This window comes from Gnatocerus cornutus, chromosome 8, assembly GCF_029298725.1.
Source record: "Gnatocerus cornutus isolate USDA-ARS CGAHR chromosome 8, icGnaCorn1.1, whole genome shotgun sequence".
In the NCBI taxonomy this organism is placed as follows: Eukaryota; Metazoa; Arthropoda; class Insecta; order Coleoptera; family Tenebrionidae; genus Gnatocerus; species Gnatocerus cornutus.
Window position 1 is genome coordinate 14,217,359 of NC_142240.1, and position 127,792 is coordinate 14,345,150.

At 35.2% G+C, this 127,792-nt stretch overlaps 22 protein-coding genes, 1 long non-coding RNA gene, 1 other non-coding gene and 1 pseudogene across 32 annotated transcripts; 16 read left to right on the plus strand and 9 right to left on the minus strand.

The window, feature by feature from the left end:
• The first annotated feature begins 25,524 nt into the window (after window positions 1-25,524).
• On the plus strand, window positions 25,525-27,503 carry LOC148170113 (uncharacterized). 2 transcript variants are annotated; one of them, XM_088043560.1, is made up of 5 exons: window positions 25,525-25,755; window positions 25,801-25,984; window positions 26,456-26,987; window positions 27,033-27,204; window positions 27,253-27,503. In XM_088043560.1, the coding sequence occupies exons 1-5, from the start codon at window positions 25,651-25,653 to the stop codon at window positions 27,367-27,369; spliced, it is 1,110 nt and encodes a 369-aa protein (XP_087899686.1). In that variant the 5' UTR covers window positions 25,525-25,650; the 3' UTR covers window positions 27,370-27,503. The 2 variants fall into 2 exon arrangements, with proteins under 2 accessions (XP_087899686.1, XP_087899687.1); XM_088043561.1 differs by having other exon boundaries at window positions 25,528-25,755; window positions 26,456-26,918.
• Window positions 27,504-28,147: 644 nt separating this feature from the next.
• LOC148170114 (uncharacterized) lies at window positions 28,148-30,977 on the plus strand. 2 transcript variants are annotated; one of them, XM_088043577.1, is made up of 4 exons: window positions 28,148-28,258; window positions 28,761-28,849; window positions 28,986-29,183; window positions 30,719-30,977. In XM_088043577.1, the coding sequence occupies exons 1-4, from the start codon at window positions 28,156-28,158 to the stop codon at window positions 30,812-30,814; spliced, it is 486 nt and encodes a 161-aa protein (XP_087899703.1). In that variant the 5' UTR covers window positions 28,148-28,155; the 3' UTR covers window positions 30,815-30,977. The 2 variants fall into 2 exon arrangements, with proteins under 2 accessions (XP_087899703.1, XP_087899704.1); XM_088043578.1 differs by lacking the exon at window positions 28,148-28,258 and adding an exon at window positions 28,410-28,499.
• Window positions 30,978-31,177: 200 nt separating this feature from the next.
• On the plus strand, window positions 31,178-33,383 carry LOC148170115 (opsin-3-like). Its single transcript, XM_088044258.1, has 7 exons — window positions 31,178-31,339; window positions 31,390-31,549; window positions 31,595-31,790; window positions 32,682-32,814; window positions 32,864-33,094; window positions 33,138-33,277; window positions 33,326-33,383. Exons 1-7 carry the CDS (start codon window positions 31,178-31,180, stop codon window positions 33,381-33,383), a joined length of 1,080 nt encoding a protein of 359 aa, XP_087900384.1.
• Window positions 33,384-37,227: 3,844 nt separating this feature from the next.
• On the plus strand, window positions 37,228-43,625 carry LOC148170116 (UDP-glycosyltransferase UGT5-like). Of its 2 annotated transcripts, none has more exons than XM_088043557.1 (5): window positions 37,228-37,492; window positions 40,706-41,036; window positions 41,084-41,584; window positions 42,750-42,978; window positions 43,104-43,625. In XM_088043557.1, the coding sequence occupies exons 2-5, from the start codon at window positions 40,707-40,709 to the stop codon at window positions 43,619-43,621; spliced, it is 1,578 nt and encodes a 525-aa protein (XP_087899683.1). In that variant the 5' UTR covers window positions 37,228-37,492; window position 40,706; the 3' UTR covers window positions 43,622-43,625. The 2 variants fall into 2 exon arrangements, with proteins under 2 accessions (XP_087899683.1, XP_087899684.1); XM_088043558.1 differs by lacking the exon at window positions 37,228-37,492 and adding an exon at window positions 39,018-39,072.
• TRNAQ-UUG (transfer RNA glutamine (anticodon UUG)) lies at window positions 40,130-40,201 on the plus strand. The gene has a single exon. It is a non-coding gene; the product is annotated as a tRNA-Gln (tRNA).
• A 20-nt stretch (window positions 43,626-43,645) lies between the features above and the next one.
• Window positions 43,646-52,586, minus strand: LOC148170118 (uncharacterized). Its single transcript, XM_088044259.1, has 20 exons — window positions 52,391-52,586; window positions 52,187-52,344; window positions 51,871-52,018; window positions 51,570-51,821; window positions 51,317-51,522; window positions 50,991-51,273; window positions 50,822-50,947; window positions 50,519-50,775; window positions 50,409-50,473; window positions 50,142-50,326; window positions 49,966-50,100; window positions 49,792-49,864; window positions 47,259-47,316; window positions 47,001-47,166; window positions 45,365-45,522; window positions 45,151-45,298; window positions 44,311-45,102; window positions 43,847-44,262; window positions 43,737-43,799; window positions 43,646-43,649 (listed from the first exon to the last, which is right to left on the minus strand). The coding sequence occupies exons 1-20, from the start codon at window positions 52,520-52,522 to the stop codon at window positions 43,646-43,648; spliced, it is 3,825 nt and encodes a 1,274-aa protein (XP_087900385.1). The 5' UTR covers window positions 52,523-52,586.
• Window positions 47,328-49,810, minus strand: LOC148170119 (sensory neuron membrane protein 1-like). The gene is made up of 8 exons (XM_088043559.1): window positions 49,662-49,810; window positions 49,455-49,612; window positions 49,051-49,198; window positions 48,348-48,599; window positions 48,092-48,303; window positions 47,783-48,047; window positions 47,605-47,730; window positions 47,328-47,554 (listed from the first exon to the last, which is right to left on the minus strand). The coding sequence occupies exons 1-8, from the start codon at window positions 49,767-49,769 to the stop codon at window positions 47,366-47,368; spliced, it is 1,458 nt and encodes a 485-aa protein (XP_087899685.1). The 5' UTR covers window positions 49,770-49,810; the 3' UTR covers window positions 47,328-47,365.
• Window positions 52,587-54,088: 1,502 nt separating the features above from the next.
• Window positions 54,089-57,371, minus strand: LOC148170120 (sensory neuron membrane protein 1-like). Its single transcript, XM_088043556.1, has 7 exons — window positions 57,082-57,371; window positions 55,884-56,041; window positions 55,691-55,835; window positions 55,393-55,644; window positions 55,131-55,342; window positions 54,671-55,082; window positions 54,089-54,618 (listed from the first exon to the last, which is right to left on the minus strand). Exons 1-7 carry the CDS (start codon window positions 57,316-57,318, stop codon window positions 54,343-54,345), a joined length of 1,692 nt encoding a protein of 563 aa, XP_087899682.1. The 5' UTR covers window positions 57,319-57,371; the 3' UTR covers window positions 54,089-54,342.
• Window positions 57,372-59,568: 2,197 nt separating this feature from the next.
• On the plus strand, window positions 59,569-60,746 carry LOC148170121 (uncharacterized). The gene is made up of 5 exons (XM_088043582.1): window positions 59,569-59,692; window positions 59,739-59,893; window positions 59,949-60,034; window positions 60,084-60,228; window positions 60,276-60,746. Exons 1-5 carry the CDS (start codon window positions 59,673-59,675, stop codon window positions 60,347-60,349), a joined length of 480 nt encoding a protein of 159 aa, XP_087899708.1. The 5' UTR covers window positions 59,569-59,672; the 3' UTR covers window positions 60,350-60,746.
• A 252-nt stretch (window positions 60,747-60,998) lies between these two features.
• On the minus strand, window positions 60,999-62,046 carry LOC148170122 (uncharacterized). 2 transcript variants are annotated; one of them, XR_015770583.1, is made up of 3 exons: window positions 61,966-62,046; window positions 61,300-61,502; window positions 60,999-61,253 (listed from the first exon to the last, which is right to left on the minus strand). It is a non-coding gene; the product is annotated as an uncharacterized LOC148170122 (long non-coding RNA). The 2 variants fall into 2 exon arrangements; XR_015770584.1 differs by lacking the exon at window positions 61,300-61,502 and having other exon boundaries at window positions 61,966-62,026.
• Window positions 61,638-63,946, plus strand: LOC148170123 (uncharacterized). 2 transcript variants are annotated; one of them, XM_088043581.1, is made up of 5 exons: window positions 61,638-61,726; window positions 62,035-62,216; window positions 62,266-62,351; window positions 63,567-63,720; window positions 63,770-63,946. In XM_088043581.1, the coding sequence occupies exons 2-5, from the start codon at window positions 62,042-62,044 to the stop codon at window positions 63,835-63,837; spliced, it is 483 nt and encodes a 160-aa protein (XP_087899707.1). In that variant the 5' UTR covers window positions 61,638-61,726; window positions 62,035-62,041; the 3' UTR covers window positions 63,838-63,946. The 2 variants fall into 2 exon arrangements, with proteins under 2 accessions (XP_087899707.1, XP_087899705.1); XM_088043579.1 differs by lacking the exon at window positions 61,638-61,726 and adding an exon at window positions 61,748-61,913.
• On the minus strand, window positions 63,886-64,962 carry LOC148170124 (uncharacterized). Its single transcript, XM_088043569.1, has 5 exons — window positions 64,556-64,962; window positions 64,428-64,512; window positions 64,296-64,381; window positions 64,096-64,249; window positions 63,886-64,050 (listed from the first exon to the last, which is right to left on the minus strand). The coding sequence occupies exons 1-5, from the start codon at window positions 64,622-64,624 to the stop codon at window positions 63,944-63,946; spliced, it is 501 nt and encodes a 166-aa protein (XP_087899695.1). The 5' UTR covers window positions 64,625-64,962; the 3' UTR covers window positions 63,886-63,943.
• A 3,895-nt stretch (window positions 64,963-68,857) lies between these two features.
• On the minus strand, window positions 68,858-69,672 carry LOC148170125 (uncharacterized). Its single transcript, XM_088043570.1, has 5 exons — window positions 69,569-69,672; window positions 69,434-69,515; window positions 69,299-69,384; window positions 69,098-69,251; window positions 68,858-69,044 (listed from the first exon to the last, which is right to left on the minus strand). Exons 1-5 carry the CDS (start codon window positions 69,638-69,640, stop codon window positions 68,944-68,946), a joined length of 495 nt encoding a protein of 164 aa, XP_087899696.1. The 5' UTR covers window positions 69,641-69,672; the 3' UTR covers window positions 68,858-68,943.
• Window positions 69,673-70,051: 379 nt separating this feature from the next.
• LOC148170126 (uncharacterized) lies at window positions 70,052-70,713 on the minus strand. Its single transcript, XM_088043584.1, has 4 exons — window positions 70,584-70,713; window positions 70,452-70,534; window positions 70,278-70,401; window positions 70,052-70,220 (listed from the first exon to the last, which is right to left on the minus strand). The coding sequence occupies exons 1-4, from the start codon at window positions 70,663-70,665 to the stop codon at window positions 70,123-70,125; spliced, it is 387 nt and encodes a 128-aa protein (XP_087899710.1). The 5' UTR covers window positions 70,666-70,713; the 3' UTR covers window positions 70,052-70,122.
• A 101-nt stretch (window positions 70,714-70,814) lies between these two features.
• On the minus strand, window positions 70,815-72,005 carry LOC148170127 (uncharacterized). Its single transcript, XM_088043583.1, has 2 exons — window positions 71,900-72,005; window positions 70,815-71,840 (listed from the first exon to the last, which is right to left on the minus strand). Exons 1-2 carry the CDS (start codon window positions 71,912-71,914, stop codon window positions 70,899-70,901), a joined length of 957 nt encoding a protein of 318 aa, XP_087899709.1. The 5' UTR covers window positions 71,915-72,005; the 3' UTR covers window positions 70,815-70,898.
• A 5,467-nt stretch (window positions 72,006-77,472) lies between these two features.
• On the plus strand, window positions 77,473-78,913 carry LOC148170128 (uncharacterized). The gene is made up of 2 exons (XM_088043244.1): window positions 77,473-77,583; window positions 78,206-78,913. The coding sequence occupies exons 1-2, from the start codon at window positions 77,572-77,574 to the stop codon at window positions 78,830-78,832; spliced, it is 639 nt and encodes a 212-aa protein (XP_087899370.1). The 5' UTR covers window positions 77,473-77,571; the 3' UTR covers window positions 78,833-78,913.
• Window positions 78,914-80,785: 1,872 nt separating this feature from the next.
• Window positions 80,786-87,674, plus strand: LOC148170129 (lipase 3-like). Its single transcript, XM_088043236.1, has 7 exons — window positions 80,786-81,194; window positions 81,266-81,446; window positions 81,495-81,609; window positions 84,166-84,415; window positions 86,944-87,096; window positions 87,152-87,373; window positions 87,422-87,674. Exons 1-7 carry the CDS (start codon window positions 81,045-81,047, stop codon window positions 87,596-87,598), a joined length of 1,248 nt encoding a protein of 415 aa, XP_087899362.1. The 5' UTR covers window positions 80,786-81,044; the 3' UTR covers window positions 87,599-87,674.
• LOC148170130 (uncharacterized) lies at window positions 84,353-85,094 on the minus strand (annotated as a pseudogene). Its single transcript, XR_015770574.1, has 4 exons — window positions 85,032-85,094; window positions 84,825-84,986; window positions 84,628-84,776; window positions 84,353-84,583 (listed from the first exon to the last, which is right to left on the minus strand). The product of XR_015770574.1 is annotated as an uncharacterized LOC148170130 (transcript).
• A 502-nt stretch (window positions 87,675-88,176) lies between the features above and the next one.
• On the plus strand, window positions 88,177-91,477 carry LOC148170131 (lipase member K-like). The gene is made up of 7 exons (XM_088043755.1): window positions 88,177-88,633; window positions 88,679-88,865; window positions 88,914-89,028; window positions 89,078-89,327; window positions 89,473-89,628; window positions 89,675-89,896; window positions 91,210-91,477. Exons 1-7 carry the CDS (start codon window positions 88,493-88,495, stop codon window positions 91,438-91,440), a joined length of 1,302 nt encoding a protein of 433 aa, XP_087899881.1. The 5' UTR covers window positions 88,177-88,492; the 3' UTR covers window positions 91,441-91,477.
• Window positions 91,478-91,482: 5 nt separating this feature from the next.
• Window positions 91,483-94,931, plus strand: C901 (notch receptor 4 protein C901). Of its 2 annotated transcripts, XM_088043756.1 has the most exons (7): window positions 91,483-91,714; window positions 91,758-92,055; window positions 93,800-93,991; window positions 94,074-94,134; window positions 94,193-94,323; window positions 94,371-94,593; window positions 94,640-94,931. In XM_088043756.1, the coding sequence occupies exons 1-7, from the start codon at window positions 91,628-91,630 to the stop codon at window positions 94,644-94,646; spliced, it is 999 nt and encodes a 332-aa protein (XP_087899882.1). In that variant the 5' UTR covers window positions 91,483-91,627; the 3' UTR covers window positions 94,647-94,931. The 2 variants fall into 2 exon arrangements, with proteins under 2 accessions (XP_087899882.1, XP_087899883.1); XM_088043757.1 differs by having other exon boundaries at window positions 94,371-94,931.
• An 8,963-nt stretch (window positions 94,932-103,894) lies between these two features.
• LOC148170133 (uncharacterized) lies at window positions 103,895-109,381 on the plus strand. Of its 2 annotated transcripts, XM_088043347.1 has the most exons (3): window positions 103,895-104,005; window positions 108,268-108,424; window positions 108,469-109,381. In XM_088043347.1, exons 1-3 carry the CDS (start codon window positions 103,997-103,999, stop codon window positions 109,197-109,199), a joined length of 897 nt encoding a protein of 298 aa, XP_087899473.1. In that variant the 5' UTR covers window positions 103,895-103,996; the 3' UTR covers window positions 109,200-109,381. The 2 variants fall into 2 exon arrangements, with proteins under 2 accessions (XP_087899473.1, XP_087899474.1); XM_088043348.1 differs by lacking the exon at window positions 103,895-104,005 and having other exon boundaries at window positions 108,259-108,424.
• Window positions 109,382-111,629: 2,248 nt separating this feature from the next.
• LOC148170134 (uncharacterized) lies at window positions 111,630-112,794 on the plus strand. The gene is made up of 2 exons (XM_088043736.1): window positions 111,630-111,718; window positions 111,770-112,794. Exons 1-2 carry the CDS (start codon window positions 111,704-111,706, stop codon window positions 112,667-112,669), a joined length of 915 nt encoding a protein of 304 aa, XP_087899862.1. The 5' UTR covers window positions 111,630-111,703; the 3' UTR covers window positions 112,670-112,794.
• A 4,896-nt stretch (window positions 112,795-117,690) lies between these two features.
• On the plus strand, window positions 117,691-119,117 carry LOC148170135 (uncharacterized). Its single transcript, XM_088043737.1, has 2 exons — window positions 117,691-117,840; window positions 117,893-119,117. The coding sequence occupies exons 1-2, from the start codon at window positions 117,691-117,693 to the stop codon at window positions 118,649-118,651; spliced, it is 909 nt and encodes a 302-aa protein (XP_087899863.1). The 3' UTR covers window positions 118,652-119,117.
• Window positions 119,118-120,583: 1,466 nt separating this feature from the next.
• On the plus strand, window positions 120,584-121,592 carry LOC148170136 (uncharacterized). The gene is made up of 2 exons (XM_088043741.1): window positions 120,584-120,653; window positions 120,704-121,592. Exons 1-2 carry the CDS (start codon window positions 120,642-120,644, stop codon window positions 121,367-121,369), a joined length of 678 nt encoding a protein of 225 aa, XP_087899867.1. The 5' UTR covers window positions 120,584-120,641; the 3' UTR covers window positions 121,370-121,592.
• A 1,175-nt stretch (window positions 121,593-122,767) lies between these two features.
• On the plus strand, window positions 122,768-123,497 carry LOC148170137 (uncharacterized). Its single transcript, XM_088043743.1, has 2 exons — window positions 122,768-122,810; window positions 122,865-123,497. The coding sequence occupies exons 1-2, from the start codon at window positions 122,799-122,801 to the stop codon at window positions 123,495-123,497; spliced, it is 645 nt and encodes a 214-aa protein (XP_087899869.1). The 5' UTR covers window positions 122,768-122,798.
• The last annotated feature ends 4,295 nt before the right edge of the window (window positions 123,498-127,792 follow it).

The window sequence follows — 127,792 nt, forward strand, 5'->3', positions numbered from 1 at the left end:
CCCGTCCCCATTTCTGTTGGTTCGGAATGTTTTACTGTAGATCCCGTTTCCATTTCTGTTAGTTCGGAATGTTTTACTGTAGATCCCGTTTCTATTTCTGTTCGTTCGGAATGTTTTTCTGTTGATCCCGTCTCTATTTCTGTTGGTTCGGAATGTTTTACTGTAGATCCCGTTTCCATTTCTGTTGGTTCGGAATGTTTTTCAGTTGATCCCGTTTCCATTTCTGTTGGTTCGGAACGTTTTTCTGTTGATCCCGTCCCCATTTCTGTTGGTTCGGAATGTTTTACTGTAGATCCCGTTTCCATTTCTGTTGGTTCGGAATGTTTTTCTGTTGATCCCGTCTCCATTTCTGTTGGTTCGGAATGTTTTTCTGTTGATCCTGTCTCCATTTCTGTTGGTTCGGAATGTTTTTCTGTTGATCCCGTCTCTATTTCTGTTGGTTCGGAATGTTTTACTGTAGATCCCGTTTCCGTTTCTGTTGGTTCGGAATGTTTTTCTGTTGATCCCGTCTCCATTTCTGTTGGTTCGGAATGTTTTACTGTAGATCCCGTTTCCATTTCTGTTGGTTCGGAATGTTTTACTGTAGATCCCGTTTCCATTTCTGTTGGTTCGGAATGTTTTTCTGTTGATCCTGTCTCCATTTCTGTTGGTTCGGAATGTTTTTCTGTTGATCCCGTCTCTATTTCTGTTGGTTCGGAATGTTTTACTGTAGATCCCGTTTCCATTTCTGTTGGTTCGGAATGTTTTTCTGTTGATCCCGTCTCCATTTCTGTTGGTTCGGAATGTTTTTCAGTTGATCCCGTTTCCATTTCTGTTGGTTCGGAGCGTTTTTCTGTTGATCCCGTCCCCATTTCTGTTGGTTCGGAATGTTTTACTGTAGATCCCGTTTCCATTTCTGTTGGTTCGGAATGTTTTTCTGTTGATCCCGTCTCCATTTCTGTTGGTTCGGAATGTTTTTCAGTTGATCCCGTTTCCATTTCTGTTGGTTCGGAACGTTTTTCTGTTGATCCCGTCCCCATTTCTGTTGGTTCGGAATGTTTTACTGTAGATCCCGTTTCCGTTTCTGTTGGTTCGGAATGTTTTTCTGTTGATCCCGTCTCCATTTCTGTTGGTTCGGAATGTTTTTCAGTTGATCCCGTTTCCATTTCTGTTGGTTCGGAATGTTTTACTGTAGATCCCGTTTCCATTTCTGTTGGTTCGGAATGTTTTACTGTAGATCCCGTTTCTATTTCTGTTCGTTCGGAATGTTTTTCTGTTGATCCTGTCTCCATTTCTGTTGGTTCGGAATGTTTTTCTGTTGATCCCGTCTCTATTTCTGTTGGTTCGGAATGTTTTACTGTAGATCCCGTTTCCATTTCTGTTGGTTCGGAATGTTTTTCTGTTGATCCCGTCTCCATTTCTGTTGGTTCGGAATGTTTTTCAGTTGATCCCGTTTCCATTTCTGTTGGTTCGGAACGTTTTTCTGTTGATCCCGTCCCCATTTCTGTTGGTTCGGAATGTTTTTCAGTTGATCCCGTTTCCATTTCTGTTGGTTCGGAATGTTTTACTGTAGATCCCGTTTCCATTTCTGTTGGTTCGGAATGTTTTACTGTAGATCCCGTTTCTATTTCTGTTCGTTCGGAATGTTTTTCTGTTGATCCTGTCTCCATTTCTGTTGGTTCGGAATGTTTTTCTGTAGATCCCGTTTCCATTTCTGTTCGTTCGGAATGTTTTACTGTAGATCCCGTTTCCATTTCTGTTGGTTCGGAATGTTTTTCTGTTGATCCCGTCTCCATTTCTGTTGGTTCGGAATGTTTTACTGTAGATCCCGTTTCTATTTCTGTTGGTTCGGAATGTTTTTCTGTTGATCCCGTCTCCATTTCTGTTGGTTCGGAATGTTTTTCAGTTGATCCCGTTTCAATTTCTGTTGGTTCGGAACGTTTTTCTGTTGATCCCGTCCCCATTTCTGTTGGTTCGGAATGTTTTACTGTAGATCCCGTTTCCATTTCTGTTGGTTCGGAATGTTTTTCAGTTGATCCCGTTTCCATTTCTGTTGGTTCGGAACGTTTTTCTGTTGATCCCGTCCCCATTTCTGTTGGTTCGGAATGTTTTACTGTAGATCCCGTTTCCATTTCTGTTGGTTCGGAATGTTTTTCAGTTGATCCCGTTTCCAATTCTGTTGGTTCGGAACGTTTTTCTGTTGATCCCGTCCCCATTTCTGTTGGTTCGGAATGTTTTACTGTAGATCCCGTTTCCATTTCTGTTGGTTCGGATTGTTTTTGTGTTGATCCCGTCTCCATTTCTGTTGGTTCGGAATGATTTACTGTAGATCCCGTTTCCATTTCTGTTGGTTCGGAATGTTTTACTGTAGATTCCGTTTCCATTTCTGTTGGTTCGGAATGTTTTTCAGTTGATCCCGTTTCCATTTCTGTTGGTTCGGAACGTTTTTCTGTTGATCCCGTCCCCATTTCTGTTGGTTCGGAATGTTTTACTGTAGATTCCGTTTCCATTTCTGTTGGTTCGGAATGTTTTACTGTAGATCCCGTTTCCATTTCTGTTGGTTCGGAATGTTTTACTGTAGATCCCGTTTCCATTTCTGTTGGTTCGGAATGTTTTACTGTAGATCCCGTTTCCATTTCTGTTGGTTCGGAATGTTTTACTGTAGATCCCGTTTCCATTTCTGTTTGTTCGGAATGTTTTACTGTAGATCCCGTTTCCATTTCTGTTGGTTCGGAATGTTTTACTGTAGATCCCGTTTCCATTTCTGTTGGTTCGGAATGTTTTACTGTAGATCCCGTTTCCATTTCTGTTCGTTCGGAATGTTTTACTGTAGATCCCGTTTCCATTTCTGTTGGTTCGGAATGTTTTTCTGTTGATCCCGTCTCCATTTCTGTTGGTTCGGAATGTTTTACTGTAGATCCCGTTTCCACATCTGTTGGTTCGGAATGTTTTACTGTAGATCCCGTTTCCATTTCTGTTTGTTCGGAATGTTTTTCTGTTGATCCTGTCTCCATTTCTGTTGGTTCGGAATGTTTTTCTGTTGATCCCGTCTCTATTTCTGTTGGTTCGGAATGTTTTACTGTAGATCCCGTCTCCATTTCTGTTGGTTCGGAATGTTTTACTGTAGATCCCGTTTCCATTTCTGTTTGTTCGGAATGTTTTACTGTAGATCCCGTTTCCATTTCTGTTGGTTCGGAATGTTTTTCTGTTGATCCCGTCTCCATTTCTGTTGGTTCGGAATGTTTTACTGTAGATCCCGTTTCCATTTCTGTTGGTTCGGAATGTTTTACTGTAGATCCCGTTTCTATTTCTGTTCGTTCGGAATGTTTTTCTGTTGATCCTGTCTCCATTTCTGTTGGTTCGGAATGTTTTTCTGTTGATCCCGTCTCTATTTCTGTTGGTTCGGAATGTTTTACTGTAGATCCCGTTTCCATTTCTGTTGGTTCGGAATGTTTTTCTGTTGATCCCGTCTCCATTTCTGTTGGTTCGGAATGTTTTTCAGTTGATCCCGTTTCCATTTCTGTTGGTTCGGAACGTTTTTCTGTTGATCCCGTCCCCATTTCTGTTGGTTCGGAATGTTTTACTGTAGATCCCGTTTCCATTTCTGTTCGTTCGGAATGTTTTACTGTAGATCCCGTTTCTATTTCTGTTGGTTCGGAATGTTTTTCTGTTGATCCCGTCTCCATTTCTGTTGGTTCGGAATGTTTTTCAGTTGATCCCGTTTCAATTTCTGTTGGTTCGGAACGTTTTTCTGTTGATCCCGTCCCCATTTCTGTTGGTTCGGAATGTTTTACTGTAGATCCCGTTTCCATTTCTGTTGGTTCGGAATGTTTTTCAGTTGATCCCGTTTCCATTTCTGTTGGTTCGGAACGTTTTTCTGTTGATCCCGTCCCCATTTCTGTTGGTTCGGAATGTTTTACTGTAGATCCCGTTTCCATATCTGTTGGTTCGGAATGTTTTTCAGTTGATCCCGTTTCCAATTCTGTTGGTTCGGAACGTTTTTCTGTTGATCCCGTCCCCATTTCTGTTGGTTCGGAATGTTTTACTGTAGATCCCGTTTCCATTTCTGTTGGTTCGGATTGTTTTTGTGTTGATCCCGTCTCCATTTCTGTTGGTTCGGAATGTTTTACTGTAGATCCCGTTTCCATTTCTGTTGGTTCGGAATGTTTTACTGTAGATTCCGTTTCCATTTCTGTTGGTTCGGAATGTTTTTCAGTTGATCCCGTTTCCATTTCTGTTGGTTCGGAACGTTTTTCTGTTGATCCCGTCCCCATTTCTGTTGGTTCGGAATGTTTTACTGTAGATCCCGTTTCCATATCTGTTGGTTCGGAATGTTTTTCAGTTGATCCCGTTTCCAATTCTGTTGGTTCGGAACGTTTTTCTGTTGATCCCGTCCCCATTTCTGTTGGTTCGGAATGTTTTACTGTAGATCCCGTTTCCATTTCTGTTGGTTCGGATTGTTTTTGTGTTGATCCCGTTTCCATTTCTGTTGGTTCGGAATGTTTTACTGTAGATTCCGTTTCCATTTCTGTTGGTTCGGAATGTTTTACTGTAGATCCCGTTTCCATTTCTGTTGGTTCGGAATGTTTTACTGTAGATCCCGTTTCCATTTCTGTTGGTTCGGAACGTTTTTCTGTTGATCCCGTTTCCATTTCTGTTGGTTCGGAACGTTTTTCTGTTGATCCCGTCCCCATTTCTGTTGGTTCGGAATATTTTACTGTAGATCCCGTTTCCATTTCTGTAGGTTCGGAATGTTTTTCTGTTGATCCCGTTTCCATTTCTGTAGGTTCGGAATGTTTTTCTGTTGATCCCGTTTCCATTTCTGTTGGTTCGGAATGTTTTTCAGTTGATCCCGTTTCCATTTCTGTTGGTTCGGAATGTTTTACTGTAGATTCCGTTTCCATTTCTGTTGGTTCGGAATGTTTTACTGTAGATCCCGTTTCCATTTCTGTTGGTTCGGAATGTTTTTCAGTTGATCCCGTTTCCATTTCTGTTGGTTCGGAACGTTTTTCTGTTGATCCCGTCCCCATTTCTGTTGGTTCGGAATGTTTTACTGTAGATCCCGTTTCCATTTCTGTTGGTTCGGAATGTTTTACTGTAGATCCCGTTTCCATTTCTGTTGGTTCGGAATGTTTTACTGTAGATCCCGTTTCCATTTCTGTTGGTTCGGAATGTTTTACTGTAGATCCCGTTTCCATTTCTGTTGGTTCGGAATGTTTTTCTGTTGATCCCGTTTCCATTTCTGTAGGTTCGGAATGTTTTTCTGTTGATCCCGTTTCCATTTCTGTTGGTTCGGAATGTTTTTCTGTTGATCCCGTCTCCATTTCTGTTGGTTCGGAATGTTTTACTGTAGATCCCGTTTCCATTTCTGTTGGTTCGGAATGTTTTACTGTAGATCCCGTTTCCATTTCTGTTGGTTCGGAACGTTTATCTGTTGATCCCGTCCCCATTTCTGTTGGTTCGGAATGTTTTACTGTAGATCCCGTTTCCATTTCTGTTGGTTCGGAACGTTTTTCTGTTGATCCCGTCCCCATTTCTGTTGGTTCGGAATGTTTTACTGTAGATCCCGTTTCCATTTCTGTTGGTTCGGAATGTTTTACTGTTGATCCTGTCTCCATTTCTGTTGGTTCGGAATGTTTTTCTGTTGATCCCGTCTCTATTTCTGTTGGTTCGGAATGTTTTACTGTTGATCCCGTCTCCATTTCTGTTGGTTCGGAATGTTTCTCAGTTGATCCCGTTTCCATTTCTGTTGGTTCGGAATGTTTTTCTGTTGATCCCGTCCCCATTTCTGTTGGTCCGGAATGTTTTACTGTAGATCCCGTTTCCATTTCTGTTGGTTCGGAATGTTTTACTGTAGATCCCGTTTCTATTTCTGTTCGTTCGGAATGTTTTTCTGTTGATCCTGTCTCCATTTCTGTTGGTTCGGAATGTTTTTCTGTTGATCCCGTCTCTATTTCTGTTGGTTCGGAATGTTTTACTGTAGATCCCGTTTCCATTTCTGTTGGTTCGGAATGTTTTTCTGTTGATCCCGTCTCCATTTCTGTTGGTTCGGAATGTTTTTCAGTTGATCCCGTTTCCATTTCTGTTGGTTCGGAATGTTTTACTGCAGATCCCGTTTCCATTTCTGTTGGTTCGGAATGTTTTTCTGTTGATCCCGTCCCCATTTCTGTTGGTTCGGAATGTTTTACTGTAGATCCCGTTTCCATTTCTGTTGGTTCGGAATGTTTTACTGTAGATCCCGTTTCCATTTCTGTTGGTTCGGAATGTTTTACTGTAGATCCCGTTTCCATTTCTGTTTGTTCGGAATGTTTTACTGTCGATCTCGTTTCCATTTCTGTTGGTTCGGAATGTTTTTCTGTTGATCCTGTCTCCATTTCTGTTGGTTCGGAATGTTTTTCTGTTGATCCCGTTTCCATTTCTGTTGGTTCGGAATGTTTTTCTGTTGATCCCGTCTCCATTTCTGTTAGTTCGGAATGTTTTACTGTAGATCCCGTTTCCATTTCTGTTTGTTCGGAATGTTTTACTGTAGATCCCGTTTCCATTTCTGTTGGTTCGGAATGTTTTTCTGTTGATCCCGTCCCCATTTCTGTTGGTTCGGAATGTTTTACTGTAGATCCCGTTTCCATTTCTGTTGGTTCGGAATGTTTTACTGTAGATCCCGTTTCCATTTCTGTTGGTTCGGAATGTTTTACTGTAGATCCCGTTTCTATTTCTGTTCGTTCGGAATGTTTTTCTGTTGATTCCGTCTCCATTTCTGTTAGTTCGGAATGTTTTACTGTAGATCCAGTTTCCATTTCTGTTTGTTCGGAATGTTTTACTGTAGATCCCGTTTCCATTTCTGTTGGTTCGGAATGTTTTTCTGTTGATCCCGTCCCCATTTCTGTTGGTTCGGAATGTTTTACTGTAGATCCCGTTTCCATTTCTGTTGGTTCGGAATGTTTTACTGTAGATCCCGTTTCTATTTCTGTTCGTTCGGAATGTTTTTCTGTTGATTCCGTCTCCATTTCTGTTAGTTCGGAATGTTTTACTGTAGATCCAGTTTCCATTTCTGTTTGTTCGGAATGTTTTACTGTAGATCCCGTTTCCATTTCTGTTGGTTCGGAATGTTTTTCTGTTGATCCCGTCCCCATTTCTGTTGGTTCGGAATGTTTTACTGTCGATCTCGTTTCCATTTCTGTTGGTTCGGAATGTTTTTCTGTTGATCCCGTCTCCATTTCTGTTGGTTCGGAATGTTTTTCAGTTGATCCCGTTTCCATTTCTGTTGGTTCGGAACGTTTTTCTGTTGATCCCGTCCCCATTTCTGTTGGTTCGGAATGTTTTACTGTAGATCCCGTTTCCATTTCTGTTGGTTCGGAATGTTTTTCTGTTGATCCCGTCCCCATTTCTGTTGGTTCGGAATGTTTTACTGTAGATCCCGTTTCCATTTCTGTTGGTTCGGAATGTTTTTCTGTTGATCCCGTCTCCATTTCTGTTAGTTCGGAATGTTTTACTGTAGATCCCGTTTCCATTTCTGTTTGTTCGGAATGTTTTACTGTAGATCCCGTTTCTATTTCTGTTCGTTCGGAATGTTTTTCTGTTGATCCTGTCTCCATTTCTGTTGGTTCGGAATGTTTTTCTGTTGATCCCGTCTCTATTTCTGTTGGTTCGGAATGTTTTACTGTAGATCCCGTTTCCATTTCAGTTGGTTCGGAATGTTTTTCTGTTGATCCCGTCTCCATTTCTGTTGGTTCGGAATGTTTTTCAGTTGATCCCGTTTCCATTTCTGTTGGTTCGGAACGTTTTTCTGTTGATCCCGTCTCCATTTCTGTTAGTTCGGAATGTTTTACTGTAGATCCCGTTTCTATTTCTGTTCGTTCGGAATGTTTTTCTGTTGATCCTGTCTCCATTTCTGTTGGTTCGGAATGTTTTTCTGTTGATCCCGTCTCTATTTCTGTTGGTTCGGAATGTTTTACTGTAGATCCCGTTTCCGTTTCTGTTGGTTCGGAATGTTTTTCTGTTGATCCCGTCTCCATTTCTGTTGGTTCGGAATGTTTTACTGTAGATCCCGTTTCCATTTCTGTTGGTTCGGAATGTTTTTCTGTTGATCGCGTCCCCATTTCTGTTGGTTCGGAATGTTTTACTGTAGATCCCGTTTCCATTTCTGTTGGTTCGGAATGTTTTTCAGTTGATCCCGTTTCCATTTCTGTTGGTTCGGAACGTTTTTCTGTTGATCCCGTCTCCATTTCTGTTAGTTCGGAATGTTTTTCTGTTGATCCCGTCTCCATTTCTGTTAGTTCGGAATGTTTTACTGTAGATCCCGTTTCCATTTCTGTTTGTTCGGAATGTTTTACTGTAGATCCCGTTTCCATTTCTGTTGGTTCGGAATGTTTTACTGTAGATCCCGTTTCCATTTCTGTTGGTTCGGAATGTTTTTCTGTTGATCCCGTCCCCATTTCTGTTGGTCCGGAATGTTTTATTGTAGATCCCGTTTCCATTTCTGTTGGTTCGGAATGTTTTACTGTAGATCCCGTTTCCATTTCTGTTGGTTCGGAATGTTTTTCTGTTGATCCCGTCCCCATTTCTGTTGGTTCGGAATGTTTTACTGTAGATCCCGTTTCCATTTCTGTTGGTTCGGAATGTTTTACTGTAGATCCCGTTTCCATTTCTGTTGGTTCGGAATGTTTTACTGTAGATCCCGTTTCTATTTCTGTTCGTTCGGAATGTTTTTCTGTTGATCCTGTCTCCATTTCTGTTGGTTCGGAATGTTTTTCTGTTGATCCCGTCTCTATTTCTGTTGGTTCGGAATGTTTTACTGTAGATCCCGTTTCCATTTCTGTTGGTTCGGAATGTTTTTCTGTTGATCCCGTCCCCATTTCTGTTGGTTCGGAATGTTTTACTGTAGATCCCGTCTCCATTTCTGTTGGTTCGGAATGTTTTTCAGTTGATCCCGTTTCTATTTCTGTTGGTTCGGAATGTTTTTCTGTTGATCCCGTCCCCATTTCTGTTGGTTCGGAATGTTTTACTGTAGATCCCGTTTCCATTTCTGTTGGTTCGGAATGTTTTACTGTAGATCCCGTTTCCATTTCTGTTGGTTCGGAATGTTTTACTGTAGATCCCGTTTCTATTTCTGTTCGTTCGGAATGTTTTTCTGTTGATCCTGTCTCCATTTCTGTTGGTTCGGAATGTTTTTCTGTTGATCCCGTCTCTATTTCTGTTGGTTCGGAATGTTTTACTGTAGATCCCGTTTCCATTTCTGTTGGTTCGGAATGTTTTTCTGTTGATCCCGTCTCCATTTCTGTTAGTTCGGAATGTTTTACTGTAGATCCCGTTTCCATTTCTGTTTGTTCGGAATGTTTTACTGTAGATCCCGTTTCCATTTCTGTTGGTTCGGAATGTTTTTCTGTTGATCCCGTCTCTATTTCTGTTGGTTCGGAATGTTTTACTGTAGATCCCGTTTCCGTTTCTGTTGGTTCGGAATGTTTTTCTGTTGATCCCGTCTCCATTTCTGTTGGTTCGGAATGTTTTACTGTAGATCCCGTTTCCATTTCTGTTGGTTCGGAATGTTTTACTGTAGATCCCGTTTCTATTTCTGTTCGTTCGGAATGTTTTTCTGTTGATCCCGTCTCCATTTCTGTTAGTTCGGAATGTTTTACTGTAGATCCAGTTTCCATTTCTGTTTGTTCGGAATGTTTTACTGTAGATCCCGTTTCCATTTCTGTTGGTTCGGAATGTTTTTCTGTTGATCCCGTCCCCATTTCTGTTGGTTCGGAATGTTTTACTGTAGATCCCGTTTCCATTTCTGTTGGTTCGGAATGTTTTACTGTAGATCCCGTTTCCATTTCTGTTGGTTCAAAATGTTTTACTGTAGATCCCGTTTCTATTTCTGTTCGTTCGGAATGTTTTTCTGTTGATCCTGTCTCCATTTCTGTTGGTTCGGAATGTTTTTCTGTTGATCCCGTCTCTATTTCTGTTGGTTCGGAATGTTTTACTGTAGATCCCGTTTCCATTTCTGTTGGTTCGGAATGTTTTTCTGTTGATCCCGTCTCCATTTCTGTTAGTTCGGAATGTTTTACTGTAGATCCCGTTTCCATTTCTGTTTGTTCGGAATGTTTTACTGTAGATCCCGTTTCCATTTCTGTTGGTTCGGAATGTTTTTCTGTTGATCCCGTCCCCATTTCTGTTGGTTCGGAATGTTTTACTGTAGATCCCGTTTCCATTTCTGTTTGTTCGGAATGTTTTACTGTCGATCTCGTTTCCATTTCTGTTGGTTCGGAATGTTTTTCTGTTGATCCCGTCTCCATTTCTGTTGGTTCGGAATGTTTTTCAGTTGATCCCGTTTCCAATTCTGTTGGTTCGGAACGTTTTTCTGTTGATCCCGTCCCCATTTCTGTTGGTTCGGAATGTTTTACTGTAGATCCCGTTTCCATTTCTGTTGGTTCGGAATGTTTTTCTGTTGATCCCGTCCCCATTTCTGTTGGTTCGGAATGTTTTACTGTAGATCCCGTTTCCATTTCTGTTGGTTCGGAATGTTTTACTGTAGATCCCGTTTCCATTTCTGTTGGTTCGGAATGTTTTACTGTAGATCCCGTTTCTATTTCTGTTCGTTCGGAATGTTTTTCTGTTGATCCTGTCTCCATTTCTGTTGGTTCGGAATGTTTTTCTGTTGATCCCGTCTCTATTTCTGTTGGTTCGGAATGTTTTACTGTAGATCCCGTTTCCGTTTCTGTTGGTTCGGAATGTTTTTCTGTTGATCCCGTTTCCATTTCTGTTGGTTCGGAATGTTTTACTGTAGATCCCGTTTCCATTTCTGTTGGTTCGGAATGTTTTTCTGTTGATCCCGTCCCCATTTCTGTTGGTTCGGAATGTTTTACTGTAGATCCCGTTTCCATTTCTGTTGGTTCGGAATGTTTTACTGTAGATCCCGTTTCCATTTCTGTTGGTTCGGAATGTTTTTCTGTTGATCCCGTCTCCATTTCTGTTGGTTCGGAATGTTTTACTGTAGATCCCGTTTCCATTTCTGTTGGTTCGGAATGTTTTACTGTAGATCCCGTTTCCATTTCTGTTGGTTCGGAATGTTTTTCTGTTGATCCCGTCTCCATTTCTGTTGGTTCGGAATGTTTTTCAGTTGATCCCGTTTCCATTTCTGTTGGTTCGGAACGTTTTTCTGTTGATCCCGTCCCCATTTCTGTTAGTTCGGAATGTTTTACTGTAGATCCCGTTTCCATTTCTGTTGGTTCGGAATGTTTTACTGTAGATCCCGTTTCCATTTCTGTTGGTTCGGAATGTTTTACTGTAGATCCCGTTTCCATTTCTGTTGGTTCGGAATGTTTTTCTGTTGATCCCGTCCCCATTTCTGTTGGTTCGGAATGTTTTACTGTAGATCCCGTTTCCATTTCTGTTGGTTCGGAATGTTTTACTGTAGATCCCGTTTCCATTTCTGTTGGTCCGGAATGTTTTTCTGTTGATCCCGTCTCCATTTCTGTTGGTTCGGAATGTTTTTCAGTTGATCCCGTTTCCATTTCTGTTGGTTCGGAACGTTTTTCTGTTGATCCCGTCTCCATTTCTGTTAGTTCGGAATGTTTTTCTGTTGATCCCGTCTCCATTTCTGTTAGTTCGGAATGTTTTACTGTAGATCCCGTTTCCATTTCTGTTTGTTCGGAATGTTTTACTGTAGATCCCGTTTCCATTTCTGTTGGTTCGGAATGTTTTACTGTAGATCCCGTTTCCATTTCTGTTGGTTCGGAATGTTTTTCTGTTGATCCCGTCCCCATTTCTGTTGGTCCGGAATGTTTTATTGTAGATCCCGTTTCCATTTCTGTTGGTTCGGAATGTTTTACTGTAGATCCCGTTTCCATTTCTGTTGGTTCGGAATGTTTTTCTGTTGATCCCGTCCCCATTTCTGTTGGTTCGGAATGTTTTACTGTAGATCCCGTTTCCATTTCTGTTGGTTCGGAATGTTTTTCTGTTGATCCCGTCCCCATTTCTGTTGGTTCGGAATGTTTTACTGTAGATCCCGTTTCCATTTCTGTTGGTTCGGAATGTTTTACTGTAGATCCCGTTTCCATTTCTGTTGGTCCGGAATGTTTTTCTGTTGATCCCGTCTCCATTTCTGTTGGTTCGGAATGTTTTTCAGTTGATCCCGTTTCCATTTCTGTTGGTTCGGAACGTTTTTCTGTTGATCCCGTCTCCATTTCTGTTAGTTCGGAATGTTTTACTGTAGATCCCGTTTCCATTTCTGTTGGTTCGGAATGTTTTACTGTAGATCCCGTTTCCATTTCTGTTGGTTCGGAATGTTTTACTGTAGATCCCGTTTCCATTTCTGTTGGTTCGGAATGTTTTTCTGTTGATCCCGTCCCCATTTCTGTTGGTTCGGAATGTTTTACTGTAGATCCCGTTTCCATTTCTGTTGGTTCGGAATGTTTTACTGTAGATCCCGTTTCCATTTCTGTTGGTCCGGAATGTTTTTCTGTTGATCCCGTCTCCATTTCTGTTGGTTCGGAATGTTTTTCAGTTGATCCCGTTTCCATTTCTGTTGGTTCGGAACGTTTTTCTGTTGATCCCGTCTCCATTTCTGTTAGTTCGGAATGTTTTACTGTAGATCCCGTTTCCATTTCTGTTTGTTCGGAATGTTTTACTGTAGATCCCGTTTCCATTTCTGTTGGTTCGGAATGTTTTACTGTAGATCCCGTTTCCATTTCTGTTGGTTCGGAATGTTTTTCTGTTGATCCCGTCCCCATTTCTGTTGGTCCGGAATGTTTTATTGTAGATCCCGTTTCCATTTCTGTTGGTTCGGAATGTTTTACTGTAGATCCCGTTTCCATTTCTGTTGGTTCGAAATGTTTTTCTGTTGATCCCGTCCCCATTTCTGTTGGTTCGGAATGTTTTACTGTAGATCCCGTTTCCATTTCTGTTGGTTCGGAATGTTTTACTGTAGATCCCGTTTCCATTTCTGTTGGTTCGGAATGTTTTACTGTAGATCCCGTTTCTATTTCTGTTCGTTCGGAATGTTTTTCTGTTGATCCTGTCTCCATTTCTGTTGGTTCGGAATGTTTTTCTGTTGATCCCGTCTCTATTTCTGTTGGTTCGGAATGTTTTACTGTAGATCCCGTTTCCATTTCTGTTGGTTCGGAATGTTTTTCTGTTGATCCCGTCTCCATTTCTGTTAGTTCGGAATGTTTTACTGTAGATCCCGTTTCCATTTCTGTTTGTTCGGAATGTTTTACTGTAGATCCCGTTTCCATTTCTGTTTGTTCGGAATGCTTTACTGTCGATCTCGTTTCCATTTCTGTTGGTTCGGAATGTTTTTCTGTTGATCCCGTCTCCATTTCTGTTGGTTCGGAATGTTTTACTGTAGATCCCGTTTCCATTTCTGTTGGTTCGGAATGTTTTACTGTAGATCCCGTTTCTATTTCTGTTCGTTCGGAATGTTTTTCTGTTGATCCTGTCTCCATTTCTGTTGGTTCGGAATGTTTTTCTGTTGATCCCGTCTCTATTTCTGTTGGTTCGGAATGTTTTACTGTAGATCCCGTTTCCATTTCTGTTGGTTCGGAATGTTTTTCTGTTGATCCCGTCTCTATTTCTGTTTGTTCGGAATGTTTTACTGTAGATCCCGTTTCCATTTCTGTTGGTTCGGAACGTTTTTCTGTTGATCCCGTCCCCATTTCTGTTGGTTCGGAATGTTTTACTGTAGATCCCGTTTCCATTTCTGTTGGTTCGGAATGTTTTACTGTAGATCCCGTTTCCATTTCTGTTGGTTCGGAACGTTTTTCTGTTGATTCCGTCCCCATTTCTGTTGGTTCGGAATGTTTTACTGTAGATCCCGTTTCCATTTCTGTTGGTTCGGAATGTTTTTCTGTTGATCCCGTCTCTATTTCTGTTTGTTCGGAATGTTTTACTGTAGATCCCGTTTCCATTTCTGTTGGTTCGGAACGTTTTTCTGTTGATCCCGTCCCCATTTCTGTTGGTTCGGAATGTTTTACTGTAGATCCCGTTTCCATTTCTGTTGGTTCGGAATGTTTTACTGTAGATCCCGTTTCCATTTCTGTTGGTTCGGAATGTTTTACTGTAGATCCCGTTTCCATTTCTGTTGGTTCGGAATGTTTTTCTGTTGATCCCGTCTCTATTTCTGTTGGTTCGGAATGTTTTACTGTAGATCCCGTTTCCATTTCTGTTGGTTCGGAATGTTTTTCTGTTGATCCCGTCTCCATTTCTGTTGGTTCGGAATGTTTTTCAGTTGATCCCGTTTCCATTTCTGTTCGTTCGGAACGTTTTTCTGTTGATCCCGTCCCCATTTCTGTTGGTTCGGAATGTTTTACTGTAGATCCCGTTTCCATTTCTGTTCGTTCGGAATGTTTTACTGTAGATCCCGTTTCCATTTCTGTTGGTTCGGAATGTTTTTCTGTTGATCCCGTCTCCATTTCTGTTGGTTCGGAATGTTTTACTGTAGATCCCGTTTCTATTTCTGTTGGTTCGGAATGTTTTTCTGTTGATCCCGTCTCCATTTCTGTTGGTTCGGAATATTTTTCAGTTGATCCCGTTTCAATTTCTGTTGGTTCGGAACGTTTTTCTGTTGATCCCGTCCCCATTTCTGTTGGTTCGGAATGTTTTACTGTAGATCCCGTTTCCATTTCTGTTGGTTCGGAATGTTTTTCAGTTGATCCCGTTTCCATTTCTGTTGGTTCGGAACGTTTTTCTGTTGATCCCGTCCCCATTTCTGTTGGTTCGGAATGTTTTACTGTAGATCCCGTTTCCATTTCTGTTGGTTCGGAATGTTTTACTGTAGATCCCGTTTCCATTTCTGTTGGTTCGGAATGTTTTACTGTAGATCCCGTTTCCATTTCTGTTGGTTCGGAATGTTTTTCTGTTGATCCCGTCCCCATTTCTGTTGGTTCGGAATGTTTTACTGTAGATCCCGTTTCCATTTCTGTTGGTTCGGAATGTTTTACTGTAGATCCCGTTTCCATTTCTGTTGGTTCGGAATGTTTTTCTGTTGATCCCGTCTCCATTTCTGTTAGTTCGGAATGTTTTACTGTAGATCCCGTTTCCATTTCTGTTTGTTCGGAATGTTTTACTGTAGATCCCGTTTCCATTTCTGTTGGTTCGGAATGTTTTTCTGTTGATCCCGTCTCCATTTCTGTTGGTTCGGAATGTTTTACTGTAGATCCCGTTTCCATTTCTGTTGGTTCGGAATGTTTTACTGTAGATCCCGTTTCTATTTCTGTTCGTTCGGAATGTTTTTCTGTTGATCCTGTCTCCATTTCTGTTGGTTCGGAATGTTTTTCTGTTGATCCCGTCTCTATTTCTGTTGGTTCGGAGTGTTTTACTGTAGATCCCGTTTCCATTTCTGTTGGTTCGGAATGTTTTTCTGTTGATCCCGTCTCCATTTCTGTTAGTTCGGAATGTTTTACTGTAGATCCCGTTTCCATTTCTGTTTGTTCGGAATGTTTTACTGTAGATCCCCTTTCCATTTCTGTTGGTTCGGAATGTTTTTCTGTTGATCCCGTCCCCATTTCTGTTGGTTCGGAATGTTTTACTGTAGATCCCGTTTCCATTTCTGTTTGTTCGGAATGTTTTACTGTCGATCTCGTTTCCATTTCTGTTGGTTCGGAACGTTTTTCTGTTGATCCCGTCCCCATTTCTGTTGGTTCGGAATGTTTTACTGTAGATCCCGTTTCCATTTCTGTTGGTTCGGAATGTTTTTCTGTTGATCCCGTCCCCATTTCTGTTGGTTCGGAATGTTTTACTGTAGATCCCGTTTCCATTTCTGTTTGTTCGGAATGTTTTACTGTCGATCTCGTTTCCATTTCTGTTGGTTCGGAATGTTTTTCTGTTGATCCCGTCTCCATTTCTGTTGGTTCGGAATGTTTTACTGTAGATCCCGTTTCCATTTCTGTTGGTTCGGAATGTTTTACTGTAGATCCCGTTTCCATTTCTGTTGGTTCGGAATGATTTACTGTAGATCCCGTTTCCATTTCTGTTGGTTCGGAATGTTTTTCTGTTGATCCCGTCTCTATTTCTGTTGGTTCGGAATGTTTTACTGTAGATCCCGTTTCCATTTCTGTTGGTTCGGAATGTTTTTCTGTTGATCCCGTCTCCATTTCTGTTGGTTCGGAATGTTTTTCAGTTGATCCCGTTTCCATTTCTGTTGGTTCGGAACGTTTTTCAGTTGATCCCGTCCCCATTTCTGTTGGTTCGGAATGTTTTACTGTAGATCCCGTTTCCATTTCTGTTTGTTCGGAATGTTTTACTGTAGATCCCGTTTCCATTTCTGTTGGTTCGGAATGTTTTTCTGTTGATCCCGTCTCTATTTCTGTTTGTTCGGAATGTTTTACTGTAGATCCCGTTTCCATTTCTGTTGGTTCGGAATGTTTTTCTGTTGATCCCGTCTCCATTTCTGTTGGTTCGGAATGTTTTACTGTAGATCCCGTTTCCATTTCTGTTGGTTCGGAATGTTTTACTGTAGATCCCGTTTCTATTTCTGTTCGTTCGGAATGTTTTTCTGTTGATCCTGTCTCCATTTCTGTTGGTTCGGAATGTTTTTCTGTTGATCCCGTCTCTATTTCTGTTGGTTCGGAATGTTTTACTGTAGATCCCGTTTCCATTTCTGTTGGTTCGGAATGTTTTTCTGTTGATCCCGTCTCCATTTCTGTTGGTTCGGAATGTTTTTCAGTTGATCCCGTTTCCATTTCTGTTGGTTCGGAACGTTTTTCTGTTGATCCCGTCCCCATTTCTGTTGGTTCGGAATGTTTTACTGTAGATCCCGTTTCCATTTCTGTTCGTTCGGAATGTTTTACTGTAGATCCCGTTTCCATTTCTGTTGGTTCGGATTGTTTTTCTGTTGATCCCGTCTCCATTTCTGTTAGTTCGGAATGTTTTACTGTAGATCCCGTTTCTATTTCTGTTGGTTCGGAATGATTTTCTGTTGATCCCGTCTCCATTTCTGTTGGTTCGGAATGTTTTTCAGTTGATCCCGTTTCAATTTCTGTTGGTTCGGAACGTTTTTCTGTTGATCCCGTCCCCATTTCTGTTGGTTCGGAATGTTTTACTGTAGATCCCGTTTCCATTTCTGTTGGTTCGGAATGTTTTACTGTAGATCCCGTTTCCATTTCTGTTGGTTCGGAATGTTTTACTGTAGATCCCGTTTCCATTTCTGTTGGTTCGGAATGTTTTTCTGTTGATCCCGTCCCCATTTCTGTTGGTTCGGAATGTTTTACTGTAGATCCCGTTTCCATTTCTGTTGGTTCGGAATGTTTTACTGTAAATCCCGTTTCCATTTCTGTTGGTTCGGAATGTTTTTCTGTTGATCCCGTCTCCATTTCTGTTGGTTCGGAATGTTTTTCAGTTGATCCCGTTTCCATTTCTGTTGGTTCGGAACGTTTTTCTGTTGATCCCGTCTCCATTTCTGTTAGTTCGGAATGTTTTACTGTAGATCCCGTTTCCATTTCTGTTTGTTCGGAATGTTTTACTGTAGATCCCGTTTCCATTTCTGTTGGTTCGGAATGTTTTACTGTAGATCCCGTTTCCATTTCTGTTGGTTCGGAATGTTTTACTGTAGATCCCGTTTCCATTTCTGTTGGTTCGGAATGTTTTTCTGTTGATCCCGTCCCCATTTCTGTTGGTTCGGAATGTTTTACTGTAGATCCCGTTTCCATTTCTGTTGGTTCGGAATGTTTTACTGTAGATCCCGTTTCCATTTCTGTTGGTTCGGAATGTTTTTCTGTTGATCCCGTCTCCATTTCTGTTAGTTCGGAATGTTTTACTGTAGATCCCGTTTCCATTTCTGTTTGTTCGGAATGTTTTACTGTAGATCCCGTTTCCATTTCTGTTGGTTCGGAATGTTTTTCTGTTGATCCCGTCTCCATTTCTGTTGGTTCGGAATGTTTTACTGTAGATCCCGTTTCCATTTCTGTTGGTTCGGAATGTTTTACTGTAGATCCCGTTTCTATTTCTGTTCGTTCGGAATGTTTTTCTGTTGATCCTGTCTCCATTTCTGTTGGTTCGGAATGCTTTTCTGTTGATCCCGTCTCTATTTCTGTTGGTTCGGAATGTTTTACTGTAGATCCCGTTTCCATTTCTGTTGGTTCGGAATGTTTTTCTGTTGATCCCGTCTCCATTTCTGTTAGTTCGGAATGTTTTACTGTAGATCCCGTTTCCATTTCTGTTTGTTCGGAATGTTTTACTGTAGATCCCGTTTCCATTTCTGTTGGTTCGGAATGTTTTTCTGTTGATCCCGTCCCCATTTCTGTTGGTTCGGAATGTTTTACTGTAGATCCCGTTTCCATTTCTGTTTGTTCTGAATGTTTTACTGTCGATCTCGTTTCCATTTCTGTTGGTTCGGAATGTTTTTCTGTTGATCCCGTCTCCATTTCTGTTGGTTCGGAATGTTTTTCAGTTGATCCCGTTTCCATTTCTGTTGGTTCGGAACGTTTTTCTGTTAATCCCGTCCCCATTTCTGTTGGTTCGGAATGTTTTACTGTAGATCCCGTTTCCATTTCTGTTGGTTCGGAATGTTTTTCTGTTGATCCCGTCCCCATTTCTGTTGGTTCGGAATGTTTTACTGTAGATCCCGTTTCCATTTCTGTTTGTTCGGAATGTTTTACTGTCGATCTCGTTTCCATTTCTGTTGGTTCGGAATGTTTTTCTGTTGATCCCGTCTCCATTTCTGTTGGTTCGGAATGTTTTACTGTAGATCCCGTTTCCATTTCTGTTGGTTCGGAATGTTTTACTGTAGATCCCGTTTCCATTTCTGTTGGTTCGGAATGTTTTTCTGTTGATCCCGTCTCCATTTCTGTTGGTTCGGAATGTTTTACTGTAGATCCCGTTTCCATTTCTGTTGGTTCGGAATGTTTTACTGTAGATCCCGTTTCCATTTCTGTTGGTTCGGAATGTTTTTCTGTTGATCCCGTCTCCATTTCTGTTAGTTCGGAATGTTTTACTGTAGATCCCGTTTCCATTTCTGTTTGTTCGGAATGTTTTACTGTAGATCCCGTTTCCATTTCTGTTGGTTCGGAATGTTTTTCTGTTGATCCCGTCTCCATTTCTGTTGGTTCGGAATGTTTTTCTGTAGATCCCGTTTCCATTTCTGTTGGTTCGGAATGTTTTACTGTAGATCCCGTTTCCATTTCTGTTGGTTCGGAATGTTTTTCTGTTGATCCCGTCTCCATTTCTGTTGGTTCGGAATGTTTTACTGTAGATCCCGTTTCCATTTCTGTTGGTTCGGAATGTTTTACTGTAGATCCCGTTTCCATTTCTGTTGGTTCGGAATGTTTTTCTGTTGATCCCGTCCCCATTTCTGTTGGTTCGGAATGTTTTACTGTAGATCCCGTTTCCATTTCTGTTTGTTCGGAATGTTTTACTGTCGATCTCGTTTCCATTTCTGTTGGTTCGGAATGTTTTTCTGTTGATCCCGTCTCCATTTCTGTTGGTTCGGAATGTTTTACTGTAGATCCCGTTTCCATTTCTGTTGGTTCGGAATGTTTTACTGTAGATCCCGTTTCCATTTCTGTTGGTTCGGAATGTTTTTCTGCTGATCCCGTCTCCATTTCTGTTGGTTCGGAATGTTTTACTGTAGATCCCGTTTCCATTTCTGTTGGTTCGGAATGTTTTACTGTAGATCCCGTTTCCATTTCTGTTGGTTCGGAATGTTTTTCTGTTGATCCCGTCTCCATTTCTGTTGGTTCGGAATGTTTTACTGTAGATCCCGTTTCCATTTCTGTTGGTTCGGAATGTTTTACTGTAGATCCCGTTTCCATTTCTGTTGGTTCGGAATGTTTTTCTGTTGATCCCGTCTCCATTTCTGTTAGTTCGGAATGTTTTACTGTAGATCCCGTTTCCATTTCTGTTTGTTCGGAATGTTTTACTGTAGATCCCGTTTCCATTTCTGTTGGTTCGGAATGTTTTTCTGTTGATCCCGTCCCCATTTCTGTTGGTTCGGAATGTTTTACTGTAGATCCCGTTTCCATTTCTGTTTGTTCGGAATGTTTTACTGTCGATCTCGTTTCCATTTCTGTTGGTTCGGAATGTTTTTCTGTTGATCCCGTCTCCATTTCTGTTGGTTCGGAATGTTTTACTGTAGATCCCGTTTCCATTTCTGTTGGTTCGGAATGTTTTACTGTAGATCCCGTTTCCATTTCTGTTGGTTCGGAATGTTTTTCTGCTGATCCCGTCTCCATTTCTGTTGGTTCGGAATGTTTTACTGTAGATCCCGTTTCCATTTCTGTTGGTTCGGAATGTTTTACTGTAGATCCCGTTTCCATTTCTGTTGGTTCGGAATGTTTTTCTGTTGATCCCGTCTCCATTTCTGTTAGTTCGGAATGTTTTACTGTAGATCCCGTTTCCATTTCTGTTTGTTCGGAATGTTTTACTGTAGATCCCGTTTCCATTTCTGTTGGTTCGGAATGTTTTTCTGTTGATCCCGTCTCCATTTCTGTTGGTTCGGAATGTTTTACTGTAGATCCCGTTTCCATTTCTGTTGGTTCGGAATGTTTTACTGTAGATCCCGTTTCCATTTCTGTTGGTTCGGAATGTTTTTCTGTTGATCCCGTCCCCATTTCTGTTGGTTCGGAATGTTTTACTGTAGATCCCGTTTCCATTTCTGTTTGTTCGGAATGTTTTACTGTCGATCTCGTTTCCATTTCTGTTGGTTCGGAATGTTTTTCTGTTGATCCCGTCTCCATTTCTGTTGGTTCGGAATGTTTTACTGTAGATCCCGTTTCCATTTCTGTTGGTTCGGAATGTTTTACTGTAGATCCCGTTTCCATTTCTGTTGGTTCGGAATGTTTTTCTGTTGATCCCGTCTCCATTTCTGTTGGTTCGGAATGTTTTACTGTAGATCCCGTTTCCATTTCTGTTGGTTCGGAATGTTTTACTGTAGATCCCGTTTCCATTTCTGTTGGTTCGGAATGTTTTACTGTAGATCCCGTTTCCATTTCTGTTGGTTCGGAATGTTTTTCTGTTGATCCCGTCTCCATTTCTGTTAGTTCGGAATGTTTTACTGTAGATCCCGTTTCCATTTCTGTTTGTTCGGAATGTTTTACTGTAGATCCCGTTTCCATTTCTGTTGGTTCGGAATGTTTTTCTGTTGATCCCGTCTCCATTTCTGTTGGTTCGGAATGTTTTACTGTAGATCCCGTTTCCATTTCTGTTGGTTCGGAATGTTTTACTGTAGATCCCGTTTCCATTTCTGTTGGTTCGGAATGTTTTTCTGTTGATCCCGTCCCCATTTCTGTTGGTTCGGAATGTTTTACTGTAGATCCCGTTTCCATTTCTGTTTGTTCGGAATGTTTTACTGTCGATCTCGTTTCCATTTCTGTTGGTTCGGAATGTTTTTCTGTTGATCCCGTCTCCATTTGTGTTGATTCGAGATGCTTTTCTGTTGATTCCAGCTTTATTTGCGTTGATTCAAGATGTTTTCCTGTTGATTCTGTCTGCTTATGTGTTGATTTTGGCTCCCTTTGTGTTGATTCCGGCTTCATTACTGTTGACTCTTGTATTGGATCCGGCTGTTTCTGTGTTGACACCGGCTGTTTTTGTGTTGACTTGGGGTGCTTTTGGGTTGACTTCAGGTGCTTTAATGTTGACTTCGTGAGCTTTTGAGTTGACTTCTGGTGTTTTCTTGTTGATTTTGGGTGCTTTTTGGTTGACTTTGAATATTTTCGTGTTGACTTCGAGTGCTTTTGTGTTGACTTCAGGTGCTTTTGTGTTGACTTCCGGTGTTTTTGTGTTGACACCGACTGCTTTTGTGTTGACACCGGCTGCTTTAGTGTTGACCTTGGTTGTTTTTGTGTTGACTCCTGCATCTCTGGTGTTGACGCTGGTTGCTTTTGTGTTGACTTTGGGTGCTTTTGTGTTGATCTCCGGTGCTTTTTTGTTGACCTCCTATGCTTTTCTGTAGATGTCCGGTGCTTTTGTGTTGACACCGACTGTTTTTGTGTTGACTCCGGCTGCTTTTCCGTTGACTTCGGCAGTTTTTGTGTTAGATCCGGCTGTGATGGTGTTGCCTCCGGCACTATTTGAGTTGGCTCTGACAGCAGCGCTTGTCCTGGTTCTACATCTGGGGCTTCGCTGAAAATTATGTCGAAATTGCTTCCATTAGGAAAGACTTTATGCAGACAGTGACATTGAGCAGCTGCTTCCTTAAAAGGCAATGTGTAATCACCAGGATAATACGAATTCACGTCTATTAGGTAACGTGGCAAAACCAAACGGAGACATAACGCCAAAATAATATCTGTTATCACGAAGAATGATGCAGATACTATTAAAATGATATCTAATGTGCTCGATTTCATTCGAATCAAATGTCAGAATTGAAAACTGTTGTGTTATAGCAACCATTTATGAAATAAAAGGTGAAAGCTGCTTGTACACTTTATTCTCAAAATTTATCTAAATAGATAACCCAAATAAAGTACTTCTATAGAGTTTCTAGACCAAAAACAATGCTGATGAGCAATTTGACCATAAAAAATGAAACCATCAATTGTAAACTAAAGACTGGACTAACAGAAGAAACATAAAAGTTAGTAAATGCAGGTATACTATATTTTCGGACTTAAGAAGTATAATATTTTATATAAATGGGTTTATTTAACATTTTTACAAAGAGATCAAAAAATTCATAAACTTAACACTCACATAACATTACACTTTACATTCAGTAAGCACATAAAAAGTCTTGTTCAACATATGCATTTTTAATTCGCCACAAACCACAAAGTCTGATCCAATAGTTATTAATTCGTTACAATTGCTCAAGGTACGTAACATAACATAAAAAGTTTATTGTTCCTGGCGTGAGTAAGACGGTTTTTTTCGTCATATCTGGTGGCGCGTTTTCAGTTGTATTTGTGCTTAACATCATGTAATGTTCCTAATAACGTTCCATACTAAGTAGTGTTAAAGCGAACTCTTATTTTGCTCACTGCATTTTCTAATAGGTTACAATATTCCTCTCTAAACACAGAAAAAGTAAAGTTTCCAAATTTGTTCGATGGAGCAAGGAGACATACCTGCCAGTTTCATTTAAAATCATACCAAGACATTTAAATTTCTATGTGAATGACTAGAACGCATGTACATTAAAAAAACAGACTTTTACAAAGAAATATTTATAGCTAATCTAATGGCAGTAACAACTGATAACGCAGAGTTTTTTATGCTTTTTTGTTCTTTAATTTTATAGCAATTCAATGGTAGGTGGGCGACTCGTCAAAATGTAGGGGGAAAAAATTAGTTTAAAAACATGCGATTAAAAAAAAATTATTAAGAAAAGTTGTTGCAAATGGTGAGTTCTTTTAACAGTTTAATTTTGTGTACTCATTTCCATAACACCCTGTATCTTTGGTCCTTTTTGGCAGTAATTTTTTTTTTATTTTTTTAGGCGTCCCCATATTAGGGACCATTACTGGTTTAAATATTTACATAACTTCGTGAATCACCCTGTATGTATCCTAACACTCATTAATTATACATCCAAATCTGGGATTTAAATTCAGATCCGACAACAAATAACTAAGTTATGGCCACAAACTTTACACAGAGTGATTTTTATGAACGCAGCCCAGATCTTCATCTCAATGCCGTAAAAACATGTAGCGTGATACACACATCACAAACTATAAGCACAAACGAATAGAAAATATTTTTCTGGATTTGAGGGCTGTGGTAGAAAACCTGTTATACTTCGGTGCACTAGACATTTAATTGCATACTTTAATACAAGTCTCATAATTCTGGAAAGTTCAAAATACTGGGCCAGAAAAATGGGTCAAACTTTTTTTGTTAGAAGGAAGGGTAGATAATCCAGTTTCCACAAGACAAAAATTACTCTTCTTTTTTTCTAGGAATTTAAAAGCAGTTTTAGGAAACATTACTAGCATTAAGACAGGAAGTTTTAATTATTTAATTTTCGGCGCTCAGCCTTGAAAATACCGTTTTAAAACAATTAAAAATTTCCTCTCGTTATGAAGCAACATACCAACTCAAACAATTTCATGGTAAAACTGATATAAATCTGTCATCTGAACTGATCAAGATCATTTTAGTGTTACTGCTCCCAGAGTCTAATTTACATCAACGTATCATTATTAACATTAGCAGTATTTTCCACTGGGTCAGTTTTGCCCCACACCTAATTCATTCAATTGGAAATTCCCATGTTTACCAATTAGTCATATTACTAAGACCGAAATTAATTTTCGTTCCTATGCCAAATTGCTTTTCTTTACATTTTATTTTTGAATTGAAATTCCCAATCTTTATCACTTCGTATTTCTAACCACAACAGAAAAATCATTAGAATTTTGGACGGAATTGCTCGAGCATCCACTTTTGACCTTCGCCAGACCATCAGCAAGGCCTCCGGCTCGGAGAGTTACTCTCAGGTTCAACGGGTATTCTCACGTATATATTCAAACATTTCAAATTTTGTGGACAGTTTGTGCTTTTCTTTAGAGTGGATAAGAGTGAAAAGTTTGACTGAGGATACGAATTTCGGGGTACGTGGTCTATTGTGCTATTAGTTTTTAGATCTTTTGCTGTTGTAATTTATAATTCAACGTTTAAAAATAGATGGATTCTAAACAAAAATTCTTGGAGGACTGAGAAAAAGAAAATATTTTAGACAATTTTCATACAGCATTTTATGACCCTTAACAATTTCAAAACTTTTGATCTATTATTATTTGAAAAAGTGATTTTCAATACGAAATGATTTCAAAAGTCTAAAAATTGTAATAAACCGCCTGAAAATTAAAAAATCTAGAGATTCTAAAATATGTACCTACAAACTAAAAATTGACGAAAAGATCCTAAAAAACGCAAAAAAAACAAAAATTTTTATCTTTTTATTTGAGATTTTGTGTTACTTTAGAAAACCTCAAAGTCGATAAAAGCCAGAACAAAAAAAATCTCTAAATTTACACTTAGCACCTGAAATTAATTTTTTATCGATGAACAAAAACTGTTAGACATCTTCCAATCAATGGGCATTTTAACGGTCATTATCATTACCAAAGCACCAATTTACTTGTCAGTATCGAAGCGTCAGTCGATTAATTAATTTTGCGATGCTAACAAGTTTGCGGTTACAAGGTAGCTCTAAAGAAAAATTTTGTTTGCCATCGTTGTTGACTCACTTTAAATAGAAATATCCACTTAATAGCTTTCAATGGAAATTGACGTTGATAAAATTAGCAAACTCGAAGCATTATTGCTCTTCTGAATTTATCCCCAGAAGGTTTCCGAAAGGATATTCCAAAAATGTTGACGCAAGGCTTTAATAATTGTGTTTATCAATAAATATAAAATGCAAACCTGCGTCACAAGCATATAACTGGTTTTCCTTGATACTCTTTGTCTCATTAAAATGTATAAGAAGTCTAACAAAAACTGCGAAATAATAATCCTGACGTGCGTGAAGATGAGCGCAGATTAATATAATTAGACCCCATAAATCACGAGTTGAAAAAACTTGTATCTCCGGTGAAATCAACAATTTGTAAAAATTTCATAAATCCAGTTTGCTGTCGTCGGAATTTTTCTTTCAAAGTACATGCGTGATTCATAAACAAATGTGGTACTTATAAATTGCCCGTTGATCCTTGGAATAGTATTAAAGCAAAAAAACACGCTGTACATACGCATTGCACGTCCGACCGCAAGATTTTACACACAACTTAAATTTTCAGAAAGATGTGGCTGATTTTGCACGCAACTTTACTGCTGCCGGTAATCATCACCGCGCTACCAACCCATGGTGGTTCTGCTGCTTTTTCTGGAAGTTTTAGCGGCGCTGCTGTAAGTCCCATTTTTTTTTAACTCGTCCTACGAAATTTCTTTTAGGTAAAACCATTGATTTCCTTCGACAATGGCGGTGTCGGTGTTAACTTCGGTGGATACCACGCTTCTGCAGGTCTTGGCGGACTTTTAACCGGAGATGCAGCTGATGGAGGTCTCCACGCAGAAGCTGGGACTCCTAATGGACAAAGCGCTGGAGCTGGACTTGGAGGAGCAGTTGATGGAGGCGGTAATGCAGCTGGTTATCATTATTATTATGCTAGGAGCATGGATCCTTTGAATTTGTTTGGGGGCTTTGTGCCGCAGGCACAGGAAGTACCCACGACGCAGATGCCGAAGGATTCAGAGGTCGAAACTTTGGAGTAAATGTCATGAATTGTACAGTAGCGACATTGTGTTAGTTTGCGGTTGTAAGAAAGAAGGATTTTGTTATTTCTGTTATGTTTTTTATTCTCCTCAGTATCAAAGGGCGTTTTGTCTACGTTTCATTCTTTGAACCCGTCCTATGCTATTAACGGTCTTTTAAGTAATTCTATCATATTAAAACTTTCCAGACAATTATTACGGTTACAAAGTCTGATAGAATATCAAAGTCCGTTACACTGAAAGTGTCTTAAAATAATCGCATAGTATCAAAATTACTAAGCGTGAAATTGAAGATTTGTCACTTTGTTTATTATCTCAACTGTTCTACTTTTAGGCCGGGCGGCTGGTGGGCTCTACGCCGGAGCCACAGCAGGAGGGGGCGTTTCCGCCGGCGCTGGACTGGCAGGATCATCAGGAGCCTACGGGTCCGTGGGTAAATCCTACGCTGGAGCAAGCTCAGGTGGTGTTGAAACCCACATCACAAAAATTGTTCAACCAGCTCCCGTTGTGGCCGCTGCTAAATTTAAAACCTCAGTTTCCGCCCCAGTAGTCCACAAAGAGGTCGAAGTCATCCAAGAACAACCAAAACCACAAACTACATACATTGAACGCACTGTAATTCCAAACTACGTTGAAAAAACTGTACAAGTTCCTTCCTACGTTGAAAAGACAATCAGAGTTCCTACAACTATTGAAAAGAGAATCAGAGTCCCTGCCGAACCTACCATCATTGAAAAGACAGTTGATGCACCGGCTAAAGTTGCTTATGCCAGTGAAGCTGAAATCGCACCTGTCACGTATGTTCAAAAAACTAAAATACATACGCATCGCCCTCACGTTCACAGTCGAATTCGCTACAAGACTGTGTAAGTAGGAAAAGTATAGTTTGCAACAGTTATTTATTTTTACAGTTCTGGAGGCGCTGGCGCCGGTGGAGGTGGAGGTGGATTTGGATTTGGCGGAGGATGGGGAGGAGGATACGGTGGCGGTTTTGGAGGAGGAGGCGGTGGAGGAGGCGGCGCAGCTGCAGGTTACTCAGTTTCTAAAACCGTAGACAGCAGACTTTTTGATAACATTTTCAATGTAAGTACATCACACCTTTTTGATCCAGGATTTGATAATTCGTTGCAGATTCCAATTTCAACCCTGGGAGCTGTCAATAAGTTAGTTAGTGGCATTGCTGGAGGATTTGGAGGATCTGTAGCTGTATCCAAATCGGTTGGAGTTGGAGGCGGTGTCGGATATTGAAGAACGAAAATGTGATACAAACTGATATTATCAGAACTCAGAAAATTTCTCAATTGGAATACTCATGTATTTATTTACACTTTTACACAAAACGATTCTCTGTTTAATTTAAACATTACATTGTATCAAAGAAATACGACTTTTATTGGATTAATTTCTAAAGACATCTCAAACTCTAAATCATTTTTAGTCTAGCAGGTTCTAATTGTAAGATTAAGGCCCTGGATATTACTTAAGAAGTTTTTTTTAATGTATTTTGGAACAAATTGTAAGAGTTTAGCTTCCAACGCCCGACATTAAAAGTCGTTTATCAAATTTATGTAATGTTAAACTGAATTTTTGGATTCTAAATTTTGTCATTCAGAAATTCTGCATTGTAATTCTAAACTCTTTCCAAATTATGTTCCCAAATTACAAATTTAATTGTTCTGAAACATCCACAAATAATCTCCTTGAATTATTTTATTTATTTATTAAACACTTTCTCTTAGCGGAATCACAACTGCGCAGAATGTTAATTTTTCAAATAATTTATTACTCAAAATTCTTCGTTTGAGCGCTCGCATAAACAAATCTCTTTTATTTTTGTCCAGTTCATTACCATTAACAAAATTCCACGTAACGGAAATAGTCCATCAACGATAGAAGCTGTGTTTCCTCTTCTCCTTGTCGCGGTAAAACTCATAAAATACTTCTTTTTGTCCACCTAATAAGTAATGACACAAGTGAACTCTTTATTTACCAAGAAAAACTCCGTTTGTTGTCAGTGGAACTAACGGAAAGTGTATGATCCATGGAAGGAGAACTCAACGTTGGGTCAGACTAGAAACTCATAAACGTTGTGAATTTGTAACACAGCAGTCGAGTGATCACTGTTTAGCAATAAAAGGTAAGTTCCTTGTTTTAATTAAAATGCAATTGTCAGGCCGAATTTGAGTTGATTGTCGTGTCCAATTAATTTAGTATGTCGTGTTGTAGTCTCATTAATGGTAAGCAATAAAGCGTAACGCATGAAAATGTAATTGGCGTTATTAAGTTTAATCTAAATTTAATTAGTCGAGGACTTTTGTTGGAAGTCTGTTTAGTGTCATCCTCGATGCAAGTCACACAAATTTGTGTAATCAGCAGAGGTAAGAGTGACCGAATAAAAAATTTATTTACATAACTCACTTTCTAAATTGTATTTTTCTTAGAATAAAAGTTGATAATTGAGAATTTTACAATGCGTCACTGAGAGCTTTATGCGATGTTTCGAAACAATGACGTGACACAATCGCTTTTATTGTATACTGTTAGTAAGATAGATATTATTAGTGATGAAAAATGCATAAGATTAACTGTATGCATCGTGATCAGTAATGCAAGGCCAAATGAAAGTAATTTTTTTCCAGAAAGAATGGCCAACACCCTCGTGATTTTCTGTTGTCTTGCATTAACCACTGCAATAGCCAAACCTGCAACAAATGATCAATTAGATAAGGTAAGATACTTTCTTGAAATTTCAACCAGAAAAAGCAACTTTAGCAACAAAGTTGCGTGTTGACATGAAGAGAGTAAATCTTCAACATTTTAAGAAGCAACTTTCTCCTGATATGAAAACTTATCTCCATGTTTAGGCAACCGTAAATGACGTAGCCGCCAATGTGGTGGGCCCCGATAAAAAAAATGAGGAAAATGCAAAGCAAGACGGTGCAACGGTTGAGATAACTGGTATTACAACAGGAGCTGAAATTCCAGAGCAGCCGCCAAACACGGGATTCCATCCACAGCGAGCGGGATCAATGTTTGCGCGATTTATCGACGACATCTTTCAAGTAAGTTGAGGAAGAGATTAATGAAACGGAAAATTTAATTGAAAGTTTAGTAGTGACATGGCTTGACTAATCGGTTGCAGATAATCCGGAAATCATGATAGTTTCGTTGTGACCAGGCAATTTGTGCAAATTTTATCATTTCCGAGTTCGAGTTTATAACCGTTCATTAATTTCGGTGATTCATTTTCCTGTTACGTAAAATAGTGGACCCTGACTGCGATGGTATTTTCCATTAAACTTTGCGACGCATTTCCAATCGGTTCTTGATGAACCAAACAGACGCGAAAAGTTATTTTCTGTTTTGCCGTTTGATTTTTTGCAGGACAAAGTACTTTCATGTCTACATTGTAAAGTGTAATTGGCACAGAAATTCGCTGTTTACACATTGCAAGCAAATTTGTATTGCCAGTTACCACTCTCTGTTAAATTGAGGGTTTTGAGCTAAAAACATTTTTTCAACAAAGTTTTAACTTGGCGTCCGTTCAAATGAATTTCAAAAATTTGTTTCAAATTTTGTGTAATTCTAAAAAGAAATTCAATAACAATTTCATCTACAAAATTAAATGGAAAACCAATAAAATTTAGTCAAGACCAAGAATAAAAAGAATTATTATTATTGAAACCATTCAAAATGTAGTTATTGAAACAAATTAAGACAGTTAAGGACGCCTAAAAAGTTCCAAAAAATTAAAAAAACTAAATACACTGCACAAATGGTCCAAGAAATTCTAAAGTATCAAGATAATCTAAAAATTTTAGACCAAATTTAGAACAAGTCGTTAAACGATGTGAAGAAAACAGAAACTAAAAAATGAAATAAAACAGCAAGGTTCCCAAAAATCCTTAAAATCTATACAAAAAAGATCCTCACAGATTGAACAGAAAGTGTAAATAATTTAAAAAACATAGAAGAACTAACAGAACCAAGAAATGCAATACAAAAAATTCAAGTTTTTCTTCTAAAAAAATCTAAATATCTAAAAAAATTCGAAGGATTGCTGAAAATATGAAGAATTTGAAGAAGATAAAGAAACCAACAAAAAATAGTTTCTAGTGCTACGAAGATAAATAATACAAACAATTTACGAATATAAAAATTTTGGAATTTAAAAAAAACTTCACGGAAAGAATCTGAAATTAAAAAATCTTGGAATTACAATAATGCCTTCAAAAACCACAAATCTGAAATAAAGGATGTCCTCGAAATCCGAAGTCCGAGAAAGCAGAGACTAAATCCAAAAGTCGCATCCTTGCTTTTAACATTTTTTTCTTTGCAACCCAACAAAGTGCGCCAACTTCAGCCCAACTGCATAATGTTAAATTAACTCTAGGTAAACTTTGACACATGCACTTGTGCTAAATTATGGATTTTCCAAAGTTTGTAACCGCTGGCGCTAACTGAGTTACAGGATTTGCCTACATACATGCATATATTATCCTCCACTTAACTGTAATCCTCCACTTTACTTCAACTTGTAATAATCGGAAACTACTATTAACACAATCCAATAGGTTACAACACTTTATTGTTTCAGATTCCCATCAACGTCTTACAGAATGTTGCGAAACTGATAACGAGTCCTTTCACACAGGCGAAGAAAAACAATCCGGAGGCCAGTGCAACATCCTGAAAGCTAGGGACTTTTGTAAATGAAGTTAACTTAGGAGTAGACACTTAGAAATTTGTTATAAAATTTTTCAGTTGTTATTAAAAAATTACTCGGAAGTCTTAACTGATTTGTTCGTCCGGAGATTGTGTCCTTTGATGTGAAATAAAAATTGTGTTCTCTTTAACATTGTACTGCGTAAAAAATACTTCCTCGTCGTTCAAGAACTCAATATCTGAGTCGACGCGATCCATCCACCAAAATTAATTTGATATAGCGATTTCAGTTAGATGCAGCTTTTCATCTGCGACAGATGAATACATTTTAAATGAAACAATCGTATTGAAGTCAGTGTTTAAGTTCAATTTAATTTAACTTAGAATCCGCATGACGGAATTTAATTTATCAACAAACAACTCAAACTTTTCTTCAGTATTGTTAATTTCCGCTGAAAGTTACATCGCCGTTGCTTGTATTCTCTTCCTTATTGGATTTTTCGGTTTCTCCTTAAATTTATCAGTGATTCTATTTATGTGGAAGGAAAAACAGGTGAGGAATTTAAACTTCGCTTGTATTCCTTCTTACCTCGAGTTTTGTAGTTGTGGACTCCTCTCAATATCATCCTTTTTAATTTAGTAGTCAGCGATTTTTTAGTTTCTATTTTAGGAAATCCGTGGACTTTTATCTCAGCTCTTAATTACAGGTGGATTTTTGGGAGAAGTGGCTGCATTTTTTACGGGTTTATCATGTCGCTTTTGGGTAAGCTTGTGGTAATATTTGGTCAGAAAAATACACAGATTTTAGGTATAACATCAATCACAACTCTGACCGTGCTTGCATTTGAACGATATTTAATAATTGCTCGGCCCTTTCGGAGCAACATTTTGAATTTTAAAAGCGCGTATATTATGGTGGTGGTAATTTGGGTTTATTCTATTAGTTTGACGACACCTCCTCTATTTGGATGGGGCGAATATGTGAACGAAGCCGCCGATATTAGGTAAGTAGGAGAAGAATATTTTGGGGAAATTTTTTATGTTATATCTTTAAATCTTTTTTTTTTCCGTCACAAGTCGTTCGTTTCCGATACTTTTTATCTGGCTTATGCAACCAGATATTCTATTAGGTGTGCACTGTTCAATGCAGAAAACTGTAAGTCGCAACATTGATTTGAATTTATATTTTTTAAATCGTAAAAAAACAAATTTAAACTAACTTTTCTATAATTTTTTAATAAATTTTCTCTAAAATCTCTTAAATGTTTAGGATCTTTAACAAACTTGTTTTTTTCTTTTAAAAAGCGTGTTTAGAAACTGAAATTTTAGAAATACGATAAATATAAATATTCTAGGTTTTATTTAGAATTATCAAAAATTATTTTGAAATCTCTGCCATGTGTAGAAACTTTTTTGAGTCCCCAGAAATTCAGAGCTTTTTAATCTCCTTACTACTTTTAATTATCTGCCACAATTGTTAAAATCCGAATCTTAACATTTGTCCAAAAGTTTTTAGATTCTTTTGTTTATACACAAGAGTTCAGAAATATTTAGAATGTCGGAATAACTGTGGTCTTAAGTAAAACTTTGCTCTCAATACTTTGAAACAAAGTTTGCAACAAAAAGCTGTTTTAATACGTGTCTCTGAAATGTGCTAAATTAATTATTCAGAATTATCAAACAATGTAATAATACGAACGGTACAGTCGAATTGCAAATTCACGTTCACTCTGTCAATTCCTTCCTTTAATTACCTTAACTTATTACCACCTGAAAAATTGAATTCCACAAAGGCATTTAACGATTCAAGCTTTCACGATCATTAAATCCGGTGATAGTTAAAAGCAAACATTAACAAATACGTGTCTGTTATTTATTAGCAATTTTTGTTGCAGCTGCTCCGTAAATTGGGAAGAAAAATCCACAAACTCGATGACTTACATTATGTACCTCTTCATCTTCGGCCTTTTTCTGCCTCTCACCATTATAACCCTCAGCTATGCAAATATTATTTTCAGGATGAGACAAGTAGGAATATTTCTCCCCAAGAATTCAATTTAATATCTATTGATTTCAGAGCGCTTTCAAGACGGGTCAAGTTACAAAAGCTGAACGAAAAGTTGCTTACATGGTCTTGATAATGATTGGGGCGTTTTTAGTAGCGTGGTCTCCTTATGCAATTTTAGCGCTAATTATTCAGTTTGGGGATGCGTCGTTTGTTACTCCTGGAATCGCTATTATTCCGGCTTTACTGGCAAAAAGCAGCATTTGCTATAATCCAATCATTTATATTGGATTAAATGTGCAAGTATGAAAGAGACTTAGTTAGGACAGATTGATTTTTGGTTTAGTTCCAGCAAACGTGGAGAGAAACGTGGAAAAACGAGAGTTTGAGGGATGCTCTGGGGAACTCTATGGAGATGGAGGTGGCAAATAATTCTAGAAAAAACAAAAAGAATTATAAGGATGCAGAGTCGGAGGTTACCATCGCGTAAAAAACTTGTGGTTTTTAACAACTCATTGTGTACAATTTTCATAGAAAAATAATTAAGTTTTCACAATATAATAAATTAGTTGCATGTCTTTTACTACAATAAGTTTTCGTGTAAAAAAACATGTTCACAGCAAGGACAATTTTTATTACAAGAAGTTGCGTTTGGACTAATTTATTACAACTTGTGCCATCCCATAAAACCGATTCTTTATAGTCTCAGGTTAAAATTTCTCTTGGATGTAAATTAAAGAACATCTGCATAATGAACAAAGCTGCAGAAAATTGGCTCCTTCAAGGTGGAGACGAAACGTTATGTAACTCGTTCGAATTTTTTTGAGAAATGCTACAATTCGGTCTAGGTATTCCCGTACTTTCCCTTTCGCGCGCAACATTATTCCAAGAAAATTCTCCACGGTAATAATGCGAATTTTGAAATGAAAACAGAAAGGAGCAACCAATCGAAAGAGCCCCAATAATTGGAAATAATATTAGGAAGTCGTAACTCTAGCAATATTTGAAAATTATCACTTATAAATTATGGGTATATTCACGATATTGAACGAATTTTCACTTTACTTTCTCTCGTACCTGTTCTCTGACGAGTTTTGTTGTTCCGAAAATTTAGATTTAAAAAAAAATCACGTTTAGAGTTAATTACCGTCGCATAAAAAAATCCGCGGTCAATTGCGTTGTTGACACTGCTAGGAAAGGCTTGCAAATGGTTAACCGAACCTTGGTGACCCCAGATTTAAGTTCGGCTGTAATTAATAAATTTTATGCATATGATTTGGGTTGCACAATACGGTTTTACCTCCGGCAATATTTGCAAATTAGATCACAATAATTACACTCACTGAACATGAAGGTACTTTGAAAGTTGAGTATGTTAAATCTGACACACATTTTCCGAAACAAACACGGGATTTTTTGAGTTTTAGTATTGGCGCGGAACAACTTCTAGCGAAATTTCGCAAGCACCTGTTCAAGAGAAGTTGAATTGCACAATTTTTATACCGATTCCAATGAGACGTTTCATAATTGATCGTTGGTCAACGAAATGGAAGCTGGGACAAGGATTCGTCGAGTGGATCTTGGAGAACTGATTGTTATCGATGGTTATTAAACAAACTTTTACACATTAAATTGACTACCAACTTTCAAAATTTCTCTTCAAGGGTACCAGTATTAGTTGTCTTGACCTCATCGAGGAGGTTGTTTCCTTATTATTGTGATGTAATAGGAACTAATACAATAACTTGGAGTAATAACTGCTTAGTTAGAATGAGGCGATAGTTTAATTAGCTGTAATGTCATTATTCTATGACATGAGAGTCTACAAGTCAATTTATTATTGTAAACGTGCACATAATTATTTATTATAATTAAAGAGCGGATTTTATTTATTTTAATTTGTGATAATTATTTCAATTAAAGGCGTTTAAACAAGTGATTTAATTGTTATTTTACATTTTCTACCTGCTTTTAAAAAACCGAAAGTATCTATAAAGTGTTAGTGAACTCGAAGTCTGAAGTTGGCATTCAGACATTGCTTTAGAAGCTGAGGAGAACCTAAAGATGTGAAAAATCTAAATCTGGATAAACTTTAGAATTTGTAGCCTCTCTAAAAAATATTGCTTTAGTGTTAAAATTGTCAGAATTACGAATTTATATAAAAATTGGAATTTTTGGTCAAACTGAACAATAAAAATTTCTTGAATCTGTGTCTTTTGCTTTATAATTTTTAGATTTATCACAGTTAATAAGCAACCCAAAATTAGTAACCTCCCAAAATTTAATTGTCATGAGATTAAAATTATCAGAGTTAAAAATTTTTAGACAAAAAGTTGAAATTTTTTGTCAGCCTAAAAATTAAAATTTCTAAAATTTGTGTCTTTTGGTTTATAATTTTGAGATTTAACACAGTTAATAAACAACTGAAAAATAGTAATGTAGTCATAGTAAAATTATATCAGAGTTAAGATTTTTTAGAAACAATGTTTGAGTTTTGGCTAGCCGTATAAATAATAATTTCTAAAATCTGTGTTTTTGCTTTATAATTTTGGAATTTAGTACAGTCAACAAACAACTCAAAAGTTTACTAAATTCAATTGCTATAGCACTAAAATTGTCAAAGTTACAATTTTTGGATGAAAATGTTAGTAAGATTTTCTAAAATCTGAGTCTCTTGCTTTATAATTTTGCAATTTAACACAGTTACTAAACAATTCAAGAATAGAAACCTCCACAAATTTGATTTTCATGACACTTGAATTATCAGAGTTAATTTTTTTGGACAGTGAATGAACAACTCAAAAATAGAATCCTCCGCAAATCTGATGGCTATGGCACTACAATTATCAGCGATACATATTTTTAAAACAATGTGGCAATTCTTGGTTAGTCTGAAAAATAAAAATTTCTAGAATCTATGTCTCTTACTTTAGAATTTTACGATTTAACACAGTTAATAAACAATTGAGAAATAGTACTCTCCATAAATTTTATTGGGATGGCATTAAATTTGTAATATGTAGTTACGAATTTTTGGAAAAAATAATGCAATTTTTAATTTGTCTTAAAAAACAATCTAAAATCTATGACTTTTACTTTTTATTTTTGGGATTTATTACAATTAATAAAAAATTTAAAAACGAATTTAGATTGCTATAGCGCTCGAATTAACAAACGTTAAATAAAAAAATACAAAAAATTGCTCTTAGAAACATACATTTAAAAAACAATTATTAATAATAGTAATTGTCTAAAGTATCACAGTTAAATTGTGTAATTTTAATAATTCTTACTTTCTGCTCTTTAATTATGAATAATGTTATGTTTTAATTAATAATAGTTAATTATAATTAAAACTGCAAAAATTTAATTCTAAAAATGAATTTAAAACTACATAATATTAAACATATAAAATTTCAAATTACTTTAATCCTTCAAAGTTGTCTTTAATTTCGATCACTTGACTACAAATTAACCTAATCCACTCAATTTAACTTTCGGAAAAAATGTATAATTAAAATTGTCTACAGACAGCAGGGCTACCATTCCAAACGCAGGTAATAAGAATCCAGAAAAATTAAACTAATTAGCAAAAATAGTACAGAAATGAGCGACGCTAGTTACCGCTTAATATTATATTCTCATTACCTACATTAAAGCATGCATTTATAGCTTAAACAGCGAGATATTTAAATTTACGATCAAACTTGATTTGAAAGTTAAGTTAAATTCAGTGTAAGTTCATCCAACAACCAAAAACCTTGTAAAGTTACAAAATTTGATTTATTGTAATTTATTCACTTTTAAATATCAATTACATGTGATAATGATTTGTGTGTTTATGAAGATGCGACTAGAATAGTATTAACACAATTTAAAAAAAAATTGTCCAGATTTACCTCAAAAGGTTTTTTGTTGTAAACTTGTTCAGACCGTGTCGGGCTCAAAAATAATTTACACGTGTACAAGAAAGCTAAGTGAAACTTTAATTAAAACCCGGGGATTTTTGTGCATCGTAAAAAGTTTTAAATTGGAGAAAATACTTCTGGAAAAATAAATTAGACGCGAGTAAGTAATCCATAAATAAATTATGCAGTAAACAAACCCAACATGCGAAATTTTGTTCTTAGAATGGGCTCGGCAAAATTTTTGACAATAAATAGGTAGACACGTTCACAAGTCGTTTTACTACTTTCAGGTTTGCTCAATTTCATTCACGTGACGCAGCTTGATGAAAATCATTAAAAATAAATTACACATCTGAGTGATAAAACTGTATCAAAAAACAGGAAATTTGCATGGAATATAATGGCAGATTTTTATCACAAAGGAAATTGTTTCTTTTAATGTTGGCACTCATTAAACACCACTTGTGTGTTTTTGGTAATTTCCTGACCAAATTTGACAAGTAACAAACATTATGAAATACGATCCAATCGGTGTGACTGGTCATGAGATGCTACTAAAGCAGTACCATTACCATTTCTCCTCCACTTTCAACATCGTTCGGCTGTAACCAGCTAGTATTCAGTTTACTTTCTGGTACTGCAACTATTACTTATGTTCCACACAACCGCACAAACATCAACATGAAAAATCGTGCTCGGGGTTCCAGTGTTCTCCAGTGTTGAATCTTTATTATGTGTTGAGCTGCAACGGCACGCCACTTGTTAAAGGATACAATACAACAAAAAAACAAAAGTAAGTCCGAAGTAGTGAAAAATTAAAAAGCTCGAGCTTTAGCGCGGCCCCGGTCAATGTCAATGTTAATTTTCGGTTAACCTTCTTCGTTGCACAAAGAACAGTTTAATTATCCAACTATTAAATTATGCAGCTATTCGATGAAGTACACAACTTGCCTATTTCGGTAGTAACGACTTCCGAGTATGACACCCCACAACGAGTGGAATTTAATTAGCTCGTCGCCACGTTAAATTAATTTGTTTCAGTGGTTGAATTTTCGTTACAAGTGAAAAATTATCGAATAAACACTGTAGAAAGTAGCGGAACAAAGAGAGATTTTCTTCATCTGCGGACGACATTTATCCCAGTTGCGAAAGAGCCCGCCAGCATCTTTCACTATCACTCACTTGCACTTTTTAATTAATACGTCACTGGTATTCGTAGTAAAATTGTTGCCTTCTTAATCGATTTTGTGTTTATATAACCGCGTTACAACAACTTTCTTTTCGCACGTGTTTGAATCTTTCTTTCGTTGTTGTGGGTAGGTTTTCCAAGGGGTGTGTTGGTGACAGGATAGCCTTGTCCGCGCACCGCGAGCTAATTCCTATTAAAAAAGCACGGAAATTGTTCGTTGCACTCGGCAATTAAATTACGGGACTTTTAGAGCTTGATAATCCAAGATCAAAACAGTTTAAGCGAAGTAAACTGTGATAATAACCATCATTATACGACACGCAATCGTAATTAACACTTAGGGATTTAGAAAATCGTTCTTAGAGCCTTCTAATGTACAAGAGGTAGAATTAGCATAGAGCTTCGAATTTTTACCTCTATCTTAACTGAAGCAATGAAATCTCTCCAGTAAATTGATTTAACAGTGTTCCTTAAAGACTTTTACGGCTATGCTAATTACGTAATAGCTACAGTTTTGTTGATTTTCTAGCTTTTCACAGGAAGTTTAAACTGAGAAAAATGCGGGTAACATGCAATGAATTTATTCCGGAAAGGTAGTTCTCTTAACGTGTTATTTTGGATCAAAAATACTTTCTTGCAGAACAACCGACCATAACTATAGAAAATTACAAGAACAATGACACTTTTTTGGACAGAGAAAATGCTTCGGTTCTCTAAACTTAAATTCAGTTGGTAATAACAATCTACTAATGTAAATTTTGTTTCCACAATATTTGTCTTATTGCTTATTAATAAAAGTTACATTAAGATTTCACCATCCGTGACGCACTTCTTGTGCCATATTCCCTCAATAGGTGACAAATCTGGAAATCTGGAGGTCGAATAATAATAACTAGAGTGTCAGGTATTTTGAAACCAACTTGTTTGTCTTTATTAATCATAATTATATTTCTTAAATTTTATTGAGCTCTGGAATTTTCTTGTTGTTTACTGGTTGTTCTATTCGGTTGGTGAACAGAATTTTAATACAACATTAAGTCCCAATATAGATAATAACAAACAATAAAGTCTCGTGATACGCAGAGACATAATTAATAAACTTTTGCGCTATGACTGTTGTCTGAAAAATGTTGCAAGAGACAGATGTAGTTGTAAAAATGCAATCGTGATTTATCAGCTCATTGGTACGTGCATTACTTCAGGAAATTTTAAATCAAACGCGAGGTTTACTTTCCTTCGGATAAATTACGTGTTTACGTCTATTACATTATGTGTTACAGCTGTGTTTTTTAATCTAATTCTCCTGTTTTGCAAAGCTATAAATTTGCTCAAGAGCCCCAACTTGGAGAAGGTTGGGAAAAGCATCGTCTTGACATGTTTTTAATTTCATTTTTGATGTAGCAAAAGGGGATAAAGTTGGGTGAGAATTAAATTCTAGACGTTTAAGGCCGGTTTACAAAAGCTTTAATTTCGATTAAATACTTAACATCATGTCAAAGTGACATGTAATCGTTTCTCCGCCAATCAAATGTCAGGAATCGTTAAATTAGTTGCGAGATTAACTTAATTTCGATTATATTATTGTGTAAACGGCCAGTAATGCAAATTAAAACCGGTAAAATCAAATCATAAGATATTTACAATTATAAACTAATAATTATTACTTACTTTCTTATTGTCAATATTTTGGAAAATCTTGTTCAAGCAATTTTAGAAATTTTCGAAACAGGAATTTAAGATTTGATAATTAAAAAGTAAAAATACAATAATTGGAATTTTATAATTAAATCTAAAATTACAATTTGCAAATTTTATTATAATTTGTAATAATTAATAAAACATAACAACAAAATGACAGAAACTAAATGTTTTCAACTTCAGAAAGTCAAAATATACGAAATAATATTCTAAAAACTAGGAAAAAAATTGGAATTTCTAAAACAATTTTGGTTCTGTTTGAAACCTTAGAAATTAAAGAGATCAGAAAAAATGTAGTCAGAAATTGAATATGCTTTTTATTTAAAATTCTAAGGTATTACATTTTTTTTAAGCAGAATTTTTATTTATCATTGAATCAGTTAAAAAATAATAGCAAATAGTCGAAATAAAATTATAAATCGAACGTGTAATAATAAAATATAAAAATTGCTAATTAGGCCTAAAATAAAAATTTTCTTTCCATTGACCAAGATAAAACCACCCTGCTGCAAAAATACCGGCGCTTCTAGCCGCTCACCAACTGGTCCCATGGTGTAATGGTTAGCACTCTGGACTTTGAATCCAGCGATCCGAGTTCAAATCTCGGTGGGACCTCTTTTTTTTCGCCATTAAAGCGACACCATTACATTCCATTTAATTGAATTAATTATTACACTTAATACAGAAATAAATACTTATAAAACCTTTACCTGTTTAAGCGGGATTTCTTATTAATGTTACGTAACTTGAAATTCGATCCACTTTCCATATTATTTCATTATAACTTCATGCAGTTTCTTTTGCTATGCAGGTTTACCACAAACTGTTTTTATTTGAGACTTTGAGAGTGATTTTTCGGCTCCACGTGTTTAACCATGTGTCGTCCGGATGATGTTGTAAGACGCATTAATTTGGAGAAACCGAACTACAAGACCCTTAATTTAAATTTTCATTTTACGGTCAATTAAATCAATGGAAAAAATCTTATTCGACCTTGACCGAAAGAGAAAGTTGGTCAAATTAATCAGTAAAAAAGAGTCTTGTATGAGCACACGTCTTCGTAAACAGAGAAAATGTTTCTTGTCAACAATTTATGTAACTTCCTCGCTTCTTTTCCAGAATGGACATTAGAAGGTTATCGTTAATGACAACCGTTCTGGCTGTGATAAACGTCTGTACCTGCGCCAACATATTGATGGTAACGATGGGTGGGACAAAGTCTCATAAAATTCCCTTCTTGGAATTGGCCCGAGGACTTATTCCCAGAGGTCACAACATCACCTTCATCAGCGCCTTCCCTTCAGACTTTTTATTGCCTGGATTAGAGGAAATCACACCGACAAGTTTTGTTTTCTACGTGAAGAATTTCACTAATTGGGACTTGGTGGGTGCGAAGATCAGAGGCGAGGAGCCTGTGCATCCGATCGACATGATCAGATACCCTTATGAGGTATTTTTCCAATTATCACTTTTTAAAATAATGGAAGGCAATTTCAGGCTTGTGATGTCCTTCTTTCAGATCCTGAGACTCAAGACTTGTTGTTATCCAAACAAAAGTTTGATTTATTGATCCTCGATGGGGCATATCCAGAGTGTGCTTTGGGGATGGTGAATTATTACAACGTTCCTTTTATGTATATCAACACAGTTGGATTTTACACGGGAACGCTTTCGTTAGCTGGCAATCCAGCTCCTTATTCAGTGACACCATTTCTCGCGAGACCGTTTACAGATACAATGAATTTAATTCAAAGGACTATGAACACAATGTGGCATTTAGCAGCGAATGCTTTACATTCTTTTACGGTGCGGGCTATGGTACAAGGAGTTGTAAGAAAACACTTCGGAGAGCAAGTTCCCTTGGTTTACGATATCTCCAGGAATGTCAGTTTTATTCTACAAAACGCGCACGCCACAGTTTCGTATCCTAGACCTTATTTACCAAATGTGGCTGAAATTGCGTGTATACATTGCAAGAGGGCCAAAGCACTGCCAGATGTGAGTACCTATAAATTAACACTGTTGTAATTCGCTTAATTACGTTTTAAATGACGAAATTAAAACAGATCTTTTTTCTGCCACTGACATGCAACATTGACATTATCGCTTATGAAATGGAAAAATGAATGAAACCAACAGCAATAGAACTGACACCAAAAAATAATGTCGTGGAATTTAACAACAATTTATTGTTTAATTCGAATTTTACACCTACAAAATTTGAAAGTCAGTATTCCCAATTTCCGTTCTCGCACTTTCATTAATTAAATTGTATTGATACTCAATACTAACCAATTGTAAATAAACACACTGTTATATAATTTCAGCGAACTAATTTGTTCCGATATTGTTCATGAAATTTATTCGCTTTTATTGACACCGGACAATGTTTTTTATACCTGTATTACTGAAGCGAAGTAATTAAAAAGTGCGCATTTAATATAGATAGTGCCGGTGATGTGGTTTTGGCAGATTTGATCGAATTAAAATATTGATTGCATTATGTTTGCAAAACATCTCGATAAGGCGATGAACTCATAAATTAATAATTATTAATATTTCTGATTGTTTCACGGATATTACATGAATTATCCAGTAGTGAGTAATATTAATAATTATTTGTAAAATAGGATAGCTTGGAGTTTATTGCTCAGCGTTTCCACGAAGATGAATAAAAAGAAAGTTTCGTTGCAGAACATGATTTGAAATGCAGACAATCAGTCTCTGTTACCCGATAACAGCAGTAATTATTTATGACATCATGACACGAGCAGAATTGCAGAATTATTATATTTATTAATTAAAATTTACTTTGTGCTTACAGAAAATAATTCAGCAGAAAAATAGTTGCATCTCATGACATCCGAGAATTTTTATTTTAGATTGTAATTGAGATTTTGTCTTTGTATGACTTTCATCGGTTGAGATAATAAAATAGCAGCCCATGAAATCATAGCTTTTACCGATAAATTGGAAAATTTGTTTTTAATTACAAAACTTGCAGCAATCATAAAACCTGTAAATTGCTTGATTTCGTAGACCGTTGGAAAATTATGCCTGTGTCTATAAATAAATTAAAAAAAGTCAAATACTATTAAGTTTGAGTAATTATAAAATAGTGGAAGTTATCCACAATTAACTTTCTGTCACTTTTTATCTGCAGGACCTGGAAGAGTTCATCAAAGGCAGCGGCGACGCCGGCTTCATCTACTTCAGCATGGGCTCTTCCGTCAAAGCAGCCAACATGCCTGAATATCTCCGTAGAATGTTAATGCGCGTCTTCCGCAAACTTCCCCAACGCGTCTTGTGGAAATACGAAGCCGACGAAGACATGCCCGACCTTCCCGCCAATGTGAAACTTGGACGCTGGTTACCTCAGCAAGACATTTTAGGTAACAGTTACACCAGTATTTACTTCCACTTTCACTATAAACTTAAAAAAAGACTTTTGTTTATCTACTTTCTACTTCAACTTCAAGATAAGAAGTAGCGAAAGCAATAAATCATCACTTTTCAGGTCATCCCAAAATTCGTGCTTTTGTAACTCATGGGGGGTTATTGAGTATGTTTGAGACTGTGTACCATGGAGTGCCTGTTGTCTCTTTGCCTGTCTTTTGTGACCACGATTCTAATGCCGCGAAGGCGGAAATTGATGGGTATGCTTTGAAGTTGGATCTTTCGACTATTACTGCAGATTCGTTACTGTGGGCGATTAAAAAAGTTATTCACGATCCGAAGTATCGGGATGACGTGAAAAGAAGACAGTTTCTTCTAAGGGATCAGAAAGAAACGCCTCTTGAGAGAGCGGTGTATTGGACGGAGTACGTCCTGAGGCATAATGGAGCTCCTCATCTTCAATCCCCCGCTAAGAACATGGGGATTATACAATATTATTTATTAGACGTAGCTGTTGTTATTTTGTGTGGTATGTATGTTAGTTGGTATTTGATGAAGATGGCTTTAAAATTACTTGTAAGTATTCTTTCCGGCAGCTTGAGCTTTAATTTATTTAGAAAGAATATCAAAATAGATTAGCAAGTAAGGGAGCCTTGTACATATTTAACTGTTGTGTTATATCGTGTAAATAAACAAATGATCAAAAAAAGCTTGTTGTGATGGGGAAATCATGACTTAGAGTACTTTTTATTACCATAAGAAATAAAACGAAATGTTTGCTTTTAATTTAACCAATACAGCAAAAAACGTTTCTAAACTAAACATTTTTTTTTACCTCTAGAGCTACTTCTAGTGCTTCAAAACTTCTTCACATCTTCTTCATCTGTACTTATAACTTTCTCCTTATCGTCTTTCTCCGCACTACCTTTCTCTGCTTCAAGTAAATAGTTAGTACTCCTAGTGGTGGCTGCAGACAATGTCTTTTCAATTGGTGTTACTCTCCTCGACTTCCTTTCCTTGTAGTGGAGGTAACCACCAAAACCAACACCTCCTAGAGAAAGTCCCAATATTCCATACTTCGCCACGCTAAAAACACTTAACCCCATAAAAACAGACTGAATCATCTTAAGTAGAGGACCGTCTAAAACAATTCCTTCTTCTATCCAAAAAATTGGATGCAGAGCTGTTGGTAGTGTCTTCATAATGCTAATTTTCTTATTCGCTTGAATTGGTAAATTAAATTGCATTCTTTTATGGGCTTCAAGCGGCACCGCCAACATCTAAAAACAATAAAAGAAATGAAAGTACAGCCAACTTTGAGGTTTTACAGGTTGCATCATGATCCTGACAATGTGTTCTTCAGTGACTGGTTTTAACCCAATCACAGATTTTTGAACCGTTTCATCCACTCGTAGAAAATGAGGCAGTGTGGCATAGATTGGCACTCCCATGCATTTCGACATGTCCATGATTCCTTTCGGGAGACACGTTTTGGGGCAAAAACACTTTTCTTCTGGGTTTTTCGACTGGTCTCCCAGATCCGCGTAATACTTCTCCACAGGAACTCCATGGATTTTCGAGTCCTCCACGTATAAAGCGTGAACGGTTCTACATAAATCAGTGGAGTACGTCCAAATCCCGTCCTCCTTCTTAACAAAAGGAGGGAAGATCCAGCTGTCGGTTCCCCGAAACCTGTTGCATCGTTTTGACGGCCATTTATGTGACTCTTTTTCGTGATTTAGCTCAACTAGACGCCCCAATTCGTGTGACTTTTTGATCCCTCGTAGGACTTTGAAGCGGTTTGGGAGCGTTCCGTTCCTCTGAAAACCCTCATTAATGTGTAATAAAACGCTCTGGGATATTACCGGGCCTAAAACAGAAAACTTATACACGTTCTTCCCAACTTCCACTAATCCCGGGACTTGAGCTTTAATCTGCGTGCAAACTGCAGTCGCCGAGAAATCCTGGACGTTACAATTAATCGTAATACCATCAAACAAAAGGTCTCGGACTTTAGTAGTAATGTAAATATTCTGAGGGTTGTTAAATATCGATTTTAACGCTTTGTTTACGATGGGTAACAATGGGGGTGAATCCCTGGATACTTGATTTACCATTCCCTGCTCATTAAAGGTTACAAAGACCTAATTTAATATTTATCGATTTACCACAATTAGCGGATGTAGAACAGTCACGTAATCATCGTGAGACAAGCCACCGGAAAGTTCATAGTTAAAAAAATATGTCTCGTATGGAGTGTACGTCAAACTGTCCTCACCCTCATTTTCCAGGAGGTCGATTTTCTCTTTGTAAGCGCTGTAATTTTCGTTATTATAGTCGATTGGTTATCATTAAAATAAAGAGGTTCAATAGAATACTTACTCGTAACAATAAGGGCCGATTTCTTTAAGAACTGGAGTTTCGCCGGCTTGAACTTCTGAAGGATTGGTGATGTTGAAGAAGTAGACTTTGAAGGTTAAGGGAACTGGGATTTTCAAGTAGAATTTTCGCATCAGGTTTCGCTTTTTTAAGGCCGTTTGCTGGAATAAATTACACAAACTGGGATTATTAGAAATATTATTTGAATAATTTTTTTGTTGTCGTTCGTTATTTGGTCTTTAGTTTACTTCTTTTCTTTAAGATTTTTCCTTCACATAAAATTATTGACGAAATGACACATATTTATGATTCTGTTTTGTAAAATTTTATTTTGGCGCATCCACCATTTTTATGGCGTCTTCTAGAACTCGTATTTTTGTTAATTTTGTAGTGATTTTAAAACCTCTTCGCTTTGATGTTGAAGTCTATAAAATATGCATAAAATAACAGATCAATTTTGTTAAATTTCAACTACTAAAACAATATTTTCGTAGAAAATGGAAGAATTTTTCATGTTTGCGGCATTTGTGGATACAAAAATTTCTCGTGTTTGTATTTAATCAAATGAAATCTAAAACAATAGTCGCTTTCTCATTTCTGTCTTTATTTGCATGAATTGTGCACAAACAATGCGAAATTACGGCATTTATGAAAAATTGGAATATTTTTTTAATCCAGTATTGGCGAATTTCCCAATTTTGAAATAATAATTATTGTAACTATTAATTTTAATTCAATAGAAAATTGTTTGATTTTGTTCTGTGCTTTGCAAGCTCCTAAAGTTAAAGATCTTAGATCCTAAATTAGAGTTAAAAAAAATCGTTCTCAGGAGTATAACATTTCCAAGATTCCAATTTCCACAATTTTTACGTTCTGAGATTTTAGTTTTCCATCTTTCAACTCAAAATTTTATCAGTGCCTTTTAATATTTTCTTGCTTTCAGATTTTTAGGATTTCATGTTCTCAAATTATAACTCATTACTTCACAGTTTGCAGCATCACAGTTAGTTTACAGTTTTTCAGAAACCTGAAACTTATGCTCTTTTAGGCCCGTTTTCCAGGCTTTCAGGCTACGAGTGTCTCAGATTCAGATTCCTAAATAACCTAAAGGTCAAATAATGTTGTTTAGTGAATGAGGCACTAAGATTGATAAATTTGATGTTAAGAATGAACAAATAAATTGTTAGAATCTGTCCTAAATTAAAATCGATTTAGAAGCTAAGTTAGTTCAATAATAATTCATTAACTATTGATTTTAGAAATCTTGACTGTTATCACTAGACAAGAATAAAATTTAAATTGTGTAAATATCTTTAAATATAAAAATTCTAGAAGCTCAAAGTGGCCAGACGTATTTTCCAAGAAGAATTCAAATAATATGTAGTACAATTAATTATTATTTTGTAATCAAACGCTCCACCTGCCACAAAATATAGAAATACGAGCTACAATATCTGATTTCTTCCATATCTATAATTAAAACTAAATTAAACCTAAGAAAAAGGAAGTTACACGGCAAAACTGATCCACGACTGTAATCATTATCCGAGCAATTAACGAGTTAATTGATTAATTTACCATAAAAATTATCGGTAATTTAAATTAAACACACTAATTTACTAATCTAATTTAAACTTACGTCTCTGACCACAATTTGCAAAATAGTCGAAAAAGCCAAAAACCCAAAAAGAACTATCATAACAAAACTAGCTGATGAGCAAACTAATATTCTGTTATAAGTCTGCATGGTACCACCGAGACAAAAAAAATAACTAGAAATATTCCACGGAGCGTCATTGATATAACTAGATTATCCGAAGAACGTCTTGCGGTATATAGACACAATTTTCTCGTAATGACAAATACTCTTCTTATTCATTAATTATTTAAAAATTGCCTTTCGAAGTAAATAATGTTCATTGGGATAATGACAATGACAGGAATATGAAGGTTACCTAAATCAATATCCACAAGATTGTTTTATTTATATTTCAAAATTCACTTTTATTTACACCCAAGTTTAATCGTCTCTTTCATTGAGTAAATTTTCTTGTTATTGAAGTACAAATACGCGCCGTAGCCCATTCCTATTAGACTCAGCATTAGGAAGATATACTTAAGAACTTCAATAAAAGTCAGGAAGTAGAAAAACAGTCGAACCATTTTAAGAAACCATCCGTCTAAAACCACACCCTGAAAGACAACATTTCTTATCTATATTCTAAAAAAAAAAGAGGTCTTACCAGTTCTGCCCACATCACCGGGTGGATAACTTGAGGTAAATTCTGCATAAACCGTATTTTTGCCAACGCCTCCACAGCAAAGCTAAACTGTACTCTGATGTGAGCCTCCATCGGTAAAGACAGCGTCTGTAAAATCTCATGTAAAATAAAATAAAAAAAAATCCTTTTCACAACGTACACTTTCAATAATGATTTTCGTGATGTGACGCTCAATATCAGGATTCAAACCGCGCACTTTCAGAAGACTTTCGTCACTTCTGAGGAAATGTGGTAAACTTATGAATGCAGGTACTTGAGTACACTCTAACAAGTTCAGTAGTCCTTTAGGAGGACATGGTTTTTTTGGCGAACAATTAGCACACTGGTCTTGAAAATCGGAGTAATATTTTTTCACCGCTATACCATTCCAACTAACTTCTTCAACAAAATCAGCGTGGAGGTTCCTGGAATTTAGTGCTATATTCGTGAAGATGGTGTTATTACGTACATGCAGAAATCAACAGGATGCATCCAGATCCTATTTAATTTCCCGGAAAACGGCGGGAAAATCCACCCATCAGTACCACGAAAAACATTACATTCTTCGTTCGACCAAATATCAGTCCGGGAAACATTATCAACAGCCACCAGGCGCCCCAAATCATCGGAGTTTTTAATTCCTCTGAGAACGGTTACTCGCGATGGAATCGTACCATTTTTCTGCAAAATTCAGTTAATTCGGGATTAAATCGGTTTTATTTTACATCGGTGAGGATGCCGTATCTCAAATTGTCTTTTCCATCAAGTTTAATTCCTGGGACTTTTCTTTTTATTTGGTTGCACGCTGCCATTGCTGAAAAGTCTTTAGATGTGCAGTTGATTAACATTCCGTCGAAGAGGATGTTTCTGACTTTGTCGGTTACGTAGATTGATTCATTTGCAAACATGTGGTGCAGTGCTTCGTCGACGATGCTCAAGAATTGCGGAGATTTGGTCGCAACTAGATTGACCATTCCCTGGAACAACAAAAACGAAAAACTAAAAATATGAAGAATCGAAATACGAAGTAGCGAATTTTAAAAATCCAAGTTATTCAGAAGGCTGCAAACCATCTCAACATGATAAAAACAATTTGAAAACTCTGAATAAAGTAGAGAATAAAAAAGAAACAAAAATCCGACGCTTCTACAGCACACAAAAAATTTGAAAATGTATCAAAAACTCATTAATTTTTACTCTAAAGAAGTTTTTAGCTGCCCTAGATTTAACTCAAGTTTACAAATGCGCTTTGACTTAATATTTATTTTAATGAATATGGAAAAAATATTCAAGCAAGAGCTCCGAACAGAAACAAAATATTAAGTAAGTTTAAAAGTACATCAACAGAACTTTGAAGTCGGAGAAGTAATAATAAATTTATATTCAAGAAGATGCATCAGAACTGCAGCTTCATTTGCAATTACTTACCATAATCAAAGGATGCAGTATAGTTACATAATCGTCTTGAGATAATTGGCCACTTTTTTCTTGATTGAATATGTAAATATCGTGAGGAGTATACGTCAAACTATCTTCTTCCTCGTTGTCTTCAACATCAATCCGTTCTTTATACAAACTGAGAAACAAAAATTATTCCAAGATCCTTGATTTTTCTATTAATATTTTTTTATTGCAACCGGTAAACACGTAATGACCGTCATTTTTGCACGCGTATTACCAATAATAACTGTAAATTACACATTACAAGATGTGATAATATGATGTGTTTTTACACTAAATAACAGAATCAGTTTCCGGATGAAAACTATTGATCATTATCAGATGACATTGATCTTGAAATTCAATTATCAAGGCTAGTGTTAATTACTCACTCGTAGCAATAAGGTCCAACTTCCTTAAGAGTTGGAACTTCACCTTTAAGCACTTCTTCAGAATTAGTCACATTAAAAAAATACGTGCACAAATTTAAAGGAATTGGATATTTCAAATAAAACTGCCTCAAATTATTACTCTTCCGCAGTGATATTTGCTAAAAAAAGCGTTAAATTAGCCTGAATTTTCCTTCAACAAGGACTTACGTTTTTAATCAGGTACTCAAAAATTGACTGGTAGGCGGCAAAACCGAAAATCACAGTCAACACGAAGCAGCATGTTGAGATAATGAAAATTTTTTTATAACAAAGCATATCGCGCGAATATCAAAGCTACTCTGAAAACAAGAGTTAACAATAAACTTAATTGTGCTAGCTAGATTCCATAGAGGGGGAACACGAATGAGCGACTATTATTAAATTAAATATTATTTTCACAACGTGGAAATATTTCACAAACTGTTATTACTGATTAAATCCGAGCTTATAATCAGAGCCCTGTGTTGCGTACTCTGCAATGGCACAAATAGAGAACGAGGAATAAGAGAAAATTGTGTTTGTAGTGCAATATGAAACAACGAAGTTTATATCTGCTGGAATATTGCGTCGTAATGTTCAGTTTTTTTTTGCCCGTTCTCCAACTTAGCTGATTTCCATTCATTAGAGCCCAGAACTGTTTTATTGAACTTTTGTCTTCCACTTAAAGCAGTACCTCTTGTACGTGAATGTGAAATAGTCATTTGCCAAATTTGTGTAGACAAAGTCTTCATAAGTCGAACGCCACAAAATCAATACTCTCTTATAAAAACCATGGAAAAATCCATTCATTAATTCTCCTTTTGCTAGGTTTTCCTTGTGAGCGGTTTTTAATGCTAAAAAAAACAACAGAAAAATGTTCTTTACTTTATTATTATTACCTCAATTATTTTTAAAAGGTGGAAACGTTTCGCAAACTTAAATGACCAAAATCTATGTTGACTTGCAAATAAAGAACAAGAAATGAAGAAAAAACTGTATTTCTAGTGCAACAATAAATACAACATGAACAAGAAAATTAAATCTACTGAGATTTTACGTCGTTGTAATTCAACGCTTTGTACACAAGATCCATATCAAGCCCGGTTTTATTCTCCTCTTTCTTCTCCGGGTCCTCCACTGGTGTAACTTTCGACGATTTCCAGTCTTTAAAAGCTTGGTAGCAGCCGTACAAGAAAAGTTCGAGCCAAACTACCAGACAGATGTACCGACCAGCTTGTGCAAGCTTCAATAGAGTTGAGATCGTGATGATTTTATCCAGAAGGTAACCATCGAGTTCGACTCCCTTGAAAAATCAATTTTACTTCTAAATTTAGATAATTACAAAATACCTCTTCTAGCCACAAGATTGGATGGATGGCTTCTGGTACTTTTTGCATGATATTGATTTTTTTAATTGGTTTCAGTTCTAAGTTGAACTGAACTCTTCTTTGTCCTAGGACAGGAGTTCCAGTGACCTGTAACAACAATGAGAACTGTGCCGAAAAAAATCGTTTTTACCGGTTCAAAGAGAATTTTGATAATGTGCTTATCGAGATCCGGGTGAAGACCCTCCACTTGTTCCAGTACCGCTTCATCAACTCGTAAAAAGTGAGGAAGAGTACAGAGAAGAGGTACTTTGAGACATTTCGTCAAGTCCATCACTCCCCGAGGCAAGCACTTATCAGGCTTCGGACAGTAACACTGCTCTTCAGATTCTGTCAATCCGGATAGATCCGCGAAGTACTTTTTAACTTTGACGCCATGGAACGACATGTCCTCAATGTATTTCGCTTGGAAATTTCTTAAAGACAATGAGAATTCGCCACTCGTCAAAAAATCAATACCTGCACAAGTCCGGCGCCACGATGTCGATATCCTCGTGCAAAAACGACGGAAAAATCCATCCATCAGTTCCCCGAAATTTGTTACACTCCTCTGCGGGCCAAAGGTTAAGGTCAGTGTGGTTGTCGATGGCTACCACTCGACCTAATTCGTCGCCATCTTTGATTCCTTTGTAAACGGTGATCTGCTGAGAACCGGTTCCATTTCTCTAGGAAAGAAAATCGGGAAAATCTAGAAAGTTGGATATTTTCTTACCGCTCCGAAAAGCGAAAAATAGTAAATATTTTTCTCCCCTTGCTTCATCGCGGGTTGTCCTTTGAACTGCGAGCATACAGCAGTCGCCGAAAAGTCCTTAACATTGCAATCTATTATAACACCATCAAAAAGAATGTCTTTCACTCTTGCGGTCAGGTAGATAGAGTACTCGTCTTTGAAAATAACCGGAAACGCTTTATTGATCGCCGATAAAAACTGCGGTCTCGTGTTGGCCACCAGATTAATGATTCCCTTAAAATAATTTCTTAAAATTCAAAAACTGTAGCTTCATTTTCATTACCACCACAAGAGGGTTTAAAATGGTGATGTAGTCGTCCTGGGAAAGGGCGCCGGTTCGAGTTTGATTAAAAAAGTACGTGTCATAGGGAGAGTAGGTCAAAGTGTCGTTATCTTTGCTCTCTTGAATGACGATTTTTTCCTTGTAGGCACTGAGGTTTTAACATAATTAGACTTGTTTTTTTGGCTCTTACGCAATGATGATGAAAGAGGATAGAGATCAAACATAATTGCACATAATTAAGACAAAATTATATCCCGGTTTGCGAATAATTGGAATTTAAATTACATGGATTTGCGACAATACGAGAGTCACTTACTCGTAACAGTAGGGTCCAACTTCATTCAAAATTGGTTTCTTTCCCTCTTGAACCTCCGTTGGATTCGTTACGTTAAAGAAGTACACTCGAAAATCTAAAGGGATGGGCAGCTTAATATAAAAATCTCTCATTTCGTTCCCGGATTTCAGTGCTTTTTGCTTGAAAAACAAATTAGAGGTGGTTTGACCACAGAAGAGGACTTACCGTTTTTATGCCCCATTTTAACATGGGCATGTATAGCACAAACCCAAAGATGATAGTCGAAAAAAATAAGGCGATAGAAGCTATCATCATCAATTGATAGTCTTTAAATTTCATTGATAAGCTGTTAGCCATGTTGCACTACAAGATACACGTCAACTCAAAATGATTGTTTTTGCTAAATGAATAGCACGAGTCTACTAACAATAAGCTTCGTCTACTTGTAGGCAAATTATGTTTAAATATGCATGCTCGTTGACATTAGGAGCTCGGTGAGCTTAATGCGAGCAAGCAGCAACTTTATGAATAAATAAGTTTAATCATTTTCTTCGAGACATAATGGGTGAAGGTTAAACGCGAAACAGCTTTAGAGGAGTTAGGAGCTGAGAAAAATTCGCGATTTTAATCAAGATATGAATAGAGACGCAAATTTTTCTGTAAAAGATTGGCCAAAGTTAGACATTTTTTATTTTATAGCAACCAGTTTATAAATTCGACTGTTGTAATGTAGGATAATAATGAGGGTATTTATGTCTGCGCGTATATCCAAATTGGGTTACTCTAATAACAGCTATTTGTTTTGTTGGGGTCAGCTGATGTTTCAGAGGTCTAAAGTAGAGGTCGCTAGTATGCACTAAACAAGAATAAACAATTATCTGGAAACAAATCAAGTAATTTCATGCTTTTAATTAACAATCTCTTAATTAAGATGAGACTTTATTTTTCTCTTCGATGGCGCCAAACTATTTTAAAGCTAACAGTTGGGTTTTATTGCAGCAGAAAGTCTCTAATACTCCAACTTACGCCTCAACCCATCTTGCATTCCGCACATAGAATCCTAAGACTGAAAGAATACAAAAAATTCAAAGAATCCAAGAAATACAAAAAATCCAAAAATTGCAGTAAATCGAAAGGCTCCAATAAATTCAAAGAATCTAAAGAATCTAAAGAATCTAAAGAATCTAAAGAATCTAAAGAATCTAAAGAATCTAAAGAATCTAAAGAATCTAAAGAATCTAAAGAATCTAAAGAATCTAAAGAATCTAAAGAATCTAAAGAATCTAAAGAATCTAAAGAATCTAAAGAATCTAAAGAATCTAAAGAATCTAAAGAATCTAAAGAATCTAAAGAATCTAAAGAATCTAAAGAATCTAAAGAATCTAAAGAATCTAAAGAATCTAAAGAATCTAAAGAATCTAAAGAATCTAAAGAATCTAAAGAATCTAAAGAATCTAAAGAATCTAAAGAATCTAAAGAATCTAAACAATCTAAAGAATCCAAAAAATTCAAAGAAAACAAAGAAAGCAACAAAACGAAATCAAGGCTCCAATAAATCGAAAGTATTCCATAATCCAAAAAATTAAAGAATACAAAGAAACCAATAAATCAAAAAAATTGAAAGAATCCAAAAAATTCAATGAATCAAAAAGAATCCAATACATTTAAAAAAATTCAAATAATCCAATAAATCGAATGTATTCAAAAAATGGAAAGAATCCAGAATCCAAAGAATTCTAAGAATCGAAAGAACCCAATGAACCCAAAAAATCTAATGAAACGAAAAAATATAAAGTATTCTGTAATTCTAAAAATCAAAAGACACCATCAAAAAAATCTAAAGAATCCAAAGAATCCAAAAAATCCAATGAAAGAATATCGAAAGAATAACGAAAACTATTAATAAAAATAAAACAATAAGGCTAGAAATGTAGTTTCTTTATTTGACTAGCAACAACATGGTCCCAGTCTCCAATTCAGATTTAGAATAAACACCAAAAATAAAAGAAAACCTACAGAAACAGTACAAAACTCAATTTAAGTGCCAAAAGTTAGGAATGACTATAATCACCACTAATTCTACGCTTCAGTTCCAGTATTTTACATAACTATCTATCTAATAACAATATAAAAAATAAACTATTTCCAGACTAAATAAATAAAATCTATTAACATTATCAGTATTTGTCTATATCATTATCCGACATTCCATGATTCACTTGCCCCCCGTACCCTGCGCTCCCCAAAGTACTAACTCCGTTAGTTTCTGAAGGCTTAACTTTTTGAACTGGAGTAATGTCAGCTTCGCCTTTCTTTGAAAAGAAAAGATACGCCGCTCCTCCTAGTCCCCCAAGACACCCAACGACGACAACCCACGAGGTAATTTTGACGATTTTCTTAATCTTGAAGAGAGATTTAATAGGGCCCGTAAACGTGTTGTTCAGTTCCACACCCTGTAAACAAGAAATTTTTACTTGTTCTAATAAAACGTGAAGTTTACTTCACCTCTTGCACCCAAAACAGAGGTAAAAGCGTGTTGGGTAATTTATTGAAGAGCGCCACTTTGTCGCTCGGTTCCAAAGGCATGCTAAATTGAAGTCTTTTAGCTGCAGAGACCGGCCCTCCAGTTATCGACTCGAAGAGAATTTGTATTCCATGTTCCTTTTTATTAGGGTTTAGTCCTACTACTCCTTTCACGTACATCTCGTCTGATTCGTAAAAGTGAGGCAAAGAAGCGTAAATAGGAACTCCAGCGCATTTGAATAAGTCCATCACACCTTTCTTCAGACAAGTTTCAGGTGTTGGACAATAACATTTCTCGTCGGCGTTCTTGGACATGTCGCCTAAAGTTGCCGTGTAGATTCTTACAGGAATACCATCGTACTTTGTGTCTCCACTGTACTTTGCAACGAGTGATCTAAAATAAAACTTGAGATTCTTGTTCTGATTAGGGTGGTTTTATTACCGGCAGAGATCCGGGGCGTACGACGCCAAACCCTCTTCTTTAGCGAGAAAAGGAGCGAACACAGTACCATCAGTACCTTTATATTGGTTACATTCTTTGGTAGGCCAAACGTCCATTTCGGGTTTGTCGTCAAACTCGAGGATCCTTCCGATGTCATGAGATACTTTCTTGCCTCTCAAAACTTTGAATTTTTTACCAACAGTGCCATTTTTCTAAAAAAAGATTTGATCAGACTTGGAAAACAAACAATGGAGTTTCTCACAGGATGCATGAATGAAAATGCCAACTCGTCGTCTGAGACGCGTTTTAGATCTGGAGCTTCTTTCAGTTGCGTACACACCGCCTTCCCAGCAAAGTCTTTGACTCCACACTTAATGACGACGCCGTCGAAGAGGATGTCCATGGCCTTTTGCGTCATGAATATTGAAGTTGGTTTCTCGTAGATAGAATTGATGGCTTTGCCCGCTAAATTTAACATTCCTGGTTTTGTTCGTATTAAAGTATTGACCATTCCCTGGAAGACTCAAGTTAACTCGGTTAAAGCAGTTGACAGACTCTACCAATATTAAAGGATGCGGCATCGTTATCATTTGCGACCCATCAAGACAGCCAGGACCATCAACTTTATAGAACGTGTCTTTAGGTTTGTAGAACATCACGTCTTCTTCCTCGATGTCTGATAAGTCGACTTTTTGTTTCCACTCTCTAAAAACTCGAATTTAGAACGCGATCAATTGATTGACTTCAACTGACTCAAAGCAGAAAGGTCCGACTTGTTGGACTACTGGTAAAGCTCCATTTTGTACATCCATAGGATTCGTTACGTTGAACATAAACACTTTGAAGTCTAACCCGAATGGAACGTTTACAAACATTTTTCTTATTTCGCTGTCTGGGTCCAAAGTTACCATCTGGAAAAAGACAGTTAAATTGATTGGATCGTAAATTCAACAACTTATTTAATTATTCTATAAATCCACGTAATTATGTGCATGTGCAGCGGTAATTTGATAGTTTACTATTTATTAAGTAATAGGTCTGCACGTGCATGAATCAATAATGTTCGTACGTGGTAATTTATTATAATTCGATTATTAAATATTACTTCTAAGTAAACGAATAAAAATAATGGAAAATGTCTGAAAATTAAAAAATGCCAAGTAGACTTTGTAATTTTAATTTAGCAAATTTTTGGTCAAACCAAGAAACTGACATTTCCAAAATCACATTTTTTTTAAATTAATTAATAATAATTAGCTAAATATGTGAAAAGTAGTAACAAAAGTAATGAGAGATAATTCCCAAAAATTGAGCTGCGATCTTCCCATAAAGACTATAATTTCCAAAACTGCTAATTACTGCTTCAGTTTCAAGAAGTATTCATTAAAATAAAAGACGCAACTTTAACAAAGACTTTTTCTGTCAGATCAGAATCAATATCGTTATTAATTTTTAAGAACACAATACGAGTCAAAATTACACATGATTTGGTTCACAAAGAGAAATTCGCATTTGAAGTAATGTATTATTAAAGAATTCGTGCAATTAATAAGCACCGTCCCAAGGTAATATGTCAAAGTATTGTGGGTAATTTTCCCGGGAATCAGAGAGATATAATTTTTAAAAACCATGTGGGTGCTTCGTATTGGAAATCGTTCAAAAATTAAATAATGAAAAAGTGCGGTTTACAAACAATAGTCTTAAAATTATCTCCCAATTTTAATTAAACTGAGAAAGTAGAAATGTGGTTTTAAAATTAAAATAACAAACGGTCAAAAATTAATAAAGCAACATTGCAGATTGTTGCAAAAATAAATAATAATAACAGTCTGTAGTCTTAAGGTCATTACATCATTTGCGTTTGATCACCGGAAATATGAACAATATTAAACAACTGATTAATTCTTACATAAGAACGCGAAATTAAACATTGAAATTGTGCAGCACTTACTTTTTTCACTTTTCCTTTAATCATTTTCGGAAAGGCAATAAATCCAAAAATTATAAAAACTACCATTCCTATCGCACATCCAATCGCAATCTTAATCGGCAACTTCATTTTTTTCTTTAATTGTTTCCTCCTCTTATGACAATTGTACAAACACTTGAGCGAATCAAAAGAAAACTGAAGTAAACGCAACTTAGGAAAAAGTAAAAAGAAGAAGTTTTTCCGACTAATCGGTTTCATTCACTAAACCGCGTCTCCATTTGTTTCCAGTTTATACAGACATAGTAAAAGATGACACTACGCCATTGTCAGACTCCGAAGGTATTGAGGGGGTAATGATTGGAAGAGGGGATGACATCAACCATTTACAAAGCTCCAAGTAAATATGAATTGTTCATTATTAACACGCTTGAAATGCGATAGATTAAGTTGGGGGTATGCTCAATTGGAAGGACTCGTTAAAAATTAAGGAATTCGTCTAACTTTCCGTGTTAAGTTCGTTTTTAGTATTATTTTGGTGATTTGTTGAGAGAAGGACTTTTTAATATTAATTTCTGCCTTGCACTTAGTATCGATTTAGAAATTTATTATTCTCGTTCGATTGAATTGAAGTAATGATTAGTTGATATTCTTTAGTTTTATACGAGGAGATGACGCATCAAGCTCGCGGTATGCTAATATTTAGGGTGGAATCGATACGACTATTACGTTGTGAAATGCAGCTATTCACCAACAGTACATCATAATTACACACTTTTCCATTACAATTTAAATACGTGTTATTATATTAAAATACACTGTTTTCTTTTTAATGAATGCAGTCGACCGATAATTTCACTATTGTTACTTATGCAGTGACGATGGATCAAAAATAAGTTTCCACATGTTGTTTATCCTTGTGCAAAAATAATAAAAAAAAATGGTGGATGCGCCGGATCATCAACTGAAATTTTATTTGAAGATTTAAGTTTCAAATAGTTTTATTGTCAAATGAATTAGTTTACAAATAAATACAGTAGACCCTTCGGAATATTCAAATTTTAGATTTTCTCATTCGCCTACATTAGTTCATACTTATCTTTCTTTCCTTCAATATTTCAAATTTACCAAATTAATAGGGAAAGATTTTAAAACAAACACTAATAAAAGTGTAAACAATTTTTTGACCTTTACAAAATCTCCTATTCATTTAGATTTTAATTTGAAATTGTAAAATTCTTCAAATAGTGGATGCGCTGTTGCAAAATGCGCTGAATAAATTATTTCTCTCTTTAGGCATAATTTTGCTCATACCATAAATTAGTTTAGAGTGTGTAAATAATAATAATGTTTTCATGCTGACATTTATTTAACTTCTACAAAAACAAACATGCCACAACAGAAAAATAAAACATTTGCATGCAATTTAATTGTAAGTTATATTTAATTAGTCTTGATGCAACTGATAGTTGCGGCACGATTTCAACTTGTAATGTAATAAAAGAAAATTTTAATTTTTCGTGCTTAAAATTTTTATCCTTTTGCTTTTGTTACACTAAAATCAAAGGAATAAAAAATATTCATTTTGTAGCTTAGCCTGGCCTGTGAAAAGCAGTTCAATTAGTAACTTAAAGCCAAGAATTAATAATGTAACTTAATTACAATGTTTTCCACACCAAGCTCCACCAACGTAATTGTGCTAGAATACACAATCAATATCCACCTGACTACGTTTTATTACAAATTAGAATATCGTTCAGTTTAACATGGAATTAATTGGGGCTATTCTCAAATTTGCTGCTATTTGACTGTTTAAATCAAATGTCTTTTTTCGGTTCAGATCTTAGAAACACTTAATAAAATTGGCGTCATAGATTTTGTTTATTATTGAATTCTGAAAAGCAAATATACACAGATCTTACAATCCACCACATTATTGATCAAAGAAACGACACAAAAGGTCCCTCCGCTTTGATCCCAAATTGCAAGTACTCCCTAAAGTAACAATTTGTGTAAAATGCGTTGCAAATTTATTTTGTTTATTGCCATAAGCGTATTTACATATTTGCATGTCTGACGTGTAAAACGGTTGCTATCCTAAGCCTGATATTTTGGGAAGTTTATCCAGTTGACCTTCTGCTGGTGCTTCTACAGCAACGCCGCAATCGTGTTTTATGTATTTGTCCAGAGGAAAACATCTTTCGGCCTGATTGCACTCCTATCAAATAAGTAAGTAAATGCAATTCTATTTCGCTCGTTTAATATAAAACACGCTTAAAATTCTGTGTACGAGGTTATGGTTAAGGCAAAGTGAAGGAAGTCAAACGCTGGGCGCATGCTCTAAGTGGATAAGTCATCTTTATTGAATTCAAAAACTAAAAATTGCTTTAGTCTCTTTATGTATACAGCGTTACTGATAACATAGTAATCTAATATTATTTGTTAAAACAACAGAATCCGCTGGACGGAGGTGTTATACCTTAGTATAACCATTTCGGAATTCCCCCATCATTAAAATACCGTGGATTTTACCGCCGCGTCGTACAATTCTTCAACTGTTTAGTTGAGGTTTCGTCCATCCAGCGCTGTTGTTTCCCCGTTAAGGCCATCTGAAGATGCCGCACAAATCCGAATGGTAAGTTCACAACTCTTGCGTTTCAATTAATCAATTTGTATTTAAGGCCGGCCAAAACGCCAGTGATCCCCAGTTGGTGTGATTGGAACCAATGCTCAGTTAGCAACAAAATAATTTTTATAGGAGTAACTCGTGCTATTTTTGCACTCACTGGACTGTGTGTCTGTAGTTCACTACTTGCTTTTTATGATTTAGCAGTCGGTGAGTAAATTGAACAACTTCTATTTTCTTTGTGTTTTACTCCGCATTATTTTAGTTACACAGGTTCTTCTGATTTTGTTGATGATCTTAAATGTGTTCCAATTATTTTCGATCACATTCTTCACTATCCACGCTCGATCGGTAAGTATCCAAAGATTTAAAACGACTTCAACTGTAGTATGTTTTTTAGGGTGATCCTGTAGCTATAAAACGATGGCTGATATCTGATATTGTTTTAATGGCTATTTTTGCTACAGCAATGTTTGTACTATTAGTGAGCGCAGATGTACGGATGTGGCACCTTTTTGTGGGTATCAAATTCATACTTGTAGCAGGTATGCATTTATCTTCAAATTAACATTTTTTAATGCAAGAGTTTCAGTGTGGTTGTCTTATAGAAACTGGAGGTATTATTTGGCGTTGACACGATCGGTACCTGTTGTAGTCTTAGAGTGAAAATTGGGAATTTAATTCAAATCAAATTTATGTATCGATAGATGTTAAAAGTGTTTATTTATTAATCACAATAGTGCGTACTTGTTGTACTTATTGTTAAGTAGTTAAGTTTTATATACATATATTAGAAGTAAGTAAGGTCTCGATGCGGACTATATTTAATTAAAAAAAAACTAATTAATAAGTTAAATGTGTCCTCAAACAAACTATTTTTTTACATGTACTTGAAATACAGTTTTTGCGGACTAGTCGTTGCTGTTTACGGACGAGCCGCAAAAACTATTCTGGTACGTATTATAAACAAACGTTTTCCTTAACGCTCCAAAAAACACATTTAAAGTTTTCACCAATTTATTAATTTGTTTTATTTGTTTAAAATAAACACAAATAAATAACATTTTTTATTTGCTTAAAATGCAGAATCCGTGAAAAATACCGAAAAGATGAGTTATATTAAGTTTAGTTATAGATCAAATAGCCGCTGGGATTGAGTTCGAAAAAGATTCATTTTAGGGACTTAACTGGGTCCGTAAAACTGCGTAAATAGAATTTTTGAGTTCGGGATATGTAGGGCCGGATTTTTAGTACCAAAAGTGCGTGAAGAAAACAAGTAAAAAGCCTACTTTATCCAAAGTTTTATTTCGGGACTGATTTTATTCTACATTAAATTCTGAAAAAATAAATAACGTCTCGTTTCATCCTACTAAATTAAATAATGATGATGTAGAGCAACTGGTGATACAACGTGATGTACAACTGGTTCGTACGTATGAACAACGGGGGCACTATGCACGTGATGTACAACGTGGTGTCTTGAAGAACCAAAATGTAGGTGTAACCCACGTTTCGTTCTGAAAGAAGTCCAACCTCCGCAAACCATCATCAAGCCCAGTAAAACGAAAATCTGAAAATTTTGTGTTATCAGGATTTAATGAGTTATTTTAACGTACCGTTAGCTTCATTGTCTTTGGATACAACACCGTTATTATTCAATGGTTTAGATCGAACTGGCCCAGAAACTTACTCTTTAAATGTGCAGACCAGATGTACTTGATCTCGATTGAGAATATGAAATGGGGCAAATCGTGGTCGTTATCACATTTAGATTTGATTTATTTCCCGTCTGATAGAAGTTTAAAATTGGCTCAAATGACTAAAAATACTTTTTTATTTACATATAATCAATATCCAGTGAAGAAAGCAAATTTGCATTTATTAGTAGTTATGTTGTGGAATCTACAATTCCTACAAACATTTCATTAAAGTTTTCAATTGACATAACAAACAGAGTTTCGTTTATAATTGTTGTTTGTATCAACTTTCCAAGGTCTTAGTCATCATCCGTAACCCGAAGTAATCACCAACCTACGTCCCCAGGTGAGTAACTTTCACACAATGCTATAGAGTCATCTACCCATAAGAGTAATTTAGAAAGGTACGTCGTGATTACAAAATAACAGTATTTGCCAACAGCAACAGTGCTAGACCATCATTTATTGTGCGTCCGTAACGAGTTTGTGATTGAAAACTGTGATACCCAATTTCTTTTTGTAATAAATAATTCGTAAGTACATTACCGATGTAATTATACAATTCTTTAATTGCTCCAGTCTCACCTTGCAAAATTTTCAATTAACATATCCGCAATATGGCTGCGAGATCTCATTCACAACACTTCTTTCCAGCTTCGCCATGGCTCCTGAAATTACAAACTGCTGTGGATTCAGCCTAAAACATGGAACCATAATTATTGGAATCGTACAAAGCATTCTTGCGTTTATGTGTCTCATTTTGACCGCCGCCTACGCTGAACACCCTCATGAATTGTTGGATATGTCCGACCCCTCGATAATTCCAGATCTGAGCAGTAAACTTCTTGTATTAATTTGTTCCTAGTTTAACTCGAATTGTTTTAGCACTACGATGCATTTTGATCATCATATCTGTTGCCAGCGCTGTACAATGTCTCCTTTCAGTTTTACTCATTTTCGGAGCTGAAACTGTGAGTATTTTTTAATTCCATACTTTGCAAGGAAGTGTTAAATTTTAATAATCTGCTCTGTTGTGTCTACTTTCACGGCGGTTATAATGCGTAAATGTCATGTTTTTGTGTTTAGAAAGTCGGCGTTTGTCGATCTTTGGAATATCTTCCGCGTTGAACTAGTTGAACTGAAAAAATGATTGAAGGAAAATTTTATATTTTCTGAATTCTGAAATTTGCGACGAATTTTTAAGCAATGAGATCATTCATAGAACTGTTTATATTAGCTTGTACGAAAATAAAAATTGTGATAACGTAACTGTTCATTAATCGAGATTTAGCGCTTGTTTGAAGGAAGTTGAAAAACCTCGCGATTATCTAAGAAATTCACGCTTTTTTATTTTAATTTTCTTTCTATTGTCTTTTTCCAAGGTTTTAAGCTTCTCAGGGTTTATATTATTATCTCTGGATTTGATAGAGATTCCAAAATGTACCCTCAGATTGCAGATTTTAAATTTATCTTTAAGCTTCACAAATCTGATTGATCCTACAACTTAAAATGCAAAATTTTTTGTTTTTTCGGGCTTAAAATTACCTAATTTTTTTCGTTTATGTATTTAATTTAGATTTAATTTCTCAGGTCTTAGTTTCTTAAACCTTGCAATCTCAGTCTGCATGAAAAAGAAGCAGAGAAAGAATTTCCAGAATTTATAATTCTATGGAATTTTTGAAAACATTTTTAAACGTATTTAAATTTGTAATTCAAATTCAAACAACATAATATGACATAATGATGACAAAACGTTAAAATAGATAGAATTAATTAATATACCTATCCAAGCACGTTTTATTATACTAATTTCATCAATTCGAAATATTGCATAACCAGTGTGTAATTTAAACGTGTCATAAAAATAGAAGTATCTGCTTTGATCCATAGGATCGTTTTAGCTATTTATGAGTTTAAAACTGACGCATTGGGATCAGGAATTGCATACAACATTTTATTCTTAGTCGCCTAACAGGAGCTATCAACCACAATACTTTCAAATTATCAATCATAAAATGACACATAATGGCTCTAAAATTATGTTATAAGCAGTTCTACAGAATGCATTGGATCATAAAGATATTTATCGGATTATACACCAAGTTTACTAACTCCAATGAAAGGAACAATAAATTGCAGTTCTCACATCGCGCATCGCCTCGTTATCTAATTTTCTTCGTTTTTAGAACCGACCCGTGTTTCTAATGCCCTGGTTGATCTTCAATCCCATTGCAATAATTACCTACATAATTTCCATTCTCATCGCAATAATCCACCACACAGGAGACAACAGCACTTTCTTCATAATTGGACATTTGATAGTCGGTGCTATCGTGTGTCGTAAGTATTCCACAATTTGTAATTTCCTTTTTACAGTACTTCTTTCCAGTAATTGCCTTCTACAACGTGATTGCCGTCCACAGTTTCTACAAACATCTCAAGAGTTTAAATTTCTAAAGTTCAAATTTTAATCACATTAACTTAACACTAAATTAGTTAGGCGTAGTTACAAAATAATTTTATTAATAAATATGTACACTAAACGAAATATAACATATCACAGTTACGAATCTTCTGGGAAGCTATCTGAATTTACGCTGCCTCGGTCTTCTTTTTTTTGGAATTTGTCTCTGATTCCGAAGATAAGAAGCATTGCGTGGATTAAGAACACTAAAACATTATTTTACATTGATTGGTGATTACGAGTTTACTTACGCTCGAGAAGAAATCCAACGGCAATCAAGCTGTACGCTATGTAATCCGTGCCCTTGACTGCGAGAAATATTCCAGATCCGATCACCACTATTAGAATCACAACCGAATTTACAAGACTTCCAATCAAAACAGCTCTGAGTATGTGGGAATTTTTCTAAAATTGGTCTTTAAAGTTGAGTTTTCAGAACGATTTTACTTACGTGCAATAGTCCGAAAAGAAACAAATTTGAAAATGAAAAGGGCACAACCATGTACAACGACGACGCCAAAACCACGTACTTTTCAACTATAAATCACAATTCAGAACTAGTCATGATTTCACCCAAACTTACCTTTCGATATCACCTCAACACTATAATCAATTTCCATCAAAGTCGATAAATACGACACTCCCAGAAATAGAAAAAGGAACACAAACTAAATGAATTATTAAAATAAAACTCACAAATTAATGACTTACGAACTGAGCAATGGCGGTGCCATAACACCACTTGGTCAAGTGGCGGAAAAAGGATGAGTACCACAACATGTTGGGTACCACAATTTAAGTATTAAGGCCGTCTGACACGGTCCACAATTATGAACAAAAATGTGATCAGAATTTGGGATATATTTCTGATTTAAAAAATGAATAGTATTTTTGAAGATATTTTGTGCACATGTATGACACGGCTTCCAAATTCTGTGCTTATTTCTGTTTTTGCGCTTGCGCATTCGAAAATATTTTGACGTTTAACTTAGGGATTTTGTTTTTGCTCAGAAAAAGAGTGCATCAATTCCTGACAATTTAAAACCATAAAAAATATACATATTTTTTTAATTGTTTCATATATAGGTAATAAGATATGGACAACGAGTTGTTTTACTCTTCGGCGATTATAATATCAATTGTGTTAATTTCCCGTGGTTTGCTAAAGTTAAAACAAAAGAGAAAAAAAAAGCGACGACTTTGGTATAGACGATGGTTACAACGACGTCACCAAGGAAAAGATGTTTATTAAACAAAGAGCTGTTAGTGGAAGATCCGAATTTATACAAAAATTTTCTTCGCTTAACAAACGATCAATTTGAATATCTGCTGAAGTTCATAGAACCTCATATATCAAAGCAAGATACTTTAATGCTGGATGTATACTTTTTGTATACATTCAGAAAATTGATCCTCAAAGCACCTGTCTTTATTTCTTGGGTGGTAATATTTGGCCGCAATGGCCTTAATGACGCTTGAATTTTTTCAAGTGCTGCTTGCCGAGCATGCAGATTTTTGTACAGCGGCGTCTTTACGGCGTACAAATATGTATGTTTTTGATATTCTTCAATTAGAAGCGTAACTTGATCTCTAGACCACGAAATTATTATTTGAGCACAACACACGTTAGTTGATTTCAAGCGCAATGACTCAACTTCATGCGCAACTTTGCCGCGCACTTTCTGTACAGAATTCTGGAAGAATTTAGAACATGTTCTAAAAATTTTTCTTCACACAGAATTATGTACAAAATTGTGTGCAAAGTGTGTATGACACGATGAAGATTTCTGGACATAATTTTTCAGACTAAATTCTGTGCATAATTGTGGACCGTGTCAGACGGCCTTTAGAGATTGGTAAAATGTCGAGATTACTGCAACAAAAATTTGAACGGATTCAAGTTTGCGATAAGAGATATTGTTAAATTCTTGATGATAAGATAATACTCGTTATCAATTTCAAACTGATCGTAATGTTCAAATAAATAAATGAAGATGTTCTTATTGTTATTAACTTTTCATGGGTTGTATTGATTTCATCGGTGGTGACACGACGCGATGTGCAACAGTTTTAAAATCAATAATGCAGTGAAGTTATTAGAATTATTACTTAAAATTGGAGGAAAAATGTTTAATGACTAAGTAAAAGTGACTATTTTAGGTTTTGGAATTATGTAGGTATATCCTGTTTAGCTTATCTCACACGTATGTCGTAGTTTTGTGTTTTATTAAATTTTGCTAAAACCGTTTAAGCTCAAAACATCTAATTAGTGTTCGGGAGATAAGCAATGTTCATTTTCATGCCCAAAATAGCTGCTTATTTTCATTGCTATTTTATTAAGTCCGTCTGAGCTGTCTATTATGTGTTCTAAAATTATAGGCGAAAACAAAAGTCATTTGTAAATATGTCTGTACCTAAATTAAAATTATACCCATATAAAGTAGATTTATGTCCGATTTTATAATAATTTATGTTTTACGATATCGTTTAGCGTCCATATGATCCATAATAATAAAGCAAAACGGCCGCTGGTCAGTATCAAATAATTATAAATCAATTTATGTACAAAATTTAATTTCACCTCCTGTACTTCTGGACTTGGTAGGAAGCAGAGATTTCTTAGCTTTCGACACTATTCCAGCTATTTCTTCCATTTCATGTACGATTTAACTTTTTTTCACTTGTACTTCAAATGTGAACAAAGTTCTTATGCATATCACGTCACAATTTTCGATGCAAAATATCATTCTTTTGAAAAAAAAAACTACAATCAAACATAAAGTCATGTATGTAATTCGTACATAATTAAACTTCATAGACTTACCAGAGAGGAAAAAACAGATTTTTTTTGAGATATTTGCGGATCTACAAGATTCTACGAGTTTTTACAAGTTTTCCTATCAGTCCGTAATGACAAAAGGAAAATTTCTTATTAAACTTCTTCGTCTATTCCTAGAGTTTTTAATCTAAATTACGTGGACCAATTTAAATTTTGAATCAAAATACGTCATGATTCATGATGATATTTATATCTTTAAATCAGGAAGCACTACTTATATAAATTCAAATGCAGATTTTATCGTAATTCAAGAACATATTCAACAAATGATATCTTCCTCAGTAACAACAAACTAAACGTCATCTTAAATAACAAAATACGTTTGGACCTGCAAATGTTTCGTTGAACAATACCAATCTAATCATTATCAGGGAATGACAGCTCTTCGGAGTTTGAAATGATTGGGTTTAACGTGAATTGTGTACAAACAAAAAAGTTGTTTTTGATGCGTACCTATAACAATACAAGATAAAAGGTTCGCCGAAACTTGTAGTAAAAGGGTCTCATATTATTTTTAGAAAAGAAACTTATGATGAGGCAGATTGTGCTCTAAACACTCGTCGAAATTAGAGAAACTGAAGTATGGCAATCAAAGGAGAGAATCCAAAGTGCAAAGACCAAAAAAAACCTAAATAAATGAACACGAGGCAAAAAAAAAAATAAAAAAAAAAAATAAAAAACTTGGAAAAGAGTTCAAAAACTGAAGTATCCAAAAATTCAGTTTTTCCGAAATGCAACAATAGGTACCTAAAAAAAATATTGAAATAATTGTAAACAAATTATGCCTCCGTTTTGTTGAAAATACGTCATAATGATATAATTCATCTTCAGATTAGGAAGAAGTACTTAAATAGGTCCAAGAACAGATCTTATCTAGTCTTTCAAGAACGCATTTAAGGAATTATATCTTCCTCAGTAACAAAAATCTAAACGTCATATCATCAAAAAAACAAATACGCTTGGATGTGCAAATCGTCGTTTAAGCGGCAAATACTCCAATCTCAATTTTTACAAAGTCATACGGGAGCGCAAAAAACTGTTTTTTGGCAGTGTAAGTGATTTTTTTCAATGATCAATTGGTATCAAATCTCAGCTTAAGGTCAGATCTATTAAAAAATACAAATAATAATTTCCACCAGTAAGTTTCCAGCGAAAAATGTGTCTGAGAAGAAATAGTAACAAGTAACAAACTGAGTTTGCGGATGTTCCCGCTTAGACGACGGAATATTTTGTTAGAACAATAATATCAGACTATCTAATGTACTCGTTTTAGTAATCAGAGCAGTTTCTTGGAGCTTCGGACGATAGGGATTAGGACGAAATGTTTTTGCAGAGGACAATAACAATAACAAAATATAATTATTAAAATTACAATTTTTTCCCAAACACCAAATTTTTTTACAAAAAATGCTGACGCGCGTTTCGATAGCAAACAGTTTTAATCATCGCTCTGATGATGATAGCATTGCTATCGAAACGCGCGTCAGCATTTTTTGTAAAAAAAATTGGTGTTTGGGAAAAAATTGTAATTTCAATAAGTTGTCAACACCAAGAATTGATCCAATAAATTTTCTTTTCTTCAAAAAGGTCGTTGAAATTGACGGGTAAAAAGCGTCTGAGAAACGAAACTAATTTTGTTGTTTAGGTACACTAAAAGATTCAAAGAATTCAATTTCCTGATTAATAAAAATCAAAATACAAAAAACTTAACTTAAATATAAAATAGTTTGGGGGGAAAAATAATACAAAACAACAAAAAAACAACGTTTAAACAAATCTGAAAAAAAATTAAATAATTGAAGTAAAACCGAAAAAAATCTGTGCATTTTAGATATTTTAGTTCCTTTATACCGTTATGATTTTAAAAAAAATGTTAAAATTGGTAGCGTTCTCATTCTTCTCATTTTTGCTTCGCACCTATGTAAATAAACAAAAGTTGATATTTTATTATTGTTTTTGATCTTGATCGCACTTAAAAGTTTGTAGGAGGTTGATATTATCAAAAATTTAGTTTGGACAACCCAAATAAGAGTTTTTATTTATATCAATTAAAATATTCTTGTAAAACTACTACACAGATAAAAGCTCTGTGGTTCAACTCAGAAATTGTTTTTATTTATTTTTTATTATATTATATAAAAATTTGAGATTACAATTAATTAATTTCCCCTTAACACAAATAAATTAAACTTATATTAAGACGGCAGGTACACAAGGTTCGGATTAATCGAACCATCACTACCAAACAGTTCAGTCAGTTTTAAAACTTGAGTACTTCAGGCCCTGCTTCTAGATCATTCTCTTCTGTTGTTCGGTGGCGATAGTAGCCGCTCATATACATAATGTTTTCCAAATAAACAACTAAAAAATAAAATTATTATTAAGTTATTTTTATGAAAGTGAAATAAAATTACCTTCGAGCAGCACAGTGTAAATTAAAACGACGACAGCATCATCGACGTTGAAATCAGTAATTAAAAAAACTATAATGACTAAATTAAGTAGGATGATGTAAGACGCTTGGACAACTTTGGCTTTAACCCAGATGTCGATCCATCTGAGTTTATCCTGTAATTTCGTATTAGCCCCATCACGTAAGAAGTGTTACAACTTACTTTTTTTATTCCAATAGCTAGAGCAATAGCAAATGGCAAGAAACAAAGATTTAAAGCCAACTCTAACCAAGTCAGTCGAAGTATCTCTAATTATAATAATTAATTTTTTTATTCTAAAATTTAAGTAGTACTTACCATCTGCCATGTCCTCGTCGTAAGTATAGTACGCGAACACATCAAATAGGCCCAATAATCCATTCAAGAAGATAAACAAAACCTACAATTTTTTTTATTTAATTTTATTATAAATTGCTTAAATTTTTGACTCACCAAATTGTATATTGCTACTTTATAAGCAGAAGCTTTAACTGTTTCCTTCACTTTGAAAATAAGCAGCAACATCTTGTCAAACTATTACGTTGGGAATGGCATCCATTGTAAGATGTTTCAAAATATAGTATTCGGAATGACGCAAATGGAAATCATCCAATAATGTTTATCTTATCGGAAATTGAACGCCTTACTTCAAGCAGGTCATCATGAAAATTAGGATAGTACTTAAAGTTGTGTTGTCATTCATCTTAAGTAGAGAGGCGGTGAAAATTTGTAATAACTAAATAAGACACTCTGATCTCTATTAACTAGAAACCAGCTTGGCGTTACTATTTGCATTACTTATTTTAGGTTTACTACTATACCAGCCCTCAGAATTTTCAAACGGTGGAACTTTGCCCGGCCATGTATTGACGTACGAATTTTAGATAACAATCATTGTTTTGCTTGGGATTAAGGGTCCTCAAAAATGCAATAAAGTATATTTTTATACTTTTATTAACTCTAATGTGATAATAACAAGTTAGTATTATCCATACAATTTTTTTGGATCAAAGTGGTTCATATTCGATACCTACAGCAGCATACTGATGTCGTTCCAATTCTGTACGAAGCCAGTGAACTCTACAGATGCTGTATATCTTTAGTACTGTAAAATTCAAGTTGTTAACTTTCTTTTGATTATTCTTTCGGTATGAAAACTTACTGCAGTACGATGGGAAGAACAGCCAATAATGTCTGGTAAGTTCAACATATACCAAATTTCCTAAAACTACTGATAATTCGATAAGAGTGAATATTATCCAACAGGTAAAAACTAGACGTAAGGGCTAAAAAGAAACGTTTAACGAATTTGATTCAAAACATTGTTTTGTCGTACCCGTTTGAGTATTATCAGTAGCGCAATTTGAAACACTACACTGGTGATAAAAATTAATGCTATTGGAAGGTATTTCTCAAACACTGAAAGATATTTACTGTAAATCAAGACGACAACACAAAATTAATTTACCTGAGAGGTTAAAGAGGATCGATATTGCTGCAACTAAGTAGTACGCTACTTTTAAAAAGGTTAAGAGTATAAACCAACGCATTTTAATGAGCTTATATGTTCACTTTGTTGAGTTTGTACACAATTTTGACAGTTGTTATCTGTACGTTGATAAGGAAACAATGAGAAATCGATACAAGTCGATCCGTGCGTTTCTTGGCTTAAAACTTTCGACACAATCAAACAACTGGGTGTGTAAAAAATAAATTTATTTTTTTCAATATTTACACTAACTATTACAAATGAGACTTAGATAGTTATATTCACAGACACTTTTTACCATCCTTTTCCAAGGGCGATTCCATGCCCTGCGCTCAAAAGAGCTCCAGAGCTCAATCCAACTCCATGTCCCAATCCGGAACTTACAGCAATTGGTGAACTAAGAACACCGGAGTGTCCGTAGCCATAACCGGAACTATAACCGGAACCATAACCGGAACCCAGTCCGTAACCAGAACTTAATCCGATGCCAGAACCGAGTCCGATACCAGAACCGAGTCCGATGGCGGGACCAACTCCGATGCCAGCACCCCCAATGCCAATTCCGGAGCTGACAGCGACGGGTTGAGCAACTGGAACAGCGACAGGTGTTGGTACTCTAACTGGGACTGGTTGTGGAATAGTCACGGGATAAGGTTGTGGCACAGGGACAGCCACGGGTTGTGGGACTTGAACAGGAACAGCCACAGGTTGTGGTACGGGAACTGGACGTGGGACGGCCACTGGGACGGGACGATTGATGGTCACTGGTACGGGTCTTGGCACAGCTACGGGAACGGGGCGTGGGACAGGCACAGCCACGGGTTGCGGTACTGCTACTGGCACAGGGCGAGTAATGGTGACTGGGTAAGGTTGGGCTACTGGAATGGGAACGGCTCTGTTGATGGTAGTGACAGTGTTAAGACCGCCGCCGCCGAGGCCTACGCCGCCCAAACCAACGGCGCCACCGCCAAGTCCGTATCCTCCGAGACCGTATCCACTGGAAATTAGCCCTCCTGAACCCAAAGAGCCGATTCCTGCTCCGTAACTGAGTCCTCCGCCATATCCAAGACCGACTCCATGTCCGAGTCCTCCGCCATATCCAAGTCCGACTCCATGTCCGAGTCCTACTCCATGACCGAGTCCTCCTCCATATCCAAGCCCCAGAACGCCACGTTTGTCTTTCTTAACATCTCCACAGGAGATGCTGCCAACCACGGCGAGTACCAAGGTACAAACCTGAAAAAAAAAGATCCGGTGTTAACATTTTGAAAAATTTTTGGAACACGAGTGCTTACTTGGAATGCCCTCATTGTTTTCTTGTGTGTCTCAAGTGAATGTGACGAAGGTAAAACGTTTTTGACTTTTATACAAGTCTGGGCGTTTGCCCCTCTTTGTGTAAGGCAGGGACTTCAGATTATGAGATGTATCTTAGGATTTTAACTTTCACTGATACATATGCGCAACCGGAAGGTTAACCATAACTTACAGTATCATAATTTGGGGTCAGTTTTGTTCATTTTCAGCTTCTTCACCTTTCTCTGTCGCATGGGAAATTAATATCGTTATCGCGCCACAGGAATGTAATTTATGCAATCCTTTTAAGAACGCGCTCGCATTATCGTATTGTCTAAATTTAAGGGCTCCGCCGAGAATAAAACCAGTTTCCAAACTTATCTACAGAAAGAATCGTAAATTAATAGACGTAACTGGATTGAAACATCTACACACTTTCTACCAATAAAAATACATGCGTTTCTGATAAGCTGACATCAACACATAATTGCAGATTCAAACGTGCAACTCAAAATTTCCAATCGGTAATATAATAAATTTGACAACTTTCCCGATTATCAACTTAATTAATGCACTATTTCAGATTCAGAATGATTTCATTTTTGACAAAATTACAGTAGTTAGAGTTATATAAATGTTTACAAGATGTACGAGGTGTGGTGATTATGAAATTAGATCCTCAATTATCTACTCTAATTTTCCGAGCTTTTATCCCAACCAACACATAATAACAATAATTTACTAAATTTATGTATTATCAAGGATTTTCCCGCTGTGGGCGTGCTCCATGTTAGCGAAATGTCAGTCTAGGATTATTACAACACCCACAGGACAACTGATTCCTTGTTTATAAAAATCCGCTAAAATGCAAACTAAACGTATCATAAAATCCGGCACAGGCTTGCGACACCAAGTTAGTAATTTGCAATTCTGAAACAAATACTTATATAAGTCCCGAAATTAAGGCAGAAAAATGTCAAAGGTGATGATAAAAAAATCTTGAAAAGTTTTATCCGAGTTCGCTGATGTGAAACATTTATCCAAATCTTTCCTAATACAGATCAGCGGGACTGTTGACATGAGCATTAAACAGTTCATTGCTTCAGATTTATTACGTTCGGAAAACTGCAGCAGTGGTCAACTATTTACAGTTCTACATTCCTTTTATGTAAATGTAATGGTAGAAGATGTGGAGCATGTGATGTAATTTGAATTACTTATTAGCTAGGTCTGAAGAAGTTAGATAAGCGAATTATGGGTTGCATAGCTTAAAGATCACGACAGGTAATTTTATTTTGGGAGAAGTTTTGGAGAGAAATTCAAGAGAGTTTTTATGAATACATATAAGTAACAAAAAAAAATCTGGAAGAAACATACTTAAAGCAAATAAAAAAGAATACAAATAATTTTTATTAAATTATCTGAAATAAGCCTGAAAAAGTGAAAATTTGTCTGCCTGAGAACACAATTTTATTCAGAAAAGTTAAGAAATTGAAAGCAATCTAAAAACAGAAGATACTAATATTTCAATTGAATTGGTATTTTAATAAGGCGGCAATAAAAAAAATAAGTTTGCGAAAACTTTGACCCAAAAACCTGGAAATTGAAGATCCTGAAATGTGTATTTGAAATTTACAGATTCTTATCAAATCGAAACTGGACTGAATTTTGCTTCGGCTAGTCTCGCAGAATTTCAATTTTTAAATTCTCCACAATGTCAGATTTCAAGCGACTCAGTTCCTGGGAGTGATGATTTTCGGCTATGAAGATAAAATCACATTTAAGTGGGATTCTAGAAAATTAAGATTAAAGTAATATGAATCATTATAATTCATTTTGAAACTGATAATACGCAAAAACTTAAAAACTGAAATTTTCAATGCCCGAAAAAAATAAGATTTTAGAATTTCAACTCTAGATCCATTTGAAAATTTGAAAGATACTTATTTATTTATTTATTTTTCATATCTTAATGGTAGTTTGTAACTTTTTAAAATAAATACATTTTTGTGTTAGTTTTAAGTAACAAACATAAATTGTAAGAGAGCGGCTGAAAAAATAAGAAGAACCGACAAGGTAATTATTCAAGTTTTTTTAACGACAGTTTGCTTAACACAAGACGTAAATTCAGACCAGTTTATAATGGATTTGCTTTTACTGATACATAACATTATGTGCATTTTCCTTAACTGTCCCAAAAACTTTTATTGAAGTTACTCCATGTAACCTTTGCATCATTTCGTTTGGCATCAACATTTATTATCACTTTATGCTCTATTTCTTTATAGAAAGGAAATTGGTCACTTGATCATACTTAAAATACTTATGAATGAAGATTTATCATGCGGATCAAAATATTAGGAATCTACGTGCGTAATAACTTCATAATAAAAACAGTTCCTAATTATTATCTGTTAAGCACATCGAAAATGGATCAACTGATAGTTGATAAAATAAAAAAAATAACAATGGAAAGCCTGATCTTGCTCTTAATGCGCACAAATGGATAATAATAATAGTTGTTCTTGTTACAGTTATGCAAATGTGCAAGAAGTGGGTAAATATGCCACTACAAATAAAATAACTGCAATTAGTAATATATCGGTACACTTAATTTTTCTATATGAGCCAATTGCAGAACCACGCATTCTTAAATAATTACTATTCAATTAAACAGAAAATGATTAATTTTCATGGCTAAACGATTGGTACATTCACGTTCACTGTCATTATAAATAACAGGAATCTTTGTTCTGTGCATGCAGATGACTTCCATCAGAGCCCAAGTCAGTTTTTCGAAACTTCGTTTCTGATCAAGTGTAAAAGTGCGCCGTTATAAATTATTCGCATGCTGCAATGACAATGCAAATTTTCAGGATCCGACACACACCCGTTCCACGACACTCTAATTGGAGCTCTTTGTGGAAATTGTAGTAAAAACGTAACCTTGACAATAAAAGAAAAACCAATCACCAGGAACTGCATTTCCATGTTAATTAAGATTTGAAATCCGAAAAGAACAGTCACACATTGTTACGTTTAAACCACAAATCAAGTTATGTTGCATAACGCAACACCAAACGAGATGTCTTCCTGTAACTCGACGATTTTGGTTCATTACGCTGAAATGACCAGACACTCGATAAATTTTAGAACAATACTGACTTTCACGCTCCATACTTAGGAAATGGAATATTTTTACGTAATACACGCACTTTAGTCAAATCATGAAAAATGATGCAAGGTTACGTTTAGATTTTTATATGTTGACATTATTCCAGTTGGAACTGCGGTAATTAGTGGTGAAGAAATATCATTTTTATTCAGGAATTGCAGTTGTGAAATGCACCGGTCTTTTGTGTAATCGACCACATTAAAAATCATCTCTGGAATTACGTTTTATGGGGTTTTACGTAAAATATAAAGGTGTGAACGCTATTTATTACATTTATGATCAGACTCCATTTTTATCGTGACATTTCAATTAATCTAGGACGGTCAGTAGTGCTTGGAGCAGTTTCCGGATTGCTAAAAGTTTTAGACTATTAGTAATTCGCAAGATTCTGATTTCTCTGATAAAGACATTAACATAACAAGTAATTACATTTACACTATTTTAGTGTTACTTTGGAAGTAATAGACAGAGGATAATATTTACAACGTGGAAAACGAATCTAAATTCACATTTCGATGCAAAACTGAGTCCTGACACACATTTAGACCGTCTTTCTCATTTTCTTTTAGATTTTATCAGAATTACAAGTCGCGTGTTGAAGTACCAGTCTGAGCGTTAATTAGATCATTAGTATTAATAATAATTTAGGAAATAAAAACGAGTTTATTATGTTCCGCGTCGATAAAATTTTGAAGCTCCGAGCCACCTGTTGTTTGCCCGCGGATTTCTTTCTTTCATAACGAGTTGAGGTAGGTGTTAAAAATAAGAGTTTCTGGTTGAGTTAATGAGCTGGTTTAGTAAGTTCATTCTGAAATAAGACGTAACTTGAGTTCACTTACATTTAATTAAATATCTGGGATTTTCGAGGAATTTTCTCTATTTTTTTAATTATTTCCGAGTTCATCTTTCAGTTTAAATGCTTTCAATTCTTCCATTTATTGCTTTAGAAATGTTGGTTCTTTCATTTACTTCTCTCATTATCAGACTAAAGGAACAAAAAATCCACATTTTATTGCAAAGTAGAAAAATGCTCAAAGCGGTTTATATTTTGGATATTTTTTCAAATTGTGTTTAGGCTGACAACTTTTGATATTCTAGATTCTTTATTTATTTAAATTCTGTGTTTTTCGACAGATTCGGACTTTTTTTTTAATCATTTTACAATGCTCGTCTTTAATTAAATTAAAACTAATTAAAAGGAATAAAAACTATAATTAACTTATTTGGAAAGTTACAGCGTATCAACCTATGCATTTTTCATTTTTTTTATTCCAATGTCCATTTAAGTCAGTTCATTATATCCTTTTCAAGTCAATGTAAACAAGTCGATGACAAATGGAGATATTTACCGTTAATAAAAAAATACAGAATTTTCTTCCATTTGACCCAGTTTTTAAATAAATAAAATTTTAAATAGAAATGTTCGCCAATACGTCGGAATTTGTCGTTTAATTTATAAATAAAATGCACTTTATAGTTCTCACCCTATTATCGATCTTTTGATGGCAGCAACACAATTAATAAATAAACGTAAAGAATACATTTCCATTCGATTAACAAATTGGTTCATGCAATAAGAAAATATCACTTAACTACCCCATCAAGTTAAAATTATCCCTCGACCACCTCTATTAAATTAAACAGCTATTATAGATACTTACCTATATGAAGCCACCGGTATGAATCATAATTAAATAATCACCTCCATTAAATTATAGAGCAATTTTATCGATGTCATCTGTGCAATTTCCACGCTATCTATTATTAAAACTCTGCACGTGGGAGCCTGCTCGTGCACAAGAAAAATCGATTTTGAAATTTTACTACCCTAAGCCATACACAACACTATTAATTATTAACAAAGTTAGGATCTTACTGTAGTAGTTGGATAAGTGTAGGCGCGTAATTGCAGGGAAAGGATAAAGAATTCTAAAGAAAAATAAAGATAAGGAAGTTTAGCAGGAGAGATTTTTTGTGGGTCTTTATTACTCGCACAAAGGTTTATTAACTGGGGGTATGCAAATCGTTTGTTTGATTTATGCATATTAATAATTTAGTATTTTATTCAATTATTATAAATTATGTCCTTCACTGTCACTTGCGATTTTTATTCAGAGGATTTTTTCCAAATGTTGCTCTACTTGGGCGTTTGGACCATGTAATTTCGCAATCAATACAATGATTGAAACTTGGTTTCTTTTAGATGATCTAGTTTTTATCCTGTTTGGAATTTCATACCCCAATAAGGCAAATCGAGTGATGGATTTAGAAGCGGAAGCGGTATTGACATAGAATAGCAATATTGCAAAACAATGATAAAGTTGCCACTGAAACTACCAAGATAGTACAGAGAAAGTATATTATCAGATATCCCTGAACAGGACAGTCCGTTTGTTGCAAGACCTCTAGTGGGGGTTTGTTATGGATTACTATAAAGATATCGACAAACCGTAACATTCCAGTCGATAATCACACCCTGTAGTTTCAGTGGTCATTACAATGAAAGCTTTGGTACGTATTGTGCGTCGGTACTAACGGTGCTAACCCAAAATTTTGAAAATATTGAAGTCGTGCTGGAACTTTTTGGTTTGAGTCTAAATTGTAGATTTATCAAAAACGTGATAGAAAACTTCGCTCCTTTTATAGTCAACAAGGAAATTCTTGCAATTCGTCCTTTTTTGCATATTTGACCTGCATATTTGGCACAGTTATCACAGATCTTTAATCCTTATATGACATTCATCTAATCATTACGTAAGTTCTAGTGCAAGGTGTTTTACTATGTATACAACTGTCTGCATTATGAAACACTTTCACTCATTGAGATCTACGAGCCGCGGCATCCATACAAGAAGAAATCTTTAAAATCAAGCACTCTCGTTCAAACGTACTGCATCTAAACGACTCCTTTGTGCTTTTTTCCTGTTTTCGCCAACGCCTTTCAAGTTAACGGATGTAAAGTCTCAACTGCAGTCATTCGCGGCCTTGCAAGAAGTGACACTTGAAAGGAGCGTTGCCCATGCTACAAATCATGCATTTTTAATTTGCTGCACCACGCATTCGTGGAATGGGTGTTTTCTCACAAAAAAAAACACAAGAATGTGCAACGCTCGTTAAATTTCCTCCTTTACAGATCTGCGTTTGCCTCATCCTGGGCTCCACATGGGCCGACAAAGCGGAACCTGCTAAACAAAAAGCTGTTGGTAAAAGAGGAGTCCTCGGTTTAGGAATCCACGATGGCGGTCTGATTGACGGTGGTCTAGGCTTAGGCGGTGGTCTCGGCTTAGGCGGTGTCGGACTCGGCTTAGGCGGTATTGGTCTCGCTGGAAACGCTGTAGGCCTCCGTGGTGCTGGTCTCGCCGTACCTGCAGCCATTGATCTCGGTGGTCATACCCACACCCACACCACCATCACTAGAAATCTTGGAGTTCCCGTCCCGGTGCCTCAACCTTACCCTGTCGATAGACCGGTAGCCGTTCCCGTTCGCGTTCCTGTAGGAGTACCTGTTGATCGTCCTGTGCCTGTCGCTGTCGACAGACCTGTTCCGTACCCTGTGGATAGACCCATCGCTGTTCCCGTTGACCGTCCTATTGGCGTGCCTGTCCCTCATCCCGTGGGAGTGCCCGTTGACAGGCCCATTGCCGTTCCCGTACCTCAGCCTGTTGCTGTGCCGGTAGCCAAGCCCTATGCTGTTCCGGTGGCTCATCCCGTTCCGGTTGCCGTAGGCAAGCCTCTTCTTCTCTCCAAAGGTCTCTGGTGAAGTTAAAATAAGTACCAATTGTAGATAAAATGATTATTTTTGTAAATATCTACGACTTTCTTAATAAAGAATGAAAGTTTACTGTTTTTTCAATAAATAAAATCTAAATAGCCAGGTAATGTATAAAATTTCCATAAAAGAGTAGGTAAATGTAATAAAGTTGCCAACATGTTTAGACTCTTAAGTGAAGCATAATAGATATTATAATAACTTTGCGCCAATATTAGATTACCAGCTTTGCAAACATGAATTAATTATGTTATTATTATATGTTGCATTGCATCAAAATTTCATAGTAAATGTAACCTGAAGTTGTTTTTCAAGAAATTTTCAGGTATAAATCTTATTATCTTGATTTTTCTCCACTACATTTTGTACTTTTATTTATCAAAATGAAGTTGTAGAGTGTGTTGCGGCGAATGATTTGTTGCTTGCACAAGAGCTATTATTATTATTATTTATTGCTAAATGCAGACACAAGAGATAAATGGGTTGCCTAGATAAAACTATCGAATGCAAATAAAATAATGCAGCTCCGAGAATATTCTTTCGCTTCTTTCTCCAGAGAAACTAACCCAACGGGTAAATAATTCATCTATAAAATTAGTTTCATATTTCAGACACTAAAGAACAAGGTGACGCATCCACCATCATTTATAGCATGTTGAAAAAAAAATTATTTTGATTAATTTTGTCGATTATTAAAAATTGACCGTCAGATTTAGTAAAGATACGCACCTTCACTATAATAAAACTAAGAAAACGTAAAAAGTGTAAGCCACTTGAAGTTTGAAATAAAAATTGCATATTTAACAAACTTAAACTACTGAAGTGGCGCATCCACCAATTTTGCATCAATATTTGAAAATTGTTTTTTCTGTGTAAAAATTCGTCGTTTCTGCATTTTAAAGACAATCTGCACGACAACCGAGGACAGACGCATCTCATAAAGAAGCGTTTATCAAAAATGACTGCTCTCTTGCGCTTTAAAAATTCGTTTTGTTCACTTCGTGGATATTAGAAAATTTTCCATCCCTGCATGTAACCAATTGAATTTCACATAAAAGCAGTCTGAAACTGAAGCGTGTCGAGAAAATCCCACACAGTTTAGCGATGTTTATGCCTTAAGCAGGTTGCAGCATGTTAAAATTGCATGTTTTCAATAACGTTGAAATCAATCTTCTTCCAAATTTTAAGATTCCAATCTTAGTATGGAGACATTCCGTGACCACTGAAACGAAAACTTTCGGAACTCATAAAAGATAAAAAAGGAAAAAGGCACGTTCGTGACAGCATTGCAGTTTCCAAGTCTCTCAAACTACATGGATAACAAGAAAATCAAATTTTTACCACTTTTACGAGCAGTTTTAAATGTTTAGGGGTTGCGAAATGGTAATCAAAGCCTATTATCGAACATAAACCTAGATTTAGCTAGTCGGATAAATTTTTGAAAAATTTGTATGAGCACATTTTATATTTAACATCGAAGTAAACTTAAGAAAAATTATTTCTGTGTCAAGTTGCTTCATCGCATTCAACTAAATTTTTAGTTGTAATTTATATAGTTGTAATAAGACCACAGCTGTTTAAGTAATTCATCAATATAATAATTGTGACTAAAATGTCTTGTTACAGTTTCTTCCTACTTTCGCAATCCGGATAAATCTTTCATCTATAACTTCCTCGCACGGAATGCGTTCATATATTATGTATAAGCACAAAAATGAAATAACTTTTACTTTAATAACACGATTTTAACGCTGCATTATTTTATCGAGCGGCGCGTGAGATTTATTGATGTCTGCGCTCAACTTGTTGTCCCGTTGAACTTTACCAACGAAAGTCTGCCGAAATTCAAGTTGACGGTCACTTTCCCCGCACCTTTATTAATTGTCCACTTTTATAATATTTACCAACTGTCAAGGTCTAGTCTTGCACAGTTTTATTAGAAACTTGAAGTAGTTCATGGCTTGGAATCTTCGACGCCGTGTAATAGAATGCACACCTTTTTTTCAGTGAAACGTTCAGTGTAGTGGAGGAAAGAAAGAAGCAAAACAAATGCAGTACTTGGTAGAAAGGGTTATCTGCATTTATTCATAATAATAGTTCAGTGAACTAGTGAAATTAAAAGATATAATTATTGGTACGACGTACCGAAGAAAGTGAATATCTTACAGAGCTAAAGGTACAACCGGCGTGGTCAAACCTCAGGATGTTGTGCCATAAAGTGTTGTTTTTCTTGTTGGTGTGTCTAAAGTCATCATTATCTCAAGACAACAATGTTTGTCCAACGATTCGGGATTACTTAACAATGAAAAATAACAACAATTGTTGGTACAACTTTGCAGCGGATCTTAAAGTGGTAAGTCATCATTAATTCGATGCTGACCTACATCAACAACTGGTTTTTTAACTATTACACAATTTCTTCAGCCTGAAATTATACGGAGATCTGGATATCCGTGCATGGAGTACAAAGTGCAGACCAAAGATGGGTATGTTCTAACAGTGTTCAGAATTCCGAGCGTTCAGCAAGATAAAGGTCCTGTTTTCTTGCTGCATGGGGTCCAGAGCACCTCTGGTGTTTTCGTGAGTTTGGGGCCTCATTCTCTTGGTAATTTGATAACATGTGAGTTTCTGGTACTATTGGGAATTGTTTCAGCTTTCCAACTTGCAAACGCCGGTTATGATGTTTGGTTGGGAAATTATCGTGGCACTGAATACTCCGAAGGCCACACACGTTTGAATGTAACGCAAAGGGATTATTGGAATTACGGGTAAGTGCTCGGCTCTTCGTTATCAATCGAGAAAGTTAATTAACGATAATTAATGTAGCATTAACAAGTTTGATTAATATCATTACAATACAAAAATACTAACCCAATTATACGCACAAATCCTTGTACGATAACTGGTGAGAAAAATGTCCTATTAGGCGCAATTTCAGTACGGTAATGTCACCTTAATTAATTCCAATGACACCTGTTTTCCAGTAGTTATGCAAGAAATGACTCTAAATTATTGAACTTGATAGTGACTCCATTTTATTAAATTTTGCAAATTAAAAAAGGCGTGTTCATTATGTAACTGTGGCGTGATATTTCCTTATTCTCTACGGACAGAATGTGAAAACAACATGCAAATAAGAGAATAAGACTAGTTTGTTGTTTACCGGAAAAACAAGTGGAAATGCAGCGTGACCGGCATCTTCACTTTGGCGCAACATTGCGAAAAATCCACACTTATGGTTCAATTGTTTAATTTCGCATTCTTCCGCATGTAAATACATTCCATAAAATCGATTCCGCGTCTTTTTTCTTAGGAAAACAATTCAATTGAATCCTAATTGGTAGCGTGACTCGATATTTACTGAAGCGTAAAAGCTCTTTTAACTTTCATACGTATCATGGATAAACCTATCTACTTTCCTCTTGTTATTACTTATTTACATTTTTAATATTTCTGGAAGTACTTATTACTCTTATTACTTTTACTGAGGATCTTGATGTAACTGCCTCAAGGAAGTGTCGATTAACTGGTTCGTTATGTTCTAATTTAACACGCAGATTCGAACATGAAGTCAATAACTTACTTTATACCGCCATTTATGTCGCAGCTTAAGTTTTAATAGGTGAGACAAACAACTAGCGGAGAATTTAAATCAAATAGAAAATTGACGTTAAGTTCGAATTATTGCTTGTTCTCAGGGTGACATTTGTTATAATGGTGAAAAAATAAAAGTAAGTTAGTTTATTAATAATATCTATTTCATGCTTGCACTCTCGACAGCAAAATCCTTATTAGTGTTAGTATTGCTCCAATAATTATAATTATTTCAATGACAGCGGGCGCCTTTCGATCTACACTAGTTTTAAAGAGTCCTTTTCCAAATTTTCTCCACTTTTAGAAAAAGAATCACTTTCACTATTGTTTTCTTGTTTTAGCTTGATCGACTTTTTAAGTAAAAAGGAGCTAAGAAAGCGATTCAAACATTTTCATTATCTGGGATTACCATAATATGATCGTTTACTAAATATAAAAATTTGTTGGACAAAAAACAAGAATTCTACCACAACAGTGTTAAATAATGTAAATAGGGTAATTAAAGGTATTAATCGTTTACATTAAAACACTGAATTAATGCGTGCCCAACAGCAATGTTCATATTAGTTGGTGAGAAGAATTCAATGTTTTCTCGGTTCTCGGCTTTTCTTATAGTCGCAAGACTTGTTGGAATTAAACTTTTAAAGCTTCTTCTAGTCAATACTTCTTCTTTTCAGCTGCTTTTGTCATTAGGAGAAGCTTTACTTAATTAAGCTTTCCACTACTTCTCCGTGCCTCTCTTGTTCTCTTCCTTGTTTAAATACAGAGTATAATAATGATGAATAATCTTCGCGATTTGTGCATGAACAGCAGCTCATCACTTCTAAATAGAGCATCGGGAACAACATATGGCTTATGTATCCATGTGCATTAATTGCCCTTCCGACTACAACCGCAAATTCAACCCGAACTTCCAATGACATTCCTCTCGTGTTTCTCTAGTGTCTTTAGTATTTCTTTTATTCACAAATTGTTTACAGAACAAATCGTAACTTTGAACTAAATTAATATTATTCAACAATACAATTGTGGGCTTTAAAATTGGTGAAGGCGGCTTAGCGTTCCCATTAATTAAGCAATGAATGAAGTGACGATAATTACAAGTGCTCTAGTTCAATAATATTAATCAATAATTGATCCGGTAGCTGTAATTAGTATCAAAACTGGGAGTTCCTGCAAAAATGATATTTCTACTCCAATTGTGACAAAATCTACCTTCTCTCGTATCGCGATGCAATCAATATTAGCGATATTGATCACAATGACTTCTGAACTTTCATTAAAACCAGCTGCCATGAAACGATAAATATAATTTTGAAATGCCATCTAAACTTCAATTAAAATCATTTACGATTGCATGACTGTCATTCTTCCGGTACTCTGATAAATTGTAATCAGACCACTTTCGCACAAAAATTTTTCAATATTTTTCAGTAATTTGACTTCCGCTGTGATCAACGAACTTTCTACGGTTGTTTTAGAAATGACACGCCTTTCTTCAGAATACCTGTGTGTCATTGCATCAGGTTGCAGTGTAATGCACTCAATTGCGTAATATAGTCCTACAAATCTCCTTTCCGGTTATTCAAAAATCGAAGTTGCACAAAATCTAATTTACAAACCAAGTCTGCGTAATTACGCTGTTGCCAATTCAAGATTTTTGTTGACAGTTTTCCACTTTCTTGAATTGCAACAGCCTTGCTCGAAGGAATTAATTGTTGATTTTCCAGAGCGGACGAAATTGCGTTAATCGACGTTCCAACGATGTTAAATTTAGTCAAGTACCATACTTGGCGAAAAGGAAAAATTACCTATATTGGACATTCTTTGGGGACGACAGCTGCTATGATGTACGCTTGTGAATATCAACAACATGCCAAAGATACTGTTAAATTGTTCATATTTTTATCACCTGCTTACAAATTGAATAATATGAGGTCGCCTTATCGGATTGTTCTTCCATTGACGAGAGCTGTGCTGGTAAGTAGATTATTTACTTATTTTTTTTATCACTGTGAGCATCCAGTGAATTTGAGCTGCGATCTTTCCGTGATGGATAAAGCTCAAGTCAAGCAACCATTTGCCTTCAGGGAAGAAGGGCGGCAAGAAGTCGGCGCTCGGTGCGATATCATTAATGTAATAGGGACCCTTCAATAACTTGTTACTAAGAAATAGATAGATAATAAACGTACCTTGAGAAAAGGGCAAGTACCTAGATTAGAATCTTTTATGAGACTGCATCGAATTTATTAGCTCGATAAAGAGTGCAAATGCCTACAGTGAAGTCCACCACACTTTTTTTGAATTCATTGCCTTTAAATTCAAGGGCTGTTACTTTTATCTGAAAAAAACTAGTCTGAGATTTGGTTTAATTGAATGAAATTGGTACTCTCATATCGTCGTCTGTTAGTATATCTACTAGAGTTTCGTACGTCACGTTGAGGGCAGCCAAATTTCTATTTTTTTTATAGAAGATGAAAGATGTTACCTTGACCACTTTCTCGTCTTGTTTTATTAGTTTGGCAAAATCGTTTTGCACCACGACTACTGTCTAAAATTACGTCTGCTATTATTCTATGAGGAAGACCGGTACTACCTTAGCTTCCACCACGGAATTCACTGTGGAAATAACAACCAAAAATAATATTTTCAACTTCATATCAACTGTAATGTGCAAAATTCGTATGACTAAAATTTAATTTTGAATGGGATTACATTTAATGATTTTTTAATGGTTAAAAATTATTATCAATGAATTTTAATGTAAATTTCGATTGTCGACAATTATTAAAATAAATACCGATGTTATCAACAAAACAACTGATGATTTTACTATTGTTGTAAAAATACAATACGCAATTTCGATGTCATTTTTAACTAAAAGTAATTTTTTCTCAACCGGTGTTACCTGTAAACAAACTGAAATGTTTCCAATAATAGTTTAATTTATCATTGTAATTATCAGGGTGAGAATAAACGGAGAAGAAAACAAAACTCTTAAATCATCAGAATTACAAGTTTTGATATAAAATTGGCGGAAATCCTGTCGAAAGGTTTTGTAATTGAGAATACTTAGTAAGTAGGTAAAAAGAGAATAAGATCCCAAAAATTAAATGATTGGCTGGGAAAAACTTAAAATAAAACGACGAGCACTAGTTGTTATCAATGTTATCGTTATTCATAAAAAGCAATGCAATGATTTTTTTTTAGAATTAATTATACAGGGTCCCGCAACACTTGTGTCCACCCCCAAAATCGTCTTTAATTTTAAAGTTACAATTTTGAAAATTTGCATACGCTCATAGTTGACAAAGCTATAGAAGCTGACGCAAAAATTTGTTTTGTATTCCGGTTTGGTTGGCGTCGCGACGCCTAAGAAGTATAATTTTTAGCGATTTTTGAGTTCTTGCGGAAATATTCGCGAATTCATTTTTTTTCAACATAACTGTGATACAAATATCTGAGTTTTTATTTTAAATCTAATGCAAATCGTGTTTAAAATTTGCGAAAAAAACGCTGTTTTATCAAGTTAGTTTTCAAAATTCTAACAGCGCAGCGGCAAACTACGTTTACACCAAAATTTCACAAGTCACTTCATTCACTCTTATAAAGGTTAATTTTGATAAACACGGGCATGTTGCACTTTATGGACACCAGAAATCGTTAATTTACATCGAAAAGTGACAATTTCACTAATTAAGACAATCTAAAGCGAGCCAAAGGATAGATGTCATTTGTGACTCACAATTAGCTAAAAATTACATTTTTAAGGCGTCGCGACGCCAAAACTATCAGTGATACAAAACAAATTTTTGCGTCAGCTTCTAGAGCTTTGTCAACTGTGAGCGTATGCAAATTTTCAAAATTTTGTCTTTAAAATAAAAGACGATTTTGGGGGTGGACAGAAGTGTTGCCGGACCCTGTATTTGCTTCAAAATCAAACCAGTAAACAACAGTTCTAACCACTTCACAGATCCACTGATAAAAACCGACTATGAATGTAATTTTAATATCAAAACTTGTTTTTCTGGTAGTACAGATTTTATCTAATGCGAATTAGATCAACTTCACGAATTTGATTGTTTTTCCTAATTATTATTAATTTATTCTTTGGTATTGCTTGATTTATCGGTATTACAGTATGCCAGCTTCAGTTAGTTTGGCGCAAAAGTACGGTGACTGCTAATACGAAAGAAAATTATTTAATTAAGTAAAAATGGACGTTTTTCTAAATAAAATATCTGTTTTATGTAACACTTTTTCAATTAATTAAAATAATAAAATAAGAAAATGTCAGCAATTTCTTGTGGCCATAAAACTAACGAGAAACGGTGCTCGTAAGTATAACCGGAAACCTTTTTCTAGCAATTACTTCCAATCTCTATCATATATTTTTGCCACGCGCCTCTGGAATTACCCGTTTCGAAAAGAAATCATTACAAGAGCTAAATTATAAGTTACGTTAGACACACCACTTACTCTATCATTATAGATTAATATCTTTTCAGTCTGTATCCAACAACCTGAACGTTGTACAAGTATTTTCACGAGGATATTCCAGAAGACTTACACGTCCAACGTGTCTAGCATCCACGGCTTTGATGCTAGTCTGCCTGGGATTACTCAATGTGTTTCTAGGTCCATTTACACAAATCTCTCCGGTAAATGACAAGAACTACGCTTTGTCCCAACGCAGTTAATGCTTTTGTTTGACAGGAAACAATTCCTGTGCTTTTTAACCAGTTCCCTGGTGGCACATCTCTGAAAACAGTGACGTACATATCGGACGCTGTTAGGGGTAATTTTAGAAAATTCGATTACGGTGGGAGGAACTTGTACTTGTATGGAAATTCAACGCCGCCGGAGTATGATGTTAAGAGAATACAAGTTCCGGTGTTTATATTTTACGCCTCGCATGACTGGGCCACCAGCAAACCGGTAAACAAAGAAAATTTCTGCAGATTTCTTTTAATCGTGATTTTCTAGGACGCTATTAATTTATATAAATCATTGACACCGGAGGCGAAGTACGGGATTTATGAAATCTCCAATCTGAGGTTTAACCACTTCGATTTCCTTTTTGGGAAAGACGCGAAAAATCTAGTTTATGACAAAATTATCCAAGTTATGGATGGTTTTCCCAATAGAGTGCCCTTGCGGTAAAATTAATTGCGCAGAAAGTTAGATAGATTAGTAGTTATCGATGTACATATTAATTAAATATACAGTTTTATTTGCTTCTTGTTGTTTTATTGGAAGAAAGGAAACCTTCAGACTTGGTTGGTGATATTGAGGGTTTTTCTTTCGACTTTCACTAGAGGTAAAAATTTCTAAGAATGTTTAATCATGGCGGTAATTGAAAGAACAATGGTCACTCTTTCGGGGTTTGGCCGCGCTTCTTTCATTGCGAAACTCCTAAAGATTTTTTTTGTTCAAATTATAAATCGTTTTTGAAATGACATTGATAAAAACTCAAAATCGGTCCAATTATCCACTCAATTAATAGAAATAATCGGTTGCTTTCTAAACCGCAATGATTCGTTTTTTCCACTTGCATCTGCATTTGCAGGTGGAAAAATGCAAACCAGTTTCTTTCACTGCAGTGTTCACCCAAATGTAAAAGTTTGCTCGTATTGTTTGTTTAAAATTTACGATCTGCATTTTATCTCAACGTAATATTAATTAGTTCCGAGACATGTGTGATATTAATATAATTAGCACAATAACAGGTGGAGAAATTTTTTGAGTCTGAGGATAAAATTTCTTTTCTGCGTAAGTTAACAATCCTAGAAGGTTGTTTTTTCTTCTCGTCAAGGATATTTCCACAAGAATGAGCATAAAGTCCTGAAATTTTTTCCTGAGTCATTAGTTATTCAAGTCCAACTGAACGTAAATGAAATCTATTCGCCGGTAAAGTAAAGGGTGTAGTACTCTCTCTACATCTAAATTCGTTTTCCTATCTATCGTGGTTGAATATTCATTATGTCAAGGTCCAATCCGAGCTTATAAATGCCTCGGAAATAATTGACCAGTAAAGTGCAATGAAACTAAAGCAACATGTTGGTGGTGCTGGTGTTATTAGGGTTCTTCCAAAATAGTTTCGCGGAAAAAAACAACGTTTGTCCAACATTTAATGACTACTACACCATCACGAATAATTCGAATTGTTGGTACGATTTTTCGGCGGAGTTCGATGCTGTAAGTTTTATTTTTCTTTGACACTCGTCCAGAAGCTTTTTCTAGCCTACTGTTATAAAACTTAACGGCTACCCTGTGATTGAATACAGAGTTCCTACCTTAGATGGGTTCATCCTGGGAATGTTCAGAATCCCGTCGAAGCATCCAAGAGCTCGCAAAAACCCAGTGTACCTCCAACATGGTATTGCTTCAACGTGTGATTATTTCGTGGGTTTGAAAAGGGACTCCTTGGGTACGCCTCCAGCAAACCAATTTTAATTCACTAGTAATATTTTTCCAGCTTTTGTTTTGGCTGAGGCGGGTTATGATGTCTGGTTAGGTAATTACCGTGGAACTATTTACTCAGAACGACATATGAATTTGACTGTTTTTGACCAGAGGTACTGGGACCACAGGTACGATAAACAAACTATCATATAAGTAATAGTGACGAAAAACTTCCAGTATGGACGACATAATAGCGTATGACTATCCAGCTCTGTTCAGTACGATTCTCGAAAATTCGGATCCCGACGCCAAAATTATATATATCGGGCACTCTTTAGGTACCACTCTTGCATTGATGTACAGTGCTGAGTACCCCGATCTCGCCGGGAGGATAATCGACATGATGATACTAATGTCCCCGGCGTATACTCTGGTGAACATGAAAGCACCTTATAAATATGCAGCTCCATTTGGATCTGCTATCATGGTAAGTTATTTGAAAAACTCAGTATGGTACGCAATGTCTGCATTCACTTCCACTTCCCGTGTGTCGTGCCCATGAAGTGCGTGCAGACTAATTACCATATAATTTCTTTAATTAGATAACACGAGAATAAACTAATTGATTACAGAATATTGCCGGAGAACTGGAAATCTTCCGGCTTGTTTCTCATGCTGCTGTTCTAAAAACTTCAATCAGGACGCTCTGTCTGGAATCTCCACCCATGATGCAGTTATGTATGCAGTTGTACAATTTATTCTACGGACCCAACACCCAAATGCACCCTGTAAGAAGCCTATTTTTTCTAAAACTATTCTAGTGTTAAATCCTAGGATATTATACCCATCAACTTCAACCATTTACCAGGAGGCACCGCTCTAAAGATTCTAAACCAAGCAGCAGATTTAGTCTTGGGAAACTTCCGAAAATATAACTATGTTGAAGAAAACTACAAGTATTACGGCAGTGAAAGCCCTCCGATCTATGATATTAAAAAAATCCAAGTACCTGTTTACATAGTTTATAGTACTCAAGACTGGGCTACAACCGAAGCGGTGAGTGTTAAATAGGCGAAGAAATAGTAGTGCACGTGCCCGTAAATGTCGTGCGCCAATTTTTTTTTTTAAACGATAGGTGTGCAGTATTGCAATGTCGTAAAGTGTGCAGACAGCCTGCATGATATTTTTGAAAGTTGGAAAATTTATCCTTGTAAAATAGTACGCATGTCTGCGTAATAATTCATGTCCTGGAATGATTGATGAAACAACTTGCGGAAAAAACAGAAAAATCTAGAGTTTTGCGGATATGTAGGTACGTGATTTCCGTGGGAGTAGCAGTCTAGAGGTACTTATTAATGGAAATGATTTACAACAGGGAATAATATTAAGGTGTACTGAAGTTGTTGAAAAAGAAGGTGTTGGAACTATTGTTTCGTCCTTGACCTAAAAATTGGCGCCATTTGTGGTTCAGTAGCGTCACGATTCTTTTGAACTAATTTGTTATAGATCCCATTTTCTTAATTTTTTACCGTTACATCTATTTGGTGTAATTACATCACACTAATTAGATAAAATCTGTCTTAGTTTATGTATCCTGCTTGTAATGACTTCTTCATTTCCGTTTTACTTAATTACTTTCACTTCAAGGTGCGAGTTCTTTGTGTAATTATTGCTACCAGTGTCAATGTACATTACATCTAACTCGTTCAGTAATTTTTACTTGCGTCTTGTTAAATAAAATATAGAAAAAGAAAAGAAAAAAGTGCAAAAAAATATATTGGAAATATTTCACATTTTTGAAGTGCTTTTGAATGCTTCAAACTTATTATTTCTTCTTATGTAACAAATTATTCAGATTCTTTAAAATCTTTTAGGTTTTCTTAAATTCCGGCCAAAATATCCTTAGACATTCAACTTTCTTCCAAAATCGTACTTCAAATTGGTTCAGATTTTTTTTTATTTTTCTTGGATTTCTCGGGTGATTTTCATTCTAAAGATTTTCAAAACATTCAGGGCTCCTTGACTCCTTTACATTTTTTCTTTTGGCGTTTTCGGTCCTTGCTCTTACTGATTTGGATACTTTGGACTTTTGTCATTTATTTTATTTATTCTAAAAAATATTTTCTTTAATTCCCTAAAAATTTTATGTTTGCTAAATCCTTTGGAGTCCAAGTTTAAAAAAAAAGTTTCGTAATGTTTCGAATTTTCTTGTCATCGTAGATCATTTTCCAATTTTTTTAAAATCTTCTTTGAACTCTTCAATCTTCTGTTCGATTCAATCAAGAGACCAAGAAACTGATCCTGAAAGCCAAATAAGAGCTCCCCACCCACACTGTTTGTTTCCTTTTTCTAATTTTTCTTTCCCACAGGATTCTGTAAACCTCTGGAACCAGCTGTCTCCAGAAGTCCGCCTCGGCATAAAGCGAATAGACCTCCCAGCCTTCAACCACATCGACTTTGTCTACAGTCGAAATGCCCGCAGTATTGTTTACGATGAATTAGTTGTACTTATAAATAAATTTGTGAACCGTTATCCCCGTTTCTTATTTCTAAATTTAGCTCTGAATTCACCTGTGATAAAGACATCGTTGTCCTCTTGAAACCAAACAATGACGTAAGTCATGTTAAATGCTCGTCCCCATTGTCGAGGAAGCACCGCCATGACTTAACAGTTACACACAAGAACAAGAAAATAAGGAGGTCATCGACTACCTGGTCTCCACTATCAAGTTCACGGTCGTCGCAGAAACGTCTAGAAAATCGTTCATCATTGATGGCAGCATAGTCATGACTAGATTTTTGGTGATTTTGGTCATTTGTGTGGTTGTTCCTTGTGTTCTATCAGCTCGTTACGTGCCTAAATGGAAAAAACAGGTATGTTGGGTGTTGTGGGTTTCCTCATGACTGATTTTTGTAGGCTTGTGAATTACCCAGTTCACATAATGAACACTCACATTACGTGTGTGATGATGATGGAGAAGTGAAATGTTTACCGGGATGGACAGGAGATTTGTGCGATGTTCCCAAATGTCGACCAGGATGTGACCCATTACAGGGATATTGTAACAGACCAGGAGAATGCTTGTGTAAATTGGGCTATTATGGTGAAAAGTGTAATAAATGTATACCTTTGCCTGGATGTCAACACGGATATTGTAACGTGAGCTTCGAATGCATCTGTCATGATGGATGGGATGGAATATTCTGCTCAGACCGTAAGTAGCGAGCTCTAAATAACGATCGATGCACTCATATTCTCCCATTAACGGAATGTAACATAATAGCAGTAATACCGCAAGTAATAAAATAGCAGTATTATTAACAGACGTATTCCCGTTATTTGCATTTCAGATATAGGTGAAATAAGTATGTTTACAAACAAAGTACATACTAAATATTCTATCAAGGAAAATAAACTAGAGTAGGTACTAATAAGTCGAGCCGATTGATGTTTTTTATACGATCATTGCTAAAAACCCATCATTTCGACTATTATTCCAGTTATCTCGAACAATATTGATTCCCTGCGCCAAGAAAAACTCTCCTTGAAATAACACAAACTATTCTGCAACAATTTCAAACATGGAAGAAAAATCTTGTTCGCCTGACCACACCTTCTAATTATCCGCTTTAATTTTAATCGGATCCTTAGAACTTTAAGTTCAGACACGCGATTAAACTTAGTGAACAATAATTACTGCATTGCAATAATTTATTACCTTGGCGACACGTAAGTGTGTCATCTTAAGTAAAAAAACGGTTCGATAATATTGTTCATTTAAAATTTATGGATTTTCTTCTTAAACTTTCGCAATTTGTTATTTTACAGTATAAAAAATGTTCACCTGCATCATGATTTATGGATCTCGAGTTATGAACATCAGTTATTCTAAAGACGAATAAATAAAAAGCACACGAGTTTCGCGGATCGATAGGTTCATCACTTCAGCGAAGATCGGCGATCTATTGATTGCGCTTGAATGGGAAAAATTTCAAGTGCACGTGAATTAAATATTAGCGTGAGGATACAATATAAAAATTTCAAGAAATCAATTACACGTTTTCTACATACCTGTCTATAATTATTATGGATATGTTATTTGAATGAAATCAAACAGCTGTGGAAGATTTCGAAGGACCACCTTGCGTGGTTTGGAGGAAATTCGTGTTAATAATACATTCGTATTTAATTAATTAGGAGAACCTCGTTATAAAGAAGGCCAATAGTATTTAAATGCGGCTTATATTCAAGTTTTAAAATGTTTGTTTTTATCTAGAATTTAGCAACAATTTTATTGCATTTTACATAATTACCGTGTTTGCAAACAGAAGTATAAAGAAACCTTTGCATGTGTACAAACAAGTTTTTATACGTACATGTTGAGTAATATTGGAAAAACATTACAAATGTAGCAGATAAAAAGTTGACATTGTTTAGTCTATAAAAACCTATTTTTATGTAATTTATACGAGAAATGAATATTTTAATGGAATTGTTGTAATTATTTAGATTCGAATAAAAAAGGACTGGGGTGAAATATGGAACAAAATCTATGTAAATAAGTTTACGAATATTTTTTAGATTCTTTATTTAGATGCTGATGCTTGCTGAAGAATGATTCATTCAGATCAACGGAATTCCTCTAAATTTTGAATTCCTTCATAAATTTCTTATTCTTATCATTCGAGTTTTAATTCAGAGTATTTAAATTATTGAAGATAGTCGAAATCAAAGTCCTGAAAATTCTTCTATAGATGCTTGCAGTTTTTTAGACTCAAGATTATTTAATCCTTCTGTTACAACGACTTTAATTCACCTTTTCACTTCTCACAAAATAGTGTGACTTTGCATGCTTTACTTTCAACACTTCTCTGTCATTTCTATTATTGATTTTTGAACAAACGTCTAATTTTTTCCTAGTTAAGTACATAAAAATAGAATAATAACTGTAATTTCAGCAATCTGCCGCTTAGACTGCCATTCCACTCGAGGTTATTGCGATAGTCCTGGTGAATGCAAATGCCGTTTAGGTTGGGCCGGAAAAAAATGCAAAGATTGCCAAGTCCTGCCAGGCTGCATTCACGGCTACTGCGATAAACCTCTTGAATGTAAATGTTATCCAGGATACACCGGAATATTATGTCAGACACGTAAGTCTTAGCAACATCAATAAGGAATAACCCGATTCGATCGTTATATAAAAAGTTTCATATTGATAATTATTTATTACAGCTATCTGTTCAAAAACATGCCATAAAGAAAGAGGCTACTGTAGAAAGCCGGGCGAATGTAGGTGAGGTCATCACAAAAAGGAATTATTAAAATATGAGTTATTATCGATTTATTTACAGATGCAAGGTAGGTTGGTGGGGTACAAATTGTGAGAAATGTTACCCTTATCCCGGCTGTGTTAACGGTAATTGTACCCGTCCATGGGAGTGCAATTGTAAAAAGGGTTGGGGAGGAATGCTCTGCGATGAAGGTAAACATTAACAATAATAACGAATCAATATTAATTCACGTTTCCAGAACTGAATTACTGTGAAACTAATCCTGAAACTTGCAAGAACGGTGCTAAATGTATTTCACTTATCAAAGACGAAGGTAATTATAAGTGTTTGTGTCGGGAAGGCACGTCAGGGAGGAACTGTGAACAATCCGAAATTGCTACAACTGTAAAAGCTCCAACAAGCACTGTAGCGTTTAATTCAACAACACAAAAAACCGAACCGCTTCTGATAGACAATGAAACGTAAAGTTCCCATTCTCACAAAGACTATTCAAACATTTTTCAGCAGGAATTAATTCGTTCCATATTGTCGCTCCAACACCTACGTCTCAGAGATAAAATTATTCAGTGTTGTGACGAATTAACGACTGATTGTTTGTTCTTACAATGATAAAACAATAAGGAACCTTCGCCTAGTTTACGAAAATGGAAGGTGGAAGGTTGGAGAGCCGTTTTCAACGTGCAAAGAACAGGATGGAGGAAAAAATGTCATTGCAGGTTTTGGAGTAACAATAGGACGAATTATCAGAATTGGTTTCAGTCTCTGGTAACTTATTTATTTATTTATTTATTTATTTATTTTTGTTTATGCCATGTAATAATTATTATTGTTAATATAAGTTTTTATGGTTTATACTGTCTTATTTTAGGACCCTTGAGATAACATAAAATATAAAGCCTAAAACTCTGAGTTCTGGGAAAATTTTCTAACCATAAACCTCGCTAGACTTGTAAAAGGTTTGTCCTCTAGCTAAAGTATATTACTGGTCACCTAATATCCAGGTTGATCAATGAAAAGTCTAGTTAGATGGACTACACATCTAAGATTTTACAATTAAATATATTTGCTTGAAATAATGAATTCAATAGTTGACTGTAAATTAAATTATTACTTAAGATAATATTTGCAGATAGTCATTCTGACAAGCAATTAAACTGTAAACTTAATTCAATGAGTTGCAAAAATCTTGAAAGTATGCCCGTAATTATAAGAGAAAAAAATATTTAATATAATAATAAGCTTGTCAAAAGTTTCAAAAAATATTTTTTCAAAGTATTAATTACCTTGTTCGTTTTATGACGTAACTTATATCATCATTCAACATTAATTTTATTCTCTAGTTCTCAATTTTAGAATTGAAATAAATAATAATAACAAATTAGAATTTTCTTTCTTAATGTCGTTTGATCTTAATTTTTGGGTCACTTTGAACAGCTAAAAAAATTATATAATTCGAAGAAATTTCAAGAAAAATCAGACAAAACTTAAATAAAAATTTTAAATCTTGGAATATCATCAATAACACTTCAAAGTATAAGATTTTATTCATGTTGTGACATTCATTATTATTTTCTTCGTTCTTATAAAATTAAAGACGATTTTTTTAAAACTATTCTAATATTTTTTTTGAAAAATCCTAAGAGAAAACTTTATCGTCTTTCAAACAAACGAACTTATCTTGTTCATGGAGTGAAACCAACACATGCCATCATTAATTCGATTTCATCTATTTTTGCAATCGATAATTAGAATAAATTAACTCTGCTGCGATTTAATCAACTCGAAAGTGCATATAATTCTTTTTGCATTCCATTTACATTATTTGATACTTGAAAATAATAAAATAAGGAAACTGCCATGCCCATGATAACGAAAGCACTACTAAACCATTTTATTCTAAGAGAAAACAGACTTCCTCGTTTTCGTCCTGCGATATTTAACCTTTTTAATGCGCAAGAATTAAAGAATTTCACAAAATGTCCTCATTATATAACAGAAAACACCTGTGTTTGTACAATTGATTAAATTAGTCGTTATAAAAATTAGAATCAACTTCTTGCACACTTTCTTCTTGTTCTTTACCGCTACAAATTCTGAACTTTGACATATGCTCGGTGGTAAAAGTGTGCAAATCAGAAAATTTACTTGCTCAATGAAAGAAAGTGCATTTTAGTGCATAAATCATGTAAAGATGGTCAATACCATCTTCTCCAGTTTTCCATGGTTGCAATATGGTGATACAAATTCAAATGTAGCTTTAGAAATTAAAAACTAACGCAAGCTTATAGATTGTCTTATTAGTTTTACAACAAAAGCACGACCTCTATGAATAATTAAAGATGTATAATAAATTACTGCCACAGGAAATTGTTTTTAATAAATACGAAATGACTCATATTTAGTTTAATTAGTATTACATAGTAGCAGAATTGCAAGAAAAACTTTCCGTCTAAGCAAATATGCCATTAAATTGTCTCTTTAGCGCGAACACTATTAATTAACCTTCTTGAACTCTCTTCACTTTTAATAGAGGATTAAATTACATCTTGTTGTCGACTGAAGAGATAATTTCATTAGCATCTGCTGGGATGTCTTCGCTCGCTCCTAATTGATGGATTGCAATTGAAATCTAAAGACTTGACTGCAGCAATCTCAATTAGCTAACCAGACAATTATTTTCAAATTTTCTTCAATGTCCGATCGATGGAACAAAAACCTCTTTTATCTATCATAAACGTCTCAATTTCGATTTAATTTTATGACAGTAATTGTATCCGTTCTACATTCATTTAGTTTAATTTTATTTAACTACAATCACTACGAAGGTTTAATTATTATTTTTTAACAGTCAAGAAAGTAAAATTTGCAATACTTAATTAAATTTTCATCTCTTCTATTATGGCTAGCATTTCAGGGATTTTAATTAAGCAACTTGTGAAAATTGCTGTGTCAAATCACATTTTCTGACATTAAATAACAGCCAATTTTGCTGTCTCCTTGGGGCAATATTTATATTTTGCACAAAACTGAAATTCATGCATAAAATGAAGGTTAGACACCTCCCTGTGAGATAAATTCTGATGTAAATAAAGTTGGAATTACTTTATATTTACGGCTATTAATAAAGATCTTACTTCATTGTCATTGTAACGTCCCGTAAATCACAACAACCTGCTTCTTAGAGCGTGCCATTCTCGCCTAATTCGTGGGCAAAAACAAACATTCTAAGCTGACCTATTATCAAACAATAATAGCTATTAGCGGCTAAATCACGTCGTTACCTCATCTGATCGGGATTGGCATAGGTCATGGTTTGTTTAGACGTCTAATTTATGCCACTTTAATTAGGATGATTATCCTTCTCATGATCCAGGTCCACAAATCGATATCAACTCTAGTTCGCCTTAATTATTTATTCGAAAGCATTAACTTTGATGTTCTCGAGGAGTGAAGTAAGAAAGTAAATAAGTTATGTGTCTGCCAGCTATCATTATTACAACGGAATAATTTATAAGTGCCGTTCTTCTTGAAAGTAAAAGTTTTGGTGGTGGGTGTGCTGTTTTATTTGGATGATGACAACGCCCTTCGAAAACACAATGGGGTCATTTAACTCGAAATTAATAAAAGTATCAGCTGATCCGGTTTTTACTTCTTCGTGGACTGGATTACGTTCCCAGAGACGAACAAGCCGTGCGATAATAAAACGTGATCGATTTAGAGACAATTCAGTTATGTAATGTCGCTAATATTGTCACTAAAACGATTTACCTTCAGTAATATCATAATAATCGTTCACGTTGATACCTTTCACTGACGGAGGGAGTGTCTTCAAAACGTGTGATTACAACGTTTGTGTTATTGTGATGTCTAATTAATTCAATTCCAGGTATTTATCAATCAGGCTTCGATTTATTTCGGTATTCTCTTATTTGCATTGTAGATTGGATTTTCATTCTTCCATTCACACTTTCTAACCTTTTATTATAAAAATTAAATCGTGTTCGAATTTTTATAGACAACTTTCCTTTACGCGATCAGTTTGATTTTTTCAGGTGATCCAATTAATCACAATATACGACTGGTTATATAATTTTTTAATTAAGCTAATGTTTACGAATTCAATTGAGATAAACCCATTACAAATTCTACATTTTTCAGCTCATTATATCAAATTTGTTGTAATCGGTGGAGCGAAAGTAAGAGCTGGAGTTTCCAAATTGTCTAAAACTGATTTTTTTACAACGGTGCAATAACATTAAAAACCGTCGAGTGCACTGTTACTAAATATTTCAGTAATTTAATGATTTTCAGCATGCAACAATCGACAACAGATGACGCGACAATATTTTTCTCACGAGGAGCAGACAAACGTTTTTCAATGAAATCGTGAATTTTGTGGAAACCTTCAATGAGGATATTGATCGCCGAGTTCTTATATTTATTATTAATTGTTATTAATTATTCAATATGTATTGAAATTCTACATAAAATGTGAAGGCTTTGGTATTAAAATAAATAATAAAAGCCGACATCAATAATTATCCATTTTCATAGTTTTTTAGTTCTGAGTAACAATGGTACGTCTGCAAAACGGAGAAAATTAATTATCTCGTGGCTTTGGCAAAATTGCGTTTAGTTAACTACCGTAAAAATTCTAAGACCATGAAAGGTTTTACCTAATTGGTTCCAATTTTTAACAGATTACAGTGAAGCTAACAATTTAACTTTCGTGTGTGAAGGTTGTGGCTAGATTTATTTAACTTAATTCCAATTGAGATAACTGCCGAATTAGTTAGTCAACGTTGAGATAATTTCAATATCAGAAATCACGTTAAATAATGGCGGAAAAATGCAAATGAGTTTTTTTTGTTGCTAAAAATCTGACCTTAAAGTCTGTCAAAGGGGTCTATTTACACTAAACAAAGTGTTCGTATTTTTTTCAATCTATTTTTAACATTTTAAGTCGTTAGGTGTTCTTAAGAACTGCATTGTTACTTGAAGTACATTGTTCTTTGTTAAAAGTTGAGCTCCTAACACATTAAATTTAAAAATGAAACTAGAAACTGTAAAAATTGTGTGATTGACAATATTAAGAGAATAAATTCAGAAAGATCTTATAAAGCTAAAAATTCTAAAGATTCTAAACTACACATTAAAATAATGCAAAACCAATTGGTAATCCAGAAAAGCAAACTTAACACGACCTCACTTCCTCCTAATCTTATATGGCGAGTAAAAGATACCAAAAACCAAAAATCACAAGAAGTGGTTTCAATGTGATCATCATAAATAAAATTAAAAAAATGTTAAATACATACTCTATCTGGCTTAACTTTTCGTCAAATATGAAATACATTCTTTCTGAAAAGTGGCTTCAATGTACGCATAATTTATTTGAAAGCATTGGAATACAACAAAGAAATGCTTTCATTTCACTTTATGTATGCTATTCTTAATTACACGTTAAATATTTGCAAAGAATGCGAAGTAAACGTCCGAAAGGGTACCCACAAGGCTTCACATTACGACTCGCGTTACCTTTTTCATCAACCCAATTATTATTAAATAAGACAGAAGCCTTAGAGCAAACATCATTAATAAAAGTTTATGAAAATGAAATATTGCGCAACATAATTAATTAACCGTTATCAACACGACAAAAATGTCGTGAAATATCTTTCCAAACAGACAATCGTTGTAACTTTTCTCAAGTTACATCACAAAAGTAAGTTGTTAAGCAGCCAATCCTCTGGAGTGGTTAATCCTCTCACGTCTTCACATTCAACAACTTGTTAAACTGTTTTAACTCAAAATCGAACGACAAGGATAAGTTCAAAGTGAACGAGACCTCTTTACATCGAACTAGTAATAGTTTCACGATAATAACAATTTTGCAATGTTTGCAACGCAACTTAACAAATTGCATAATTATTTAGATGCTAATCCTTCGAAAAATCCACAGTTATTCATCTGTGGTTCCTTTTGCAGTCCTTGTAAATTTTCCTTCAGCTCACTCCGTTTCGAACGCCTAAAATGATTAAAATAATTTGCATAGATAGTTTACCTTTACCCACTTTAATCGCTCTTTCATCCATTGCAAATTATGTTACCTAGTGCTTTTGTAATGGTAGAAAAATGAAATGCTATAAATATGATCTAGTTCTTTGTCATTAAAATTCTCATTAGAATTCTCACAATGTGCATGCGGTGTTACATAAATTTTTAAGTTTGTAATCAGATAGTTAATTGCATTTAGATCACAACTTGGTGACTGCGCACACTAATTAAATTAACATACTTCTACATTTTGGCAATGTTGCGCAAAGCCGCTTTTTATAACAAATTTATGGTTAATTTTTTAAATAAGTGAGATTTTAAGACCGCAAACCGCTACGAAATATTTCTAAAATTGGTACCGATTATGTAAGATTGACTCTTGATTTTGAATTATATCGATATGACACAGATTTATATTACGAAGGTCGGCACTGACTGTATTATTTTCTAGAAGTGCATAAGATCATATTTCTCTGCATACACTCTCGCCTAATGATTTTTAAATTGTTTGTGTTTAAGGTCAAACTATTTTTATGTAGATCATTGTCGTTCACACTACTTCCTCATCTTACCATTCTTACCAGTCCCGAGCACGAGATTTTAGATAAATTGATTGTCAGGATCAGTGTTGTAATTGTTCAATAATAAAGTTGTGAAATATTTAGACTTTAATAGAAAGAAACATGGAATAATTCCAGACGGTATCGATCGTATTGTGCATGTAGGAGGCGGTCTTCTTTATAATTTACAGAATTACATCAATATTGATTCAGTTCTATCCACGTATGTTTAAAGCTTACCACTAAAAACGTGGCTATTAAAGCGAGTACAGGTTTCCAATATTGATCAATAAAGAAACGGTACTTTTTTTAATTTTCGATATTTAAAGATTTTATCACTTCAGTCAAGCAGTGTTGTACAACAGCTGCACAATTAGGTAACCAACATAATTAAAGTGTTACGACTTGCATTAGCTTTAAAGCTTGGAACAATCTTCACAAAGTTCCATAAGATTTATGAATAACGAGATGTTTAAAGGACGAATTCAGCCACTTCCGCAAACAAAACTACATTTATTCAAGTCTTAATCACCAATAAATTAACCTTAAACGTTTGTTTTTGAGTGCACGTAAATTCACTGAAAGGAGAATGCAAATGAATGTCGAGCTAATTAAACCCACAATAATTTTAATTCGTATTAATTTCGCTATTAAAACAGTTTGTTTCATGCAAGGCGGATTTCTAAGCATCTAATAAAAAGCAAATTATTGTTTTACAAATTAGACCAATCGATAGTTCGCCTATCTGGAGGCCGACTCGAAATTAAGTAATTTGTTACAGCAACAAATTTAGAAATTCAATAAAAAGTTATTAAATAGTGAGATCACTATAAGCCATAAGAAGAGAACAATTAGTGGTTAATTACTTTGAGCAAAAAACGATTATTAGAATGTAAGTCGGTACCAATTATTGGAAGAATTTACCGGCTTGTATATCTTTTGAAAGAGCAATACTAGCATGGATTTATTACAGGTATTACCAGCATGTACAAGAATGTATTCCAGAAATAAAAATTCAACACAAGATATTTTACGTTTTTACGCGTCTTGATATGGCAAAGTAACAGTTATGATATGGCGTATTAGTAACAACTATACAGAAGTTACTACCTGTCAGCACTACTCGAATGTGAAGAGTCTCAAACGGTAATTAACTAAAGACCTGCTTCCATACAAAATAAGATTCAGACATTGATCTATAGCTCCCAGGTAATAAACTCTGATATCTCAATAAATCGCAAGAAACAAACTCTTTCAAAGAAAGTTGTTCAATGACATGAATATCAATATCAATGACAAGTTTTGAAATGCTTGTTGTAATAATATATTAAAAGATCCAGAAAGGAAGCAGAAAAAAATGGTGAAAAAGTTCTCGAGCGTTTGAAAAATTCAAAATACCTTACTGTGAATGCCGTAATTTATTATAACAATTTTTTGAGCTAACTTGCCTTGTAGCGAGATATTTTCTTAATAAATTCTAATAAATAAATTTTCGTAATATCCGGTGGACTACAATTTTTCCTTTCGTTTCGGTGAATAATTTTTCTGATACATATTTATTTCAATTCTGCATTAAATTTACAGTGATTACTAATTTTAGTTTGTTTCGACAAACTTTTGCAAAGTTTTAGTTCAGGAGGAAGTAAAAATTGTAAAAATATTTAAATTAAAAATTTTGATAGTTTTGTGATATACCAATACTATTAGGTGAGATTGTTGTGTTTAAACTTTTATATTTAAAGTTTTGTTTATCGAAATTGATTTTAAGGACGTCATTTTTCATGCTTCAGGTATCTAATTATAAAATCCAGAACATTTGCAGAAACAATAATAACTTTCATGCTTTTAAATGTCAAATTTATTACGTGTTTCAAAATAACGCTCAACGTTCAGAAAAATTGAATTGTTCAAGGATGTAAAAAATCTAAATAAAGTAAAAAATCCACAAATTCGAAAAAAAATCGAGAATTATCAAATTTAAAAAAATATCCAAAGAATGTTTTTTTTTGACAATCGGAGCTAAAAACCAAATATGTTTCGAAAAAATCTAATTAAATAAATGAGCAAAATGAATAAAAAAATTGTTAATCCAATCCTTTTTAGAGTCATTGCATTTCATAATCTGCTCATATTTTTTGCTTACACTGGTGACAAAATTGACAATCTTCAAGAATGTCGCTTTCCTATATCGCTTTGAACAAAATAAGGAAAACCAACATTTATAATGTTTTGATATTTACTTATACTTGCAACCCAGTTTGAAGTATGTCTCATTCAAATAGAAATGGAAATTGACATCTTAACGATTTCACAGATAACTGGTATTCGTACTCTTTATAAGGAAAAGTTTAATTGTATTACCATTTTATGTCTTCATGGATTAATTAACCATCTATTCCTACAGTTTCAACACAACTATCACAAAAATACTCAATTTTCCAGACCGCACTATTCCCACTAATTTAAATGACGATCATGGATTTCCGCAACTAATAAACTAGTCTGCATTATTCATAGTCTTGCTTTAAATTTCACTCATTTCTGCTTCATAAAAAGTAAAAGCTCTGAGTAAATAAAGCAAACTTACCACTGTTAATTACAGTCTAATATAATTAATACTAAGAGAAATGTCGAATTTTTTGTCATGATCCGAAGAAAGCCACAATTTGCCAATCACGATTTCATTAAATTGGCGGAATGACCGTGACCGCACGTGACCAACTACCTCAAGACATGTAATTAGTTAAATGGGAGTTTATGATCCTCCCGATTCTGGAGATGCATTTCAGCAGAGCGTGCAGCAAATTCAGTGCAATTTGTTGTAACCTGTTTAGCATTTTAAAACGCCTGTCATCTAAAGCGAGTCTAATATGCGAGCTTGTGAAATAAGAGTGAGATTAATAATAATTTTCGTGCAACGTAAAAGTGAAGACAAAAAACTTCTTATGCATGGCCTAGAGCTTTCTTTCTACATCCGAATTCTATTCTAATTGAGTGTTATAATTAATTATTCCGGTTAACCGGAAGACTGTCGTAGCACAAGCCAGGATTACCAACAAGGGTGGAGCTATGGTAGCGAAAGCGCTCGAGTTTAGACTTCGAGCAATGCCCTACCATTATAAACTACGAATGACTATATACAAACACCGCGGCTCAAACTCCATATTACAATTATTGTAGTTAAAAGTGAAGGGGTATATAAGCCTTCTTCCAATTTACAGTTGGACTATTAGTGTTAGCAAGTGCAATGAAAACGGTAATTTTTACATTTTGTTTGGTTTGTGTGCTTCCATTTCATTTTTAACAAACTTGTCAAGTGCAACGGCAGTGATCTTAACAGCAAAATTAACATGTCAGTTGTGTGCGTATGCTTCATGCTTCATTTCACGCAAAACCAGTGTCGACTGCAATTAGGATAATTACACAAAATTATGACAGTTTTTTTACACATTTGTGACCTCGATCAATTTTTATCCTACGTTTTGGTTGCCTCTAAATAGGGTTCGAAACCATTAAAATAATGTCATACGTTTTCTCGCAAATGCAAGTGATCTAGATTTACTGCACCATTAATCGCCTCGACTGAAAACTAATTAAATTGCTAACTTTTTCAATAAATCTGCCGGTTGCAATGCAGATCACCTGTTAGGAGATATTTATTACCACTCTATTCTTCGGGTTTCCATATTGGTAATTGCAATGTAAATTAATTGGTACCTGCAGAAATGAGACGATTATAGACATTAAACAGAAAGTTCTACACTGCAGTTGTGCTTTTATTGTGCTTGATCGGTCTTGGGGTGTCATAATTATCACACTTCTTTCAACAATTTGCGGTGAAACAAATCGATATGATTGTGGTAAAATATCTACAATTTCCATGTAGATATGTAGTTCATTTTATTTTAATACCAAGGAAAGTGTAGGGAAGGAAAGTGCTTGTCAATTCAAAGCAAAAAACAAATCACGAATTCTTTATTGGAATGCGTGACAGGCCTAATTTTTTCTTATGAATTTTTAATAAAAAGTTTTTGTATGTTGTTATTATACGTAGATGTTATCTAATAATAATTGTGAATTATCTAATGATATTTCAACACAATTTACAGTCGGATCCAAGCCCGATATTACAAATAAAAAACTGTTTATGGCGCATTGTTTTGCTCTTGTTTTCGTTTGTTGTCTGCTTCACTAACCTTCAATTCCAGTTGGTAAAAAATTCGCACATTTAGATAATCTCATGGCAAAAAATAGTGTGTGGTTTCATTAGTTTTTCTTCTTTGAAAATTTTTATTTGCATATTTTAATAACGCAATAAATATCGAAAAGTGCGTACAGAAAATTTGACAATGCTTTCTAATTTGTGAAAAAGTGAATGTTAATGATAATTTTCTAAAAGTAAAAGCAAAAATTAATAGTAATGAATACAATTTGAATTTTATTGTCGTCTATAAATTAAATGAAATAAATTCAAATGGGATAGTAAAATAAATAAATTATTCTGTTTAAAAACCAGCAGTAATTAGTAATTAAAATCAGCTGATGCACTAATTGTCTCTGCTGTGAATCATAAATGAAAAATATCAGAGTTGAGACGAAACTGCTCTTCTGCTTCCAAATTTGAACATAATAATAAATAGACCTGCGAAGATGAAAATTGTTTGCTCATGTAGAAGTGATCGTTGCATTACTCTAAATACAATGCCATTATGCATTTCCATTCCATTCCTCTAAGCTCCATTCATTTACAATTTTCCCTATATGTACTACTCAGTTTATCCACTACATATTCATAAATTCATAAATCAAATTATAGATTCTAAAATACCAGACATGCATTGCTAAGTTCAAAAATAACTAATAAAGTTCACCTTGCACCCACTTCAAAAAATCAAACGCTCTAAACTGGGTCAAAATCTCATTTTTCTCCCACATTTTTAGCCTTACACCTTTCAGGTATTGCATGCACGTACGACTAATTAAGTATCAAATTACTTCATTAAAACCTAAATGAAAACGGATAGCTTTAGTTACACAACATTTTAAATTTATTGATACAGAAGCCAAATCAGAATTACTTGCTTCTGACACAGCAAATTTGAGGCAACTTTTTCACCCAACGACAAGGTCAATTTTCTGAGCGTGGATCATCAAATTACCACAGAAACCCCAGAACTAATGTAATTAAAGACTAAAGAGGATTTTTTACGGAAAATTAGCAGCAGGTGCGACACACCTTGAACCTAGTTTTCCGCCTAAAATCGGACTTCTAAGAATTACTTATTTTCAAGAAATGCCAATAAAAAACTAACCACTGGAACTAACAAAGAAGCGGTGAACTAAAGGAAGATAGGTGAAGCGTAGAGTCCGAATAATCAATAAAAAGAATTAATTAATAATTGCTTCTTATGAATTTATAGTGAGTTTTCACGGAACGGTTTCGTAACAGTTCTCATTTTTAGTAAAACTTCGTGGTAAGAATAAACAGAGTTTTCTAAACGAGCAAAAAGCACGCCGGGCATGAAATGCTAATTATTTTGTAATTTAAGAGATAATCGAAATATCATGTGGATCAAATTGTGAACTTTTCCACCACGAGAAAATAGGTTTTTAATGTATGAATAAAAGAGAAAAATTGTGTGCAAGGTGAACATACCAATCATTCTCTGCAAATAAATTATAAATAAACAAAAGCGTGAACATAAATTACACTTCCGCGACATGGTGTGGTATTATCACTCCTGATTTAATTTACATCATTTTTCATCCTTGCAAACTTGAACTTTTGAAGTAAAAGTACTCATCTCTCGGGCTGGAATTTTGGCCTATTGGGACACCACTAATGACCGTAAAATCCCACAAAATTTTTGAGACTTCGTCCTCTTTAATCACGCGAAATTAATTGAAGTGTGTTATATTTAAATGACACGTTTACTTTTACTTTCAAAGCGCTATTTGTAGCAATCATTGTTCCCAAATTTATACCGCTTTTGTAGTTACTTTCATGCCATATAGATAGAATAAAAGGCTTATCGGTATTCCATTGCAACATTTAAAATTTACTGCAATCTTTACATGAACACATTCGATTCATGCAATCGATGCATGTGCAAAGATTAGAAATGAATGTGCTGGGAATAAGCAAAGACCTTTACAATTATTTACACCTGTACTTGAACTACAACACTAGTTCAGTGTTGTCAGCAAAAAAAGCATAATTGAATGTTACCGAAGTGAGAGTCGTATCAAGAGCAGAATTTTTAATTTGGCCCGCAGCTTTCTAGAACGCGATTTTTATAAAGTTATTTTAGTAAAAGGCGATCGTTTTCTGATTGCTATAGTTATGATTAGTGCTACGACAATTTTAATTTGCCTCGATTTCTATTTACACTACTCAGTAATTACATCTCGTACAAAATTAACGCCATATCAAACTGCTTAGTTATCAAATTCGCTGCAGTTAAGCGCCATAATGCGCTAAACTCGAGACATTAGACCACCAGAGACTGAAGTTTGTAAGTTTTCCCATTTTGAAATCACAGTCACAGATTTGTATGGAAAACAATAGTGAGTGATATTTCCTTTCAGATAAAGCATTACCTAATTTATGACCTAATTCGATCAATGACTACATGGAGTTACATGCGTAGCGTAAAATATTGCTCGGTTTACAACAAATTACCGGTGGAACTTGCATACGATTACGATACTGATTACTGGTCTCATGAGCACGTATGCTTTTAACAGCGGAGCAATTACTGTGCACCTGACCAACATTGACTAAATTTTTAGATCCAGATTCATAATGAGACAAAAACAAGCGAAGCGGTAGTAAATCATTCTGATTTGCGTCGTTTCGAATTTTTCTCTGTTTTCTCGGATTTCATAAGCATAATAATAGAGTTTCTTATTGCTTATGCGGAAATTATAGTACCTGTCTTTGTGAAGCAGTCTGGCAGATCTGTGCAAAAACGACAGGTAATACGACTATCAACAGCTGAAATCTGAAACAATTACGCTGTCTGTAGAAACAGCGAACAAATTTCTGTTCTATTCCCATTTAACGAGGTAATAACTCACTGATTTGTGTCAATGTTGACACCGCTTTAATCCATTTAATAAGCGCCTAACCATACCGCGAAACGGTAAATAATTTGTCCATTACTAAGCCAAACAATATTGAATTTGTCTTACACCTGTTGCACGTGCTCAACTAATTCCATTCTCTACTGGGATTATTCTAGGACGAAAAAATGCACAAAATCTACGAACATATTGTTGCAAAATAAGTAACGAGTTTCAAAAAATATGCACACATGTGCCATAGTATTCAGGTTCATTAATTTTTTTGAGACCTTCGTGTTTGTTTGATATGTCAAAATTCAAAGATTTTAGAAGATTCTTCTGGATTTATTTTATTTAGACTTTTTTTCTTTTATTATTAACTAGAAATAAGAACATAATAATTACGAACTTTTCATAAAATCTTCTCAGAGTTTCTAATTCTTCATGTTCCAGCAAATTGTAACACTCCTCGCTCTGATCGGCCTGCAAGCATCAGAAGAGGCCAAGCTAGCAAAATCCAAACGCGGATCACTTTTAGGTGACTACTCCTACACTGATGCCAGTCTCGGTTACAGCACTGATCTGACTCAACAGCCGACAGGATGGAAAGGTACCGTCTCTTCTTCGTCTCTTCCAAATTAACATTTTTTTCAGTGACCACTGGAGACTTCAACCTTAATGTTGATCTGCCGCTACCACCACCCCCACGTCAACGGCTTCCTCATCAATCAATCTCAGTTCTTCAACGACCAATAGCCCCCATTGGTCTCATCTCGAACTCGATTGAAAACAAACCAGTCCTAGAATCCCAGGAGTATATTCCACCACAGAGCTCTGGTACTGCAATTCTTCCACAGATGCCGGTTCCTGCAATTCCTGTCAATGCCGCGGCGTCGAATATTCCTGCTTCCGGAGGGGCTGTTTTTCTTGGTTCTGGGTCACTGGGGGTTGTTAATCTAGGAAATGGAGCTTATGCTCTTGGTTCTGGATCTTTGGGGTATTCAGAGAATCGCGCCCGTCCTAGACCGACATCATCAGTACCTGTGTATCCACCGATTCGTGCAGCTCCGGATCTTATTCCAGCGGCTGTACCAACTCCTCTTCCTCCGCAACCACAGCAGCCGTATCTTCCCCCGAATCTTGATTTCAGCCATCCTTTGCTTAATGTGCCACAATTACCACAGATTGATCAAAATGGGTACGAATTTTTGCCGCCTAATAGAGTCGGATTTGGAACGCCTAATCCTCCAAGACCACCACGAGCTAGACAACAGTTTGCTACACCTACAGCCTTGCAATTACAACCCCAATACCAAGACACATTTCAGTTTTCAGTGCCTGTAGGATCACATCAAGGATTTACCGGCATTCCTATTTTATCCTAAAATTTTGTGCACGCATCTAAAAGACTACGTGAGAAACCAAGTGATAAGTCAACCTTCTCACAACTAAGCTAATTATTAATTTATTGAAAATTCATAGTTTATTTTGTTGTCACGCTAACTCCTAGAAAACTAAGCATATTTTGTTACTTTATTTACGTAAGACAATAAATATTTTCACACTTGCTCCTCTCTTCATTTCATTGATTATGCAAGCAATTTATTACAGGGTCATGAGTCATGACAATGAACCGCTATATGTTTCAATAAAAATCGAACGAAAGTCGCATTTCCCTAAAAAGAAAGTGGCCTCGTGAGTACCTACAATACCTTTGACATGCATGCTTCCTTTTCCTTTATAACAATGATTTATGTGCTGCATGTGGTAGCAACGAATCTTGTTAGTCCAATTCCTGCTTTACCATAACAGATCTGATTTCCATTTCATAATTCAAGTTTTAAAAAAGACGAGATAAATGACGCAAATACCTACAATTAACACGTCGTCTTTAAATATTTAAGTGCTCTTAATTAAAATCTCACTTGGTGGTTCGTAATTATAGTCCAGATTGACCAAGGGTCAAACTGGCAATCATTAATTATTCCGCTTTGATCGTGATGGGAAAAATAAAACCGACACAAAATAAAACATTCAATCGATGGCCGTGTAACAATATTTATAGGAACGAAGTTTCAGAATAAATTTATTAAAATGATCTGAATTATAGAGTGTTGTGTGGGCGACGATGTGGAACACCGAAGAGATAAAAATTAGAAAAATGAATAAACGCCTCCATAATTTATAAATTTGATAACAGATATTCTAAATCGATCCGGCAACTTCGGGGATAATAAATTAGTTGCGAGTGCAAATATTTTGATGGAGAAACTGACATAATCTGGTTTTTGCACAGTTGTAACATTGCGAATTTATGCGTGAAGATGAAGAAAAACTAGTTTAACTTTCTGGTTACCAAAGAGTGTTTTACATAAAAACATTTTTATTAATTTTAACTTTAACATTTGCATATTTTATTATGGGACAACGAATTGAGGTTGAACTTAACTGAAGTTGATTAAAGTTTTATATTACCGCCAGTAATATTATACGGCGGCTGATGTGTTCCTTCCAAATTTATGTAATATTAAAGAACTTAATAGGGTAATAACATTGTGCATATCAAATTTATATCCGGGGAAGTTACACAAATTGTGACGTCAAACTGATCGAGGTAAAATAATATGCCCCTCATATTTTAAAGTTTTCGAGTTTTAAGAAAATCAGGAAGCTCAAATCAAGAGCAAATTTTTAATAATAAATTATCTTCCGAGTCCGAAAGTGCTAGAGAATCGCCGGAAATCCTAAAGAATTCCTTGAAATTTCAAATATTCCTCAAGCACAAATAAGGATCTTAAGATACACCCAAATAAACCAAAAAATTAGAAAATGCTGTGTAAGAAATCAAACGTTTTTTAATTGTTGTTAAATCTTAAAGATTAATTGTTTTTTAAATATCCAGCATTATAAGCCTATTGCTAAAATTAATACGATTTACCATAACAAATTTGACCAACAGTGACATCTAATGGTAGAACAGCCACACAATTATTCTGCAGGAACATAGAAAGGTGGAGGCACCGTCCACGTAATAATATTGATAAAGTCGCTATCTACTTCTTAATTAAATTAACTTTTTTTTTTCCTTTCATAAACACTTAAATGTTGCAACTTTGTTTACACACATTAACATTGAATTTTTCTTGAAAAAATCTCCTTGCAAAACTAAATTTATTCAAATGGTCTAAAACGTCTTTGTTTCAAAAGTGCTAATTTACCTCATTAACATTTCTAAAACATTTAGTTGCTAAACAAAAATTTAGTTATGTAAAGCCGTGAGTTTCTGAAAAACTATCTTTGAAACAAAATTGTGCAAATCAAAATCATTAGACAAATCTTAGTGAAACTGGACCGGCATTTACATAGTGATGCAGTCATCTTATAAATATTTTTACTAGAAAGTTATTGTAGGCAAATGATATCAAAAATATAAAAATGTCATCAGAAACCCACACCCGCAATCTTGTAATTAATGTAGAATTAGAGCATGTGCAATTGCATTCTCTGCTTGAAGGTCTCGATGGAAATGTTGGGAAATGATTGTAATTAGGTCCTGGCCTGTTACTCGATTTCCACGGAATCTGTTTTATTGACATTTAAATCGTTATGTATAGGATGCTTGTGGCCAATCCATTCTTAGTACACGCCCTCTTAACAAATGTGTCGTCTGTTAATCTTCCGGTCCCACGTGCTGAACCGGTGTTGCGTAAGGCTGAAAGTAGTCCATCTTTCGGGAGTATCTGTTGTAGAAAGGCAACTCGTTCGTGCATATGAGACATCAGCCCCTCTTAATAATGGCAGTACTTTATGATTTCTATCTCGTATAAAAGCTTTGGACGGTTGTCCAGTGGCCACCAGTCTTCTGCTGTCGTCTCATTAACAACAAAGCATGATGAAGACTACCGTAAGTAATTTTTTTCAGGTATTAGAGTTGATCTCATTGACACAATTCTAGGTGTTCATTGTACTGCTCATCTCCGCCGCCTTTGCCGAGGAGAAGAAGACCACGAAACGTGGTGTCTTTGGGGAATCCTTGGCATTGGGTGTTGGGAGTGTCGGTCTTGGTCACGGTGCCATCGGCTTAGATCACGGTCTCGCCTCTGGAGTTGGTTTGGGACATGGAATTGGTTTAGGACATGGAATTGGCTTAGAACATGGAGTTGGTTTAGGACACGGACTCGTCTCTTCAGGCGGTTATGGAATCGGAGGCGGAGTATCCACACCTCTTGTTTCCGGAGTTGGATTGGGATCTGGAATTGGACTTGGAGGAGTTGGTCTATCCGCTCCCATTGCCTCTGGCCCCATCCATCTAGGATCCTCTATCTCCCGCCACATCACAGTCACCAGAAGACTCGGAATCCCAGTTCCACATCCAGTTCCTGTTCCAGTTCACAAGGATGTTCCCGTTCCGGTCCCACACCCAGTGGCCGTTCCTGTGGATCGTCCTTACCCTGTTCATGTTCCCAAGCCATACCCAGTACCAGTCTACAAGAACGTTCCAGTGCCAGTTGACAAACCGTACCCCGTTCCTGTAAAAGTACCAGTTAAAGTCCCCATTGCTGTTCCTGTTAAAGTGCCAGTACCCAAACCATACCCAGTTCCCATCCACAAACCATACCCAGTTCCCGTTCATGAGCCCGTTTACGTCAAAAAACCAGTACCTGTTCTTGTTGGACATGAGCACGGGAGCTACGGTTATGGAGGACACGGAATCGGCTTAGGATTAGGAGGAGGCGAGATCGCTTATGGAGGACACGAAATTGGTCACGGAATTGGTCATGGAATCAGTCTCGGACATTCCGGAATCTCGTTGGGCCATGGATACGGATTAGGTTCTAGCATAAAATCATGGTAATCTCCTGTGATGTTTAGTCATTTCATTCACGTATAAATATGCCATAAACGTACATGATAGAAACTAGTCCCCATGTGGTTTCACGTATTTGCATTTTTGCATAATAAAGTTATTTTTATAAAATATTCCCAGTGTCTTATTTCCTTCAAGAGTACACTTTTATGGTAACCTAATACCCTTGTTAAGTTGCAGCAGTTTTGCGCAAACTGGTTTATAATTTATTACATCCACTTTCACTAGATGGTGCTCGCAATACTCCGATCTTCTAAAAAAAGTTTTGGAAAGTAATTGTTTGCCAATGTTTACACTCCTGTTTATTAATTTTACGAAATTTGACAACACTTTTAACCTGAACCCGGACATTTTACAGAACAGGAAGCATCATTTCGAGCAATAAATTGTCCGCGGTGACGAAAAAACAAATTAAGATGTCGCCCAACAGGATTTTCCAAAAAGATGTAGACAACATGTAAGTTCATGACATTTTTCCGTGTAATGCTAATCTACTTATTAATATTTATCAACATATCTCAACTTTCTTTTATCGAAACTTATTATGTTGATTTACGAATCTACGTTGATGTGGGCTCGGAATAATCTGACTCAGAAAAGTTTACGTTTCGTCGCTACAAGAAAGCGGTGTTTAATCAAAATCACGCAAAAAAATTTTAAATGTGACACGGCGAAGTGAGAATAAAAGATATGACGAGGCGTGCTCATATTTTGCAACAGAAAGAGTTTCTTTTTGCTAGTGATTTTCTTTATATAGAAGTGGCGATGATATAACGAAATTTCCTGAAAATTATAAAGAAATTATGAAATTTTTCTCTGCGTTAGTGATCCGTTGTGCTTTAATTTCTAGAAAAGGAACTACAAGCCGATTGCAGATTCTATGAAAAGTACGGAAACAAATATGGTTGCTTCTAATTTGTGAGACAATTACTTTAATTAATTAAAGATGTACGTAATTGTCTTCATATGTTAGAAATAAACAACAATTTCTCCATATTTGCTGCATATTATATTAAATATACGAACAAATAAGGAAGTATTTATAAAATCTATAAGTTAAAAAGCTTGGAGAACTCAGAAAAATTAAATAGTATTCAGAAAAACTCAATTAATAATTCAAAAAAATTAATATTTCAAAATTAAACAAAAAAAATTGTTGGATCAAATCTTGGTGCTAACAAAAATTATCAAAAATATAATTTATTCCCAAACACCAAATTTTGTCAAAGAATGCTGACGCGCGTTTCGATAGCAATTACCATCATCAGAGCAATGATTAAATTATTATTATTTATTATAAATGTAAGATTATCCACAAAAAATGTAGATAGAGCTCAATAATTCCATGACTTAAAAAAGCTACAGACTCGAAAGACTTAAAAAATCTCAAAAATCTCTGGAATAAAAATGTGAAGTTTTCTTCAGCTTTTAATCAATAAATACCAGAAAAATATATTTAACTTAAGGGGATATCTAACAAACTGTAACGGTAAATTCTGCTTCAAAATTCTGCGTAAAGGAAACATTATATGAAACATTTTAAACATCCAAACGTTAAATGCAGCATCTCCCTTCAACCCTCATTATTTGTACACGGCACTCTTTTAGTGAGTTACCCATGGTCAGTCTGCTTACTACGGTAATAAAACCATAAATAAAAACTACTTCTTAAAACCCCAGCCCGAGTAGTTTAGATTATTATTCCCATCATCTTGTGGTCAGGACAATAGCTAATAGTTTTGACTGCATTGATGGCCAAATTATTATTGCCCATGGCCAGTAAATCTTAAATACTTTGATAGTAGAGTCAGATACTTTACAAATTACACCCATGAAACTTAATAATTACAATATCTCATTATTATTATTTAATGTTTATCTTCATAAATAAATTAAATTTTTCCCAAAAAGGTGGGATTGATGTAAATGCAAAAATTGAAGAATTAATGGATGCACTGGGATCTTCGAATTTTGTTCAAGATTTTTGTGAATGTAACAAAAAATAGTGAACATAATTATAAATAATTAAATTATATATAATAATTATATTCTGTTGCTTTAGTCATTGATCTATCTTTTAAAACCTTTAAATTACGAAAATTTGTTCAGTCTTTTCACCACCCCAAAGTTATAATTTTGACAACAAGACGTTATATTACTGTCTGGTTGTTCTCAAAATACGTATGTGTGAATTTTGAAAAGTTTACGCATGTGGAATGCTAAAAATTATTTCGCTTTCAACCAAGTTTTCGTATTTAATTAATCAAAAAGTCATTAAATATTCACTTTACAAAAATTGTATATAGCATTTAACATAATGCACGTTGAACAGATTCATATGCAAAAAACAGAAACCAATTTACTAAAATAGTTTTTGAGTAATCGTGTTTAGAAAAATACATTGAATTTGCCTTATATTCAAATTTGGTTGAGATCCCCTTAAAAAATAAAGATAAAGACAAATATTTATCACATAAAACTATTCTAAAACAATTTAAAATCCTAATTCATCAGATATAAAGTTCAAAATATTGAAATGATTATCCTCAAAGCTACGTTCAGTTTGAATAAAAGAGAAAAATCTTGTTTCAAGCAAATTTAAGTTTTTGTGTGTTTATGGAAAAGCTTCAGTTGTAAACTATCCCTTCGGCTACAAAATTGATTTATGGTACCCGCATTTCTACCTACCAGACCTCTCTGGTACAGAGAAAAGAGAAGTTACTGCTAAACAAGGATAACATGTTTCGAATATGAAATTTTCCAAACACGATTTCTCAAAAACTATTAACTTTAAAAAAAATCTGTTTAGTCGACATTATGTAAAATTAGTCTACGCATGTGGAATGCTAAAAATTATTTTGCTTTCAGCCAAGTTTACGTATTTAATTAATCAAAAAGTCATTAAAGAATCATTTTACAAAAATTATATATAGCATTCAACATAGTGCACGTTGAACAGATTCATATGCAAAAAACAGAAAGCAATTTACTCAAATAGTTTTCGAGTAATCGTGTTTGGAAAAATACATTGAATTTGCCCTATACTGAAATTTGTTTGATATCCCCTTAAATTTTCTGAAACCTCCAAAGAAACGATTGATCTTAACATATTTTTGGCTCTAAAAGTATATTTTGCATAAATTTTAATTAATATCTTCCGCACTTTAATTATAATTTATTTATTACATAAAAGACAATAATTGTGTGGCATCCGGAATCCCGGAAAGTGAAAATCTCCGTAATCAGACTTTCATGTGAACAATTTAAATTGAACTTATTTGTTTTAAATCATTTGTAACTAAGTATTTAGCATTTTCTCTAATTTCCACAAAACTACTTTCATAATTTTTAGAGATTTTTGCAGATTCAAAATTTCTCAAATTTAAAATACAATTATAAGAAAAAATTCAATAAAAACGATTTTGTTTGCTTTTATAAAACAGTTCTGTACGTGTAAAGTTAGTTGTCTAATTTGGAAAAACTTTAATCAAAATTCTGCAACTAACCAAGCAGACAACGGTATAGTTGTTGATCTAACCAAGAAAAACGTTTAAAATATGATAGGCAATTTATGTTGCAAGTCTGTATTACAAAATAACTATAGTTTTAGTACAAAATCTATTGCAGATTTGCAGATTTGCGATAAATATCATTATCGATCTTGGTTTTAAAAAACTTTCCGATTTTTTATTGAAATATCCAAAACATAGCAAAAATGCCAACACATTCCTACGCAATTTCAAATTTAAAAATTTTAAAAAACAATCTTCATCGTAATTGATAGTACGGTTACATAATTCTAGTATTACTTTTTTAATCTTAGCATTAATCTTCATTTCACCGGCTGCATTAATTGCTTATACTTATAAATAAAAGATTAAAAATTGCAGTAAAGAATCTAGACGGAGAACCACTTAATAACAGGCTAAAAAAAAGTAGATCTTAGATTAACATCTCTTAGATTCACTCAAAAAACAACTCTGCACTCTCATGTTTGAAATTTCTTTTTTATAAATACTTTGGAAAGGAGAATATTTAATTGTAACAAAATTATTATGGTACCATAAACTACACGATGTATCATTATCTACCTACAAGAAATACAATAAAACGAATTGTTCTACTTAATGCTTGAATTCTTACTGTAACAAACTGTTCGCGTTTCGACATATTATATTCTTGTAATTACATTTAAACGATTAATAAAATATTTATGGATTTCTGCAAACAATATCGATTTGGCAGTGCATCGCTGTGATGTAACGGATCTGTTATTTAATATTAATTAATAGCGAAGCACTGCATGTTTTTTTCGACGTAACACTTTTTGCTATTCTTCCGACGATTACATGTTCTATAATAATGGCTATAATTTAACATTCACCTAAAGTCGGGATCTATGGGGAAGTGATATATTCTAGATTAGATCGTTCATCCGGTAGATTTTACTCAAGCTGTTACGCCTTTCCAATTTATTCATTTTAAAGCACATCATGCGTTTACACAGATAGCGATGTGCAATTTATTAATGTAAAAATTGGATTTCCCAAGAAATTCACGTTCAATTTGCATGAAGTTGCAATCATTTTTTAGACAAAGGGGATTGCAGTGGTGTCCGACACGAAATGCACCGACGAAATTGACTCACTCTTATCTTCAATTATTTCCCAATTCGTCAAAGTATGGCAAGGAGCAGCATCCGCCACACTTTGTTACTTTACGTAACGAGGAGATTAAAAAAATTATAGATTGGAATTAATTAATATGCTTAATTGGCGCAACTGTGCTCTCATGTCTGACGACTCAGACGAAATTAAGTTGGCCGTAACGTGCAAAATTTTGAGAAAAAAAAAGATAAGTTGAATGGAATAATTACATAGGAAAATAACTGAGTTCATGTTCGTTTGTCAGTACCAAAAGTGACGAAAATGGTCATTGTTCTTCCATGGTTCATCACGACTGTGTGAACCTTTACCGTGTAATTTATTGTTACATTTGAATAAAAACCAATGCACTTGCCGTTGTGCGGAGATGTTAGGGGGAAATGGGAAAGTACTATCACTGTAGGGGAGGATGGACTTGTATATAAAGTGGCGGGTACTAAATTGGAGCAGACACAGTTGCATCGTCAATTCCATACAAGCAACATGAAGTTTCTGGTACGACATTCACTCGCAAAAATTACGTAAGACCGCTAATTTTTTTTTGCAGGTTTGCACTTTGCTTTTAACATCGGCAGTCTTCGCCGAAGAACCTGCCAAGAAGAAGCGTGGTCTGCTTGACTTGGGCGGACATGGTGGTTTCGACCTTGGTGGCCACGGAGGTGGTTTGTCACTAGGTGGACATGAAGGTGGAATTTCCTTTGGAGGAGGACATGGAGGTGGTATTTCCTTTGGAGGAGGACATGGAGGTGGTTTGTCTCTTGGAGGAGGACATGGTGGATTCGGCGGCGGTATCGGTGGAGGTGGCGGTGAAGGACATATCACTCACATCACTCTCCACAAGCAAATCCCTGTGCCAATCCCACATCCAGTACCAGTGCCCGTTGAGAAGAAAGTACCAGTACCAGTTAAAGTGCCCGTTCCATACAAAGTTGACAAACCATACCCAGTCCATGTTCCACAACCTTACCCAGTACATATCGACAAACCTTACCCAGTTAAAGTAGAGAAGACCATCCCAGTCCCAGTTAAAGTACCAGTTAAGGTACCATACCCAGTGAAAGTACCTGTACATATCCCCAAACCATACCCAGTCCCAGTACACAAACCCGTCCCTGTTCATGTGCCTGAATACAACATCATCAAGAAACCTTATCCAGTCTACGTCAAGGGACACGAAGGTGGTTTTGGAGGAGGTGATCTTGGAGGTCATGGAGGATTCGGCGGAGATTTGGGAGGTCATGAAATCAGCGGTGGATTCGGCGGAGGACACGAATTGTCCCTCGGTGGTGGATTTGGACACCACTAAAACAACATGTGATATTAGATACCTCTAATTTAATTATTTTTGCTCAATTCACTTTGGACGGAAATAATTAAATTAATTTCTTGTAAATAGTACTGATCACATCTCATCCATTTACGCGCACACGTTGTCCAAAATTACCTCCGAGGAACATTTTAACGTGGTTAGCTTTACTTTGTAAGGAGTTTCCATGTTAAAAATGCAACCAGAAACTATTTGCTGCGCAACTGGAATTTTCGTCAAACTGTTAGAGTTGTTACGGCGTGGTGATTCCGGAGCTTTTCACTTCTAATAGTGGAAATAATTTCATAATTTCACTTTTGCGAAGGAATCTCCAGCTTAACAATTGAACAGTTTTGACAAAATTGAATTTGCAACATGTGTCGTTTTTCATTTCATCTATATCACCTAGTTGTATTTGACAAGCTTTGTGTTTTTAGTTGTGCAATAAACCTATTTTTCTATTTTATATTTTCTTTTGATGTGAATTATTACCACCACAGTAATTTAATGCTGTCGTAAAATATGCTCCTTGCAGAAAAAAAAATACGGTTCGAATTGATTTGATTTTAATTGAGTAATGTATGGATTTAAGTATTATGAAAAGAAAATAGAAAAGTGCTGTAGCTGATTCTTGATGAAAATTGCTCCATTTGATATAACTCTATAAAAAAATTAAAAACGTACTAATTTCGGTACATACACCGTAATAACTAATCATAATTGCTAACTACTTATATTATTATCATAATTACCGTCCACACTAGAGAGAAAAAGGAAATAGGTACTAATAGTAGTCATTATCAATTTTACACTTTTGAAAAAGAATTTTAATCCTACAGCTAAAAACTTGATAAGCAATGAGAAAACTGAGACGACTGTGCAAACTAAAGTAAAATAATTTTCCATAGTATTTTATTACTTAAAAACTAAGAGCGTATTGACAATCTTCATTAATGTAAATTAATTGAGTTGATGCTGGCTGATGTATAGAAAGTTGCCTAATCAGCTCAAAGAGAATTTCTCCTCCTTGCATAAAAATATGTATGTAATAATAAAACATACGTGACAGGGTACATGTCTTATCCTTTCCGGTTTATGAAAATGTGTTAACTTGCTGGAAAAATGCCAGCATTTATTTTTATAGCCTTCAGTTTTACTGACCCTAAGCTAGCAATTATTTGGCATTTACATACATTTACATAAATTTTAACGTCAGACGTTGAGAAAACGCTGTAGGGCACTTATTAAAGAAGTAAAGATCTTTGTCCTAGGTATCGTTTAAGACAATCCTCGTCCTCTCCACCCCCTATATTAATTTCAAGTTTTTCCTACTATACGTCATAGCCTTAAGCTTTGAATGATTGTAATCCAATCCTTATTTTATTCTTTAAATTTTATTACCGTAAGGTACCTATTTACAGGATCTAACGATGAAATGATAAACAATTACAAAAAAAAACAATAAAGAAACAACACTCATATAAAGTAACAGGCCGTACGTAATCAATGAAAAAACTTTATAATTAATTGCATAATTAATTAGCGCACACTGTTTCATAAATACATTTTTATCCGGTACCAATATTTAAGAAATTGTGCCTATTTCATTCAACGTATCATTTTCCTGAATAGGAAATTATACAACAAATTTATCTTTAACAATAATACAAAATATGTATTTCGAAAATGTTAGTCATTGTAAGAACATAATATGTTCAAACTCAAGCTACGTACTCTTACAACAGAGTCTCTCATTATTTCCATTGCATTAATTAGTAAATAAAGCGAATGTCATAAAATAAAATAAAACAAAAATTCATAAATTACACGCCTTATTTCCATTAATGAGTTACGGTTGTTGCGCTACAATGCGTTTAAATATTCATAATTTATCTAAAATTCCAATTTGGGGAAAAGACCACCAGTATAAAAGAAGAAGCCACCTAAGTTAGAGTATCACAGTTGCATCGTCAATCCTTCAAATAACATCATGAAATTTCTGGTAAGATAATTCAACCAATTGCCTCATTGTATTGTTAAAATATTCTTTAGGTCTGCGCCTTCCTGCTTACATCAGCAGTCCTTGCGGAAGAATCAGCCAAGTCCAAACGTGGCATCGACATCCTTGGCGATCATGGATTATCCTTCGGTCATCATGACAGTCTTTCCCTGGGAGGTTTCGGCGGTTTCGAAAGTGGTTTTGGAGATGAACACCATGGTCATATTAGTCACATCACTCTTCATAAGAAAATTCCAGTACCAGTACCACATCCAGTGCCTGTACATGTGGAGAAAACAATCCCAGTACCAGTTAAAGTGCCAGTACCTGTGAAAATCGACAAGCCATATCCCGTGCATGTGCCTCAGCCATACCCAGTCCATATCGACAAACCGTACCCTGTTAAAATCGAGAAGACCATCCCTGTCCCAGTGAAAGTACCAGTAAAAGTACCATACCCAGTTAAGGTACCTGTGCATATCCCTAAACCATACCCAGTGCCAATCCACAAACCAGTACCAGTGCACATCCCTGAATACAACATCATCAAGAAGCCAGTGCCCGTTCTGGTGAAAGGACATGAAGGATTCTCTTCCGGAGGTTTCGGAGAGAGTGGATTGTCTTTCGGAGGCCATGAACTGTCCTTGGGCGGGGGACACGGACTGTCCTTCGGAGATGAACACAGTCTCTCACTTGGAAATGATTTTGGACACCACTAACTAAGCTACACAACACCAGAAACCAAGTTCAGTCATTTTTAAGAAATAGTGCGGACTAGCTCCACTTCAGTGGAGAGTTTTCCGCATTATTCGCAGCCAGAAATGGATTGGCAAGCAACTGTTCATTTCGTTCAAAATGGGGAACTGTTCCACAATGGGGCAGTTCCGCATTTGAACGAAAATTTTCTACTTTTTCAAACACCTCAATAAACAACTAAACGCATTTGTGTCCTGTCTGTTATAAATCCTTACTAATCAACTCTGAATAAAACTGAATTGAAATTGACGAAGCGTCGAAAGAAAACAACTCAAAAAACTGTTTACAAATAAAATAAATTAAGAAATCCACACTCATCAAAAATGCATCAAAATTAGCACTACATGCTAATATGACACTTTTCATTCCTTTCATTTACTGTCGGAAGTAATAAACGTGATCACTCGTAAAAATAAATGCCATTCAAAAATTTAAAGCAATACAAAGCGTGCATTAAATGAAAGTAATAATATCTTGTTTAAATCTAATAGTTGTTTACATTCGATTGATTGATTATTTCTAAAAAAACTTCATATTTCTCGTTAGCTCAGCTGCCCACATGATGAAAAATTAAATTAGCAACCAAAAAAAGATTAAAAACAGGAAGTCTTCCTACACTAATTTGCACAAGACAAAAAATTATACAGCGAAACCAAATCAAGTTTCTAATTTTTTGCACCAGGCCACTTTTTTGGTAACAAGTGTAAACAACATTTGTTAATTTTAAGCTCATTTATAGTGCAATACACTTCAAAATTGCATATGTGCGAACTTAATACACTTTTTATGGTTACGCCGCGTGCAACATGCATAGTAATCAATGTTTACAAATCTCCGCGCAATGTTTGCATAATTAATTAAAATCTCTGGCCATAATAGTAAATTATCTCTGCCACGTTCAGCCAGCCAACTGACTTCGGTTTACTGGCGTTGTCTGCAAATAAAAACTTTTACAATAGTTACGTAGTGATTGTCAATCATGCTGATGATCGTTTTGTTTAACTTAATGACTTTCATAACACCAACGCGTAATAACTCATGCTACATTTCCATCAAGATTTTAACGTTCTACTTAAGTTAGTTAACACATGCCAATGGTAAATTAGTGGATACATAACGAATATTTTTCAAATCAGTACAGTTATGTCACTTTTCAGGAAGTCTTATTACTCTCTTAGTATCTATTTTGTTAACAAATACGTTCTATCACTTTACTTCCCGACTTATGTAAAAAGTAAAGGTATCATTAATTTGAATGCGTGACCCAAATGGTGCATTTTTACACATGAACGGAACTAGGGGTTTCTTAGGGAAAGTGATTTTGTATAAATAGTGGGTCCCCCGATATGATAAGCATCAGTTTGTGATTTCCATTTGGATTATTACCACGGAATGAAGTTTATTGTAAGTGAAAAGTGAAAAGTGTGTTTACTCAACTAACGTGCATCTTCCTTCCAGATCATCTTAACAGTCATCGGCTTAGCCCTAGCCGATGAGGTTCAAGAGAAGAAACTTTCAAAACGTGGATTAGAATTAGGTGGCTTCGAGTTTGGAGGCCATGAACTGGAACTTGGTGGTCACGAATTCGGGGGATTAGAACTAGGCGGCGGTGGAGAAGAACACGGCCATCATCACGAACACGTTAAAACCATCACTATTACCAAAAAAGTGCCGTATCCAGTACCGCACCCTGTACCCTACCCAGTGTACAAACATGTTCCGTACCCCGTTAAAGTACCAGTCAAGGTACCCGTTGACAGACCTTATCCAGTTCATGTGCCTAAACCATACCCAGTATATGTTAAAAAACCATACCCCGTACCTGTACCTAAACCATACCCAGTACATGTAAAAGTACCAGTCAAAGTACCATACCCAGTACCTGTTAAAGTACCTGTGCCCAAACCGTACCCAGTCCATGTACCCAAACCTGTACCAGTCAAAGTTCCCTACCCAGTTGTAGTAGAGAAGAAGATTCCTATTTACATCAAGGAACATCATCCTCATCATCATCATCATTTCGGTGGATTTGAAGGTCACATCGAAACTCTTGGGGAAGGAATTGAGCTTTCTCATGAATTGAAACTTTAAGGTATTTGGTAAATAAGTTAGATTGTAATTTATTTCGATATTAATTCTGACTGTAGTTACAGATCTATGGGATGCCTTGTGTTCCACGAGGGTCGCATGCCATATTTATTTTTTTGTACCTTTAATTGTTGACTTTGTATTTTCTATCTTCTTAATAAAACTGTTAATAATTATTATGTTCCTTTTAATGACATATAGTAACCTCAATTGACATATACTTACCTAGTACACATTTTATGGCTTAAGTCAAACCACCCATAGAAATAAAACTGGGTGTTGTAAACTGCAGCCGACAAATTTCTAGGTAGAGGGAAGACCGAAGGTTGAACAGGCCCGGACGCATTTTGTGCTCATTTATGGTCCCCAACCCCAAAGATCAGTACTGCCCGTTCCTATCATAATGTGGCCATAAAATTTACTAGGTTTATGTCAACTGGGTTTACAGTACATGGACACGCAAAGACAATTTTCTTTATTTTCAACTAATAAAACAGGCCAAACTTCTGATAACACATCATTGAGGAATATCAATAAATTATTATCAACTACGTCCAACTACGTCGCTACAAAACTTTAACCACATAATTCATAGACTCAATGAACAAAAGTATTTGACAATTATTAAAAAAAACAGCCACATTTACTTTCCCAATAGATTCTAGAAAGGCAAGATGGAAAACTTAGTTCTATCAAGTATTAAGACCGGTGCTCTGAAAGCAATTAGTAATTTCTTTTTTCTTTTAGATGACATCTTGTTCGCCTTACGAGTACTACAAGAGAAAATGCTCTTCGGAAAGTACTTAAACCTTTCGGCAAATTTTTTGTGTCATTTTTTTAGTTACTGCATTAATTTGTGCAAACGTTTTATTTCCTAACCAGCAGTAAAAATTTTGGAAAAAATACTCTCTGCTTATCATTAACTATTGTACATTAAATTGTCAGTTAATTAGTTAGAACTTTAGAATTTTAGAGAATTTCTTGCTACATAATTGTTTTTGTAAAGCAAACAGAGTACATAGATGTACGAAGTAAAACGTTTGCAACCTACTGGCCTCTAGAGAGTATGAGATAAAAAAGTATTCAACATTGCTTCACGCTGCAATGCAAATGAAAATTTTTGTGATAGTGACACTTTTGTTTTCATTTTCTGCTTCTACTTCTGGACTTCCTTGCTTCGGTGATAAATACGATCTTATGTTGCCAGTGAAAGTCTATACTAACTTTTTTGGTAGTTGGCTTAATTCAGTTCTACCAATTTTCTATTTAACTATCGGTTTTACAATTCTGAGTATTGCTTTCGTATTTATTCACTTTTTTTCACACTAAGAAATGCAATTTTTTGTACTCAACAAACAAGTTTACCAACTCGTCAAAACATCAAAATAATCAGAGGATTAATCAGAGTAATAATCAGAGGAGTAACAGTAGCAGTAACCGGTGTTTTAGTTACCTGCGGCCTCTGCATCTCTGGTCAATTATTATTACACGACAAAGTCTGCTCATGCTTAAATTATAGTCCTTGAAACTGTACAATGTGTCGATATTTTTGCCTTAGTATTTGTGGAACATCGGGAATAGAAAAATCTATCAAATTTTATTGGCGAAAAGTCAGTAACCTATAATTTTGTCTGGTTCTGGAATTGTTGTTATCAATTACACTTTATATATATCGGAAAGAATAAAACTAAAATTGAGATAGATCATTGTTGAAAGACGTTGTTATTTTCAGCTGTATATTGCCACAGCATTATCGTTTTTTATGAATGTTTAAAATTAAAAGTTTTTGCACCATTTAGGTATAAAGTTAGATTTCCAATTGTTTTGAAAAGGAACTCATTTACAAGTAATTGCAGATATTAAATGCAAACGTTTTTGCTTTATAATTGCAATTATCCTTTAATGACTTGCTTGCTGCAGCTTTGACTATCACAACACCGCTGTGAATAATGAATGGTCGGATTCATTCGTTATGTAACCAAATAGGTGCACAAAAACTGAAGCACAACGAGTTTAAAATTGTATGTTTGCTCATCAAAACGAAATTACCATAAATCGATGGATATTTTATGAGATTGGTCTCAACTTTCAAGTGGCGCTATAAAATATACATAGAATGTCCAGCCTTGTCACACAAATAAACATTGGAATTACTCAATTATTCTTATTCGAATGCAAAAGAAGGTATTTTAAGTGAATTTTAATTTTGTCGAAAAAAGTAATGATAGTTTCTTCCACAAAAGTATAATAACTGAATTAGATGGAACTAGCAAAGATCCAGTTTAAATTCGTAGCTGATTGTGTATAGTTGGTTGCAAAATACCGCAAAATTAACAATGACACGAATTTTTAAAGATCTAATAAAAGGTGCATCTCCTTCCATTATATGTATAATTTAGTCAACAAGTCTTTCAGATGATATTATCGCGGAGCTTCTAGACTGGCCCTCAATGCTTATCCATTACAAATATTCAAAAATCATAGCACTACTTTCATTTGCTCATCTAACTATTGAAACTCTAATCTGTGGTATTTTTTATTTCACCTTTCTGGAATCTGAACTGAGAGGAAATTATTCAATTTTCGGCTTGCGAGCGACAATTGTATGAAAATCTAACTTGATTATATAACGCTAGTTTAACTTTCAGGCTATTTGCTCGTTCATCACCCTATTTTCAAAACAACACGAATATCACGTAATCCTCGCTGATATCTTTCCGAAATTTTGGAGTTTACACAGTGCTGGTCCAAAAACCTTCAAAAAATTGGAAAAACTAGCAAATGTGCTCAAAGCCGTCGCTCTTGTATCAATTCTTGTCATGGTTGTAGGTGGAGCAATTTTTTTACCATATGGTGGAAAAGAGTATAATGTCTATTTGCCAGTGAAACTCTACACTGATTATTTTAGTACAGGGAAATCTGTTTTCGTTACTGTTTTTAATATCACTTTCATTTATATGGGGTTAATTATAATGTCGTCCGCTTCAACACTAACTTATCTGATCATGCATCTGAGCTTTCAGTGTTTAATGTTAAGTGAGAGGCTAAAACAACTTACTCGCTATCTGAAAGTTTGGGACTACCAATCCATTAATGATCACAAGGTCCACCAAGATTATATTAACAAAGAGCTAATTGTCTGTATGAAACACCACCAACTTTTATTGGAGTGAGTTATTGAAAATTGAGTGTCTTATATAATTTTTTGCAGTTTTGGAGCACGTATTAACAATCTGATATATTTTCCAATGTTTGGATTCACATCTTGTGGTATTATTGTTGCTGTATGTTTAATGTATTGTTTGGTGAGTAACCGCTTTGTTTTTCTTCACGTGTTTTCACTATTTTTTTGTAGAAAACCACTACAGACCAACTATACATGTGCGGTATCATAGCATTAATTACAATCACTGTAATTTTAGCGTTTGGTGTCTTAGGACAAATGTTGGAAGACGAGGTTTGTTTTATCAAATTTTAATTCAAAGGTTGAACTGTTGCTTCTAGTCGGAAAATATTAACTGCTCGACTTGCAATATTCCCTGGTACTGTCTCAATGTAAGGAATCAAAAAACGTTTTTAGGTTTACTTGTAGGTGTTCAAAGGAACACTGTTTTGTCAAGCTCTGGACTTGTTACTTTAAATCACAAATTGTTCATCTTGGTAATAAGACAATTATTCTATAACGCAGAAATTACAGTCGTTTTTCAGCTTGTTCGTTATATTTATTCGGCTTTGACGTTCCTTATACAGGTGGAAATGTAGAACGCTCGAACGTTCTGAAGTTTTATTAGCAAGTTAGGACACGCTTTGTTGTAAAAAATATTTTTCTCAAATACAATTTGCGCAATTATAGCGGAGGATTTGTTAAAAGAAAGGAATAATCTACATGCTATAAAAATAAAACTCACACAGGCACCAATTTTCTTGAACCAGTGGGAGGAAGGTTGGTATTTTGCTCCTTCAAGTTTTTCAGCTTTTGAGGTTATCTTCTGGCAACTGCTATTAATAATATTCATCTAATTATATAATACGTGTAAAACAACGATTAAACTTACGCTTGAATTGTATTATCAAAATCAAAATGCAATAAAATTCACTTGTCATTTGAACTTTTTTACAATCAGTCTAACCAAAGTAATAAACGAAAAAACACCAGGGAGAAATTTAGCACTAAAATTTGAAAAGAAATCTACACCTACAAGTCAACTGAACTACCAAATTAAAATGTTTTGAAAATTTTATTAATATCATAAAATCTAATTTGAAAAATAGTAAAAAAATTAGCATATTTAAAATTT

What these genes read in the sequence shown, in the direction of transcription:
- LOC148170118 (XM_088044259.1), bottom strand. Translation starts at nt 52,522, where the DNA reads ATGGCTAACAGCTTATCAATGAAATTTAAAGACTATCAATTGATGATG. An exon ending in ATCGGCCCTTATTGTTACGA is followed by an intron (nt 45,299 to 45,364) that starts GTAAGTATTCTA and finishes CGAAAATTACAG; the next exon opens with CGCTTACAAAGAGAAAATCG. An exon ending in TCAGGATCATGATGCAACCT is followed by an intron (nt 44,263 to 44,310) that starts GTAAAACCTCAA and finishes TATTGTTTTTAG; the next exon opens with ATGTTGGCGGTGCCGCTTGA.
- LOC148170113 (XM_088043560.1), top strand. Translation starts at nt 25,651, where the DNA reads ATGTGGCTGATTTTGCACGCAACTTTACTGCTGCCGGTAATCATCACC. An exon ending in AGGAGCAGTTGATGGAGGCG is followed by an intron (nt 25,985 to 26,455) that starts GTAATGCAGCTG and finishes TTCTACTTTTAG; the next exon opens with GCCGGGCGGCTGGTGGGCTC. An exon ending in CGAATTCGCTACAAGACTGT is followed by an intron (nt 26,988 to 27,032) that starts GTAAGTAGGAAA and finishes TTATTTTTACAG; the next exon opens with TTCTGGAGGCGCTGGCGCCG.
- LOC148170133 (XM_088043347.1), top strand. An exon ending in ACAGCCGACAGGATGGAAAG is followed by an intron (nt 108,425 to 108,468) that starts GTACCGTCTCTT and finishes CATTTTTTTCAG; the next exon opens with TGACCACTGGAGACTTCAAC.
- LOC148170131 (XM_088043755.1), top strand. Translation starts at nt 88,493, where the DNA reads ATGTTGGTGGTGCTGGTGTTATTAGGGTTCTTCCAAAATAGTTTCGCG. An exon ending in CAGAGGTACTGGGACCACAG is followed by an intron (nt 89,029 to 89,077) that starts GTACGATAAACA and finishes AAAAACTTCCAG; the next exon opens with TATGGACGACATAATAGCGT. An exon ending in CCAACACCCAAATGCACCCT is followed by an intron (nt 89,629 to 89,674) that starts GTAAGAAGCCTA and finishes GTTAAATCCTAG; the next exon opens with GATATTATACCCATCAACTT.
- LOC148170119 (XM_088043559.1), bottom strand. Translation starts at nt 49,769, where the DNA reads ATGCTTTGTTATAAAAAAATTTTCATTATCTCAACATGCTGCTTCGTG. An exon ending in GTTGGACCTTATTGCTACGA is followed by an intron (nt 49,199 to 49,454) that starts GTGAGTAATTAA and finishes TTTGTTTCTCAG; the next exon opens with TTTGTATAAAGAACGGATTG. An exon ending in CATCCTGTTGATTTCTGCAT is followed by an intron (nt 48,048 to 48,091) that starts GTACGTAATAAC and finishes ACTAAATTCCAG; the next exon opens with GAACCTCCACGCTGATTTTG.
- LOC148170116 (XM_088043557.1), top strand. Translation starts at nt 40,707, where the DNA reads ATGGACATTAGAAGGTTATCGTTAATGACAACCGTTCTGGCTGTGATA. An exon ending in TGATCAGATACCCTTATGAG is followed by an intron (nt 41,037 to 41,083) that starts GTATTTTTCCAA and finishes AGGCAATTTCAG; the next exon opens with GCTTGTGATGTCCTTCTTTC. An exon ending in ACCTCAGCAAGACATTTTAG is followed by an intron (nt 42,979 to 43,103) that starts GTAACAGTTACA and finishes ATCACTTTTCAG; the next exon opens with GTCATCCCAAAATTCGTGCT.
- LOC148170129 (XM_088043236.1), top strand. Translation starts at nt 81,045, where the DNA reads ATGTTGTGCCATAAAGTGTTGTTTTTCTTGTTGGTGTGTCTAAAGTCA. An exon ending in TTTGGGGCCTCATTCTCTTG is followed by an intron (nt 81,447 to 81,494) that starts GTAATTTGATAA and finishes GAATTGTTTCAG; the next exon opens with CTTTCCAACTTGCAAACGCC. An exon ending in CATTGACGAGAGCTGTGCTG is followed by an intron (nt 84,416 to 86,943) that starts GTAAGTAGATTA and finishes ATATCTTTTCAG; the next exon opens with TCTGTATCCAACAACCTGAA.
- LOC148170123 (XM_088043581.1), top strand. Translation starts at nt 62,042, where the DNA reads ATGGCTCCTGAAATTACAAACTGCTGTGGATTCAGCCTAAAACATGGA. An exon ending in TCATTTTCGGAGCTGAAACT is followed by an intron (nt 62,352 to 63,566) that starts GTGAGTATTTTT and finishes CTTCGTTTTTAG; the next exon opens with AACCGACCCGTGTTTCTAAT. An exon ending in AGTCGGTGCTATCGTGTGTC is followed by an intron (nt 63,721 to 63,769) that starts GTAAGTATTCCA and finishes ACTTCTTTCCAG; the next exon opens with TAATTGCCTTCTACAACGTG.
- LOC148170126 (XM_088043584.1), bottom strand. Translation starts at nt 70,665, where the DNA reads ATGCGTTGGTTTATACTCTTAACCTTTTTAAAAGTAGCGTACTACTTA. An exon ending in GATCCTCTTTAACCTCTCAG is followed by an intron (nt 70,535 to 70,583) that starts GTAAATTAATTT and finishes AATATCTTTCAG; the next exon opens with TGTTTGAGAAATACCTTCCA. An exon ending in TACTGATAATACTCAAACGG is followed by an intron (nt 70,402 to 70,451) that starts GTACGACAAAAC and finishes GTTTCTTTTTAG; the next exon opens with CCCTTACGTCTAGTTTTTAC.
- LOC148170124 (XM_088043569.1), bottom strand. Translation starts at nt 64,624, where the DNA reads ATGTTGTGGTACTCATCCTTTTTCCGCCACTTGACCAAGTGGTGTTAT. An exon ending in TGTTGAGGTGATATCGAAAG is followed by an intron (nt 64,382 to 64,427) that starts GTAAGTTTGGGT and finishes TGTGATTTATAG; the next exon opens with TTGAAAAGTACGTGGTTTTG. An exon ending in CGTTGGATTTCTTCTCGAGC is followed by an intron (nt 64,051 to 64,095) that starts GTAAGTAAACTC and finishes ATAATGTTTTAG; the next exon opens with TGTTCTTAATCCACGCAATG.
- LOC148170135 (XM_088043737.1), top strand. Translation starts at nt 117,691, where the DNA reads ATGCACTTGCCGTTGTGCGGAGATGTTAGGGGGAAATGGGAAAGTACT. An exon ending in CAAGCAACATGAAGTTTCTG is followed by an intron (nt 117,841 to 117,892) that starts GTACGACATTCA and finishes TTTTTTTTGCAG; the next exon opens with GTTTGCACTTTGCTTTTAAC.
- LOC148170114 (XM_088043577.1), top strand. Translation starts at nt 28,156, where the DNA reads ATGATCCATGGAAGGAGAACTCAACGTTGGGTCAGACTAGAAACTCAT. An exon ending in TCACTGTTTAGCAATAAAAG is followed by an intron (nt 28,259 to 28,760) that starts GTAAGTTCCTTG and finishes ATTTTTTTCCAG; the next exon opens with AAAGAATGGCCAACACCCTC. An exon ending in TTATCGACGACATCTTTCAA is followed by an intron (nt 29,184 to 30,718) that starts GTAAGTTGAGGA and finishes TTATTGTTTCAG; the next exon opens with ATTCCCATCAACGTCTTACA.
- C901 (XM_088043756.1), top strand. Translation starts at nt 91,628, where the DNA reads ATGACTAGATTTTTGGTGATTTTGGTCATTTGTGTGGTTGTTCCTTGT. An exon ending in TGCCTAAATGGAAAAAACAG is followed by an intron (nt 91,715 to 91,757) that starts GTATGTTGGGTG and finishes TGATTTTTGTAG; the next exon opens with GCTTGTGAATTACCCAGTTC. An exon ending in CGGAATATTATGTCAGACAC is followed by an intron (nt 93,992 to 94,073) that starts GTAAGTCTTAGC and finishes TATTTATTACAG; the next exon opens with CTATCTGTTCAAAAACATGC.
- LOC148170125 (XM_088043570.1), bottom strand. Translation starts at nt 69,640, where the DNA reads ATGTTGCTGCTTATTTTCAAAGTGAAGGAAACAGTTAAAGCTTCTGCT. An exon ending in CGACGAGGACATGGCAGATG is followed by an intron (nt 69,385 to 69,433) that starts GTAAGTACTACT and finishes TATTATAATTAG; the next exon opens with AGATACTTCGACTGACTTGG. An exon ending in TAGCTATTGGAATAAAAAAA is followed by an intron (nt 69,252 to 69,298) that starts GTAAGTTGTAAC and finishes ACGAAATTACAG; the next exon opens with GATAAACTCAGATGGATCGA.
- LOC148170115 (XM_088044258.1), top strand. Translation starts at nt 31,178, where the DNA reads ATGACGGAATTTAATTTATCAACAAACAACTCAAACTTTTCTTCAGTA. An exon ending in ATATTGGATTAAATGTGCAA is followed by an intron (nt 33,095 to 33,137) that starts GTATGAAAGAGA and finishes TTTTTGGTTTAG; the next exon opens with TTCCAGCAAACGTGGAGAGA. An exon ending in GAGTCGGAGGTTACCATCGC is followed by an intron (nt 33,278 to 33,325) that starts GTAAAAAACTTG and finishes CAATTTTCATAG; the next exon opens with AAAAATAATTAAGTTTTCAC.
- LOC148170121 (XM_088043582.1), top strand. Translation starts at nt 59,673, where the DNA reads ATGCCGCACAAATCCGAATG. An exon ending in TCACTATCCACGCTCGATCG is followed by an intron (nt 60,035 to 60,083) that starts GTAAGTATCCAA and finishes TATGTTTTTTAG; the next exon opens with GGTGATCCTGTAGCTATAAA. An exon ending in CAAATTCATACTTGTAGCAG is followed by an intron (nt 60,229 to 60,275) that starts GTATGCATTTAT and finishes CAAGAGTTTCAG; the next exon opens with TGTGGTTGTCTTATAGAAAC.
- LOC148170120 (XM_088043556.1), bottom strand. Translation starts at nt 57,318, where the DNA reads ATGAAACCGATTAGTCGGAAAAACTTCTTCTTTTTACTTTTTCCTAAG. An exon ending in TGCCGCATCCTTTAATATTG is followed by an intron (nt 55,645 to 55,690) that starts GTAGAGTCTGTC and finishes TGAGTCTTCCAG; the next exon opens with GGAATGGTCAATACTTTAAT. An exon ending in CTCTGTTTTGGGTGCAAGAG is followed by an intron (nt 54,619 to 54,670) that starts GTGAAGTAAACT and finishes TCTTGTTTACAG; the next exon opens with GGTGTGGAACTGAACAACAC.